Here is a 144179-nt window from a genome sequence, read left to right on the forward strand (position 1 = left end):
AAAAACACTGAGGAGTGCTAAAAATTATTGAGTAGATACTGCTGACAGATATGACTTTTGACAGCCAGAAATATTAATGCACAATTAGGGAGGACACCCCAAAAACACTGAGGAGTGCTAAAAATTATTGAGTAGATACTGCTGACAGATATGACTTTTGACAGCCAGAAATATTAATGCACAATTAGGGAGGACACCCCAAAAACACTGAGGAGTGCTAAAAATTATTGAGTAGATACTGCTGACAGATATGACTTTTGACAGCCAGAAATATTAATGCACAATTAGGGAGGACACCCCAAAAACACTGAGGAGTGCTAAAAATTATTGAGTAGATACTGCTGACAGATATGACTTTTGACAGCCAGAAATATTAATGCACAATTAGGGAGGACACCCCAAAAACACTGAGGAGTGCTAAAAATTATTGAGTAGATACTGCTGACAGATATGACTTTTGACAGCCAGAAATATTAATGCACAATTAGGGAGGACACCCCAAAAACACTGAGGAGTGCTAAAAATTATTGAGTAGATACTGCTGACAGATATGACTTTTGACAGCCAGAAATATTAATGCACAATTAGGGAGGACACCCCAAAAACACTGAGGAGTGCTAAAAATTATTGAGTAGATACTGCTGACAGATATGACTTTTGACAGCCAGAAATATTAATGCACAATTAGGGAGGACACCCCAAAAACACTGAGGAGTGCTAAAAATTATTGAGTAGATACTGCTGACAGATATGACTTTTGACAGCCAGAAATATTAATGCACAATTAGGGAGGACACCCCAAAAACACTGAGGAGTGCTAAAAATTATTGAGTAGATACTGCTGACAGATATGACTTTTGACAGCCAGAAATATTAATGCACAATTAGGGAGGACACCCCAAAAACACTGAGGAGTGCTAAAAATTATTGAGTAGATACTGCTGACAGATATGACTTTTGACAGCCAGAAATATTAATGCACAATTAGGGAGGACACCCCAAAAACACTGAGGAGTGCTAAAAATTATTGAGTAGATACTGCTGACAGATATGACTTTTGACAGCCAGAAATATTAATGCACAATTAGGGAGGACACCCCAAAAACACTGAGGAGTGCTAAAAATTATTGAGTAGATACTGCTGACAGATATGACTTTTGACAGCCAGAAATATTAATGCACAATTAGGGAGGACACCCCAAAAACACTGAGGTGTGCTACAAATTATTTAGTAGATACTGCTGACAGATATGACTTTTGACAGCCAGAAATATTAATGCACAATTAGGGAGGACACCCCAAAAACACTGAGGAGTGCTAAAAATTATTGAGTAGATACTGCTGACAGATATGACTTTTGACAGCCAGAAATATTAATGCACAATTAGGGAGGACACCCCAAAAACACTGAGGTGTGCTACAAATTATTTAGTAGATACTGCTGACAGATATGACTTTTGACAGCCAGAAATATTAATGCACAATTATGGGGGACACCCCAAAAGCGCTGGGGAGTGCCAAATATGAAGAAAAAATAATAAACCTCTATCCTCCTCTCTGCACTAGCGATTTTGGTTAGAGCAATTGCAAGAACAATATGGTATTCTCTGTCCCTGCTCTAATTAGCCTATGACTACACCCTGCTCTCTCCCTCTGTCAAATGGCGATGGATTGCTGTGGAAGCGTGTATTTATAAAGTTGAAGTATCGCGAGAACCGAGTCCCGAGATCCGACGACGTCACAATGACGTTCGGCCTCGATTTGGATTCGGAATGGGCGGGAGAGTACCGAGCTGCTCAGCTCGGTACTCGGATACCCAAAGTTCGGGTGGGTTCGGTTCTCGGAGAACCGGACCCGCCCATCTCTAGTTAAAGGACACAATTTTCTGCCGTGCTGTACAGTTCTCTAACCTTGCTCTTGCAGCTTTTGCATAAGGTGGAATTTACTTGAAGCTTGGCTGTTAGAGTTCAAAGCAAATGATGCTACCAGATAATACAACACAATACTAGTTTGCATTGCAATTTTACTTGTTCAAGGACCAGTTGTTCAATGATCATAAACCAGACAGATGTAGAAAAAGTCTGAAACTTGCCAAATCACTTAATGCATCGTTATGATTCTGTAAGATACTATCACAGGAATGCTCTATGCGGGTCTGGAGACATCCATAAAGGCAAGAGAGAACATTTAAAGAGCTATTCTCTAACTCGTGTGTTAGACTGTTGTAAATTAGTGCCCTTAATAATACCACCTGGAGTGGAAGACCAGTGACAAGAAATTGCATACCTGCTCTTTCTTCTGACTAATGTAAAGATTTGATTGCGATAAGGAAAATTACTTTATTCCTCCTTCTTGGCAGTGAACATCTGATAAACATGCTTTAGCATGTTTTCTCTGAGATGAATACATTCCACAAATCTGCAAACTGCTAAAGGTACTATTCCATTGTATTAAACCTTTTATATATAGTTTTCTGCTGCAAGATCAGAACACTTCTGCAAGATCAGAACAGTTTATTAGGTTGCTTATACAGTCATACCAGAAAGTACACTTTATTACAAATCAATGTTTTTACATATTAGGCAGGCGCCGGCTGGAAGAGGGAAGCCCGGGGGGCACACAGGCGGCCGCATCGCATCCCCTGTCATGTGATGCGGCCGCCTGTGTACTCAATCGGCTACATCTGATGTCATCAGATGCGGCCGCCGGTGAAAATGTGCTATATTGCACCCGGGGGTGCGGCCGGCCGGCCTACCCCCCGGCCCTAATAGCGGTCTGACCGAGCGGCCCGGGGGGGCGCTGCCCCCCTGCCCCCCAGGCCAGCCCGCCCCTGATATTAGGGCACAACAATCATCTACTTCTCACCAAACACTAAACATGGATAAATATAATCTTATGTGACTAATAAATCAAATTTTGTTCAGCAAAAAGTAAGCCAACATAAAGAAGCTTTGTAAAGAAAGTAAGTACACCAATACTGCATTAAAAAGGTCATTTGAACCAGATGCTGCTAATGCAATGTACTTAATCATTTGATCAGCAGGAGGTGGCTCAGTGCTTAGAACTGCAGGTTGGTTGGTCTGGGGCATTCAGATTTTATTCATACTTGCCAACTCCCCCGGAGAGTCCGTGAGACTCCTGAAATTCGGGTCAGTCTTCCGAGCTCCCGCGAGAGCTGGCATTTCTCCCGCATCCCGGAATTCCCTTCTTAAAATTATGCAATTCACAGAGAATCGCGTCATTTTGGCCCCGTCCCCACGAGTAAAATGAAATTTTTTTGCGGGGGGCAGGGCCAAAATGACACAATTCGAGCGTCCCGCCCATTAGTCACGCCCCTCTCCCGGACGTCGCCTACTGAAAGTAGGCAAGTATGATTTTATTTATAAAATAATATTAAAGTATATTCATATATAAAGTCACAAGACAATTCCCATGTCTTTGTTCATCAGTCTGTAAAGGGATATGAGGTCATTCCAAACAATTTGAAGTCCATTATTTTAAAGTGAAAAATAATATTTACAAATGGACTTTTGACAATATTTTTAGTAGCCATCCCAGCAAATGCACCCAAAGATCACTGTATAATGCACTGAGAAATCACAAAGAGCCCGCAAGTTACCAGAAGTCACCAGAAACAGATTAAACATGTATTCATTTCATGGAAAGGTAGCCAGGAGAAAGTCCATTTTCTCAAACATAAATTGCAGCATGATTTGGGTTTGCAATGTTGCATAAGACTTCTGGAACAAGGCCCTCTTGCTAATGAAGTACAACAAAAAGTGTGAACAAATTTGATGCCTCTTGATGTCTCGACAAGTTTTCAAACACTTTGCGATAAAACTTGGGGTAATTTAATTTGCAGTCTATACAATTGTGTTGGTTTCTTGTAAAACAAATATAAACAAAAGTAAATACCACTGTAGAACCCACAAGGTGACTGCCTGGATCTTTTTACAACCACTAAAAGAAATGAAGGATTTACATAGCAGATATATCCTTGTACCAGTATATAAACAGCTAAGATTGGCTATACAGCCTGGTGATAGTAAATAACCCATGAGGAGAATTAAGAATGTCCCTTTATTCCAAACCACTGAATAAATCTCTGAAAAAGAATGATTACTGGTTGTCTATTAGAGAAGATATTTTGGAAGATTTGTGTGATATAAAAATAGTTTATGATATGTTTAACTAGAAGACCAACCTTTCTACTCTTATTCGGTTATAAAGATGCATAGGATGCCCATGAGAATAAGTCCAGCAGAGGTGTTTCCAATAAAGACTAAATCAAGGTCTGGGAGGGCTTTTGTTCTGAAGCTTATATCATTTTTGGAAAATTATAAGTAGATCCAGGAAAAGTCTGTATTTATATATATAGTGGCAAGAGAACACTTCTGGTGAAACACACCCGAGGACCTTCTTGTTTCTTACTTTGTTTTGATGTCAGGATGGTAAAACACTTGACAGCATACAGGTTCTTTAAAGTTTTTCTGGCATCAGTCACACTGAACAATGAAAGCAGTTTTTATACCTGACACTCCTCCCACAGCCCTAGCTTAATGGGCAGCTGATAGTCCCACCTTTCCTTTAAAAAGGAGTTCTCATCAGCTGCTCTGTTTGCTCTGACTACAGGCACATCCTGTCAGCCAGCTTTGGGAAAAGACACTTCCATACCATGTAAGTTTAATCACACTTTATACCATTATTTTATCATACATATTTCCACCACCTGTTTATCTTTATACTAGAAGCACTCTTGGACAAATGTGTTACTCTGCTTGCATCCTTTCTCTACAGATTGGCAGCTAAATACCTCCCTTTGTTACATTTCCCTCCTCCTAGCAGGGCCGTAACTAGGGCTGTGCGACAGGGGCGACCGCCCAGGGCGCAAAGCTGAAGGGGGGGGGGCGCAATTTAGTAATATTTTAGGTTCATTTGATTAAAATTGAGGGCTAGGGGGGCGGCATTTGTCTTTATCACCCAGGCGCTAGAATTCTAAGTTACGGCTCTGCCTCCTAGCATCACCAAGTTGGGGGGTGCAAACTTCGCAAGGAGCACAAATTTTCATGACAATGCATATGCATTTTTATGCAGAATCCCAGGTCTATGTTCTACTGAGAACTGGACAATTTGCAGTGCCAAGAACCTTTCTTTGACATTTACCTCCCAGTTGTTCTGTATCCACTGCAATGGTATATGGTATATGACATATAGTATGACATGGTATATTTGCTCCTTCCTTTTCCTCCCTAGCTGACGGACCTTGTAATTGACAGGACCGACAGCCTCTAGGACTTCATATGGGATTGCCACTGGGCAACAAGTTTGCTTTTCCTGGGTTCGGAACCAGGACTAGGACCTTGTCCACAGGCTTGAAAGATCAAACTACAGCACTTTTATCTTCTGTTACCCGGGGCTCTTTTACATGCTGTTGTATAATGGGACCTAACTTTCCCATCTTCTAATATCTTTGGGACGCAAATTGTACTAGATTTGGCTCCCTCTGGCCTTGCTGCTCCCACCCTTCCTTTAAGAATTCCCAGATACCTCTGGGCTGTCTCCTGAACAATAATTCAAGGGGTTAAACTCTGTTGAGGCCCAAGGTACATCACGGATGGCAACCATCAAATAGGGAATAAGGGCGTCCTAATTTTTTTTTTTTTTGCTGCACCGCAACTTGCTGAGCATGTGCTTTAATGTGCAGTTATAGTCCTCTACATTTGTGGATGGTATACAGAGGTGTGAAGAGCCATCACCCCTAGCAACTGGCATATGTCCTTCATCAGCTTGGATATAAATGGGGTGCCCTGGCCTGTGAGAATTTTCTTGGTTATTCCCAAGTGTGTGAACATCAATACAAGTTCTTTAGCTAGTGTGCTGACGTTTGTTTCATTGGGGAACTGCCTCTGGATATTTGGTCGCATAGTCAAATGCCACTAGTAAATATTCGTGCCCACACGCAGATTTCTCCAGTGGTCCCACAAGGTCCATTGCCATTCATAGGCAACTTGCACTATTGGTATCGGGATGAGAGGTGTCCTATTCATGTATTTTGGACCGGTTCTCTGTCAAATGGGTCAAGACCAGCAAGACCTTTTCACTACCATGTGCACAACAGGCCAGTAAAACCTGAGCAGATCTCGTTCCCGTGTTTTATCCTCCCCCAGGTGTCCCCAATAGACATCTGTATGTGCTGCTTTAACACTAGGGGTACATAAACCTGAGGAAACATTAACTGTTCTACTTTTACCCCCTGTACAATTGCAACTCTATACAGAAAGTTATTTTTAACAACAAAATATGATATACCTTCTGCAGACTAGGTGGCTTTCGCTACCCCATTCACCTCAGTCACACTTTAAAGTATGTTCTAAAGTTGCCTCCTTAAGTTGGTCACTAGCAACGTCCTGCAGGGAAAAGAAAACTGGTATTGTGGACCAGTCCGTATCCTCACTGATATGTGGGGTGGGCTCATTCGCAATATTTCCATGTGATTGAGAAATTTTGGAAGGGGGCTGATCTATATTTACAGTGTTAGAATCCAAAACATCAGACTCACATATAGCACTCATGGATACCCTTAAGTTCTCCTCAGGTTCCTGTGAGTGCCAAAGTTGTTTTTCAGCTTCAGTGCTCTTTTCATGCACTAATTTGGCTGTTGTGGAGGAAACAGACCTACATTCTGAGCGAAAAGGCCATGCATGGGAAGTCAAGAAAGATGCATGACTGTGTTGGGAAGTCTCCCTTGCAATGTGCATTGTAGTACATGTACTAGCAGTAGCAAGACCCCTGCTAGCAAAAAGTAGGCATGGTCTGATCCTTGTCTTGTCACTGCAGGTGGTGTATGGAATTTTAGCTATTTTCCTTTTCTTGGACAATTCACCACATTCTTAAGAAACTTCTCTCTTAATACCCCTTACATCAAGAGCTGATGCTTTCTTTGGGATTGACAGTGTTGGAATTTTGTAGGGATGTGCACCGGCCACTTTTGGTGTCTCGTATTTTGTGTTTTGGATTCGGATTTGCTTGAGGTTTTGGGTTCGGATTTGTTTTGCAAAACACCGGACGAAAGGTTTTGGTTCGGATTTAAGGTTTTGGATTCGGATTTATTTTGAAAAAAACATAAAAAGTGTTAAAATCAAGTTTTTTTGGTTTATTTTCACTCCTATGCTATTATTGACCTCAATAACATTCATTAACAATCATTTCCACTAATTCCCAGTCTATTCTGAACACCTAACACCTCACAATATTGTTTTTAGTCCAAAACGTTTCACCGAGGTAGCTTTCTGGACTGCATAGTGCAGTGGTCCCGGTACACAATTTGGAACCGGGGCCACAATATATCACCCTCAACTGGTCTCAATTCCACCAAAAATGTATCTGGACTGCATAGTGGAGTGGTCCCCACAATATAATAAAAAAACCCTCAACTGGTCTGAATTCCACCAAAAAAGTATCTGGACTGTGTAGTGGAGTGGTCCCCACAATATAATAAAAAAAACCTTAACTGGTCTGAATTCCACCAAACAAGTATCTGGACTGCGTAGTGGAGTGGTCCCCACAATATAATAAAAAAACCCTCAACTGGTCTGAATTCCACCAAACAAGTATCTGGACTGCGTAGTGGAGTGGTCCCCACAATATAATAAAAAAAAACCTCAACTGGTCTGAATTCCACCAAAAAAGTATCTGGACTGCGTAGTGGAGTGGCCCCGGTACCCAATTTGATACCGGGGCCACAATATAATAAAAAAAATCTCAACTGGTCTGAATTCCACCAAAAAAGTATCTGGACTGCGTAGTGGAATGGCCCTGGTACCCAATTTGATACCGGGGCCACAATATAATAAAAAAAACCTCAACTGGTCTGAATTCCACCAAAAAAGTATCTGGACTGCGTAGTGGAGTGGTCCCCACAATATAATAAAAAAACCCTCAACTGGTCAGAATTCCACCAAACAAGTATCTGGACTGCGTAGTGGAGTGGTCCCCACAATATAATAAAAAAAACCTCAACTGGTCTGAATTCCACCAAACAAGTATCTGGTCTGCGTAGTGGAGTGGCCCCGGTACCCAATTTGATACCGGGGCCACAATATAATAAAAAAAAACCTCAACTGGTCTGAATTCCACCAAAAAAGTATCTGGACTGCGTAGTGGAGTGGTCCCCACAATATAATAAAAAATTGCTTTCACTGGAAACATTTAGATTATAAAAGAAAGAAAATGATTTGGCTTTCAGGGTGTGCAGCTCACAGTCATACAGCAACAGCACCCTGTTTTTTCTCCACTAAATACAGATGTCACACTCACTAATTCTGCCTCTCACAAAATTGCATTGAGCATCACACACATTGGATTTTAAAAGCAAGTAATCTATTTGTTTTTTGGAGTGTGCTGCTCAGAGTCATACAGAAACTGTACCCTTTTTTCTACTCTAAATAATAGTTCAGATGTCTATACTATATATACTATAATAACAACCAGTAGTCACTACTCTAAACTCTTTGACACTCAATTGATCAGCGCTCTTTTCTAGCAGACTGATTTGCACATAAACTGCAATTAAATCAGTAAATCACAGCTATTGCTTGCCCTATAATGTTAATTGCCTCTTTCACCGGCGATTTTCGGAGCACAGCATTGCAGCCACCCTACTCTCCAAATGCTATCACTTCTAAAATGGCAGATGAGAACACGAGGGAGGGCTATATATTAAAAAAAAATTGGTCCAAAACTCAGGAGATCCAATATTTTAGTGGAAATGACGTTTTGTCTCATTCTGATCCGAAATTCCGATCCGGATTTGGTGCGAGAAATTGAGTCATGACTTGGTTCAACCTGGACCCGATTTTAAAGAATCTGAGCCACTCATCATATACATACATGCTATATGGACAAAAGTATTTGGACGCTTCACCATTACACCAACAGGGAATGTAATGACATTGTATTCAAATACATATACTTTAAAGGGAGTTGGTCCCCCTTTTGCAGTGATTACAGCTTCCACTCTTCTTGGAAGGCGTTTCACAAGATGTTGGAGTGTTTCTGTGGGAATTGGTGCCCTTTCATTCTGTAGAGCATTTATGAGTTCAGGCACTGATGTTGGATGAGAAGGTCTGGCTCACAATCTCCGTTTCAGTTCATCCCAAAGCTGTTCAATGAGGTTGAGGTCAGGGCTTTGTGGTCAGGGCCAGTCAACTTCTTCCACACTAAGCTCATCAAATCATGTCTTTGTAGTCCTTGCTTTGTTCCCTGGGGCACATTCATGTTTGAATATAAAAGGGCCTCCCCCAAACTGTTGTCACAAAGTTGGAAGGATAGGATTGTCCAAAATTACTTAGTATGCAGAAGTATTAAGGTTGCCCTTCACTGCAGATAAGGGGCCTAGCCCAAACTCTGAAAAGCCGCCCCATACCATTATCCCTCCTCCAGCAAACTTCACAGTTGGCATAATGTGGTCAGACAGGTAACTTTCTCTTGGCATTCGCCAAACCCAGACTCGCCCATCTGACTGCCAGAGAAGTGTGATTTATCACTCCACAGAACACGTTTCCACTGTTCAACAGTCCAGTGTTGGTGTACTTTATGCCACTCCATCCAACGCTTGCCATTGGTCTTGGTGATGTGAAGCTTGCATGTAGCTGCTTGGCCATGGAAATCCATTGCATTAAGCTCCCACCACACAGTTTGTGTGCTTCCATTGATGCCAGTGGAAATTCGGAACTCTTCAGCTATGGAATCAGCAGCGCGTTGGTGACTTTTGCGCACCATGCGCCTTATCAGTCGTTGCCCCCGCTCTGTAATTTTATGTGATCTTCTGCTTCATGGCTGAGTTGCTGTTGTTCCTAAACGCTTCCACTTTCTAATAATATCACTTACAGTTGAATATGGAATATCCAGCAGAGATGAAATTTCACGAACGTTCTTATTGCAAAGGGGGCATCCTATCACTGTACCACGCTTGAAGTCACTATGCTCTTCAAAATGACAAATGTTTGCAAATGGAGACTGCATAGCTAGGTGCTTGATTTTATACACCTCTGGCAATGGGTCTCATTGAAACACCTCAATTAAATAATTAACAGATGTGGCCAAATACTTTTGTCCACATAGTGTATGTAGCTCAGTGATTCCTGGGTCCATTAATCACTGTTGTAAATTTTATAGTCATCTGTCTGATTTGTGTAAACCCCTGAGATCTTTAACCCATAAATAGGTTCTCTAGGGTTGGAATGGAGCACAGAAGGCAGAATTTCAATCAGTATAGCAGACACAGCTACTCTTATGCTATAGCCCAAGTAAGTTTGTGTTAGTACAATGTGATGCTTTAGAAACTGTGTTTGGAGTCACACAAATGCATCAAAGACCCAAAAAGCACAGAGTGGGGTTATGCTCAGATGAAAAAACTATTACATGTAGTCTCTGGTATGGGGAAAAAAAAGAAAAATAACCTAAGAAATCAATCTTACCATGTTGTTATGGATGAAATGATTAGTCTGAGTAGAAATAGAAAATATTTACGAAATGCTGGTGAACTGCCAAGCCACATGAACAATATGGTGGCCCAACAAAAACAGCAGGCACACCAGCAGTAGGGGCATCTGAAGATGAAGAAGTGAGTGGGGTCCAGGAATATAGGTCACACATTTGACAGCGGTATGCTGGGATCAAAAGAAATGATCAAAATAAATTGCAGAAGTAGGGGGAACAAATACAATAAGCATGCAGAGCAGACATGATTTTACAAAAGCCAGCTCATTTGCAGATTTATGTTTGACTTTTAACTCCACATTAACTCATGTTATACAAGATGTGTTTTGTTTGCTATTATAATATGGTTCCATTAAAGAGAATGTTGTAGTATGTGTTATTTGAATGTAACCACTAGGAGTCTCACTCGTTTAGACGGTTAGGTTATAAGCAATGATCCAAATAGAACAGAGAAATAACAATAAAATGAAGAGCCTTTCTTTACTGTACCATCCAATACGGATGCAATGTAAACATATGTACATAGATAAAAGAGTTTGTACAACAGTACAATTTATGATAAGCAGGCTAATGTGTGGCTATATAATGTATACATTACAGTCATACAGCTTTAAAGGTTGTAATGCTGAAACGGAAAGAGCTTAACTTGAATTTGCAGTATGTGACTTGCAGAAGGATTCCCCACCTTCTTAGTGGCTTGAGCAGCTATCTTCCTGCTACACCTCCAAGTGGACCAATTGAAATGAAGCAGCTTGAGCTCATGAGCAGAGCAGAGTAAACTGCAAATCAATTGAGGGAAAGTAGTGTATCATCAGCAGGGATGGATGTCATGAGAGGGGCATAAAAGGGAGAGAACCAGGTAAATATGGGTGAGGATGAAATAAGAAAGACATGGAAAAGATAGGGTGCTTGCGGATTGTAGAGAGAGACCGCAGAAGGAATGACAAAGGCATGAGAGAGCTGACAGATATAGGACAAATAGAGAGGTTGAACAAAGCATATACAAGATGAGATGATGGGGACAAAAGTGTTGCAGAGGAAAGAATACAATGAAGCTGTCAATAAAAGTGACACATGGTTAGTGAATATTTCAATTATTTTATCTGCCAATCTAGAGAAATGAAAAGGGACAGAATGACAGGAATAAAATAAAGCAGTGATTAAAGGGCAGGTAATAAAAAACAGTTACTAACAGTTGGATTGGGAGAAAATAAATTGCAAATAAAGTGAGAGTAAGGCTGGGTACAAACTACAGTTTTTTCACCCAATTACTGGGCCAATCGAACGATAAACAACCGTTCGGTCCGATATCGCATTAGTGTGTGCACTCCATCAATAAACGATTATCATTCCGAAGCACATCATATCATTTGATTTGATATTATAAACGGACTAAAAATCTTGGTAAACGATGGAACGATGTTCCAGTTCTGCAGTGTGTATGCACTCATGATCATCAGTGTAGACATATCTCCATAGAGGGTACAGAGTCACGATTATTTCAGCCAATAGTTATGACAGATGAAGAGCACAGATCTAAAGGTAAATCTTGTAAAACGTGTATAGTGTGTACACATGAATCGACATGCTGATCTGGGAGTTTTAGGTTTTGGTACACATCTTAACAGTTAAATAATATAGAAACTACAGATATATAAAGTAAAAATAAAATAGAAGCTTTTTCAGATACAAAAGGGGGAATTCTATTGGCCATGAGGAGTGTACACTGTTCTGGGGACACATTGCGACACCTTGCATCGAACTAAATATAAAGAAAAGATAGGCAACAAAAAATAAAATGAATTAACAGCCTCGTTAATGGATGGCGATAACTAAATAGTTAGTGACAGGATTTTTGACTAGAGAATACAGATTTTAGTGAGAAACAGCATATAGATTGAGAAAGTAGCATAATGTAGTGAAGGAAAGCCCCGGATGATGAATAAAGATTTGGAGGTAAAAATTGATAATATTAAGTCTTGATCAGGAGAAAGTAGTAATGGGAGACACGAGGCATCAGGACAATCCAGAGTCCAACGAAGCCAGCTACAACACTCTGAAAAGTTCCAGAGCTACTAGGAGGGTCCAACTGGCCTACTACATGCTTCTATTGGGGTCTCAACAGCAACTAATAGAGTTTTAGACATTAAGTCCTGGCCAGAAAAAATACACAGGGCCTCATTTATAGCTTGACTAATTTTGCAACAGAAATGTAAAAACTCTGTCACAAGAATTGTGGCCTTCTGTGTGTATTTTGTGTTGTAGGTATACCATATGTCCAACACAAACACAGCAATAATTCTACTTTAGGCTTACAAATACATATAATTATGACAGACAATAGTTTAGGGATGCAGCTTTACAGTGTTATGGATATATAGTAGTTATAAATATAAAAGTCATGAATCCCCTATTCATACACAATATAATAGTGTAATGAAGTATCATAGACACAAGAGTGAATAGGGACTTGACAGCGTTATTAAGAAATGCAAAGGTCACATTGTCCATAAAAAAAATGTAAGTAAATAGAAACACACCCCCATATACACACCACACACACACAGACACACACACACACACACACACACATACTAGTTTTTATTGCATCGTGAGGATCCATATCTGGAACATAGCATATAGAGACACTACTTTCCTAATGCCCTATTGACAGAACAGTCATAGGGGTATGTGTAGGAACAATTTGTCACCAGAGTTACCACATGAGATTTACACTTTGACTTTGCATAAAGTACTGACACGGACTGCAAGATGGGGAAAGTGTCATGTATTTTGACTGACTGACTAAGGACATTCGCATGCCCACTTACACTGACACCTAGCCATGTAGGCTACAGCCCTGTTAAACCAATTTGCATCATTTTAACAAGTTTGATCCCTCTTTAAAGCTGCTATGTGGTTCTTTATGTAAAATTTCACCCCCGACCAGTTCCGATCGTTCGGTATGGATGGTTCAGCCATGAGGCAAGCAACACAATCTCACTTTTAAGGCACCTGGCATGTCTGTATAAACCTCATCAGGTGTTTCTGAACAGCCTGGATCTCCTCTGTGTTCCAGGATTTCCTCCGCACTTCTTTGCAACCTAAAAGGAAGTAGAGTGATTCATTATGGCTCCGGAAAATACAGAGAAGGCAAAGTTCTTCTGCCTAGCAAAACTGTGTGCTACACCTACCTGTGGAAGCCATGGTTGGGCACTGATCCTGTGTTGCCAGGTCCATACACTGCCTGTCTTCTGACAGGGAAGTGTCAACTAAACACTTGGCCACTTGTCCCTCTGTCACGGGGGATTGCTCATCATCTGACATGTTTCTCTGTAGCTGGACAGGTTCTGAAAAGAAACAGATATGTAAATGACCGAGGTTCACTTACTGTCTGGATCAATGTGCATCTCGTCCAGATTCTTGCCTTTGAATTTGGACAGTCTGCCACTCTCGAGAGCCATTAACAGTTTGCTGATCTTGGTGAGTTGGAGTGTACCTTCTGGGAGGCGGTAATACTGCCAGTGCACCCTGATGTCATGCCCAATGAAGTCTGCCAACTGATCCAGTTCTGTGTTGTTTAGGTTGAGGATCTTCGAGAGAGTGGCAATGTGCTTTCGAAGTTCATGGAAGACATCGTGTGGGGATGCTTGGCCCAACACTTTCGGACAAACAGTGATATGCAATCGGAGACTCTGAAGTGTGACAAAGCAGCTGGTCTGTTTTGGGCTGCTGCTTCTCATGGCTATCCATTCCACATTTGTGACGCTTTTCTGCGAGAAGTTCCATTGCAGCTTGCATGGCTGGTGTCAGCAGGATGGGGACTTTTCTCCCTCGTTTTCCTCGGAATTCAATGCGAGTGAAGTGCCGGCAGAGCTTCCTCTCAACCTCAGAAAGCGCTAGGGACACATCTTCGTGGAGATCCGAGGTATCTCTTGAGGAGAAGGTAGTCAGCAACATTTTTGAAACTTCCCTTTCCCTTCTTCGATTGAACAAAATCACCTGTGCCAGGGTGACTTTTGCAAGTAGTGCCCAGTGGTTAACTGTAGGCTCGGTGGAGAGCCCACTTTGGTAGGCTTGCTGTTTCTCATTGAGATGCAAGTGCATCTTTTTCACATCTTCCATGAAAGGTAAGAGCTGAGGCATGTTCCACTTGGACTCCTTTAGAGTTTTCAAGGCAGCCAATGAGATCAACTCTTTCCATCTCGCCTCATATAGCTTCCTGAAATTTTGTGTGTAGCCCTCCATCATGGCTCGGCAATCCACAATGCTCACTGGCTGTGCCCGATCTTGAATGCCAGCGAGGGCATCTTAAATGTACCTGTCTCCTTGTCATAGCCAGCTTCACAGCGTATACTACCTGCAGAAAGTTTGATGGGTCAGTAAATTATTCCATCCTCTCCAAAGGGATAGGTCTTCTGGCCTTTAGCAGTAGCCTGCCCATTTCTCTAAGCTTCTGATGGATGTACTCATTCCTGCCATAATCTGATCTTACCCTGTTGAGCATATGCTGTGCCATCTGCATAATGCATCGATCATTTTTACTGCGAGTAAGACTTTATCCTGGGTCATGTCACTCAAGAGCTTCCAAAAGCAATCACTGATGTCAGGTGGAACAGGCTGAGCGATTGCGCACAGTGACTGGACTCTGTTCTTGCCAGGGGTGAGCTTGTTGCCCCTTCGGTTTAGCTTAAATCTCTTCTTGTGTCGCCACAGGTATTTCCTTGCAAACAAGCCCTGGCAGGCTACACCATGCATGAAGCCTTCAGCATTCATCTCTTTGTCTGGAAGTTTGCACGGGACCAGAACGCCATGGCCTGCCCTCATTGCCACAGCAGTGTGTGTGCAAAGTTGCCCCTATTACGAAGCTGTGCCATTTGCATGGACCTTTCTTTTGAGTGCTTTGGAAATTTTAGGGCCCAGCCTACTTCAGTCTCATTGAGGTGAACATGCTCCATGTGCCGGGCAATTTTTAAGAGGGGCTTATCACAGTAGAGGCAGTACTGCTTTTTGTTATATGCCCTGGAGCCATCACTGTTTTGGTATAGCGTTTGGACAGACACTGCGTCGTCTCTCCAACCCTCCGTGTTTAAATCACGGCTTGCAGAAGGTCAAGAATGGTCGTACATAGAACTCATCTCTGGGTACCTGCACTCTGCTGTGCTGGTGAGCAATGGAGCATCATCGTTTGTGTCTGAACCGCTCTCCTCCAAAGTGTCAGGAACATACTCATCTCCACTGCTCTCTGGGCTATAGTGGGAGCTACCGGTGGGCTCTGTCATGCTTCACTGTCCCCGCTTTACCTTCAGCACCAGATGGATTTGCCTGTTTACTCGTGTGGTGTACAAAGCGCCAGTGGGATGCAGTTATTTCCTTTTCCTGCTCCTACTATACATTTGGACAGAATCCTGGCCTCTAGCGGTGGGATGCACATACACATTCTCCCCTCCACATTGAACACACGAAAACTTTTGTTCTGACAAATGTGACTCATGGGGACTGTTCTGGACACCAGTGCGGAATGAACTCATAGAACAGGTAGAAGAGGTCTTCACCTTTAGCAACCGCCTTTCCCATAGAGACTGGTTGTGCTCACAGGTACTCAGATGCCCCCAGGTCTTATGCTCAGAGTAGTATGAGTTTATGATTACACATTAGCGCACAGGTATAGGAGGTTGCACACGGAGTCCAGATGTCAGTGGACTGGGCCGGGCACCATAGGGTATGTCGGGTATAGGCAGAAAGGCCAAGGTCACAGGCACAGGTTCAGGATCCAGGGACAGGCGTAAGATCAGGGTCACTAGCAGAGGTTCAGAATCCGGGTTCAGGCAATAGATCAGGGTCAGAAGCACAGGTTCAGAATCCAGAAACAGGCAAAGGTCATACACGGGTAATCAATCACAGGTTTTCAACACCAAAGATAGGAACAGGAGCAGGCAGCAGTACTGGAACAGAATGCTATAACCGGCAGTGAGGCTCAGTCCTCACTGCCTTAAATAGTACAAAGAGCCAATCAGAACAGAGCCCTACAACAATCCTCAGGAGTAGCTTAATTGATTAGATCACCAGTGGCCAATGAGAGTAAAGGTACACAGCCAGTGCAAATCAACCTAGGTGGCTGTATAATAAATTACTGGCCAGTGACACAGGAAAAGTTCCCCTAGATTAGCCACTATTGGCTAAGATGAGCCAGCCCTGTGCGCACGCGCCCGAATATCTAACAGCGGACGCTGCGGCAGGTAATGCTGGCGTCCCTGTTGTTGCCTAGGCAACCTGAACGTCGGGAGCGGAAGTGATGTCCCGGTCATCATAGCGACGGCCGGGACGCCATAGGGCAGAGGCAGAGAGTCGCGGCGGTGCCCATGACCGCCACGGCTACAGGGACATACCAGATTTTTATGCTGAGCATGTCGGCAAGGTCCCCCGCATTGCTTAGCCTTGAGAAGCTTTGTGGGGACCCTCACTTTTTGTCCCCACTACGACTTAGGTCCCCAGAGTGTTGGTGTGTAAACAGGTCAATGCAAGTACACACACACACACTCATTTTTTACCAGTTTTTGTAAGTCAATTGTGAATCTTCCTTCCTGCAGTAGTCTAAATGGAACGGACAAATACAAAATCCAAATACAGCTTCCACTTAATATAACATAGCTGGGACACTAATGAATGAAGCACTATCAGTACTGTCAATCTGTGATCCCTACAATATCCATCCTTTCCAACAATGGAAGACAGAGTGGGGGTAATATGTAATAAGTGGAGAATGGTGGGGGAGAATATGTGACAAGTGTAGAGCGAGAATGGCATATGTGACATATGCATTCCCCCACAATGTTCCCATTGTCACATGTGCTCCAAGTCTTCCACCACAGGTTCCTAACTTTTTGTGGTATCTGGTGGAAAAGAAATGTCATGCAGAGCAGCTCCAACTGGACTCTATTGAGATTTTCCAATCATGGAGTAGCAGCGTGAACACAGTCCAGCACTCTGATCTCCACTGAACACCACAGCAGAGTAAGAGTTGTTGGCAGGGGTGGATATGGAGAATGACATGATGCAGAACTAGCATATGCACGGTACAGTCCACCAAAATATGGACTGTGCTGCCTGAATTGGTTCAGATTGCAAACTGTGCAACTCTCTCATACCTGTTCATGCAGATTGACTGCCTGTTGCTATTGTTGTTGTCTTAAGCTTTGTTGCTGCATGGCAAAATTCTTGAATGTTGGGACCTGTTTGAAAAATATGTAAGTGCTCTTCACCTCCTGAAAATCTTTACAGCTACTTCACCCTAACCAGAGAGACCCCACATTGCATTATTAGTCCACAACGAACCCAGATTATATAAATAGACTCCACATTTAATAGCAAGATATTAAATCAATAGCTCCCACGAAACCCAACATTATGTTAATAGTAGTAATGTAGTAATGTTTACTACATTAAATGAATACCCTCAACAGCATCTCTTTAATTTACCCACAATATATTAAGATCCACCCATATATTATATTAATAACCCCACATTAGATATTAGCCCACCACCACCACACTTCCCTGCTCTGCACATGTAAGAAGCTGGCACCCATCTCCCTGGACTGATCCCATATTGTGCCACCTGCCATTTTATTAATTGGTCCTAATTTGCTGTCAGGCTAAGCCGACTCAGTGCAGAAATGATTCCTCATGTGTGCAGTATAAAACAGTGCACTTCAGGGGTGCTGCCCAATTCCTATTCACAATTGTCAGCATGCTGCTTATTGCCATATAGAGGCAGAATGTAGCTACATACAAATGGGCAGCAGTCTCATCCTGGACACAGTGCACATACACGCTCGTTTGACAGCTCTGTCGCTAGATATGTGATTCCTGTACACCTTTCCTCCTTCCCCTGCTTTTTTATTGTTCTGCTGTCTGTTTCCCCCAACCTCATGTTTATGTCTCTATTATTCACTCCTCTTGCTCTGTCCCCCCATTTGTATTTGCATCTCCAATTTTGCATATGTACCTGTCTCACTCTGTAACCCCATGTGTGCCTCTGTCCCCCATCCCTTTATTACCGTGTACATCTCCTATTTGTGTATGTCTGTAACTTTGTTGCCTTTCATTTTGTTTCTGTCTTTAATTTTGTATGTGCATGTTCCATGTGTGCACCTCTGTCCTCCGTTCTCTAAATTTGAATTTGCACCTCTGGCTTCCCATCTGTCTTTCTCCACATCCCATTTGTGCTTGTGTGTCTCTGTCTCTGCATCTTAGGTGTCTGTTATTTCTTTCTCCCCCTTTTTTATTTTCTTCCTCATCTTCTGATAAAGTTGATAAAATCCTGGGGGCTGCCAATCAGAAGTAAATTGAAGATGGCAGGCAAGCACAATCTTTTGCTTTGATAATTCTTACTGAATGTCAAGATGTTAGAGCCTAACCTCACAGAGAAATCCTGGTATCTAGAAGTTCATGAATCACACAGGCAAGGGGAGTAGAAAGATACAATAACATCTATATTACAGAATAAGCTATAAAATGTAAAACAATAGCAAAACTATGTAGAAACTGAAATTATCAATAACCAGAAGAGTCACAATTACCCCAAACCACCACAGCATCCCAAAGTCTAAATATACTCTAAACCATTAAAAGACTCACTATTATAAATTGGCCGTGACAAACTGTTTAAATCATAGGCTAAGAACTAGCTAAAAATGCGGTCCTGAGGCATTTCATGTAATGTAAGTATTATTTTAGGGATTAGGGGTATTAGGGTTAGAGATTTAAGGTTATGCATAGGGTTAACCCTGACCCTAATCCTGACCCTAACCCTAATCCTGACCCTAACCCTAATCCTAACCCTAACCTCTAAAATAATACTTACATTACATGAATGACAGCTGGGTCTGCCCATTGCCGCTTTAAAACAAGTTGCGCTTTCTTATGACGTCATCTAACACAGTCGGGAACACAGCGAGTCGTCCCATGAAGACATCTGCATCCTGGTAATTAGGTTTTTTTCAGGGCACTGTAGTATCAAGTCGGTGACCTCCAGTCGTCCTCTTCTTTGCCGGGATAGTCAGTATGGTTAAACTGACTACCAAAGGTCTGCTATAACCAGTTATATTCCCATTGGCAGTAAGACTCACAGTCTTTTACCAGTGTAAGCTTCTCTGTAACACCATTAGGGAATGGAATTACTACAATGCAAGGACTTACTTCTTTTTCTTCAATGCTGTTTTTCCTCCTTCTTCACAATCAGTGTCGGACTGGCACATGAAGGTCACACCGGGAAAATACAGTGGTAGTGGTCCACTACATTGGGGTGTGGCCAACTGTAAGAGGGGCTGTGGTCAGTCATTAAATGTGGTGTGGTCAGCCCTTGGAGGACAACGTATAGCACCATAGTGTGGTCCATAAAGAAAGAGTGGACATTGCAAATTAGGCCAATTTCACATGTATCATGTAAAAATACTAGAGATGCAATGTGTATCAATCAATAAATAACCTTTATTTATATGGATAAACACATGTATGGATAAATACAAAAATATAAATTAGAACTAGAAAATTAAACAACAGCTTTAAAACGTATATACAATTAAGTGATTTCATTTGTGCAGTTTTCAGGGTCAAGCTTATGTGGTCGCTGCATTTCGCAAAGCAAATGTGTAATAAAGATATATATATTGTATGAGTGCACCCTCCCCAATAACAGTATATAGTATTTAGGGCATATTTATTTTTGATTAGTGCACTGACTTTTACCAGAAGCCCCCACCCCCAATAATAGTTTTTATAGCATTTAAGAGAATGACTTTTTTTTTTCATTAGTGCACTGGCTCATGCCAGAACCCAGGGCTTGGTTAACGGTTCAGACCACTCTAGGCTTCTACACTAGTAGCACTGTGATGTGAGGTAGTTGTCACTTCTGCGCCTGTCGCCGTCTCTCCTACTTGCTTATTCTCAAGTGCCCGCCCAAGGATGACTCATTGTCTTCAGGATTTACCATGGGAATATGTACAGATTAAAACCTTCTACATTTCTCTTTCATGTTTTCTTTTTACTTTGGAGATCAAATATTCCCTTATACTTTAAAGGGAATTTCAGTTTATAACTCTTTGTCACAATTCTTTACCCTAGGTTGCAGCTTAGTCAACCTATTGGATAATCAGGCCCTCCCCACCCCTAATAATAATATATAATAATATATATATTATTTAGGAGTAGGACTTTCATATTTTATAGATTTGTGCTGTGGCTTATGGCAGAAGAACACTCCCCAGCCCAATACTAGTGTATATAATGGGCAAATTAAAGATTATATGACTGTGACAGCCCACTGGGTTGGTGATTGCCCTTCACCAGCAGGAACAGCAGCAGCATGTACCCAAGTACATCACATTTTTCAGAGGCAGGTTACTCTGTGTTTTACCGGCTTCACTAAGAGGCATACAGCTGACAATCTGTGAGAAAAACTAAGGGATGTCATTGCAACATGGCTTATTCCGCTTGGACTCTCATCAGGATATGTCATTTCTGATAACGCCACCAATATTGTGAGAGCATTACAGCTGGGTGAATTCTATCACATTCCCTGTTTTGCTCACACAATAAATTTGGTGGTGCAGAGCTTTTTGAAAAATGACAGGGACTTGCAGGGGATGCTGTCTGTGTCCCGTAAAATATCTGGACATTTCCGGCATTCAGCAACAGCATGTAGGAGATTGCAGCAGCTACGAGAACAATTTAGTTTGCCCTGTCACCAACTGAAGCAAGTGGTGGTGACAAAGTGGAATTCCACCCTGTATATGCTTCTGAGGATGGAGGAACAGCGAAAAGCCATCCACGCTTACTCCACAAGCCATGACATTGGGAAAGGAGGGGGATCTATTTTGCTCAAGCGCAGTGGAGAATATTTTCTGTGTTGTGCAAGGTGCTGAAGCCATTCGAAGTAGTCACCTGTAAAGTGAGTTCAGACTGCTAGTTTGAGTCAAGTGATACCTAACTATATTATATTTTTTTGGGAATTGGGGCTGATTCTAAGCTCAGTGATGAACTTGCATTTTGCTGTGAATTTCAATGGCTCTTTTTAGTGCATTGTTTGGCACCCTGGATTGGTCTTGGTCTGATAAAAGCGCACATCCCGGCGGGGTCAGCACTCGTCGCCATGTATTAGCTGTAGAATTACCACAGTTATCCAAGGAACGTGTGGAGCGATCAAATGAACCATAACTGATTTCAGGATTCATTCTCAGTTTCACTGCACCGGCCATGTGCTCAGGGTGATGGCGATCTCCTCGTCTTCATCTTACAAAGCTTAGTCTGCAGGGGCCAGTGACACACCCATTTGTTTTCTCAGGTCTCTTAGCTGTTCTTTAAACTGGTCACATTTATCCTCCTGCCTCAGGGCCTCCTCTATATTATTCTTCTGAAGCGCAGTGTATCTCTCGTGTACAAGCTCTCTTAAATCCGGGATCTCATCCGGTGGGTCATGTTTTAACTTAAGTATGGCCTCCTCAACTGCGTCTATATATTGGTTTAAATCTCTGTTCAATGCAGCTTATTCCAACATGACAGATTTCATGCTGCCCACATGTTCCGTGTCACAGTCTGTCTGAAGCAGATCTAATGCCATTCCAGTTGTAATATCCATTCTTGTGTCTACATAGGTTTGACAGTTCTTCAGGGATGAGAGGGAGGTATCCACAGAGGAGAAGGAGATTAAATATGCAGCACGAGCAGACATGGTTTAATAGTGTAGAGTTCATTGACAGCACTGTTAAGCTTAAGGCAGCTAAGCTACTGGTAGCTTGTTTTGTGGGGGCCCAAACAAACCAAACACGTCAGCCACAAAAGTGTCACTGCTTGTGCTTGCTTTGTTATACTGTACATGTACTTTTCAATATCTTATATAAGGGTAGGTGGGAGGGCTGGGAGGGCCCAAGGACAATTCCATCTTGCACTACTTTTCTTTTCTGCTGTGTGGAATTTTTTCCTAGATGTACTACGTACTGCCATTTGTTTGTGTCATTGCTCTGTCGCTTAGCATCCAGCCAGGTCGCTGCAGTCTTTATTTGAAAGTGTATGAAAATAATATTGTGACCTGTGAGGTGGTCATAATTGACTGCAATGACTTGTAATTAGTGTTATTGAGGTTAATAATAATGCAGGAAAAAAAAGAGGAAAGTTATGTGGTTTTAGCAAAAACAATAGGGATTTTAGAAAAAAAAAATAGGGAACCAAAACCAAAACATGAACTTAATTCAGATCCAAAGCCAAAACTAGAACACGGGAGTCAGTGAACATCTCTAGTTAAAATGCAAGGGGTGAAAATTAGTTTTCTATTTTGCACATAGGTTAAATACTGTCTGTTTTTTCATGTTTTTTCATGTAGCGCTACATGAAAAATCAGCCAGTATTTAACTTATGTGCAAAATAGGAAACTCATTTTCACCCCTTGCATTGTAACATGGTTTTGTCCAGGAGACTTAAGTAAGAAAATTCATGTCTAAGTTCCTTAATGAATCAGGCCCAAGGAGAGGGAATGTGGAAAAATATTTTCAAATAAAAGAAACAATAGCTGTCACCTACTGCCCTGGGCCCCAGGCAGTCATCTCATTAGTACCATTATTATCCTCTATCAGATTTAATTTCTGATATTAAAAGCACCTAGTCATTTTAAACAATATTATCTGTAAGCTAAATGTTATTTTCACAATTTTATAACTGTGGATTGCAACCCCAAAATGTACTCTATACAGTGGCAGAAATCCCGCCACTGCAGGGAGTGTGGTCATTACGGGACCCGGAGCTGAGCAGGACCCAGCAATGCCAGGTGATCCCCCTCTGATGGCACCATTCCCCTCAGGGCCACCACTCTACTCATAAAAGGGCAGAGAAGACACCTTTCTGAGCATGTGCAATGAAACTCCAGTTGGTCTGCTTTTTACTGGTGCCCAGAAGGCTAAAGTGGCATTACCCAGCTTGAACCCAAATTTTGCCATGGTGCCCAGCAATGCTCTGTGTTGTGCTTGACTGTATTTACTGCTACTTTTCTCTATTCCATTTTTACAATTTGTTTGACTCTTTGCTATCCCATTTACCACCTATGAGACTTAGTTAAACTAATGTATGCAGTGAAATTCTCTCTTCCCCTGCAGGCAACATAATTCCCTCTATCCTGACATTTATAAGATTGCCAACTGAAATTATAATTGTAATACATATATCAAACATTAATTAAATTTTAAAATAGATAAATCTCTATAAATGTATGCTTAATAGACTTAATGATATTTTAATCTGGTTTTGAAATGATGACTATAAACTGCTTACATTCTGTCTGTGGTTTAGGAAGTAGCACAAATACAAATCTCTTTCAGTATTATCACATCATGCATTGCAACACCACAGGCTGAAAAATAAAATATTTCACATTTACTATTAAATATATTAATGAATTCTGCAAATACAGTTTTTATTGTAATCCTTAAAGTAGCTTACTGCAGTAATAAAACTTCAGTTCTGCTTACCAGCAAGTACAGGATTACTGTAAATAATATAATGTTCTCGCTGTACATCATTATTATTATTATTATTGATATTGATTTATAATGCACCACAGTGCACTGCAGTGCCAGAGTGGGAAAAACAGGGCATACATAAAACAGGTACATGCAAAGTAGACAAAACAAATGCAGATATGAAAACAAAGTATAGGGCGGGCCCTGCTCATGAGAGAGTTTACAATCTAAGCATAGTTGGGTCTGATTCATTAAGGAAAGTAAAGCAAAAGTAAGTAAGTAAGGCAAAACCATTTTGTATTGGAGGGAGAGATAAATTTAAAATGTGATGGCAGATTTATAGTTGGGGTACGGCATGTGCTAATCAACTTTAAATTTCAGTGCACAAATAAGCTATCAAGTATTTGTGTGCTACATCAAAAAACAGACAGTGTTTTCCTTATGTGCAAAATAATAAACTAATTTGCACCCCTTGCATTGCAACATGGTTTTGTCCAGAAAACGTGAGTAAGAAAACTTACTCAATTTTTTGCTTAACTTTCCTTAATGAAACAGGCCCATTGATATTAGGCATTAACAAATGTAACTTGGATATTGTCTGATGTGAAAATGTTATTAAAAGACTTAGAGCTAATGTGGATGATTCCACAGTATCATGTGTTGTATGACCTTTGATTTTGAGTCGACGATCCTCATTAAACCTAATTACAGCCAATCTATATGTAGCAGTGTAGTTTAGGAGAATATCTCCATCGGTAACCAGTCCCAAGCCTGTATATTCTTAAGGACAATTATGCCCAAAGTATAAAAGCGATGTAACTGTAACTTAGCTTGATAAGATGCTGGTATCCGCAGCTTCCTGGTCTGTATCAGGTAGAAGATTCAGTCGTCCGGATCGCAACCAGAGTATCCTCTGCAGCTTTGTGTGCGTGCTGCTGCTAACGGGAATTTCTGGAAATGACATAGCGGATGTCACCCTCATGTCAAATTAGAAACAATGGTAGCGAGTATTAGGTAATACACACTATTTCCAATATATTTATATAAAGAAAAAATAAGGGTCTTGTTTAGAGTTAGTAGCAAAGCAAAATAAAGGTGCATATTTGCTTTTGGACAAACCATGTTTCAATACAAGGGGTGCAAATGCATTTAATGTTTTTTTTTTTATTTGCCTGCATGGAAAATACTGGCTGCTTTTGCATGTAGCACACAAATACTTTATTTTTACACTGCAATTTAGAATTCAACTAAAACATGCCCACCACCAACTCTAAATCTGGCCACACAATTTATATTTGATAAATCCCCCTGCAGTGCAACATGGTTTTGCCAAGCTTGTAAATGAGGCCCTAAATATTTAACCTCTAAGGCAGGGGTAGGCAACCTGCGGCTCTCCAGGTGTTGTGAAACTACAAGTCCCAGCATGCTTTGCCATTAGATAACCACCAGATAGGTGGCAAGGCATGCTGGGATTTGTAGTTTCACAACACCTGCAGAGCCGCAGGTTGCCTACCCCTGCTCTAAGGGCTTGATGATGAGTTAGGAGCAAAGCGAAAAAGGAGCACATTTGTACCTTGGCAAAACCATATTGCATTGGAGGGGGAGGTAAATTTTAAATGTGGAGACAGTTTACAGTAAGGATAGGAAATGTCCTAGATCAACTTTTAATTTCAGTGTATAAATAAAGCTCTAAAGTATTTGTGTGCTACATGAAAAAAAGCAGCCAGTATTTTCCTTGCTGCATGAAAATAAATTAACTTGCACCCCTTGGATTGTAACATGGTTTGTCCAGAAGCAAACTGAATCCTTTTTTTGTCTTGCTCCTACTTCAGCAATAGGTCCTAAGCAGTCTAGAAGCAACAATTTAAAACAGATATTTAAATCTCAACCAATTTCCACAACATTTAGTACTTTTTACCTATGTTCAATTGAATACAATTTGAAAATAATCTTATAAAATAATATAATAAGATAATAAATAGTAATATAACATGTGTACATTCGAATCATGCAACAGACTCATATCATATATCAGAAATTAAAATTCAGCAATTTATTTCTAGTTTAAAAAATAAATTACTTATAAAATGAATGGCATTTTATTCATTAATTGTCAATGTAATGTTTCATATAACTGTATGTAAACATGTAATATCATCTAACTCTCATTTAAGATCAACAACATACAAAAAAATCACAAAAGCAAATAAATGCCATATATCATTCCAAAGTCTAGATATTTGTCCTCTGAAATCATTATCTATGTTAAGATGTTAAGTATCAAAATGTGTTTAATTTATAAAAATGAATATAGAGCAGTCCCGCAATCTGTGCATTGATCAGATTCATTCACAAGAATAACTATGCTGCCTGTATTTAGCACGTAGCTGAACAGGTAGAATGCAATACTAGGAAGAACTCACAATACTACCTACATGTGAATGCCCAGCTTGCATCAGTCTCCAGCGGGATGGCATAATAGTTCTTACCAGATTCAGGTATTGCTGTGCTGGCAACCTTTATCCATCCCAAATTGGCACAAAGAGGTGATTGATTTAAAAGGATGGGCCAACATGAAGCCTGTTGGATCTTTGGATCTTCAGGCTAAGATCTTTATTTGCAAATATGGTTGTAGACCTGCATAATATTTACTATATATATGAAAGTAAAAACAAGAACATGTATAAATAACAAAAAAAAAAAAAAACATCCATGAAAATACAAAAGTATATATCTAGAGACCACATACTGTGAATAATAGAACCTTTGGTGATATTAAATCATATATGTTAATATATATCTCCCTCTATGTTGTTAACCCGAGGGGATAGTGTTTAAAGAAAAGAAACATAATAAAAAAGTCCCCTATGAGTAAATATTATATATAAATAATGGGACTTTTAAATGTACATAAAATCCTACCTATCTTCATATAGGTTATATTAAATAATTCTTAATACAAAAAATTATATATATGAGGAGTGGATTTATTAAAGGAATCACTTAATCTCAAATTCCAAATTCAGACCTCTTGGTGCGAGGGTCCCCATAGAGTATATTAATGTCATCTCTGTTTTTGCTAACTTTGTTTTAGAATCTTTCTTTCTCCAATCTCCCCAATTTTTTTTAAATCTACAAAAATATTTTATAGATGTAATATATCCTTTTTTTATATTTCTAACGAGTTCACTCCAGCGTTCTTTCAATCTCCGACCTGTTCTACCAATATATTGTTTTCCACATTTACACTCTACCATATATATACAATTTTTCATATTGCACGTGATAAAAATAAAAATCGATGGCTTGTAAAGGCAAACTTGTCTTTACAAGCCATCGCCGCTTTAAATTTTAGCTGCAAAGTCGCCGATTTCCGGCGAGTTGAACAAATCGGACTTTCATACATATACCCCCACATCTCTGTTACTGTCAGCGCTAATCCAGGTTGGCGAAACTTCCCTTTACTATGCAGCGCCGCTTGAAATTTAATCGCCGAACACACGGGTGTTGAAGAACCCGCACGTTCATACATTTACCCACACCCACATAATCTCTGTCGCAATAACAGGTACTATACAAAATGATTGCAGGCACAATTGAAATCAGCCAAACAAATTCACCATCAATAAGAAATAAAAATGTGCTTTGCCTCATCCTGCATTGCTATCACCTCCTCCAAATAAGCACTGCTTTAAATGCAGCAAATGCTACAATGAGGTTGAATAAGGTAAAAAACCTCACCCAAACTGCTCTCTGTCACAATCTGTTACTCTAAATGAGGCTCAACAATACTTGGAACAGCAGCTAGCAATCTATAGACTGTAGTGGCACTCCAACTACCAGTTAAAACAAAGGGTTGGACTGCCGCAGGAGCTCTTCCCTGTGCACATCTGCCAAAATCTTTCCTTCTCTTTTTCTCACTTCTTTTCTCTCATGGTCTCTCTCCTCATTTCGTTTATCTTTCCTTTTCATCCTCCTTTACACACCTTTTCTCTCTCGTTTTGTCACATGATAGACACTTTGACTCTCTTAACAGTGTCCGGTGCACAAATTGGGCCTCTTCCATCTGGCCCTCCGGTGGAAGTGAAGGCTTTTCCGTTTTCTGATCGCACCCGTTATCTTGGATTATATGAGTGCACATGCACACTCCAATCTTTTATCTCCTACTATTCCCCAGCATTGGTGGATTCATTACCTCTCCCCCTCATCCATCTGCCTATTTATTGCACCTGATCTGGCAATATGGTGCCAGATTCTCATATCCTGTTAGCCTGCCTGTTAGCCTCGGCTCCTGTTCCCCTGTGTTTCCTTGTGAATTCTGGTAGTCAGTTTCCTTGTCCCTTCTTGTGCTATATTGTTATCCTGTAGCTGGTGTTACTCTGCAGATCCTGGTATCCAGTGTTCTATGCTTCTGAGCTAATCCTGGTATCCTGGCATCCTGTATCCAGTGTTACTCTGCAGATACTGTTATCTAGTGTCCTACGCATCTAAGCTTGTCCAAGTATCCTGGTGTCTTGTATCCAGTGCTTCTCTGCAGATCTTGGCATCCAGCATCCTATGCTTCTTGGCAAATCCTGGTATCCTGTATCTGGCATTACTCTGCAGGTCCTGAAATCCAGTGAGATTGACAGTACCCCCTCCCTTCTTCCACACCTGGAGAGAGACTTGTATGCCTTTCTTCTTGAATTTAGCCAGGAGATGAGGAGCATTGAGATCTTCTTCATAAACCCCAGGAACTCTTTTCAGGGCCATAATCCCTCCAATGAACCAGGTATTGAATCTTTTTTCGGAAGACTAATTCGTGTTCATCTCCAGAAACAGTCTTGATAGGAGATGATCTGGAGGGTTCCTGGAAGGACTTATTTAGGACCAGGGGTTTCAATAAGGTAATGTGAAAGGAGTTATGGATGGTGAGTGAAGGAGGCAACTGTAGTTTATAGGAAAAGGGGTTGATGACCTGAGTGATGAGAAAGGTATTAATAAAGCATGGAGTTAATTTCATGGAGAGTACACTGAGTTTTAGGTTATGGGTAGACAGTCACACATTATCTCCAACCTGCAACACAGGAAAATTCCTTTGTCACCGGTCAGCAGAGTGTTTACACTGCAGGGAAATCTCAGAGATTCTGGTTTAAATTTGAGCCCAGATATGGGAAAATCATGTATCACCACATATGCTGCAGGAAAAGGAGAGTCAGGGATACGAGTAAATCTAGATAAGACAGGTTGCCTATTGAAAATAGTAAGGAATGACGACATCCCAGTAGACTCGTGGAGGTGATTGTTATGGACAAACTCAGTCCAAGAAAATAGGAATCTCCAAGAGGACTAGTGCTCTGAAGAGTAGCACCAAAGAAATAGTTCCAAGTCTTGATTGACCCGCTCAGTTTGGCCGTTGAACAACAGGTGGTATCCCAAGCAGAATTTCATGTTTATTCTGAGGTTTCTACAGAAGGCTCTCCAGAACTTAGATACAAATTGCACACCTTGTTCTGAGATGATTTCACATAGGCACCCATGGAGGCGAAAGCTGTTCTTAATAAAAAGGGATGATAAATCAGAGTCAGATGGTAGTCTCTTTGATGGAATAAAGTGGGCCATTTTCAAGAAGCGTTACACCACAACCCAGATGATATTGAAACCCTGACTCACTTCTAGTTCCATGATGAAGTCCATATAGATTAGGAACCAGGTGGAGTCTGGCTTAGTAAGAGGAAGGAGAAGACCAGAGGGAGACTGCCAGGGAACCTGGCGCAGAGTGCAGATTTTACAAGCTTGAACATACTCTGAGTTGAAAGTGGGCCACCAGTAGTAATGACAAAGAAACACAGTGGTCTTTTTAGTACTGGCATTGCCTGCAAATTTTAGGATTTTACTGTGGAGGTGAGAGGTCACAAAGGAGTGACCAATGGGTGGTGTCCTCACTGATATGCTCATTAATGCCACAATGTTGGAGGGATTCAATAATGGGCTTGGTGCCTGGATGGAAGGTTAAAATCAATTGGAACCATGAAAAGAATAAGGACCAATGGGCCTGGCGTGGGTTGAGGCACTGTGCGGTTTCGAGGTAAGTGAGGTTCTTATGATCAGTGAACACCCTAACCGGATGTTTGTACCCCTATAAGAGATGACACCACTCCTCCTGCACAAATTTAACCACTAGGAATTCCTTGTCCCCAATGCTGTAATTCTTCTCACTGGAAGAAAAATTTTTGGAGAAGAGTCCACACGGAATAAAGGGATCGGAGAGATGACTTTTCTGATAAAAAAAGGAACAGAATAAATGGCTTGTATTGATAAGGTTGAGCTAACACCGGGGCTGTGGAGAAGGTTTTCTTTAAAGAGTTGAAGGCAGCGATTGCATCCAGAAGCCAGGTTCTGAATTGGGCCCCTTTTGGTGTGAAAGAAGTGATGGGGCTATAAGGGCGGAGAACCCTTTAATGAATTGGCGATAATATTTGGTGAAGCCAATTAAATGGCCTCAACCCACTAGACTGAGAGCTACCCAATGTTTGAGTATAGTCACTACCTTTTCTGTGTCTGAAGACCAAAACCTGATACCAGGTATCCCAGTAAGGGCACTTGGGAACTCTCAAACTTCTCTAGTTTGCAGTAGAGATGATTTTGACCTAATCGAGAGAGTACATCTTTGACATGACTTCAGTGGGAGGGTAGATCACAGGAGAAGATTAAAATGTCATAAATGTAAACCACTACTGAGTGGTTAAGTCAGTTCCGAAATATCTCGCTGATGAAATCCTGAAAGAATGCTGGAGCATTGCAGAATCCGAAGGGCATCACCAAATATTCGTAATGCCCATCCTGATTATTGAAGGCACTCTTACACTTGTCGCCTGAAGGAATGCAGATGATAAGCTTCCCTAAGTTTGAGTTTGGAGAAGATCTTGGCTCCTCGAATCCAGTCAAACAATTCTGAGATGAGGGGTAACGGATAACGGTCCTTGACTGCAAAAGTATTCAATTGGCAATAATCAATGCAGAATCTCAAAGATCTGTCCTTCTTCTTAACAAAGAAGAACAAGCTCCAGCTAGGGAAGAAGATTTTTGAATGAATCCCCACTGTGGGATGAATTTGGATGTGGCTTGAGACACTGGCAGAGACAAGGGATATGTTCTGCCTCTGGGAATATTCTTGCCCAGTACAAGATCAATTGGGAAGTCACAAGGTCGATGAGGAGGTAACTTCTCTGAGGTGACCGTGCAGAACATATCACAGAAGGAAGAGTCAGGCAAGGGAAGAACTGGTTTGGAGAGAGCGTGAGGCAGGATAACTGGGTTCCTGAGGGGCATACTGAACAGAGGCAATGCTTGCTAGATAGAGTCACCACGAGATGATTCGAGCAAGAAGCCATTTTAATTGGGGGGAATGAGTTCTTAAACAAAGGTAACCCCAGAGTGATGGGTTTACTAAGTTGCAAAAGAAGAAGAACATTCCTTTGGGTTTAGCAGTAAAATAGTGGGGTGTTTATTTCATTTAAAGAACTTTTTCTATGATGAGGCTGTTCTTTTAAAAAGTATTTTACTATGTGGCACTACAGGTCCCATTGGCACAATTTGCTATAGGATTCCAGAAATTCTATAAGCGACTGCATAGCCAAGCAGACACTATTAGTACCAGTTAACTCTAATTACTCCAACACCTACTGGTCAGGGGTGTTGGGAGGAGCCCCAGTGATATCAGCACAATGATTTTCCTAGGGGAAGGGGGCTGTTTCTCACTATGCCAGGAGTGCCCCCTACTGCAGAGTTCTCTGTTATAGTGTGCCCGATCATAACCTGGTGCTGATTTCATTTTTTGAGGGTGGGACCCATACTATTCATCCACTCTTATTAGAAGTAACCAGCTCAGGCTATGAACACAGGAGCAAGGTTTACACCTGGGAAGAGGGTAGTCATACGTTTTTTAGTTCAAAGGTCATTGATGACTATCATTATTAGCAAGAATTTTTTTCTCTAGGCATATCAGTGGATGTGTACACATGTAGCTGAGGCACAGTTTTCCTAAGACGCCCTTACTATGCATGACCTGCCTATGCCCATTCCGTCTCTCTAAGCATAAGGAGTAGTAATTGTAAGATGCAACCCAATCTGCCTATGGACATAAGCATCTGTATGCTTGATGAGTATGGAAATTTGTATTTTATGCAAAAAAAAAAGTTCATATTTACATGATGGCCTGTATGTGTTAGCTGGCTAACTCATGACAATGATACAGAGAAGAAAAGGAAGTCTTCTTTCACCAAAGAAGCTAGCAGGATAAGACAATAGTTTGTTGTCTTATCCTGCTAGCTTCTTTGGTGATAACATGATCATTTTTAAAAAAAACTTTATACTGTATAACACTCTATTTGGCCTTATTTATCTATCTTTTAATAAGCACTTTTGGGCTGTATCGTTAATTTGGGTGGCATTAAAATGTTAAGAAATATAGGTGTAATGATTACACAATAGAAAACATAAATACTGAAACATAAATTAAGCAAAATTCATGGTGTTTCCTATAGCAGATTTATAATTAGATACAACAGATATGCATTTATAAGCTACTGCATGAGAGAGGCAACATAGACACCCAGGTCATATTTATTAATAGCAACATCTATTAATTCCTAACACTTTATTTGCAATGATATTTAACAACAACCAAAGTCATTGTAAATTCATTCATCATTTTACTGGGAAAATAGGCAATGGCTAAAACAAAAATATAAACCAAAAAATAAAAAATAAAACAATGCAACCCCTGAAGAGTCTGCTGCCACAGTCATGTGTAGATTGTTATATGTAATAAATACAGCCAATATCCAACACAATGTGTCCATGGAAGCAGCTTTCACATTTTGGCAAATACGGAATTACAAACATTTGTAAATGGCAATTGCTTCTCTGCAGTCTTCCTTCAGTTTTCAGAGGTTAAATGGATGGGGTATTGCACAAAAATGAGATTTCAGTGGGTGGGTCTTGAAAGTATTACTGTGTTTTGGACAGATTGGAAGTGTCTAACTTTTCCCAATTTACCAACCTGAAATGTTGGGTATGATTCCTTGAAGAGGTTAATGGTAGGCCTGGGGGTAAATGTATTAACATGCGGGTTCTTCAACACCCGCGAGTTCAGCGTCTTCGCGATTAAATTTGAAGCGGCGCTGCATTGTAAAGGCAAGTTTCCCTGTTTTAACATTAACCTCAGTTTTATCTTAATCTCCATGCTCTTAGTAAGTCTAATTACAAGCCACAAAAAAAAATGAACCTGTAAATTAACTGCCCCATAGAAAATTTTTTGCGGGTTTCAACCAAAAAATATCCAACCTGCTTTTTCACTTTAGGAGCACACCCTTCATTAATTTAATCTTTTTCATTTGTCTCCTAATAGATTGCTATTTTATCCTCATTTATATGATAAATGTATCATGAGTGAGAGTAAGGCAGGACTTTCTTAATATATGTGGCACTTTTATGTGTATTTATATTTTTAATGTTTTGTTATATGAAGGGTTGCTGCCTAGAAATGCTCTTTTCCATAAAAATGCAATTAGGTGCAAAAGTAATCCCATTAAAAGTTAAGGATGAGCCACAATCTCTGCTATCTCAACATCTTTGCTGTTGGAGAAAAATGTGGTGTGCAAACTATGGAACGCTGACCTAAATGCATTGTCTCCACCAATTTATCTGATTTTAATAAACTTGTTCCGCAAAATTAAATCTTATTTTTGCATGTGGGGCAAAAGTAGATACATTCATGTGCCAATTTCACACTCAACAGGAGCAAGAACAATCTTCTTCTTGATTTACCCATTTCCTCAAAGCAAATTTTAGTTTCCTATAGACATCACCATCCCATGTGCTCATATTTTAAAAAAAAAAAAAATAGGTACAGCTTGTCACTGGATCACTTAAAAAAAACTTATGGTATAAATTTACTTAAAGGAAATAGCACATGCACTTACTTTTGATATTGTGTATAATTTGGTAAGAGAAATCTTTAATTTCTGCAAACAGGGGAAAACATTTGTTTCTTGTTTAACCTTGCTAAAGGAGATGCATTATTTCTTAAGGTATATATCTGATACCATAAGCCTTTGTGGATGGAAGTCTTTTGTGTGTTGTGATGTGGGGAAGTGGCTTGTTTGGGGTTTGTACCTTTCTTTGGGAATGTGTATTCTGGACTGTCTAAAGAGTGGCCCCATGCTAATTAGATCTTTTGATGTGTGAAGATCCCACATTGAAGGTAGGAACCTTTAATTAAGACTGACTCCTAGATTCTCTGCATCTGAAAACCACATGCAGGACATCACAGCATCTCTAGAATTTCATAGATAAGTGTAAATATTGTTGGCTTTACAATGCATGTAAATCCATGTTTGTGTAAACACATTGCATCCTGATTCTAAAAATAGCCTGTGTCCAAATCAGTATAAAAAGCACTGTCTTGTACACTGAAATGTTCTTCTTGTTTCATCTGACTTGATCACTGGTACCCAGTGTGAAAGCAAATAAACATCACTTGCTTTAAAGACCTGCTTGAAAACATCTTCAATATTGCTGTATTCCTGTGACCTGCAGATTAGACCCTAAATCTAATCCGTTCTCCGGCTGTTTCTGAGGTTGGACCCAGCTTTTCCAGTACCACCGCTCTGCCTGCTACCTTGCAGCTCTGGTCAGTGTGATAGACCAAGGGAGATTCATCCATAGCACCCGTGATCCATAGTAAGAGTTCAGGAGTACCAGCCCAGATATGCCAGTAACGGGGTACACTCGCAGCATCAATTACCCAGAAGAAACCTGGTACTGGATGCTGGTAAAGAGTTCAGTGGTAGCAGCTCGTGTAAGCCCCTCCTACTGCGGCAAGAGGGCGCATTTGGGATAACGAAAGGGAGCGGTGGCAAAGAAACCCCAGCAGGTTCCCAGCAACAACAAACAGGGTGGCAAAGGCGGTCCATCCTGTCCCACAGCTGCAGTAAAGTAGGCACATGGCATCACTAGACTCCATTTGCAGCAATTTTGTACATTTTCAGCCTTATTGTCATGGTACTTTTTGAGATTCAATCTTCAGGTGGGATTTGAAGTTGATAACACACAAGCATTTGCTTCTCTACGTGAAAATATTTCACATTAAGCAGAAAATGGAGTTAAGTAATTGTAATGCAATCTACCATTCAAGTGGTAAGACGATTTTATTAATATAATACCTTTACCTATAACACATAAAATAGTGTCTAGACCCCATTTAAATATATCTTACATAATTTTGAGGTGATGTGTTTCAATGTTTTGAATATAGTTTTTAGTGTAATAAGTAAAAATGGAAGTAAAATACAAAGAAAGCACTAATTCAGTTTCAAAAACTCCTTAAAATACTCCAAGATATTAAAATGATGCAAACCTTTGATCAATTTAATTGAGAGCAGTTCATTTGGAGACCAGCATTTTAAATCAATTTAATCTGGGCAAAGATTTATTTAGAGGACACATTTTTCGGGCTTCTTTTTGATACAGATATTTATCTGCAAACATCAGTTCATTTGATATCTGTACATTTGTACATCTGTACTGAGAACTGCTGTTTGGAATTAGGAATAGGAAATAAAGACTGGAAATTGGTGCTATGGATTTTTAACTCAGATTATAGAATGGAAAGTCGGGTTAGGGACTGGGGACTAGTTTTAAGGATTTGGGTCAGGAACTCAAATCCTTGGTGCCCGAGACTAACTGACGATAAACTGACTTGGAGACCAAATGAACAGAGACGAAAATGTTAGCACACAAATGATACTTATCCATTGTATTTGCAAGCTAGTTTCCATAATTTTGCTTAGAACCTAAGTTTCTTTGATTTCTAAATATTACTAAAATTTTATATAGATTATGGACTTGATGAGAAATAAATGTAAAAAATATAAAACACAGAACAGATACAACAATTCCAGAAAACAACAGACAACATTATTATTATTATTATTATTATTATTATTATTACTATTTCAGGGGAGAATGGAGAAGGGCCAGGAGTGGGAAGGATGCAAAATAATTCTATTCATATTCATGTTCACGAGTATTCATATATATTACAAGTTAACCCGTGCATGATACTCATGCATTCTAGTCAAATCAAGCTACTTAAGGTGTTAAAAAGGTTCTTGTCATGCATTTGGGCCATAGCCCAGGCCTCAACCACCAACCACTCCCCACTGTCACCCCCGGCAACCACCAACCACTCCCAACTGTCACTTCTCCTTCAAGAAATATATATATATTTTTTTTAAATCTTTATAAACACTTTTAACAATTAACAAATTAAATTAACAAATTAAAAACATCTTAGTATACCAAATTTCAGCCCTTTCTGAATTTTTTTTTTCCATACACACTAAGAATTTAGTAGGTCAGTGTATAACTCTGCCCAGCAGGTGGTGCTGCAGCTTGGTTTTATTTTTTCCACACACAGACAGACTAACACACGCCACTAGACATTTATATTATAGATAATATTTCACTCAAAACACTTTCTAAAAAGCTGAACAGAAATGGCACAACGACGTGGTGGATAAACAATTGATTATATATGTTTATTATTATCTTTGTTATTAGTACCCTGCTAAAATAAAGTGGAAAATAATCTCAAATTGACATTAAGATTACACTGGAACAGAATATTCTGATCATTTTCATTAGCAACATTCTTCTGATTGTTAAATGTTATGAAAGACTTGATCAATGTATACCAAATACCTCAAGTGGACCCCCAGTTGAAACTCATATTGTAAAACATTTCATTAAACAATGAGGGACAATACAGGGGCAATCACATTTTTTGTTAGTCCTCATGTTACTGATTTATAAGTAACCAAGAAGGAAAGTGAAATAGTCAGTGGTTACCGATTTGTGGACTACATAGTCTGGTTTGCCAATAACATATTTAAAACAGTTAAATAATCCTACTTCAGATCATTCATTGCACAACTCTGCTTCACAAAATGATTAGATTTTGAAACACAAGGTACATTAACAATCATTTTATTATATATATATCTATAGATGTATATATATATATATATATATATATATATATATATATATATATATATATATATATACGTGTGTGTATCCCAACTGCAGCAACCTAGGCAATACATGTAAATAGTGAATGGTGGAGGCTGATTGCTATGGAAGAAAACAAGTGTAAATGGATTGGGATTTTAACTTATTTGGACATACTGCAAACTCAATTGTATTGGAATTAAGACTGTATTTACAATATGTTTGTTCAAGATGGTCATCTTCTTGGTTTTAATAACGTGTTAGATGTTTGTTTAATAGTATAGTGTAGAAATTCTTCATCTGTACTCAGATATTTTTTTTATAAATAAGTTGTTTCTATGATGACATAACTTAAAGCCCTTCAATAGACAGAGTATGACTTAGAACATAGGAATCACTCTCTTCCTCTCCATGCAGCAATTTGTCAATTGAATTATTGATTTCTCGCCTTGAGTCGTCAGGTTCTTCTGGGATGGGATCTGATAAAGAAATGGGTATAGGGACAAACTGCGGACATTGAATTGCGGTCGGAGCTGCTTGGTATGGTATAGAGTGAGATGCTGCTGGAATGCTTGGAATTGTTTGAGCCCATGGGAAGTAAGTCACTGGTGTTTGCTGATCTGCATATTCTATCTGAGTTGCAACACAAGGAGTGGTGTTTCTTGTCTGTCAAAAAGAAGTATATGATATATTTATGTTCATTGTACAGACAATAATAAACATATGACCAGATCATTTCTAAACTGCACAATCTAAATCAGTTGACTTTAATTAACTTGTTCTCTGAAAGGTTGAGGTTCTGGGATAAGAAAAATATTAAGCTTGATCTACCAGATCCTAGATTCTAGATCCTGATCTTACCTTTGGTGAGCTGGTGGCCAAGTGACAAAACATATGCTTGAGTTAAATTCAATCAAAGCTCTATATTAGGCAGCCTCAACATTTAAAGTGCGGAAACAATATTGAAATATATTAAATATTAATAGTCTTCACCTCTGATACCACCTCCTCCCGCTTCTTCTACCTGTAGGCTTCCCCCAAGCGCTCAGTCCTTGTTAATAATAAAGTCATTAATGATAAGACAGTTAAAAAAAATGTGTTTTTCCCCCCAACCCTCCCATGAAATATATTTATTAGAATGATGTTAATGTCTACTGAATGTAGAATACATTTTTACAGTTGCTCGTGACTGCAAACTCATGTTCTAGCATACATACAAGACTATCAACACTACTGACTAGCCCTTTAGCTGGAGCAAGTGATACGGCAGAAAAACAAGTAACTTTCAGAGCTGGATTTGGATGTGGCTGCGTGTACATGACTTTGGCACACCTTACTGTAAATTCATTATGGCAAAACACCCCTTCCCCATACCTTTCACTGCCCGAAATCATAGGCTGTAGTAAGTGTCCTTTGCGTACGAGCACTCAGAGGACAGGGCACAGCCATATCTCTCGGTTCTGGGCATGTGCAGAGTGATTTTATGTATGATGCACTTAAAATCGTCAGATACATGCCTTGATGAATCAGGCTCAACATGTCTAAAACAGAACTTTTCATTCCCACACTCCTGAGTCTTCTCATCCCCCCTCCTTTCTCTGTCCATTGACAAAATCACCCTCTCCTCTCTCCCACACATCTGCTGCCTGGGCATTGTCCATGACTCCCTCTCTTTCACTACCCACATTCAATTACTCTCCCAACCACGCCGTTTCCACATTTGAACTATCTCCAGGATCAGACATTTTGGTACCCTGGATGCAACTAAGACTCTCATCTAGTTATATGTCATCTCTCGTGTGGACTATCCCAAACTCCTCCACTCTAGCCTTCCTTACTCCTGCCTCTCCCCACTTTGATTTTTAATGCTGTAGTGTCACACCTAACCACCAAGACTGCTCCTGTGCTGCTCCCTGCTTACGGAATTCACTCTCTTGTCAAATCAGACTGCCCATTACTCTCCAAGATTTCAAATGGGCTCTCATAACTCATTTCTTCATCAAAGCCTACCAGCTCTCCTCCTAACTCACCACTGCTGCTGTCCCTCACACTGATTCCTGTCTGCTTCACCCAATTTGTTCCTTAAGATTGCAAGACCTTGTGAATATGGCTCTTTCCATCATGTCCCTCTTCTTTCATTACCTATGCCACCAACATCTCTTTGTCCTGAACCACCTCCTTCGTCTCCTGCCTCAATGAGAGGCTCTTATCATAATTGCTCTGCCAATGTACCTGGGCACAGGCTCAGTTTGTGCTGATTTTCAAGTTATAGGGAATTGGCCTATTTGGCTATTTGGAGATAAGTTGTATTTTGCACAGTTTTGTATATATTGTATTGTTCTGTAGTGCAATATTCTGTTTTAATGTATGCATTGTGTATGGCACTGATGACCCTTTGTGTTGATTATAAATAAAGACAATAATATTATATATAATAATAATAATAATAATAATAATAATAATAATAATAATAATAATAATAAAGGACTGTTAATATAATCTGGAACACTATTATACTCAATAAATGGCATTTACCTATCTGTATTTGTGTTATAAAATATTAGCATTTTACTTATGATATAGCTTCTTTTTTTGACTTTTTGTAAGCAGGGATTAGGCATTTTGCTCTAAATTCAAAACTTGATGGCACCGAGCAGATGACTTGGCCGTGGGTGGCTGACATATACTGTTATTTAGGCCTCTCTCCAGAAAGAAGAGTCTTTACCTACACCACTACAATTTCACTATGTTAAAAATCACATTTAACCTATGGTAAAAGCTAGGCAGGCAGAAGGCAATTTTATTTACATAATATACTGTGCTATTCAGAGAACAGTACATATCCAGGATGTTCAATAGAGCATATATGTTTGTGCCAAGCATTTTTTTAAATTATTTTGCCATATTAGTCCCCACCAATACTGGGAGTCTATTCCATGGATTTGTTATTTCCATGAGTGTTGCTTCCATTTTCAAAGTGAGTCCCTTTGTTTCAGAAGGATATTTAAAGTCATGGCTGGGTAATGTGAACAAATAAATGGGTAGGATCTCAGGCCAAGTGATTTTATGCTGGACACAGAAATTGCAGTTGATGTTAGACCCACCAGTGCACTGTTGCATGACACAAATAAATTATGGGGAAAGTAGCTTTATTCTGTTGTATAATCATTCCTCAGTCATGTCTTTATTGTACATGTAATGAAATATAACACAAATGCTTTACATACTGTATATAAAATAATGTTCCTCTCATTGGGCAATATAAGGATAATAGAAGTGAGTTTCGTGACCAAATAAAAGTGAGTTGCCTCTGAGCAAACACATTTCTATGGTTTGGATAAGGGAGTATAATTACTTTTGAGATGTAGAAAACATAATTGATCAAATGTGTGACATGGGAACCGTAAGGCTTCATGCTTGGTTAAGAGACCTGAAAGTGATGAAATATTGACAACTTGTAAAGAATATGTGCTGCATGGTTTTCAGAAAAAGCTTAACACCTGACATTTTACATTTACAGACTGCCATTGCTGCTATGATTATATTTAAGACTATTTTATTTTATTTGTAAGTTTATACCTGTGATCTTAAAATATAATAAAAAAACATTTTAAAAAATAAAACACAGACTGAATTTAGTCATACAGACCACGGAACTCTGGGACTTTTACTAACCTACATGGCCATCAACAAAGCTGCACCAACATACATCTCCTCTCTTGTCTCAAATTATCTCCCAACTCGCCAACTCCGTTCTGCACAAGATCTGCGTCTCTCATCCACTCTCATTACATCCTCCCATTCCCGGTTACAAGACTGTTTTCGGGCTGTACCCACTCTATGGAATTCTCTCCCTCGCACAATAAGACTCTCCTCTGGTCTACAAACCTTCAAGCGCTCTCTGAAAACCAACATCTTCAGACAAGCTTATAATATTCCTCAACCACCCTCTTAACCTTACTACATTACCCTATTACCACCTGTTACATAATTTCACACAAGACAACAACCCCTTGACCAACATTATTGCATGACAGGGTCATTTAGCTTATGAGTCACCTTTACCTTTGCAGTCTGGCTGGGCCTAAATGCAAAATGTAGACTTAACCTCATGTGTTAAACTCCTATTGTCCCATAGATTGTAAGCTTGCGAGCAGGGCCTTATCACCTCTTTGTCTGTTTTACCCAGTTTGTTTATTAGTTTACTATGTTTGTCCCCAATTGTAAAGCACTATGGAATATGTTGGTGCTATATAAATAAATGATGATGATGATGGGACTATTACCATTTACTTTAGGGGGGTTAGTTGTGGCAGATCACTCAATTATGGAAAACAGCTCACCATCTCTTGCATCCATATATGAAGACTGATGTGATTATCATATAATGTAGGATATGTAAAGTGATGATCCAAAGTGGTCCCGCTCCAGACAGCGGCACGCATTGTTTCTGCTTAGGAGCACTTGCGTACTGTCTTTTTATCTGTAACACCAATGTGTTGCTGAACCTACAGAGCAACAGGTTATATTGGCTATTATGTGCTAGTCTGAATTATTGGTTTGACCTCCCAATACAGACTTATCTTATCTTCTGACCATTCCTGTTTGTCCATGAGCCGTAACCTTGTCTCATTTGAACCTAAATGTTCTTTTACCAGATTTGTCCATAGTACAGGGCCTGATCAGCCAATAGGCTGACCAGGCTGCAGCCCAGGGCGTTGGGTCCCGGGGGGCGCAGTGCCGGGCACATTAATATCCGTTTTTATATTTAAATTTTTTTTTTTTAATTACCGATCGGTGCCTTATTCCTTCAATCTCGGGGGCCACCCCTTAGTCTGAAGGGGGCGGTCCCGACTGTAAGCAGATCCAATTAGGAGGCAGGCAGGCAGCTAACAGTAAATCCGAGGATGTTAGCTGTCCTGCCAGAGCGGGTGTGCTCTCACTGCTTAGAGTGGTCACGTGAGATTATCACATCTCACGTGACCACACTAAGCAGTGACAGCGCGCCCGCTCTGGCAGGACAGCTAACATCCTCAGATTTACCGCTAGCTGCCTGTCAGAAGACAGAAGTGCCAGCGTCTGCAGAGAGGAGGAGCAGAAGACAGCCAGGTAAGTTTTGTCTATAATATAATGGAGGAGGATGTGATACAGGTGGCGACTGAGCAGGAGGGGGATTACTGGTGTGGGGAGGGGGTTAATGAATCGGCAGCAATCGTTTTGAAGAATTTCCTGGGGGGTGAGTAATGAGTTGCCTGTAATGGGTTGATGATTTTGTGGGGGGGGGGTTAATTAACTACCTGCAGTAGGTTGATGATTGGGGGGGTGTAATGCATTGCCTGTAATAGGGTGATCAATTTGCCCTGGGGGGGTTAATGAATTGCCTGCAGTGGGTTGAAGAATTGGAGGGGGGCAATGTATTGGTTGCAAAAGATGAATTTACCTAGGGGGGGTTTCTGAATTACCAGCAACCGTTGATGAATTAGCTAGCAGGGGGGGAAGGGTGTTAATGGATTGGCTATGGAGGGTTAAAGTGAGGTGATTCATTGGCTGGGGGGTGGGTGAGCAAATAAGTGGTTGGGTGGGTGATGATATGGATGGGGTGTCAAACTCTCTGGTGAGGGTTTACAAAAATGGCTGGGGTAGGTGATGAAATAGCTTGTGGGGGATATGATCTCTGTATTGTGTGGCTGTGATGTGGATGCTCTCTGTAGTCTCAGCAGTCACTCACCAGAATGTTAAATACTTGACAGACGGGGCTGGTAGATGTTAGTATATGAATATAAATAATTTTTATACATTTTATTATCTATATGTGCCTGTACTAGGGGGTTGTTTTATTTGGTCATAATGGAGTGTTGTGTTTGTATCATTCAGGGTTTGTTAACATTTTTCACTATAATAAAATTTTTGCACATTTTCAATACAGGACTCCAAGTTTCCAGAATCCAGCCAACTAGCAACAACGCTCCAAGGACAAGCAAGAAAAAACATCAGGTAGTCTACGCTGCAAGATCAGGTAAGGGAGAACGGAGCAATTTGTCTAAATTTCACTGCGGAATCTTACTGTAATGATATTTTAATATGTTTGCAGAATTAATTGTGTTCTATGTATTAATTTATATTTTACAATTTTGTGTGTGGTGTGTATATATATGTATGTGTGTGCATATATAATTATATATATATATATATATATATATATATATATATATATATATATACACGCACAGTGGCCATACTGCCACTTCTACTGTCTTCATTGTAAAACTTTCCTGAATTTCCACTTTGACCACTATTTATAAATGGGTGGCGGGCGGGTGGTGGACGGGGGGCGGCAACCAGTGTAGGTGTATTAGCCTAGGGCTTCTGGAATCCTTAATCAGGCCCTGCCATAGTGTATTGATTTCAGGTTCTTTTTTGTGTCTGCAGTTACACAGCAGGGAAAATCCGTGGGCATGACCTGTGGGTGTCCTACTGGCGTGTGGTGAAAACTAGACAAATGCATCAGGAAAGCCAATGATAACCATTTGCTACATAGTGGGTCTACTCCCACAGTCTGTGACATCTCCCACCATCAATGAGAGTTACTTGTGTAATTAATATTAAAGAAAGATATTTATACATATGCTAAAATCCCCCCAAAATCTGTTGTAAAATAAACAACTTTTTCAAGAATTTATAAATCATTAGTTTTGTTAATATGTTTACTTACTGTGAAATTTGTTAGCAGAGGTTGAGAGGTATAAGTTAAGACAGAAGGTGGACCAACCACGGTGTAACCTTGACACATTGGCTGAACATACATATCTCCTGTGTAAGGACAGCTGACAGTTTCATGTGAAATATACTCTGGGCATGTTGTCCATTGGGTTAAAGGTTGAAAAGACGATGGCTGGGAAATCCATCCAGTGTACAGAGTTCCTTCATCGTGAATTGGCAATAATGATGTTGTAGCATCCAAATCAACATAGGGCAGTTCAGCGGCGTTTGAAACTAGTAACAAAATGTAAACACATCATTAAAATGGTTAAACTGAGAGATTATCAAAATATATGTAAATAAGTTTTTTTATGAATTACCTACTGGCGTGTAGGATGGATATGTCTGATAAGATGAGGTTACCTAGAAACATATATCATATGTTAATAATTAAAAAAACCTTATGCAGAAATGAGATCATCACACTGATTGCACCTAAACGTCCTCACATTTATATCTAACATGAAATATGGTTCAAAAATGGCCAGCATCCAATAAGTGGCCATATGCATTGTATCTATTTTCAATTAAGGTTGTTTGTTTGCCAAAATATGTTGAGAAGTAGAGAAGACAGCATGGATTGAATTTTAACTATAATTATAATAGTCAGCGTAGAATAAAAAGTATGACCATAACTTTCAGCATTTTGCCACATTGCTTTTGAAATCCCTGTGTGGTTGTTAAAATGCATTACCTATGGGCAAAATTGTTGACACTACCAATATACTAAGGAGATGACCTAGTAAATGTCAATTTTCCAACCTTTTTAAAATCGATCAAAACCACTAGGAATCATGGAAAAGAAAAGAAACACTTTGTCCCAAATTTCTAATCTACAAAGCAGCGCTACGAAATTTGTTGGCGCTATATAAATACATTTTGGTGATGATGCAGATGATTGTAAGCAATTTTTGTTGATTTACAAAAGGTAAATTGATCAGCAATATTTAAAAATCTCTGAGAAGCTCCCCTTCATTTCAATGGATGCACTTCATGTAGAAACTTCATTGAATTGAATGAGCCCAGTGAAATGAATGGCATAACCTCCTTACTATCAATTCACCCACCAACACCTTTCAAAACACCTTTGGGACAAGTTTTTTTTGCCTCACCACTCATCACATTCAGGTGAAGGAAATCCAAAGCCACTTGATATCACATACAACCAGTGATCCACTGCAATAGTTGGCTAGGTGTAATCTTTTTCTAGTTTATCTTGTAGAGCACACACATTGACACTATCAAAGCTATCAAAGCACAAAGGTGAAACTCTAAGGCAGAATTTTGGAAGCTTCCACTGCAATCATGTTGAGGAAATAGTAGCTTTCAATATTGAGCTTTATGAAAGTGATAACAATTTTATTAAAAACGTAATAAAAATCTTCCAGATCTATATTGATGTGTGGGGAAAAATTGTGCTGAGGAGCTCTGGGGAGATGGAAACACACAGAAAATGTAGGATAATTTAGAGTACATTCAATACCTACAATCTGGTGTTCAAATGTCAGAGCTTTCCTTAACCAATGTGGCTCGAAATGAAAAACTTTGATTGTGTTTTTGCATTTATTTCAATGCAATCATTTATTTCTATAGGGTTAATAATATACCTCTGGAAACACCATGCAATCATAATCATCATCATTTATTTATATAGCACCAACATATTCCATAGCGCTTTACAATTGGGGACAAATACAGTAAGAAACAAACTGGGTAAATCAGACAAAGAGGGGAGAAGGCCCTGCTCGCAAGCTTACAATCTATGGGACAATGGGAGTTTGATACATGAGGTTAAGTCTACATTTTGCATTTGGGTCCAGCCAGACTGCAAAGGTAAAAGTGATTTGTAAGCTAAATGATCCCGTCACACAACAATGGAATGAATGGGCCCTTTAATTTCAATGTTTCTATATAAATAAACTGTTTTTGTTTGTTTTTTCTCACTAGTTATGAAGCCGGTAAAAACTTTTTGGTGGTTAAAAAAATCAATCTTTCATACATTAACCTTGTCCTATACTTATCACTAAGAAACCAGTGATTCCAGTGATTTTGCAATGACTGGCAATCTGGAAAACATATTCTAATAGAGACAGAATTTGTTAAATGTAGCGCACTAACAGTCTCATTATAATTTTGCATTCAGAGATTGTGAACTCCATAGTTTTTTAAAAAATTTTTTTTACTGTTTAAAATTAAAATATTGTATTTAAAATCAGCGAAATAGAACCAAAGTGAAAATTAGTAAAGAAAGGGAATTAAAGTGATTATTTAAAATACTGAGTATACTTACATTCTTTCATTAATTCTTATCGAATTCCCACTGGTAGATTTGAATCTTTCAATAGGCCATTCGGAATTCGCTAAGAAATAATGTAAGGATTTTAGTATACTCAGTATTTTAAATTATCACTTTAATTCACTTTCTTTACTAATTTTTACTTTGGTTCTATTTCACTGATTTTAACCAAAATATTTTAATTAGAAGCAATAAAAATTATTTTAAAAAAACATGGAATTTACAATCTCTGAATACAAAAATATAATGAGACTGTTAGTGAACTACATTTAACAAAATCTGTCTCACTATAAGAATATGTTTAATTCAATCTGGTAGCAGCACCTCAAAGAAATATATTAATATTAATATTTACTGTATAAATAGAAGATTATACAATCTCCATGAATTTCCACAAATAATTAACGATACAGAGACACAGTCTCTCAATAAAGATTACAACTGTTCATTTCATATAAATTTGGAAAACTTGCCAGTTTGGACAACTTGTAATTTATAGGTCTATTTGCATTGAAAAGATTCAGTGATTAGCAAATTGACCTCTAAGAAGCTAATAGAAGTATTTTCATTACTGTGTCTGTAAATTGACCTTTAGTAAATAATTTCCTAATTTTTAATTTCATTATCTCCCGCCTATTTTATTGTAAGCCCTCAAGTAACTTGGCTAGGTTGATTGAGATTGCAAGACTAAAATTTATTATAAACCTCTCTGTTTAACCTAAAACTGCTATTGGCAGCCTATTTTAGCCATGATTGAATGTAAAAAATGGCTCTTACCTTTGAGTTGTTCACAAAGCTACAACTGCATACCATACCTCTCTCATCTCCATATATCTCCCTACCTTCCATCCTCTACTATAACTATCTCTTATTCAACATTTCACCTGTTCTACAATTTTATTCTGGAATCCTCTTCTTTGTTCTATCAGGTTGTCTTCCAAAGCTTTAAGTGGTCCCAAAAACTCATCTCTTCAGGGAAGTGTACCACATTTCCTATCTCTTCCACTCTTCTCACAATGCCAACACTATAATATCTGTACTGCATCCCTTATTCTATCTAATTCACTAATGTTTTCCCAATGTACTTTATCTCTATGTCAGACAGAAACCAGCTGTATAACCAGATCATCATCGTCATCATCTATTTGTTTATATAGCGCCACTAATTCCGCAGCACTGCACAGAGAACTCACTCACATCTGTCCCTGCCCCTTTGGAGCTTACAGTCTAAATTTCCTAACACACACACAGACCAAGAGAAACTAAAGGAAATGTATTTGGCAGCCAATTAACATACTAGTATATTTTTGGAGTGTGGGAGGAAACCAGAGCACCTGGAAGAAACCCACAGAAACACGGGGAGAACATACAAATTCCACACAGATAAGGTCATTGTCAGGAATCAAACTCATGAACCCCAGTGCTCTGAAGCAGGGCCATCTTTTTCATTGGGCACGGTGGGCAGCTGCCCGGGAGCCCCACGGGCAAGGGGGCCCCATAGGCACGGCTCTTAATGAGAATAAATAATCCTGCAAAAGAAAAAAACCTGCAAAAAAAAACCTACAAGGGTCACTGAGCAAGTACATCTATCTATCTCTATTTGTATATATCTATATCTATATCTGTATCTGTATACATCTATATATCTATATCTAGGGGCCCCTGTGCACTGCTTTGCCCGGGGGCCCATAATGTTGTTAAGATGGCCCTGCTCTGAAGCAGGAGGGATAACTACTAGGCCAATCATTTAGTACCAATGTTCACTATAATTTTTTAAAACATGTGAGCAATATTTTCTTCCAGCAAACAAAAAGCTTGGCAGTGGTTAGCAGTGGGTGAAGAACAGACCTTGTTGTTTATGAAATGCTGCAAAATTTAAGTAAACAAGGTTACACAAAATAGTGAGTGTGGCTCTATTTGAAATACGCTCAAGTAGAGTAAAAACACATAAGGTAAAACATTTAACAAAAGCAATAAAAAAACCAGTGAATTGGTGTAAGTGAAGACAAAATTAAATGGTTTATCCTATCTGGATGTGATTTTACAAGCCAATAAAATATGTAAAAAACTCCACATTTGAAACTGCTATAATTGAATACACCCCATCTGGCCATAAGATTGTCCTAACTTACAATACAGCAAGCATTCAAGTAATCATTATACAACACAGAAGACATGCTATTGACCTTGGTACAATAGAGACAGCATCTTAATGACCACTACACAATAAGAAAATCATTCTACTTTCCCATGTGCAATACAGAGAACAATCTTGTAACCACTATATAAGACAGAGAGCATGCTTGTGACCTCTGTACAATACATATTGCATTCTTGTAACAGATACACAACACAGAAGGCATACTAGTGACCTCTACACAATACAGTGAGTATTGTAATAACAAACACACAGAGCACCTTAATTACAAATATACAACACAGGGAGCAATCCAATTATATATACAAAATACAGAGAGTAGTCTAGTGACCAATGCACAATACAGAAAACATTATAGTGTACAACATAGAGAGTATTCTAATGAGTGATAAACAATACAGAGATCATTTTATTAACTGATGTAGAATACAGGAAATATTATAGTGAACAAAGTACATTCATCATCATCATCATCATCATTTATTTATATAGCGCCACCAATTCCGCAGCGCTGTACAGAGAAACTCACTCACATCAGTCCCTGCCCCATTGGAGCTACATTGCAATAAGTTCATAATAGTGACTATACAACAATGCCGACCCTAATCTAGAGACCACTATACAATGCAAATTCCCAAATCTTTGATCGCATCACAGTTCAGACCCCCTCTTTATATTACAGACCACCCCAAATCTCTGGTGGTTTTTAAAATACAGGACGCACATTTCTGGTAGCTTTTCAGTACAGATTGAAAAAATGTGTTGAATTTAAAATATAAACCCCATCAGAATCTCTGGTGTCTTTATAAAGTAGACCCCACATATCTTGAGGTTTTGTAACATGAACCCCCAGATTTTGGTGGTGATACAATATAAACCCTAGATCTCCGGTCGGTATAAAATATAGATACAAAACCCCTGCAGACTTTTGACGCGCTGGAGAACTGCTAGGAAGTCATACTCAGTAGTTGGCTCCAAGGGCTCTGATCGGTGGACAGTGTCAGCTATGTCAGTGGGTTGGTAGCTTCCTAGGCAATGATTGATGATTGGCCAGAGCTATGCACCAATCAGAATGCTGGGAACCATATTACGGCTTCCTAAAACTGCTAAATGGTGGTGCATGGGATCAAATTTACCCTCTGTCTCCCATCCTTGCAAAATCTGGGAGTTTAAGGGATAAAATCGGGAGACTGTAAGTGAAAAACCTCCTTTTTTCTAGTGAAATGGCCTTCTTCCTCCTTCCATTGGATAGAGCCATTGTCCTTCCGGTTCTAAGCCAATTTTTCTTTACAGCAATCCATGTTTATTTTATATCTCCATTATAAGGTGGACTAGTCACTTGGAGGCTAGCCTAGCTAATGGTGTCAACACTGAACATATTGATTTTGAACTGCACTCAGTGACTGAATTTAGCTGCGGGATTTCAGAGAAAGGCTAGTATTTACACTAAGGCTAATTTAATTCTGTGTGGGGAACACAAAAAGTGCGTAATAAATAAACACATTTTAATTTGACAACATTTATACATCACATATTTGAAAAAGAAAGAGGAAACAACCCAGTGCCCATTGCATATAAAATACAGTATTTAGTCATGTTTTGTTTGAAATGACTTAATGGTTACTTTATATTATATAAATTATATATTAAAAATAAAATAGCTTTTCACTTTGTAGCTGATCATACCTGTCTCTTACTATGATTGCATTTTTAACAAATTATATGAATATGTAAAATGAGATCTACAAATAAAATGAGTAGAGCCATATTACCGTAGGTGTTATGGAACTAGTTCCAGTGAAATTCCCTCGCTTTCTTTTCAAAAGTTCCTTGACTGGTTCCTTTACACGTACGCCAAGGTAGGGCCTTGTCTGATTATGCGGATGTTGATCTGATGTCACAGCTAGAAAAAATTATTAGGATTAGTGGACATACAATATAAACAAAAACAACCAATGAAGAAGCTAAAGAGTAAAAGAGTGCTGACCATTATTATCTTGAACTGCAATGGAAAATCCCCTATTACCATAAACTGGAAAGATAAATCCTACAGTTCTTACATGACTAAACGTATGTTCTTATAGCATGAAAATCAAAAAATGCAACGGATATAATGTCATTTGTCTTCTAGGTGGCTGTAACATCACCCATAATGTCCTCATGCTTGAACTCACCAATCTATTCAGAACATTATTGTTAATCAGGAGACTGCAAATCTGTCTTCTAAACAGAATGATTAAAGATAAGGATCTGTGAACTCCAGTATTAAAGATATTAACTGGGATGGCCACATAGCATTCTGGACAGCTTTAGCTATCAGAAAACAACTTATTTTGGCTATTCTTTATCTGAATAACATAAACACTTTGATATATAGGTATGGGATCAATAATTTGTAATGTATGGGACTTGGAGTTTTCATATATAGGGTGTTTCTGTAATTTGCAGCAAACTGAACTTATTAAATTGTTTTGCAGGAAGCATCACTTGATTATCCTTGTACCTCCATATAGTAATTCAAGCAGTGGTGGCAGTTTGTGAGAGTGTGGGTTTATACCAAATTACACATAATTGCAGTATTGCTCTATCTTCTACCCATCTTCTATGGGTAACAGGAACATTCTTAAAATAAGTTTAATATATTCTAGAGTGGTCAACTCTTTTTCTGGAAACCTATTATCCAGAGATTTTTAAAAAAGAGAACATAAAAAAGTAATATCTACTGCTATTAATGATAATGTCGTACACAGATCTGATCAGTGGTGGAACTACTGCTTAGAGCAGACCGTGCAGCTCCTAAGAAGCTCATTGGTGAGGGGGGCAATCAATGCTTGTCCATCTACTACGGAGGTTCCCTATTCTAAGCATGCTTGGGGGCCGGGAAATACACAATGCTCCGAAGTGAGCAAGCGGTGGTCTTCAAGGAGGACCACTGCAATTCCCCACCATAATTTTTTTTTAACAGTAGGGCCAGGTAATCACTGGAAGAAGCACATTTACCAATGTGTATGCTAGGAACAGTGGGAGAAGGACAGAGGTAATTTTTAAATGTTATTTATTATATTTTAGGAATAGTGCTACAAATAAAAGAAGAAAGTTGTCATCCAAAAAATCCAAAGTCTCCCACCTATATTTCTAATCAAAAACACACCTAAATACACTTGTGCCATTTTGTCTGTCTATAAATAATATCCCTCACTCATGTCTGAGTGTCATCTGCAGAAAAGGAAACATAAAGGGCCTGTTTGATTAAGGAATGTAAATGCCAATACGTGCAATATTTTACGCAAAATCGCACTGCACATGCCCAGAAACAAACCATGCGCCAGAGAACGCAGCAACATCCAATTCATTTTCCAGCACAAATGACCCTTACTACATCCTGCTACAATTTCAGGGGCGGAACAGGAAGAGGTCTGGGTGCATGCACGTTGTCAATGTACAGTAAGGGCATGCCAAGCTCAAGTGCACGCATCAACATCCAAGTCAAGCTTTGCATGCACGCTAGAACATGTGTTTGCAATCAGGAGCAACTGTAAAAGTGCATTTTATGTTCAGTAGACATTCATAACATCTCATAAATGTTTTTTAAGGAAAGAAAAACTCTTTGTTTTTTTTTATTTTTATGTTTTGTCAGTAATGGATCTTAAATGAAGAGGATTCTTATTTCAGTCTCCTGGACAAAACCATGATTTAAGATCCTTAATGAATCAGACCCCATATTATTAACAAGGGACATTAATTGTATTTTTTTTCCAGTGAGTTCTTTTGTGACTTCATATTCCACATATGTATTGAATGTATCCTGGAGTGTATTGTCTGTTAGAGCAGAGTGGACCTCATCCCGTATTCATCGCACAATACACTTGTTTTGCGTTCCTTGATGAATCAGATCCAAAATGTGGATATCTATCCCACAAACCTTGGCAATCCAGATTTAGCAAAAATCTAAAATCTTGTAACAAAGATATTCTGTATATTATAATATTATAATATCCCAATAAATCATGGGACTAACATGCAAATAGCAATTCATCAACATCTGAAAATCTGGCGATTGTCTAAGCTTTTAACTGGTGTTGTGCCAAAACACATGATGCTACTGCAGGCTGAATTATGCATGTGTAAACCTTGGAATGAAATATTTCATATACTTTCTATATGTATGTTGTGATTGAGTCTTTACTACAATACATTTCCTTTACATTCAATATGTCATTTTCTGTGTGTACAGGTGTCACAAAAGCAAAAGCAGTCTATGACCTTCTTCTTGCTGGCAAATCTATAAAATGTAATATTTTTTCAATTGAAAAATTAAAATGCAGTAAAAATCCTAGAAATATAGTCCTGCTAATACTGTTAATCCAGATTTGTCCAACAGGGCAGCTTTAAAACAATAGTGAACTCCGGCAGTGGCGGATCCAGGGGGGGGGGGGGGCGCCCCCCTAGCAGACACTTGCTGCCGACGGCTGCACAGTATGTGCAGGTCCGTCCAGCCGTGACAGGCAGGGACAGTGTGCTGCCCGGCTGCTCTGACTGTGTTTAAAACACAATCAGAGCAGCCGGGCAGCACACTGTCCCTGCCTGTCACGGCTGGACGGACCTGCACATAGTGTTCAGCCGTCGGCAGCCTAAGATGTTAGAAAGGGGTGGGGCCTAAATCACCCCCCTCCCTAATTCGCCCCGGGTACAGCATTTTTCTAGATCCGCCCCTGAGCTCCGGACATAAACACTCTTAGTGGACCCTCTAATGCCTGGTAGAAATAGATTACATTCGAGCTTGGAGTAATGTTAGGTCTATAGTTTATAGTTATGTAAGGGTTTAGATAAAGGTTGTTTGATTAGAGTAAGTAATATTCTTTCCTTATTTTTATTGTCTTGTTGTCCATGAGATCTTAGCTTTGCAAAGTCACTCATTTAAATAAAATGGCATCTCTTTTTGAAACATGTTATCTCTCTCTAAAACAGTAAGGTGACTAATCTTTTTCAGTATATCTCCTATATAGGTTACATTATTAGTAAATATAATGGTGGGCACTCTGTCCTGTTGGCTCCAATGAAAATGTTCACTATGTCGCTTTATTAAAATGAACCTGGAGTCCAGGGGCCTGATTCATTAAGGATCTTAAATGAAGAGTTATCTTATTTCAGTCTCCTGGACAAAACCATGTTACAATGCAAGGGGTGCAAACTAGTTTTCTGTTTTGCACATAAGTTAAATACTGACTGTTTTTCCATGTAGCACACAAATACTTGATAGCTTATTTGTACACTGAAATTTAAAGTTGATATTTGTGTGCTACATGAAAAAAACAGTCAGTATTTAACTTATGTGCAAAACAGAACACTCATTTGCACCCCTTGCATTGTAACATGGTTTTGTCCAGGAGGCTGAAATAAGATACTTCTTCATTTAAGATCCTTAATGAATCAGGCCCCATATATCTAGAATTTTAGTCAACAAACATCTTCACTTAAGGTTTCTAAGGATTTCAGGTTTCATATGTTCTGGGATCTTATGAGCTATGCTAACATGTATATCATTATTTAAAAGAAAATATATTTAGCATATAAATAATAAACCCATAATACAGTATCCTATCTGAATATATTCTATTGAGCTGTACTGTAAGTTTCTATAATTTTGCCAGAAAAGCTAACTATGCTCATAGGGAAAGAAAATGTATTTTGCAGAATTACAACACAATTTTATTATGTCAAATGTTTCCTTAACCAAGGTTACATATGTCAATAAATATATAAGTTTAAATGGAAAGGAAGAGAGTCGGTATGTCTTTGAAGATAATGGGTATGGGAGAGGTAGAGTAAAGGTTATATAGAAAAATGTGATTACCGTGATTAAATGGACTGACAGTGAAACAGTGGCAGTGAGTATGTTTGCAATGTTCAAAGTGCAGTACAAACATTTCAGAAACCAATGTTGCTTGAAATACATTACTGAAGAAACAACGTGAGGCATAGCTATTGCATAAGGAAATCTCTAGTTTATTTCATATACCAAAGCACAGGAAAGGACAATATTTTGGCGCTAAATGGGTGCTGTTTCTCAGGTGTTATTTGTAAAGTTCACATTGAAACAGTGTAACTCTCCAAAAATTGTTAAGTTCAATAAGGGCCACATGTAGAATTAGACATATCTGCATCAAGCCAAAAACATAAAGTATGTGGTTAATTTTTTTCGCATTTTTTTACGCGTTTCATATCTTAAGAAGTAAAAGATCCAGCATAATGTGCAAATTATTATTATTATTATTATTATTATTATTATTATTATCTTTGACTTATAAGGCGCCACAAAGGGTCCGCAGCGCTGTACATTACATATACAGAAAACAGAACCAAGACACAACATGATACAAAAATATATACAAACACAGGTGACAGGGTAAAGCAAATCAGATTATATCTGACAGATAGTGAAAGGGATGGTAGAAATCAGCAGGAAGAAGGCCAGAGCTTAAGAAAACAGGGAAAACTTGGCTAGCGAAGCAGGCCAAGAGGTACCGAGGGTGATGGAACAGTAGAAGGAGCACACAAGGAAAGAGGGCACTGCTCATGAGAGCTAACAACCTAAAGGGAAGGGGGAGACAAGTAAAGGGTGGTACTAACTGGGGGAGAGAGACCGGACAAGGCAGTTAGGAGGACTGATAGACTTGAATAAAGAAATGAGTCTTAAGGGCACGCTTGAAGCCTTTGAGAGTAGACGCTAACCTGATGGAACGCGGAAGATCGTTCCTGCATGAATGTATGTATAAAGCCGCATATTAGAGAAGTCAGTCATCATCATCATTGTCACCTTGATGATGACTGACATTTAAATGTATATTTAAAAATAGTTAAAAAAGTGTAGACCCCCACAGTGATCTAAGCACCAGCCTGGGCTGGTTGCCGGCATTGAGCTAGGATAAACTGTGTGGGCGCCCCCTCAAAAGCCACGACTAGCACCAGTCTATGACAGGCTGAGTTGGTAACACTATACCGGGAAAACCCACATCATGGGGACCCCCTATTTTAGTGGAACACCGCCCCAGCCTGTTCAGCAGGGGACTGAATTCCATAGCGGAATTGGGCCTGTGAAAAAAATGTGGCTACCCCATGAAAAACATAATCCTGTTCTGACAGCACTTAGGCTTCTCCTAACATCCCTAACAGGTGGTTGTTGTGTCTTGGTTTAAAAAAAATAGCATTTTTGTATGTGGTATTACTAGTCCCAGCCAGCTATGGCAGCCATAAACTGTTTAGGTATACTGCCACTTGTCGAACTACAACTACCAGAGCAAACCCATAGTTGCCAGAGCGTAACGCACTAACATTGCCTGTTAAAAAAACACACAGGCACCATAGTAAAAATACCTGATTTAGAAGTTAATAAAACAACATATGTAAACTGTTCCTTGCAGAGCCCTGACACAAATGACAGGTCAGGTAATCTCATAGAGAAAAGCAAATCCATCTCGCTCTAAGGTTAGGACTTCCTCATCATTTATATCTAAGAGTTATTTATAAAATTCAGAATGAGGGGGTGCTCTCACAACCAGAGTAACTATCAGGAGAGAAATGGTGAAAGGAATCACCTTAAGAGATTGTTGATTGAGGCACTCCAGTCCCTTGGAAAATATTTATTTAAGAACAAACTTTATTGAAAATTTATTAAAAATTGATGTGCCAGAAAACATCATAGTCGGCGAATATTAAAATAGAGAGGTGATAGAAAATAAAGATAAGTGATAGAAATAATTAAAATCCTCTGTGGTCATGTCCTAGTCAATCCCTCTCTCTTACACACTGTATGAGAGGGTACTAGATTAGAGTACCAATCCTGAGTTTTTGGAACTATATATATTTACTTAAGTTCCTTTGTATGTCTATGTCAGACTACTATACCTGAGTGTTTCTGATAAATTATAAACCCTACAAGTGCATTCTTATACTACAATTACTTAATTCAGAGTGGACACACCTGCTGGCTATATGTGACATATTATGTATCGATGAACATAGGGAATATAATTGAATCCCAATAAATTGGTTTATTTTGAATCTCACTGATACAATGTCCATAATTATGGGTATCTTTCCCAATAAATTATAAGGGTCACAATTTTGTGACCACCGGCTTCCCGGAAGGGTATTTTTAATTATTTCTATCACTTATCTTTATTTTCTATCACCTCTCTATTTTAATATTCGCCGACTATGATGTTTTCTGGCACATCAATTTTTAATAAACTTTCAATAAAGTTTGTTCTTAAATAAATATTTTCCAAGGGACTGGAGTGCCTCAATCAACAATCTCTTAAGGTGATTCCTTTCACCATTTCTCTCCTGATAGGTCAGGTAATCTGTCAGCAACTGACCAATACACAGTGGCTTTGCTCTGATTGGTCACAGTATGAGAACACAGCTCTGATTGGTTAATTGCTGCGGGACCCCACGTGTGAACTGAATGAACTTCATTGACCAATGAGGTTCTTTGATACATTTTATCAATGATTCTCATTGTTTCCATGAAGTTCACTGAGTCTTGGCAGGCTTATCTGAGGATGTGTCAGCCTCTAATTTAGTCGCAATTATATGAACACTCCCAATCTGTTCTTAACCTATGCTTGCCCACCCCTTTCCTATTCAGTCTCTCTAAGCGAAAAGAGTAGTAAATGTAAGATGCAACACAACCTGCATACAGACATATGTGTACGTATGTGCAGGAAAAAGTCCAACACTACATGACTCCCTAGGGAGTATATTTACTAAACTGCAGGTTTGAAAAAGTGGAGATGTTGCCTATAGCAACCAATCAGATTCTAGCTGTCATTATGTAGAATGCACTAAATAAATGATAGCTAGAATCTGATTGGTTGCTATAGGCAACATCTCCAGTTTTTCAAACCCGCAGTTTAGTAAATCTAGCCCTAAGTGTGGTTTACAAATGGTTAAATAGGGAGGAGTGAAGACACATAGTCATTTTGATCCAACTGCCTAATTTTAGTGTTAAAAAAACATCATTTTCATGTGGGGATATTTGTGGTTCATAGATAGACAGTCCTGTGCTCATACTTTAAGCACAACTGTGTAAATCACCATTCAAGAGACCTGCATGATTTCCAATGAATACAGAGAAGTAACGACAGATGGCTGGATTCTAGGGTTGCCCATTGTCTTGCAAACTCACGCCAATCGCAAATATGCATGGACGCAAGTTATATACATCTATATGTTTTTAGAGTTCCTATACATGTAGTCTCATTTTATACTTATACTCCTAACATTTGGAGAGGCGGAATGGGGGAGGGAAAGTGTGGGAAAGCGTGGTCTGCTTATAGTATGGGTGTGTTTAGTAGTTGTGACCGAGTTAGACATGGATGCCTATGCCTATACACCAGTCAGGAGGCCTGTCTCTTGCTGGTGTATCGAGAAGCAGTGATAATGGAGATAGGCAGCACTAGTTATCGACTTAAGATTGGATGTTTGTATCTTTACTCCTCCAGCTGGTAATGCTTAAATCATTAGTGTGGCTGCTATATTATATAAAGTTATGGCTGTCTATTTATTTAGTCACCAAATATGCTCAGTTAAATCTACTTTACGGCTCTGTAATCCATATATACAAGTTCCATGTAGCATGTTCCTAATCCATCTGTGCTCAATTTCAAGAGAGCTTGTCTTGTACAAGTGGAAACATCACCACAATGAAGGGTCCCATTTTCTCACCTCTTCATTCATTTTTAATTGTAAAAACTTTCACATTGAACTCTGTATCTAGTGCTTATTCAACTTAGGGGACTGAGTGTTTGTTTCAAGTAGCAAATATTTAATATTTTTTTATTTTATTTTATTTCTTTTCTTTTTTTTTAAATACATTGATCTATGTAGACATTTGTATGGGCATTGTGATTTAGTTGGAGTAGTTATGAGTTCTAAACAATGTTTTACAGCAAGCAGTATAGAAGGGGTATTTAGGGCTACTAAGTAATATTAATGTAGGCTAAAGAAAAGTAGAAGTAAAGAGAGACATGGGGGTATATTTACTAAACTGCGGGTTTGAACAAGTGGAGATGTTGCCTATAGCAACCAATCAGATTGTAGTTATCATTGATTTAGAACATTCTACAAAATGACAGATATAATCTGATTGGCTGCTATACGCAACATCTCCACTTTTTCAAACCCACAGTTTAGTAAATATACCCCGTGAAGTCAAGTAAGACTGACATGAAAAATGAAATAAGAGCAGAAACAATATCTGGGGTTCTGCAAAGACTCAATCCATCGTCACTGCTAAAACTTATTGTTCTCAAGCAGTGTTTATGCTAAAAAACTGTTCTGCATAGGGTCATTGAAGACATATGGTGGGAAGATTTGTAATTCACCAAAAATTATAGACCTTCTATAGTTATGCCAGATCAATTTCTAATGGTTAGCACTTCTGCCTTACAGCACTGGGGTCATGAGTTCAATTCCCGACCTTGAGCTTATCTGTGAGGAGTTTGTATGTTCTCCCCGTGTTTGCCTGGGTTTCCTCCGGGTGCTCTGGTTTCCTCCCACACTCCAAAAAACATACTGGTAGGTTAATTGGCTGCTAACAAATTGACCCTAGTCTGTGTCTGTCTGTGTGTGGTGTGTGGTGTGTGTTAGGGAATTTAGACTGTAAGCCCCAATGGGGCAGGGACTGATGTGAGTGAGTTCTCTGTACAGCGCTACGGAATTAGTGGCGCTATATAAATAAATGGTGATGATGATGATGAAAGCTTAAGGCTTCCTTAAACTTGTTATTCTCTCTAATGTAGACTCAACTAGAACAGGCTCTGCAAATACATTCATAGCTTAGTGACTTTGGTGACAGAGTTTGTGATAATGATATAGTGGTAATTGGGGAATATATACAAGGGTTTCCCAGGTTGTCCACTGCCTTGTATAAACAATATTATATTTTTTCATGATGGAGGCCATTAAATTCAATCAGTTTTATGCTTCTAGTCTGTTTGCTTTTAAGAAAATAATTCTTTCCTTAAACCCTGGTGTAAGATCTTACACTTTGGTGTCTGCATCTGCAAACTGTAGATTAATTTCATATTTCCAGCCAGATAGCATTGTATTTGTAAGTGAGTCACAGGATATCTGAACTTTTTAATGAAACATATCACTTGCAACGTATCTACGGACAAATACAACTTTGTAATTAACCATATTAAATGCTAATGTAAATAACTGTTACCATATTTTTCCTATGATAATTTTGCTGAACATTCAGGTATTGTGTGAATGTATCATATGATAAAAAAAACCTGATTTCAGAACGAAAAATGTAGGGCCTGATTCATTAGGCACGCAAATGAACATTTTGGACCTGATTCATTAAGGAAAGTAAGGCAAAAAAACTGTACCTAGGTAAAATAATGTTGCATTGGAGGGGAAGGCAAATTTAAAATGTGATGGCTGTTTTATAGTTGGGGTAGGCCATATTCTGGATCAACTTTAAATTTCAGGGTACAAATAAAGCTATCAAGTATTTGTGTGCTACATGAAAAAAACAGTCAGTATTTATGTTATGTGAAAAATAATAAACTAATTTGCACCCCTTACATTGTAACATGGTTTTTTCCAGGAGAAAACTTGCTCATTTTTTGCCTTACATTCCTTAATGAATTAGGCCCTTTTGTGTGTTTTTTTAAAACGGATGTTAAATATCTCTTGATTAATATAGGTCTAGGTGCGCTCTGCTCTGATAGACAATACACTGCAGGATACATCCAATATATTTGTGGAATATAAAGTCACAAAACAATGCACAGAAAATAAAAAATATTGACGTACGGTCAGCTGTTCATAATATAGTCATTAACGAAAAAACATATATATTTTTACCAGGGAATACATTAATCAGGATGTTATTAATGTCTAGGAAATACATTTTTACAGTTGCTCTTGATTGCAAACACATGTTCTAGCAAGCATATGCTACCGTCTTCACTATCACTCAGCACTTGCACCTGACCTGTAGCTGGTGCAAGTGACACAATAGAAAAACACGTACCTTAGAGTTGACCAGAGCTTGAATCAAAGGATGTGCATGCGCTCGAGATTGCCACACCCTCAATGTACATTGGCTACGAGCAAATGCTCATTCCCCTCCTGGTTTCGCCCATGAAATAGTAAGAAGTCATAAGTGTCCATTGGGCTCAAAGATGAATTGCATACAATTGTATTCTCTGGTGTATAGTTTGTTCCTGGGAATGCGCAGTGCGATTTCACGCAAAATACAGCACATATTGGGCCTGATTCCTTAAGGAAAGTTAAGCAAGAAATTGAATACGGTTTCTTACTTACGTTTTCTGGACAAAACCATTTTGCAATGCAAGGGGGGACAAATGAGATTATTATTTTGCACATAAGGAATATACTGGCTGTTTTTTCATGTAGGATGCAAATCTTAATAGCTTTATTTTCACACTGAAATTTAAAGTTTATCTAGGACATGCCCTACCCTAACTATAAATCTGTCCTCACATTTTAAATTTACCTCCCCCTCCAAAACAACATGGTTTTGCCAAGGTTCAAAGTTACTGTTAGGAACTCCAAAGCCAGTACAGTGAAACTCGGGGACTACTCTGAAGGCCCGGTGTTCGCTGGAGCCCCTAGTGGTGGGGACAGACTTGGCTGCGGGCCGACCGAGGGTTGACTAACGTGTACTGACTTAAAGGAGTACCCAGGAGTGGAGTGATTGGCGGGCTGTAGTGAAGAGGTATCCAAGGTCAAAGGTCAAAAGCACAGATACAAAATCCAGGGACAAGCGAAGGGTCAGACACACAGGCAAAGAAGCAAAATCCGGAATCCAGGCAAAAGGGTCAAGGTCAGAAGAGAAGGTTCTCAGGTCCAGCAACAAGCAGGGGTCAAAACACGGGTAGTCAATCCAAGGTAGCAATAACCAAACAGATAGAACAAGCAGGCAGCAGGACTGAGGGCAGAACGCTATAACCGGCAGTGAGGCTGCAGACCTTACTGCCTTAAATACACAGAGGGGCCAATCAGGGATTGCCCCTGGAGTATACACACTTGCAGGCTAATGCCTGCTAATTCAGCCCACAGGCTGAATCCAATAAATATTCTACTGAATGCGCGTGCGCGCACGGCTCTCTATACTGCCGGGACGCCGCGCTGAAGGAGCATCTGACCGTTGCCTTAGCAATGGTCGGGTGCTGGGCGGAAGTGACGTCCCGGTCGTCAAGGTGACGGCCGGGACATCAGGGAGCGCAGGAAGCGAGCCGCGGCGGCTCGTAACAGTTACTCAATTTGTTTGCTTTCCTTTCCTTAATTAATCAGGCCCATTGGCATTTATACTCTTTAATGAATCAGGACTGTAGTGTTTATTTATTAACTTGAACACTTCTGTATTGAAGCCTTATTACTAGCACACAACAGCTTACATTGATGTGTTACAGAATAAATTATGGAGGCGTTAACAAATGCTGATTAATCATACATACACCATAAAACTGAGACTGACAATATTGTTGAAAGACAAGAACTGTGACCAGGGTGTTTATAGTCATTCTGGGCCTGATCCATCTTGGAATGCAATGTGAACACAATTTGCATTTTTATTTTCAATCAGACAAAAATTGCACATGCGTACGCCTTCATTCAAGTACAAGCGGATCTCAGGAAGCTTTTCCATTTGAACATGGGTATAAGTACGCTTTGGCAATATGTTACTTGCCATATGCAGAAAGACAGAACACACTGCAGGATACGTACAATGCTTATATGCAAAATATAGACCCAGAACAAATGGGAAAAAAAAATAAAGACATTAACAACTCAATACTATAATTATTAATAAAAATACATTTAATTATTTTTTTTTTATCATTTTTACATGAAATTCTTATATCAGTTGATCTTAATGCCAACAGTACATAAAATGCATTTTTACACTTTCTCTTATTTGTAAACACATCTTCTGGTATGCATATGCGACTGTCATCACTATCAATCGGCATTTATACTTGCCCGGAACCAATTACACAGGCCTCCTCAACCCAAGGGGTTGGGTCTTTTGGCAAATTGATCCCCCACCAGTCCTATGTTGGGCGCTCAACCCTGCGCTGCCCATGCTGATGGTATCCTTGTTATATTATATTATATTCTAGCCTGAGCAGCTTAGTGTTCTGGTTGGTTTAAGAATTTTAGGGGTTACACTGTGAATTTTTACATTATATTTCATTTTTAAATTATATTAAAATGGCTGTGGATTATATTAAAAATGACTAGAAAATCTGCAGAATAGGATTATGAAGGCAAAGTGATACTTCTACCAATATAACTATTTCATAAGTAGGACTAGATGTAAGAGTAATTTCTTTTAGTCTCCCAGATTTCCTTCCCACATATACCCACACTTACTGGCTCTCTTTCTTGTTCCTTATAAAAATAAACTTTTCTTGGTAGTCCAATGTATACTGTCCCTAGTGAACACCAAGATGTCCTTTTTCTAAGATGCGATACAGAGGATCTCTATTGTATTGCAAAAAGATACTGTTAATCCAAGCAATCTCAGTATAGTATGTACTGACATCGCAGTTTCTGCACAGTATATTTAACACCCTTCCTTTACCCAAACCACCTGCTAAACCATCTGCTAAACAGCAGTGTTCAGAGAGAGCTCAATCCTATAGTGGAGGTCCACTTCTGTGATTGTTGCCTTCCAACTGTTAGTTTTAAAGTATTTTAAAAAATGATTAATTAAAAAAATGCAGTTCAAGATGAAGAATCTAAGTTGCTATACAGATATTTTATATACATTACTTTTTCAGAAAATGTAATTCAAGGTGACAAGTGCTAATTAGAGTTTGGCATACCTTTGTGACATACATATAAGCTTTTCTGTACTGCATGCATGTGTACCAAAATGCATATATATATCTATATTTGTGCCTGTATTAGACTTGCATCCATAAACGCCTGAAGAGGTGGAACAGAGGCTGGTAATCGTAAATTGGGCACTGTAAAGTCATGTTTATGCAAGATGCATTATAAATTAGATTTGAACTTAGGAAACTTATCTTTTGCAAGTACTGCATGTCTGGTGTAAATGATGATGATGATGACACCAGCAGCACTATTTAGTCACTTCTGATTGGCTGCTTGTGTGTCCACCCCTGCAGATGACAGCTCTTAATTTCTTAGTGCTTCAGCTATGTTATATCAAGTCATAGCCATGTATTGGAATTACTCGTTTGCCATTTCCATGTGGACTACTGCAGGACATTTCATTTCTAAAGAGGTCAACAATGGATGTAGAGGTCTTTGTATGTGATATTTATTAATAACATTATTGTGTACAAATAGGGTAACATGACGTTTGCATTTACTATTAACACTGCAAAGCCACATCTCTACTCTATCATTAGGAGTAAGTTTACGTATTTGTACATCTGATATATAAGTGATATGCAAATACTTCTGGTTTTGAGTTGGGCATAGTATGAAATACATGCAACTCTACATACATGTGTAAGTGCAATTTTCTTTTCTTAAATGTACGTTCAGAGAACAGAATGCATCAAACTGTCAAACAGACCACAAAGCAATATAAATGTTATTTCTAACTGGGGTGTGTTCTCATATAACCCCAGGGCAGTCATTTTGCAGTCGGATTACTGGCCTGCCTTCACATTTTTTTTAACCTTTATAAAGATTTTTTTTGAATGGCAATGAAGCCAGACCAATCAGGAGTTTATCTGCATCGCGATGAACAGATTATATTGTTTTTGGATTGTGTAAAATATACACTATATAGTTTGGCAAATACTTCAAATACTGGACATTGTATATTGCCAAGTTACATTGCCAAGTACAAATATTGACTTTTCTTCTGTATAGTCCTTGAAATTTTTCAATATTTGCATTGTCCCGAGTCATGTGATTTCATAGAAAATGGGCCACTCATAAAAAGCGAAGCAAACACAGCAAACTGTCTCAAATGTTTGCATTTTTATATCAACTTCTGCTAAAAGATCCCCTCATTCTTCACATAGAAATGGACAGTAGTTTGTCTACTGAATCATACTGAACTTAAACTTGTATTCATATATAGTAAAGACAAAACAAAAACATTTCTGCTAAAGTCCAGTTCACATATTGTTCCAGTCTACTATCTTTAACCCCTTCACTGCTGACATGAAATTAATGACATTGGTCATTCTCTATCATGCCTTTATCAAATTGTGTTACAGTTATATTTATTTAGTTATACCTTTGTAGACGTTGAGGACACATTTCTCAAACCTGGTGCACAATGGTTAGCATTGCTGCCTTTCAGTGCTAGGGGCATGAGTTTAATTTCAACTAGGACCCTATTTATGTTGAGTTTCTATGTTCTCCCGATGTTCGTTCGATTCCTCGCAAAGTTAAAAAGCTCACTGGTAGGTTTATTGGCTTCTGACAAATTTGACTCTACCCTGAGTGTGTTTTTATGTGGTAGGGATTTTACATTGTAAGATCTAATAGGGCAGCGTCTGATGTGAATGACTACATATTCTGTGTGCAGGGCTGTGTAATATTATTGCCACTTTATAAATAAACAACAATAAATAATAAATATGTTAAGTTGCAGCAGTGGTGAAAATGAAGTTCGTCTAAAATTTTTAACAGGAAATTTCCATTCATAGCAGTTTGAGGATGAGAATGACAAGACAGTAGTACTGTGATAACATTTTCTATTGTCCCATTATCAAAGGTGGTCCGATATGGATGAAATAACATAAAATAAACAAACATTGCTAAGTACATTATCCAAAAAAGAAGCAATGCTAATGTCAGTGAAAAAAAGAAAAATAACAAAGTAAAAAGCTGTTGCAACTTATTTTGCATGAAAAAATTAATGGTTGCCAGACATTTGTCAGTAAGGCACACAAAGCGATTTATATATGTGGATTCTGGCACCATAGCCTTACAACATGAAATAACATTAGGCAACCTATTTTCACAAAATGCTTGCAAAGTTGTATTAAGCAGTGCTGATGAAGAGCAAATAGTCACACAACGAGATGCAGATGCCATTCAATAGGCAAATAATAAGGTGTAAAAAACATTGCCTGTCACATAAATCATATATGAGAAAAACAAGTCCCTCAATTTTTAACCTGCTTCTATAACAAAACATTGTACTGTGAAGGAAAGTGTTGTTTACCATAGGCAAGGTTAAGCAATAAAACACACAGTACCATGACTGTTCATTTTCCATCACCAGTAAACATCCAAGCATGAACCAGGAAAGTTTCCAATTTGAAAAATAACAGGCATACATTATTTAAAATGCTAGTGGACCCTACAAGCCAAAAATCATTGGATTGAATTTTATTCAGAGTGACATGGATAACATGGCAATGGTCAAGTCAATGGAATGTAAAGGGTCAGTCAAGGTCAGCGGTACATGAAGCTTGGAATGTCTGCACTGCTCCGGTGATCCGGCGCATGCAAAAGCACAATAGTTACCTTTGAGAGAAACATACAACACCTGACAAACCATACAGAAGTCCATACAAATAGGAACAAACATGTTAATTGTATTTAAAAAAAAAAAAAAAAAGCACAGGATCCTACCAATCAGGAAACAAGGAAATCCAGTAAGGATACTATAAATGGGATCTGAAATTAGCATTGTACTTACATATAAGATAAAATCTGAGGGTTGTCAATGAAACATAGGATATGAACTGGGGCATTGAACTGTATTCTGATGAACTGAAAACCAAAACAATACTAAACATCTGCATGTTACTGTTACCTACATGCAGTACCAATGTCCTTATAATCCTTCCCCAGCTATAACACTGTTATCCTTGTCTGTCTGTTCCTAGTCTGACCTTTGTCTTGGATTTGAATTATCCACTTGAAATATAATTTACTATTGAACTTTTCTGACTTTTGCTGACCTCATTCTAACCATGACTTTAAATACTATTTTTGTACAGCATGACCACGTTAGTTGTTGACCTTGACTTGACTGTTATGATATTGGATCCTGAATTTGCATTTGGTTTATGTACATTGTCTGGGTCTGTCTGGCTACCATTCTAACTCATAAACACCTCTGAATCATGCCGAAGACTTGGGGGCAACTGAGTACCAGTAAGCATATTGAGCTTTAAGCTAAAGCAGACTGCTAATTGCTAAGATCGTAATAACCTGGTGACTGTTTATTGAGTCGGCCCAGCTGTGACATTATAACAAGCCCTAAAATCAGACATTATGTATCCCAGATCTGTGCAATGTTTGGCTGATCAAATCAGGAACTTTCTATCCATGTAGCTACTCAACAAGCAAGAACAAAATCAGGATCCCATGAGTATTCTTCTCATATTTAATGAGAACCAAAATCAAATCTGCAATAGTGTTTCTTTAGGAAGACTTTCAAGCTTTTTAAAGAAAAATGTTAACTATTATCCAAAGTAAGATAATAATCATTTGACTCAGAAGACCATATGGTCTCCATCATCAAAACCATTTTATGGGAGTACTGCAAACGTAGGCTTTGGTCTAGCTATGCTGTCCCTGAAATCTAGACATCTGAATAAATCTGGATGTTAAAACCATAATCAACATCGTTTATTTGTAAGGTGCCACAAAAGCTAGCAACACCAGAAGAATGGTTGAACATACAAAATACATATTACACAAAAATAGTATATATGATGTTGAAAAAGAGGTGTATATATGTAAAAAAAAAAGGATTGAGAGGGCCCTGTACATGAGAGATTACATTCTAGAAGAGAAGCAGAAACCTGTGTTCAACACTGCATTTTAATTTGTGAAGGGACAATATGATCAAAATTGTGTAAGTTAACACAAAATGATGTTTACAAAAATCTCATCTGTTGGTGCATTCTGCAATTACAGCCACTGGATTCAATACAAAGGCCAGGAAAACTTCTGTCTGGTTCCTGCTCCTCCAATCTGTACAAATAGCATTGAAAACTGAGTAATGCTATCGCATTGTCACCATTAGATGTCACTAGGGATTTCCTCCAGGTCTGTAAGTCCGTGGCTTTGCAAGTATCAGCTGAATCAGTTATCCCATGCAAGGTATTGCTTCTAGATCTATGCTGACATGGAACTGAATTTATTAGTGATAAAAATGTTATTATATGTTATTCCTGGTTAAAAAATTACTGGGAAAAAAAACAAACAAAAACGAAATAAATCAAATATTATTTCTGGGCCTATAGCTCACTAAGACACTTATTGAAAGTATATATATTCAGTATCTTTGTATTCATGAGAAGTATTAGGATCATTTATCATCGTCATTTATATAGCACCACTAATTCTGCAGCGCTGTACAGAGAAGGCACTCACATCAGTCCCTGCCCCAATAGAGCTTACAGTCTAAATTCCCTAAAACACACACAGACTAAGGTCAATTTGATAGCAGCCAATTAACCTACTAGTATGTTTTTGGAGTGTGGAAGGAAACCGGAGCACCCGGAGGAAACCCACGCAAACGCGGGGAGAACATAAAAACTCCACACAGAGAAGGCCATGTTCAGGAATCAAAATCATGACCCCAGTGCTATGAGGCAGAAGTGCTAACCACTAAGCCACCATGCTGCCCAGGATACCTTTCAGGGTAATTTTCTGATATTACCCAGTATGTAGAAAAGTATCAATGTGTAAAATAATATTTGCATGTTGTTTTAACAAGTTGGAGTACATTTTTTTTTTAAAAAAGCAACAACATTAATATATTACCAAAAGATTCCCCTATATGTCCTGAACATCACAACATCAAATTGTCTTGAATAAAATAAGAAATTAAAATGTAATTCTGATGCAAAGCATAACCATGGAAATGGGTTTGGTCATACTGGAGTAACAAAAAAGTGGATCCTTATCTGCGCTACCCTATTTGTGCGATATGTTAGTAGCAGCCTATAGAAGTCTTCATTTCTACTATCACCATAAATTTCATTCCTCTGCTAACAGATAAAGACCAGGGCTAATTCGTTAAACAGAACATTATCCTCTACAGAGTGGGGACATCTTACAGCCTGATACTCACCACCACCTTGTACATAAAGAGAACCATTGGGAATATCTATCAACATCAGCCCTTCGTTCATTGAGAGAAAATTTCCTACCCACTGAACTACGCTGTTGAAAGGGTCTCTCCTATATCAAAGATGCTGTTACCCCACATAAACTGTAAGGCTTTTAATTACATTGTCTTCATTTGCCAGAACTATCAGAGTAAAAGTGTTTTGATTGCCACCGATTATATCTTAACTGTTTCCTAAAGTTTCAATTTGGGTAGATTATAGTGACTAAAGGCAATCCATGAACCTACTCAAAAACCTACCCATACAAGACATACAAGGCTTTATTTATAGGGTTATTTTCACATTATCAAACTGTATCTATCGGTTACAATATTTTGTATAGACAGAGGAACAAATGACTCTCAGATTAATTCAGAACTCATAGGCTTAAATTATACCTATATCTGCACTGTATTTTTACTTTGTGAATCTGACTGTTTATTCTTTTACTGCTGCTATTGTTATTATAGTAGCCTTTCTCACTCATTTGAATTTTATTTTTATGTAAACTGAAATTTATAGGAAGATATAGTACCAATAAGGGCTATTATTTAGCATTGCACTAAACCATGTCAACCAATCAGACAGTGGTGGAACTGTGAGAGCCGGGACCAGTGTTGCTAGGTTGCATTCCCAGCTGGGGGGCGATGCCTTGGTGACATCATTGGACAACACACCAATAACACGACGCCCAGAAGCTCTCAGCTCTGTGTGTGTCTGTGCGTCCCAGAATAGTTCCAGGTCTCCTCTCCCATCTCTAATCTCTAGCCTCCTAACCCTTAGGCCGGACATCCCTAGTCTCCTCTCCCATAAGCTTAGCCCTAGGCCGGATCCACAGCCACTAGCCCTAGGCCGGATCCACAGCCACCAGCCCTAGGCTGGATCCACAGACACTAGCCCTAGGCCGGATCCACAGCAACTAGCCCTAGGCCGGATCCACAGCCACTGCCCGTTGGCCTCACTCGGTCCCCCTCCTCTACCACCTACCCCAGAAACACCTTAGTAGGCCACCCCTAGTCTAAGCCCGTAGTGAGTGTGTCTTTTCATATTGCCTAGTGTTTATATGCTGTATTGTAACTGCATACTGTACCCTTATTGCTGTGTTGTGTATCTCTTTTTGTGGGTTGCGTATGCTAGATAGTTGTCAGGGATTGGTGCGCGAGCGAGTTTAGAAACGTAGCAGCAGTTAGGATAGGGACAGCCTAGTTAGGGAATCTGTGCTCTGTTTACAGGCATCGGTCAGCAGACAAGGACACTGTAAGACCCCAGCCAGTGAGAACCTCCTGGAGAAGCAGGGACAGAGGAGGTCGCTGCAGTGGACCAACTTCCGTGAGTATAGTCTGGCAAGGGCTGTTCCCCGTGGTGCAATCACCTTGCGGAACTGTCCTCTCTGCCTTTCACCCCACCCCTTTACAGCAAAAGGAGTGCCCGGCATACGAGACAAGGGGCTCTCTCCCCTGTTGCATTTGGGTACTCGGACATCCCCCCTTCTTCCACGCAAATGCCTTTGAGGAGAAGGGAGACTCTCCCGAGGATGACTAGAGACCATTGTGGTTTGTAGGGTAAGTGTGAGTTCCTTTCCCGTCCCAGGCCCCCATTCATAACCCCACCTTACAGTACTAACATTGGTGTGGCACGTTTCGTGCACCGGGGCCCATGAAGATAATGGTTTCTGCTGCATGGCAGATGCAGAGGGTCGGGGGCTCCGGTTCCCTCACCCCCCCTCCCTGCACCGGGGCCCACAGCTCACTAGTTCTGCCTCTGCAATCAGATGTTTACTTTGACTGTCTAACTTGCACTGGATAGATAAAAGGTAACTGCTGATTGATCGCTGTGATTTACTGCCAATTTGCACCACGATACAATGTTAGTAAATAACCCTTATAGGATCTAAATTACGAACCATACTCATTGGGCAGTACAAAATTCTTTCTTTTCGCATCCCTCTTGCAAGCATCAAGGTGCATGCCTACTCTCCATTCTCAGGAGACAACACTGCACATTACAAGTGCTCCTAGGTGAACGGAGACAGGGAAGAATCTCAAGAGAACTGTGCAAAGTGCCAGATGCGTAGTCCAAAGTCTAACTAGTTTAAAACAAACCTTATCATTAAATTAAACTTTTTTTTTTGTTATCCTAAAATACTACTTAGTTTAGCTCAGTTGGGTCTGTCTTTAATATATATGTCATTTTTGTGTGTTTGAAGCATTGTTGTACATTGGGCAAAGTGCATAGAGGAAGTCTTACTCAGAGAGGAAGATGGAAATGGAATTGAGAAGAAGTGACTAGGAAGTATATTTATTAAACTGCAGTTTTGAAAATGTGGAGCTGTTGCCTAGAGCAACCAATCAGATTCTAGTTAGCATTTATTTAGTACATTCTACAAAATGGCAGCTAAAATCTGATTGGTTGCTGTAGGCAACATCTCCACTTGATTGACAAATGATTGAAAGCAGAAATAGAGAATTTCTACAGTAGGTGATTTACATATCTTATTCATTATTTCTAGGGTAAGGATTAAATCCTTAATTCTCAGGTTCTTTAAGATGGTGTTGGCCAATATAAACCAGCTATGACTATGTGAATAATTTAACAAGGTGTTTTGTTGGTTTTCTTACAAATAATATGCACCAAATACATTTGGTAATTATGTGTTATGTATTTTCACTGGAATGTGTGCACTTGCTATATTATATTTAAAGGGTGGGCTAACTTGTTGTCAATTAGTGCATTGTAATATTCATATGCTAGGTCTATCTGTAAACAATCTATACAGAAAATCAAAGAACCATTGCAGAACTGGAATAATGTTGAACCAATCACATGATTACAGCATTTTGAAACACAAAAGTAAACAGAACAAACTGCAGTAAAAATAGCAACAAAAAGATCCTTTATATGAGAGAATGTTCATGTATCCACTAAATTTGCATTTTAATGACAGATTAAAACATAGATTTAAACACAATTCTTCTCATTTATTTTTTTGTGGCCCTGGCCTAAAATATCCATTTGTTTCAGTTAAAGCATATTCCTTTACTTTCTGTTCCAATAAACCTTTGTGTAAGTTAAAGACTACACTGCCATCTCATGGATTCAAATGAATGACAAATGTCTCACTGAATAACAGCAGAGAAAAAAATATCAGTTAGATAAATCCTTTCCTTTGTTCTTTTCTATATCACTCAATATTTCTGCTTCCCACATACTTCCCTGTGCACTGTTTTTCTTCCATTGTGTTAATTGACGCTGTCATATCTCATCTCTGCATTTACTCTGTTCTGATTGCCATTGTTATTTCTTAATGCCATTGTCATACCTCATCTTTCTCTCGTACCCTTGTCACACTAATTACCATTGTTATAACTCATGTTTCATTTCTCCCCTACCCTCTGTCCACCTCTAAACTCCAGCACCCCTGGACTGACTGTCCTGCTCCCCACCTGTCTCCAAGACTTCTCCCATTCTGCTCCCCACCTTTAGGACTCACTCCCATGCCCTATCCACTAGTTTCCGGGGCTTCAAATGCTCCATAATAACTTGTCTATACAATTGGAAGCTCTCATGGGCCAATTTTCCTTGTGTTTTCCTCTTTCCTAAAGTTTTCCTGCCTACACCAGCTTACTGCGCACCCATGTCAGGAACCTTCTGCTTGATTTTTTAGTCTCCGCCTATAGCCCATGTTTGTTGTGCCCATGCTCCTGGGCACAAGCTTGCTTCACACTGATATGCTCCCTGTTTAGTCCCCATCTCTCCTCTGAACTCCCATCCAGTGGCGGATCCAGGGGGGGGGGGGCGATCGGGGTGATCGCCCCCCCTAGCAGACACTTGCTGCCGACGGCTGCACAGTATGTGCAGGTCTGTCCAGCCGTGACAGGCAGGGACAGTGTGCTGCCCGGCTGCTCTGACTGTGTTTAAAACACAATCAGAGCAGCCAGGCAGCACACTGTCCCTGCCTGTCACGGCTGGACGGACCTGCGCATAGTGTGCAGCCGTCGGCAGCCTAAGATGTTAGAAAGGGGTGGGGCCCAAATCGCAAACCCCCCCCCCCCTATCTCGCCCCGGGTACAGCATTTTTCTAGATCCGCCCCTGCTCCCATCTGGTCTATTCATCTCATTAATGTATGTTCATTGTGTAATTTCTGGTTGTTTTGGCTACATCCATTGTACAGCAATGTAGACCCAGTGTGGTGCCTTATAAATATATTATAATTAACACTTTACAACTGACCAGTTAATATAACTAGTATACAAGCCTTATCTAGACATCTGTTTCTATATTATGTATATATTTAGACATCTGCCCGTTTTCTATTCAATCTATTTAGTCTGCAGAAGAACGCTAAGTAAAGCAGCAATAAATAGTCACAGAAATGCATGAATATGGAACATGAAACTTAAAATCCAATCATCACATAGAAGGAGTTTTACTTTATAAAAATTACATTATTATGATGTATTACAGCTTGTCAACTATTCACTGTAGCGGAAAAATGTCTGACTGTGCAATAGCTAGCAAAGCAAGCCACTCATTGCCCAGTGAGAAATCATTTGCAGCGCTTAATGTAATAAGCAAGTGCATTTCTATAAAATGTATTTGCTATTGTCTGTGTATAAGTAACTGTGGAGTAGTGTGTATTTATCAATGTATCTGTTGCTATATCTATGTCCACTGCCAGCTGCATAACTCTCATCCGATTGGCAGATTTGTTGCACATACCTAATTTCCCCTGTGAAGAACTAGTGGCACAGAGCTTTTTGTGCAGAGAGTATTCTACACATTGCATAGCCACACTACAGAGACCTATTTGGCAGCCACATTGTGAAGACACTTTTGACCTGATTGCAGAATGACCAGGGGGTAAATGTATGAACATGCGGGTTCTTCAACACCCGTGTGTTCAGCGTGTTCGGTGATTAAATTTCAAGTGGCGCTGCATTGCAAAGGGAAACTTCACTTTACAATGCAGCGCCGCTTGAAATTTAATCGCCGAACACGCGGGTGTTGAAGAACCCGCATGTTCATACATTTACCCCCAGATCTGTGTTCTATTTGCACACACATGTGGGCTGCCAAATTGGACAGATATGTTACTTGAAAAAACAGTCAGTATTTAACTTATGTGCAAAACAGAAAACTAGTTTGCACCCCTTGCATTGTAACATGGTTTTGTCCAGGAGACTTAAATAAGTAACTTCTTAAGTTAAGATTCTTAATGAATCAGGCCCATGGTTCTCTAGTGGTTATGCCAATGACCACACACATCTCAACTGCAATTTGGTTTACATCATCCAAATTGGCCAACCACAATGTTATATGTGTGGTGAGCTGTACACAGACTTTATTGCCTGACACATTGTAAAAACGTCATGGCATACACACTGCACAGACATATAGCACACTTCCTAATGACAGCACATTGCAAAGCTTGCTTTACTAGATGTATTACATGCACATTGCACAAACCCCACTACCACACACAGTGTACAGACCCCATTGGTGTTGCATAAACCTGATTGAACAGAACAATCTAATATTCACTTTGCACAGACCTGAAAGCACAGAACTGAAAACACAGATCTGAGTTTAGTGGCAGAGGGAAGCAGAAAGCATTGAAGAAGAATAGGAGAAAATAGAGAAGAAATGGCTAATAAGGAATACAGTAATTGACTTGATTTTAGTTGGAGATGAAAATAATGAAAATAAACTATTCTGTCGCTGTAATGTTTCTTTGATAGTAAAATATAAAATGATGATGATTATTAATTATTGTTGTTGTGTTTTAAGTATTATTCCTTAAGGTACAACACACTCTAATTATGGAGGAATAAGTAACTTTAAATTTTTGGATACATTTCTGGTTAACCAACTTTCTTTAGTAATATCATGTAATTTACAATTCTGACCGAAGTCGGGTCGGAGCCTTGTGTGATGTGGGCCAGTCGCATTTCCGGTATTACAGTATCTAAAACATTGTTTTAGTACCCTAGAATACCGCAGAGTCTCAACTGTGCTGTTTTTAAGTATTAACTTACTGAATGGACTAACATACTGAATTCAGGTCTTATTGATAGGAACTTTTGAGTACAGTGTCTCTATACTAATCCAGTTAATTAACACTTCTGCTTTTCCTCATGTTAATCACCTATTGAAAGTAATAGGATTTGGGCTGGACTTAAATCAGGATTTCCTCCAAGGCTTTTCCAAGGCTGGTATTATAGAAAGGCCACATAGGCCCTGGTCTAGGGTGACAGAGTTGCAATGCAATCTTTCCATTTATTTTTTTACATATTTTAGATAGTTTGTTACTTATATATAATATGCATTAAAACATTTACTCAATTAGGACTAAATTATTTTCATATTTATCTTGTCTAGAAGGGGTGCCATTGGGTTTGAAACCATGAAGTGCCAGTGCTCCCACAGAGACAGGAGAGGTGGCAGTTTTCTTGTCCCTCTCCAGTCTCCAATGCCATTGCTCTGTGCCATTGCTCACACAGAAACAGGAGGGGTGGCAGTGTTCTTGTCACTCTCCAGTCTCCATGGTCATTGCTCTGTGCCATTGCTCACACAGAAACAGGAGGGGTGGCAGTTTTCTTGTCCCTCTCCAGTCTCCAGTGCCATTGCTCACACAGAAACATAGGTAGCAGAGATCTTGTCACTCTCCAGTTTTCAGTACCATTGCTCTGTGCCATTGCTCACACAGAAACAGGAGGGGTGGCAGTTTTCTTGTCCCTCTACAGTCTCCAGTGCCATTGCTCTGTGCCATTGTTCACACAGAAACAGAGATGGCAGTGTTCTTTTCACTCTCCAGTCTCCAGTGTCAGTGCTCACACAGAAACAGGAGGGGTGGCAGTGTTCTTGTCACTCTCCAGTCTCCATGGTCATTGCTCTGTGTCATTGCTCACACAGAAACAGGAGGCGTAGCAGTTTTCTTGTCCCTCTCCAGTCTCCAGTGCCATTGCTCACACAGAAACATAGGTAGCAGAGATCTTGTCAGTCTCCAGTTTTCAGTACCATTGTTCTGTGCCATTGCTCACACAGAAACAGGAGGGGTGGCAGTTTTCTTGTCCCTCTACAGTCTCCAGTGCCATTGCTCTGTGCCATTGTTCACACAGAAACAGAGATGGCAGTGTTCTTTTCACTCTCCAGTCTCCAGTGTCATTGCTCACACAGAAACAGGAGGGATGGCAGTGTTCTTGTCACTCTCCAGTCTCCAATACCATTGCTCTGTGCCATTGCTCACACAGAAACAGGAGGGGTGACAGTTTTCTTGTCACTCTCCAGTCTCAAGTGCCATTGTTCACATAGAAACGGGGGTAGCAGAGATCTTGTCACTCTTCAGTTTTCAGTGTGATTGCTCTGTGCCATTGCTCACACAGAAACAGGGTTAGCAGTGATCTTGTCACTCTCCAGTGCCATTGCTCATACAAAAACAGGAGGGGTAGCAATGTTCTTGACACTCTCCAGTCTCCAGTGCTATTGCTCTTTGCCATTGCTCACACAGAAACAGGAGTATCTGTGTTCTTGTTACTCTACAGTCTCCAGTGCTATTGCTCACACAGAAACAGGGGTATCTGTGTTCTTGTCACCCTCCAGTCTCCAGTGCGATGCTCATTTCCATTGCTCACTCAGAAGCAGGAGGGGTGGCAGTGTTCTTGTCACTCTCCAGTCTCCAGTGCCATTGCTCACACAAAATACAGGGGTAGCAGTGTTCTTGTCACTCTCCAGTCTCCAGTGACATTGCTTGCACAGAAATAGGAGGGGTAGCAGTGTTCTTATCAGCCTCTAGTCTCCAGTGCCAGTGGAGGGGGAAATGTGCCAGATGTAAATAAACTAAAGGAGTGGTATGATAGCTAGGAAGTAAACTAGGACTGTGTCACAATGGCCAGTGGAGCGAAGGGTATGTCAGAGAAGCCAGAAATAATCTGAGAGGAAAAGTATGGAGAAGTGACCCTCTCAGTCACATTTTGGGGGCCAAAGAGCAATTGCACAGGGTCAAGAATGGAGTGAGAGGAGAGAAAGTGAGATAGGCCGTTTCCATTGCATAGTTATTCATTCTGAATAGTATGGGCCTGATTCATTAAGAAAGGTAAAGCAAAAAAAATAGTAACTTTGGACTTTGGCAAACCATTTTATATTGGAGGGTTATGTAAATTTAAAATGTGATTAGAAATTAGATCAAGTTTGAAATTCAGTGTACAAAATAAAGATATCAAGTATTTGTATGCTACATGCCAGTATTTAACTTATGTGCAAAATAATAACATAATTTGCACTCCTTGTATTGTAACATGATTTGTGCAGGAGAAAATTACTCCTACTCTCCTTAATGAATCAGGCCCTACATCTTTATTGGGCATTGTATTAGTCTTCTGTCCTCTTAATAAAATGTGATACAGTGGAATAGTATTATATCCTGTTTATTTAAAATAAAGTGTTTTTATTGAGATTTATTATACAGCACAAAAATAAAACAAACAAAAAGAACATCCTATCTAACCAACCCATTTGTCTAACCTTGTTGCTATTAATATTGTACTTTGGTATCGTGTCAAGCATTGAAGTGAGGAGACCATAGGAAATTGTACAATCAATATTGCAATTTAGAGCAACATAGTCAACTAAATAATAACATATTTCCAACATGATAGTGTCAAACATATAGGTTTAAAGGATCTCAACTCCATGTCAAGCCTAGTAGAGCTGTGCAGGGCTGAGAGCTAGCTTCCTAACCAGTGACTCCCCAAACCCACCATATCATCCTGATGAAGGTGAATAACAAATTGTGAATCATACTAATGGTGCCACACCTTATGATACTTATCCATGTCCTTTCTGCTTTCATACATGAACCTCTCATACTTCCAGACTTCATTAACTAGAATGGTCTAATGGAGACCACTAGGTGGCTCGGACACCATCCATCCCCTAGCAAGAATTACCTTAGCCAGGGAGGTCAGAGTAAATATGTATTTGAAGAGTGGCTTATCTAGAGTCTCTTCCAGTGTAATGCCGAACAGACAAACCTTGGGACACAAAGGAGGGTTACAGGTAGAGTGAAGGAGATGCGATCCCATATTCCACCCCAAAAGGACTGAACAACTAGGCACGTCCACAATAGATGCCAAAAAGTGCCTGTGGAATCACCACAGTTGGGGCACTCAGAGGAGGTGCGTCATCCAATTTGTGCAGTCTGGTTGTGGTTAAATATGCTCTGTGTACCATGTAGAAATGAACCTGCTGGAACCTAAGACAAGAGGTGGCATCTCTAGTACGCCCTATCACCAAACTCCACTTCTCATCTGAGAGAACACCCAGATCAGTTTCCTAACTGCAGATACCGGAAGACCCGGGTGCTAGGTATCAGGAAGTCAGCTTTTAATTTTTCAAATGACCGCAAGTGACTGTCTATATATATTTGACCAAAGGTATGTACTCCCACCTCTCTCACAGTATCTTCCAACTACACCAGCTCGCTGTAACTAGAATTAAACCACAGGGGAGTGTTCTAGCCTTTCACCTTCCAAGAGGGCATGTGTCACTGATCAGATCATTGAAGCCTGCCATATTATAGGAGCCACACCACTGGGTCTGTTCCTAGTCAACAAAAACTGCAATGGTCCAAGGAAGGGGTTCGTTTGCTGACCTAAGAAGTGCCCGAGAGTAGTGTCTTGTAAATCACCTAGCCAAGGGACCACATGTGTAAGCTGGGAAGTCAGGTAATAAATTCTAAGGTTAGGCAGGACTAACCCTCCTGAGTAGTACTGTATCTTTTTACACCTCCCAGCACTCACATAAAAACCCCTGACCAATTAGCCTGCCCACTCAATGAAAAATCGTTCAGGATTTTATAAAAAATATACTTAAATAATCCTCTTTGTGTCATGGGGAATGGCCTAAAAGAAAGTTCCCAGCCTAGCACCTAGTCACCTGATGTGACTTTGGGCTAGGGTTTATTATATAAATCCTCCATGCACTTTGAGGTGTCAAAGTGCATCTGATGTGTTTTAGGACATGTGTGATACCAGAGTAGTGTATCTTTTTAAAACTGTAACCTTCTCATGAAGGAGCCTTTACATTTAGCCCAGTTAGGGGCAACATGAATTAGCTGGAGTGCCACAGGAGCTTTCAAAGGGACTGCACCGTGAAAGGAAGAAGTTCACAGTGCTCTCCATCGTGCTCTGCCACGTGACCTCCCTGCGGGCTACCTGCTGCCCACTGCTGATTTAGCCCATTAACAACTAGGCATTAAATCATTCACTTACTTATAATTAGACTTGTGAGCTGGATAAGGCAGATTATAAAGGTAACTATTGCAGTGGTTAGCGGGGACAGCTGTTTTTTCTGACTCAGGTGTGGGAGTGCAGGGGGGACTTTTGGCATATGATATGGAGCTGCCAGCTCCCTCCTTCTGGAGGGAGCTGGAGACTGTGTACTATGGCTGGATATGGGACTATCCTCCTTTAATCTGAGATTATGTTTATTTGGCTTAGGTCAGACTAGAAAACCTCAAAACCTTGTTAGCCTACTTATCACTACCCTGTTTATGTTGGTGAAAGTGATCATTGCCAGAAAGTGGATGGCTTGGGAGGGTCCTATTCTAAATGACTGGATAGATCTTGTCAATAATACAGTAGGATACAAACGGTTTATATACACTATGATCTGATTGATAAATATGAGAAGATTTGGTGCTGGTGAAGGATTTCTCTTTATGTTAAGGAGGGTCTGCAGGAGGTGGATCTCTCTTAGGTACAGTGCCCTGAGCAGACGCCATGCCACTACTATTTTAATGTTCGGCCACTGTGTATCTAAATGTCTCTTTTGGGATGATGTGGTCATGGGGCCTACTGTTTTTTATTGCCATTCATACTGTATCCTCAATAATTTCTCTTCGGCAGAGTGTGCCTCTTAGAAAAGGACAACATTCGGAGGCTGATGACACTTCACATTTATTATAATGTTTTCTCCTTTTTTTCTTTTCTGGCACTACATGCTTGAATACTACTGTTTTCTGATTTACACAGTTCTTTGATATTGTATGATTGATTTTGTGGCACATCTAAAATTAAGATTCCATTTGGCGATGAGTTAATGATAATATATATCAAATCCAATAAGCTCCCTTAATCCTATTTTGGATACTATTACAGATTTTGGCTCTGTGTCTGGTTTTAATATTAATCGAGACAAATCAATTGGTATGATTATTAATTCTTGTTTAGTACCTCATTGTCTTAAAAAAATAAGCTTTTCAGGGCATGTTCTGCTATAACATATTTAGGAGTGCAACTTCCTAAAAAATGTTATCAAATATATTCTGTTGATAAGAAACCACTTATCAAACGGGTTTTGGATGAAATTCATAATTGGTCAAAATTTCCCTTGTCATATTTGAGTGGTATGTTGCCTCTCCTAAATTACTTTATCCCCCTCCAGATTCTTCCTATACTTCCTGACTTTGGCTAATGAGTTGCTCCCAAATGGTGAATTTAGGAAATATATTTGGCATAATAAACGTCCACGAACTAGCCTTGCTAAACTCCAACAAAGCCCATCTAAGGGGGTGTCAATCTCCTGAATTTAAAATGATATAATCAGGCTAGCATCTTGCGTACTATTCAGGACTGGCTCCATTCTACAAATTTATATACTGAGTTCAATTGGATCATTCGTTTTTGTTTAATGTTCATTTAATTTTTTTTTTGAATTTACATAAAGCTGATCTGTCTCAAGATATCTTAGATAATCCTTTATTGGTGTTTACCTGGATAACCTGAAAAGCAGTACAGAGAATAATTGATTTAAATTGCTCCGTATCCTTATTTTTTGCCATTTTTGGGGAACCCTGCTTTTCACAGTGGTAAAGCCTCTTATCCTTTTTATTTGTGAAATAATTTGGGCATTCGTAATGTTCGATCTTTAATGAATCTATTGGAGTATAAACCCATGATGCTTACTCAATGTATGTTTAAATATGGGATAACAAAGGCGCATTGCTTTGCTATTTGTTAAACTCAACACTACGGGCTAGATTTACTAAGCTGCGGGTTTGAAAAAGTGGGGATGTTGCCTATAGCAACCAATCAGATTCTAGCTATCATTTTGTAGAAGGTACTAAATTAATGAAAGCTAGAATCTGATTGGTTGCTATAGGCAACATCCCCACTTTTTCAAACCCGCAGCTTAGTAAATCTAGTACTATGTCTCTACAATTATTGCGCAATTAGCATCCCACAATTGGTCTAATGACCTCGACAATGTATTGCTACAGCCTTTGGTTTTCGTGGAGCTGTTTCTCTGCACTATTGACTTCTTAGTAGACCACTTGATCATATGGGAGTGCCCTCTGGTCTATCTCGAGGGCTTATGACATTCCCGGAACTTTCTATGGATTGTCTTCTTACAACTCTACTTTCCTCTTATAATACAGTCTCAGCCAGTTCATATAGGGAGATGTTTCTTAACATCTTTCACCAGGGATAACTGTCGCCCCAACACCGGTATGCTATGGGCTTATCTGAAAACTATATATGTCTAAAGTGTGGATCTCCTGGTGCTTCTTTTATGCACTGCATGTGTGAAAGTCCTCAAATCAAATCCTTTTGGAGACAGGTTCAACAGTAGATCTTTGAACATTTTTTGAACTACAGCCCACTTACTCCAGAATGGGCGATACTCAGAGTGATCGACTCTTCTTTAAAAATGTCTACAAGTAGTAGCAGTAAGCTACTCCTTATTATCTCAGCGATAGCTAGAAAATGCATATTACATCAGTGGATATACAATCAGCCCCCCACTCTTACTCTATTTAAGAATAAATTATTTTTTGTGTTTAGGATGGATTGGCTGGAGACATCATTACATAAAGAAATTTTGTTGAAAAATTCCTTCTTATTTGGAAAAGCTTTATATTATAGTTTGGCAAGTTCTACACAACATCCTATTTATCAGTGCTTTCGTTTTACTACTTGGTATGAAACTCGAATAATGTTGGAAGATCCTCCGATAATATTGAAGGACCTAGACTGAATTGATTGTTATGTTTGCTAAATTATATTATTATGGAGCCCACCCTGCTCTCTCCATACAAAACACCAGGGACCCTTAACAGCTTTTTCTGAAGCCGAACACACTCTTTTGGATTCTGCTTCCTATACAAAGCAATCTCCCTGGGTTTAAAATCATGCAAGTCAGACAGCCTGGGACATGAATACCTGCCATTCAAACCAGTGACTCTGTCACATATGTTACTCCAACAATAAAAATGAATTAAATAAAGACACTGTCAAAGTCGTACAATTGGATGAAAGAAAGTATATTGACTAATATTGTTTGACCGTGCGATTGCGATCAGTACGTCACGTGTTATGTCACGCAATCGCACGATAAAGCATGCACGCATACACTCGCACTTTCACATTCATTTATATATATATTTCATATTTATAATGGTTCCATTCCACAGTCGTTTATGAGCAGATGTTATTTGGTTTATAGTTATATATTATAAGGTTATATGTACACTTTAGTGATATTTTAGGTTCAGTTCACGGGAAGCATGTCATGTTTGGTATCATTCTAATCCCCTATTTATTTGCAGACGTCCTGTTCAATTGCCGAACTGATCGCACCTTGTGTATGCTAGATATGGATTGTAGGGAATAAATTGTTAAGAACTATATTGTCTGTGTAATGCAAATAGACCAGTTAAAACAGGTTCTTGGCAGGAAGATTAGGAATGCGTCTCCAGGAGAGCTGACCCCCACCTTTGGATGTGATCTTTTAAACTGGTCAATGACCTGCATTGCACTGGACCCTCCTGAAGCCTGAACCTATGGAAGCAAGCCAACTCATCTGTATTGTTTTCACTGTATCACTAAATGTATATATGCAGCTCCCTGGAACCAGCAAAACAGTCACTCTGACCACAGTCTTCAGGACTGAAGGACTGTAGCTGGTACCAGCGGAACGCAGCAGGCGCAGCGTATGCATGTATGTATAATATATCGGCAGTACTTTACTTATTTATTGAACTGCTAAACTTTTGCTTTTGCTAAATAAATTGCTTGTGCTTTGGGACCACACAAATTGCTTAGACAATGCTTATTGGAAAACGATGAAATTACTTTAATAACACACAGGACTCCTCACTCTCCTTCACCTCCAATATCCAATCCCTCACACAATCCTGTAGCTTCCATCTCTGCAATATAGCTCATATCTGACCCTTCTTGTACACTGATTATACCAAAATTCATCCACCTCCTCCTAACTGACCTCCTCTGCTCCCATCTCACTCCTTTTCAGTCCATGCTCAATGCTGTAGCGAGACTAATTTTCCTCTCTCACCATTCTACTTCTGCCTCTCCTCGCTGTCAAGCATGCCACTGGCTCCCCCTCCACTACAAAATCCTCTTCAAGCTCCTCTCTTACAAGGCCCTCTCTAACTCCACAGCTCCTTACCTCTCCAACCTCATCTGCATTCATACTCACTGGCCAATGACCACAGTCTCACCTCTCATCTGGTTTCTGTGTCTCACTCCCGCATTCAAGATTTCTCCCGTGCTACCCCTTCTATGGAATGACCTCCCTCGTTCTATTAGGCTTCAAAAAAAAATATTCAAACAATCCCTCAAAACCCACCTGTTCAGGATCACCAACCTTTCCTCCATCTAACTTCTTCCCTCCCCTCCTTTACCCCATTTTATTTATCCTTCCTCACTTATCATTTTACATCTCACCATCTTTCTTCCTCCCCTCCTCATTTCACCAGCTTTTTTTCTTCTCTCCCTTCCAATTTCCAGTCACCTTACTACTTTAATCCCTCTTCTGCTCTTCATTCAGATGTCTAGTCCCCTCACCCCAACTCCCCACTGGTGTTTGCTGTAAGTCTGACCCTTCCCCTAGATCTTAAGCTCCTGCGAGCAGGGCTCTCTATTCCTAGTGTCCTCCTCCTCCTGTCATCTTCCTGTTGCTCCTGACACCCCAGCCTCATTCTTCAACCTCGATTCTGGTTTCCTGCCTCGGTCTCCTCCTCTTCCCTCCCCTCCGTAACTGGCTCTGGTCCTGCTAATTGCACCTACACTCCTGAGTTCAATCTCATGATAATTTAGATCACCCCACCTCTCTTCCTTCTATCTGGGAAACAAGCGTTCTGTCGTCACTTATACGTCTCTACCTGGTCTACCTGTCCTCAGCCGGGTTGTCATTTCCACTGCACGTTGTATTGGGTTTTTTTTTACTTTCCTGTCTGCTTTTTCCTATGTACTATATAACGTGCTTCGGACCCTTTGTGGCACAATGTAAATAAAAGATAATAATTATGCATTGTTCTATAAATAAACAACAACCATTTAATGTATAATTATTGGAAATATTTTTTTCAGTTAAAGCCTTTATCAAACACTACCAATTTTACTGCCTCCAGATGACCAGAGGGTATCCTCACCAGTAAATGAAATAACCTGCAGTTTATCTGAAACTTTATAATAAATTATCTTATGATTACATACGCACATTTTGTATTTTCTTTCATAGCCCTTTTATATTGCATCAATTTTTTGTTTCCATCTTCAATCTCAGTATATACCTATACCTTTACATTGAAAGTGTACAGTATGTCAGTGAAATATATTTATGTTTTAGTACATTACCTTAAGGCACTTTATGTTATATGATAGAGAAGGACAATTGTCAAAATGACAAAACTTACAAGCACAACTGGTGGAGATAACCCTAGATGACTAGTGATGATATGGCTTACTACTTTTCAGTGGGTTTTGTGTGTCATGGGTTTGTGTGACTGATATTAATAAGCCAGGCTCTGACTTGTATAGCAAGCCACTGGTTTCATTTCTTCTAGTTTGCTCTTCTTCCCTGGACTTGAGTCCAGTCTCAGGTTTGTTTTACCATATGAGTATTTCATTACATTGCAGCTACATATGTTACTTTCATTTCTTATCTTTCTTTGTTCAATGTTTTCACAATGCAATTCTGAAATTGTTGCATCTGGTTTGTGGTTGCATTATTCAAAACTTACTAGGAAAATGATATATAAAGGTTTTTGTCACATTGAATAGATGAGTAAATGATTAAGTGTACTCATCTTTTTGTTAGGCTTCTGCTGAGTTGAAGAAGCATCTAATAATGACATTCAATATAATGAAGTCTCAATTCTCGCCTAGTGTTATGGTGACAGACAGCACTGTTTTCGGAGAGAGGATTGAAAATAAGGCAACATCTAGAGATGTAATTTTCTTACCTGCATGTGTTTTAATTTTAGATGCATTGTTGCAAAGTTCCAACCTTATCTTTTCTTTTCTTCTTTAGCTAAGTATAGAAACTTGAAAAAGGATGTAGACATAATCTAAAATGCTTCAATGTAGAATTGGAAAAACCCCTATATAGGCAGTGTCATGTGTTTCTTCTTGCACATTGAGAGAACTACAGGTTGGCTGCACTCCATGAGAAACCAAGCTGCAAAAAATAACAGCCATGTTTGTAGTATGTAGGAGCTCAGATGAGATTAAGTGATTTAAAGTCTTTTTCAACCCTTACATGGAACATTTTGCTCATTCTTACTCCCCACTAACCCCTTTGCTCATCTTCATTGCTGTTGGAGTTCTTCATTCTATATGGTCCCAACAATTGAGTATCTGATGTGCAAATAGACTGTAAGTCAAGTTCTATGTCGCTCCTTCATTCTGTTTTCATCATCATCATCATCATCATTCAAGTTGATAACATTCCAGGTCCCAGCTTCAACAGTATTGTGCTTGGACCTTGAGCGATCTGAAGCAATGTTGGGAGAGATTAAGAGGTGGAGCCAGTATATGTCTCAGTTTGCAGCCTTCACACAACATGTTCTCCATTATTGGGACCCAGTAGAATCATGGACTCCAGAAGAGGAGAGGAGGTTGTACCAGAGAAGAGTCCCATATAATTAAATTAAGAAGGTGGTGGGGGACTGTTAAATATATTTACTATAAAGGTGGATTTAACCTTTAAAGTTTTCATTCACAGATGGACAAATTTCTCTCCAACTGTACGTAGGCAAAGATGCACATGATAAAGCATATTTATGTGCATATGTTTAGTCGAATGCATCTAAAAATGTTTCCAGCTCTAAACAGTAGTATTTGTATAAGTCGGTTGTACAATAGCATAGAGAGAGCGTAGAGATGTTTTTACAGTGTTAGTAGTGTATGCTAAAGATGCATTACCCTAGTCATATACAATATAATAATGTAATGAAGTGTCAAATATACATGAGTTAATAGTGTATGGACAGGCATTAATAAATGCAAAAGTCCCATTTTCAATTTAAAATATAATTAAATACAAACACAAATACAAAATACAAATTAAATTAAATACAACCACCTGTTGTTTTTCTCTTTAAAAATCAAGTTGGAGGAAGTAGTCCAGTGGGAAATGTCAATTAAGTTATGGTAATAGATGGCAGTAACTTCATGTAATGTAGACGTCAAACTAATGAAACTTCAGCTGTAAGGGTCAGTACGCAATGAGCCAATCAGAAATGGCATAGTTGCGTATTGTTGTAACTGCCCACTAGTACCACAAGAGATATACCTCCTAAAAGCAATTATGTGAACACATCCTTACTGTACTGGGCCTATGCTTGCTCACTCCTGCCCACCCTCATTTTGTATCTCCGGTCTTAGGGACAGGGCCGGCGCCAACTTTAGGCAGCCTTAGGCACTCGCAGAAGCCTAACAGAAAAAGGGGGGTGTGGTGGGGGAGAGAGAAAATGGGTGTGTGGGCAGGAGAGAAAGCTACAGAAATAGGAGGGAGGCTGGAAAAACTGGGGGAATTATGGCTGGAGAAAATGAGGGGGTAGGCAAAAGAGATTACACTCAGAAATCCTTATGAGTTACAGACTTTTGGGTCTATGTATTACATTAGTGCGGTGACAAACCTTTTGCATCACTGCAAATTGAATAATGAAGCACCAATGTAATTCATCATGCCGGGGCTACTCTTAGATTCCCGGAGAAGTCCCCCTCCAACACAAACTCTTTTTACTATTTACTGCATGGGATACATGCTATGCACATGTACATAGCACTTCCATGGGTGAGGGATCCAGCCAAGCTGGAGAGGCTTCAGCTGGACCTGATAGAAAATGATAGGTAACGCCATCCTGAGATTAATTTAAAGGAACTACAGAGTTGAGGAACCATTTATGTTTTTTAGTATTTGCCCACTACTTGGCTCTCCTCTGTTGCTTTCTGTTACTATAATTAATTTTACATCTACAGATTACATTTACAATTGCAAATAAATATAGAATGGTCCAGATTGTCTGTGACATTCATATTACCTTTCTCTATTTAATTGCATGTGTTAATGTATTCTGTAGATGTAATATTAAATATACTAATAGACAGCAATAGAGGCGAGCCAAGTAGTGGGCAAATGCTAAAAAAAATACATGGTTGCTCAGCCATTAGGCATTAAGCTGTTTATTTATTGAAAACTTGTGGGCAAGTGGGTATGTGAGAAAAAAGCTGGTTAGCAAGTGAGAAGAAAGCAGTTTGGCAGGGAGCATTTTTGAGCAAAGCAGGTGGACGGGGGGGGGGGGGGGGCATTTTAAAGAAAAGCTAGCTAGGGTGCTTAGGGCAGGGGTGTATGTGAGATAAGCTGGTGGACAGAGGTACACGTGAGTAAAGCTGGTGTTATGTGACAAATGCTGATGGGCAAGAGGGGACATATGGGAGAATAGCTTTTGGGCAGGGGGCATGTGTGAGAAAAGTTGGTGGGCAGCAGGGGACATGTCAGTGTGTAACAGGGGAGTGATTTCAAGCTTTTTTTTTTTTTTTTTAGTGAAATCTAACATTTGGAGCCTCCCCACTAGAAATCCTGCATTTGCTCGTGGGCAGCAGTGAAGCCTTGACAGCGTTCTGCGTCAGACATCAGTGCATCTGGACTGCAGCCTAGCCAGCCAGCCAGGGGGAGGTAAGAGTTCATTATTTTTATTTTACAAATGTTAACAGTGGCGCACGCAGGGGGGGTTTCTGAGTCTCTAGAAAACCCCCCCCCGCGCTAACTAAGTGGCCACTGTCCTATACAGCAGCTGCGGCACTGTCAAAGAAGCATCCGCGGCGGTGCTATAGTGTATACAGCACCGCCGCGGACGCTTCTTAGACAGCGCCGCGGCTGCTGTATAGGACAGATGCTGCGCATGCGCAGCAGCTCTCTCTTTGGTTGTCTTTTTTTTTTTTTTTTTGGGGTCGGGGGGGAAACCCCCCCCCCCCCGACAATCCTCCGTGCGCCCCTGGTTTAGTGTGTGAGGGACTGAGAAGTGAGTATTGGGGGAGGAGGGGCGGTAAGATTAAACTTTGCCTAGGGCCCTGAGCAGTTTTGTACTGGCCCCTGCTTACGGAAACGCAAAGATGTATTTTATGCCAAATAAATAGCTGTATGTCCACCATTAAATGACCCCTAAATGTTTAACCCTTCAAGAAAAAAAGTGTTAAATATAAAGTATATATATAGTTTCATATATTAAATTAATATTGCAAACCAATAAAGAAAGGTAAATGTAAGGCATGAAACCTGCTTGCCTAGAATATTCTACAGAAGGGAAAAAGAGTGGTACTAGTGTTTATTTGCATGCTATTCAAGGTTATTTTAGTGTGTGTGGTGAAAGTGATCAGTTAAGGGCAAGTAAGTTTATTAGAAAGTTTTGATCTTTTGACCCTGTTTTGAGGCATCATTTTCACTACAGTTATAGTTTTAGGCAAAGGAACGATCACATTTTTAGTCTGACTCGCTGTCATCATTTCTTGCTCAACAGGACCACACCCAACAACAAAATTGTAATGTTAGTTTGACATTAGGCGAAATACAAGTTACAAGTGCATTGTTTGTTAATAGTAACTGTCTTTGCATTATGGCAAATTAAATGCTGGAGAATAAAACTATTACTTCAGGAGATTAATCATATACTAAGAAGTGCTAAACAAAGGCTTTAACAAGCAGTTGGTTTGTTAAAGCTCTTAATTTTGTACATTGCTCAGCTCATCAATCTGCTGTGCTCATTAGCTCAACTTTCATTTTCCAATTCTTAGTATTCAGAACAAAGATCAATATCTTCAAAAGGAATTTATTCTAATGATGTGTGTAGGTGTGGAAAGTTTCATGAATAGGCGTTAAAGCTTCCTGGGAAGCTGTGCAAGACACAAGAACTGAATCAGAGAATGTACTTAATCTCTCTTGTTTAAGAAACAAAAACTGGTCTACTGAATTAGTGTATTTCCTTTTTAAGAAACCTGCAATATAAAGACATATTTAGTGAAATATATGTATTGGTCAAGTACTGCAAAGAAACAAATGAAGGTTGTGCGTTATATATATATATAAAAAAAAAAAACAGGCAAATTGCTTGTTAACAGAATCATATATAGCACTTGCTTGTACTACAAATATCAAGGTTACCACGATAATTATGTGCAGTTTTTCTACAATTATTTGCAGTTTTTCAACACAGCTATCAAAAATACCTTTACCCAGGGGAGGGCTGGCACATTTTAGCCCGGGGGGCAAGACTCAACTCAGCAGCCTATTTTAAAGGAAAGAAATGCAGGTGGCCCAGTATCCCAGCCAAAGTTAGCACACTATGAGACCGGCCTGGGGGCAGATGATCCCCTGCCCCCCAGCCCAACCTTCCCCTGTCTTTCCCCATTTAAGAAATAAAGGGAAGAAGGACAGCAAAATCACTGCTTACCTTTTGTCTACTGAGTGAAAATCTCCAAAGATACAGAGCAAGAACAAGCAAATAGGAGGGACTTAAATGAGGCATCACATGACATCTAAACTAAGATTCATAATGTGTTTCCAGTGCCTGTCATTAACCCCTGACATAGCAGGAGACAGCCAAATGGTTTTCTGCCATCAATGGTAGCCAACATCAGAAATCAGAGAAAGCCAGGTAGAAGGATATCTATTCAAAGGTACATTATATGCAATGTTTATAGTTGTGCGGAGTTGGGTTATAGTTGGAGCTTATAGTCATCATGGAGCAAAAGAGTTTTGGCTCAATCCATTAAGAGGAAAATTACAAGGAATCAGATCACCCTATTGGTCGTCAGCCTTATGCAGCCAATTATAAACTGACAACAAGTGAGTTTTTGTTTTGTATACATATATGGGTATTTATATTTCCAAACATCTGGTACTATGTATAATAATGGATATACCGAGTGCAGGCTTATTTCTTCTCTGGTTTTGTCTCAAAATATTGCCTTATGTTGTCTTAGCAGCTGTCCATAAAGCCTATTTAAGGCATATTTGGGGGTGGTTTACAAGCCAGCCCTTGCTAGACGTAAGCCCCTGTGTACCTGGAAGGTGAGTCCATCTGATTTTAACTGCCTTGTAATGATGTTTGAAGTATAAAGGTCAGTATAGGACCAGCATACAATAATGTGCCCTTGACGCTGGGATGCAGGCTTAAATGTTTTGACCAAAATATGAGCTAATACCTCATGTTTTCATTTAGCTAGATACACACAAATATGCAGTGTTAATCATAAGCGCTGACAACAACTGTCTTTTTGCTTTGTATACATATATGGGCATTTATATTGCCACGCAGCTGGTACCATATATAACATGAGCTATTACGAGCGCAGGCTTTTTTCCTCTCTAATTATTTATAAAGCACCAAGGAGTATGCTGATGTTATTTAAATAAATGTTAATAACTACCTGTAGTGCTTTGATTAGGCTTTAGAGAACCTAGCAGTCATAATGTCTTTTACAGAAACCCTAAAAGGTGTACAATCAGGAAGGAAATTGAAAGTTAAGAGAAAGAATAGTGAGACAGCCTAATATAATCATGAGGTAAATGGATGAGCAAAGTACCAGTATGAGATAAGGATGTGTCATGTTTCAGGTAAAGGTTCAGCAGGAAAACTCAACAATGTTAGTGGCAGCTCACTCAGGGGGAAAGTATTATGTGTGCTTGCATCATTATGCTGGCAGAGCATTCTCTTATGTACAACCCACTGTCGTGACTTCTGTGCAGAGCAGACTTTTGAAGTTTAGTAGTAGATAAGTGATTTACAGCGCTGAAAAGAACTCTGGACCTGTAAAATAAGAGCTAGAATGATGCCTTGAACAGTCTGAATCTCACATTTTTGGGACATAGCAACTCACATAGAAGAAAACTATGTTTGCTGCACATTCTGATTCCATCTTCCTGACAATATAAATGAATGACACATACCGCAAAGTAAATGGCAGGAAACAATTATACAATCCTCTGGCTGTCAATCTGTCTTTGTGTATAAAGCCTTCAAATACGTGTAAAGAATGGTAGCTCCATGGAAGGCACGGGCGGGCTGGGCAAGACCAAAAAAAAACCTATTTGGGCTGGTGCGACCCCTAATCTCTATGACTTGGTGGCTGGCCCCTTCTCCAGGACCAGCCACCTTCTCCCATTGGCCGCAGATCCTCAGGATCCGACTGTCCTCCCTCCCTCCCTTCCACTAATTTTGGCGCCTATTGCTGTCACATGGGACGCGCACCACGTGATAGGTGCAATCCCATGTCAGAAGACTGCAGAGCGCACGGCGCGGATGGAACAAGGTAAGTGTGGGGTGGTGGTATATTAATACAATATGTATGTATGTATGTATGTATGTGTGTATGTGAGTGTGGCAGTACATTGTGTGAGTATGTGGCCGGTATATTGTGTGTGAGTGAGGGGTCGATATATTGTGTGTGAGTGAGGGTCCAGTATATTGTTTGTGAGTGAGGGGCCAGTATATTGTGTGAGGGGCCAGTATATTGTGTGTGAGTGAGGGGCCAGTATATTGTGTGAGAAGCCAGTATATTGTGTGCAAGTGAGGGGCCAGTATATTGTGTGTGAGAGAGGGGTCAGTATATTGTGTGTGAGTGAGGGGGCCAGCATATTAATATAAAGTGTGTGTGTATGAGGGGGCCAGTATATTAATATAAATGCTATTTAATTTATTGCTGGGGCTGTTTGGAGGGAGGGAAATAGGTTTATTTTTTAAATGGGAATACTATTAATTTAGTGTCAGGGCTGGTTGGAGGGAAATAGGTCTATTTATGAAATGTGAATACAGTTGTTGGTTGCAGTTTTCTAAATTTCATGTAACCATATTTTTCTAAATAGGGCCCCCAACATTCCAGGATCCAGACAAGCAGCAACTGATCTAAAGACACCAGCAGCCACAGGTGGTGAAAGTGACAAGAACAGGTCAGAGAGAGCAATCTGCCAACTGTCTTGAATCTGGTGGGACAGTCCAGAATTAGGGTGACTGTCTTGCTTAGTCAGGATTTGGTCCAACTGCAGGGACAGTTGGGAGGTATGTTCCGTTTCACACTGTACTGCTTGTGAAGGCAGAGCTGTGTGCATCTATCAGTAGTGCACACAGCATTGCCTGTGTGTTTTCTAAAATGAAAATCATGTTACATCATAGGGGCCCCCTGTCTAAAGTGTGTCAAATAATAACTCTATTAGGTTTTTAGAGCAAAAGGGTTTTTGCATTTTCATAAATCAGCCCCTTTGTTTAATACTGTATTAGAACATTATTATATGATTGATTGGTATAATACGATTTATGCCCCAATATAATCAGCCAGCCACGTGTAAAAAGTGAGGTTTGTTTTTTGTTGCATTATTTAAGATTTATCATTTATAATAATAAAGTATCGCTGGGTTTTATATTGATAGATATATATTGTACCGAAAACCACCCTTTAAGGATGGGCCGCTACTTATGGACCCGTGTCATGTGCTTGCCCCCAGGCTAATGTCTGCCAGCCAGCCCCCTGATGGGAGGAACAGAGGTGACATATTTTCCAGAGTTAAATACAAGACAAGAATTATCTCCCATCCTAACAGGTGAACAAGTCATTCTGCTGTCTTAACAGCTCAGCTAAACAAGGAGAGCAAAAGCTTTAGAGCAATTGTGGGATCTTGAAGTTTTCATCTGGCTCATGCCATGGTTCCTCCTCATATAAGGGAAAGAGCCAAAGATCCCAATCTGCAAGCAGCACTTCTCTGTCTCCCTTGGGCTTGTTAGAGCAACTCTGATATAACATAGAACTGTTCTCATTCTCTGGCCTGCTGTGTTTATAATGGTTGGGTGACTTCCCAGGAATGCATGTACACTGCATAATGCAGAATGTAATGGTATGTGGTATATGAAGGCTCACTGATTTGATCATTCAAGGTAGATACCAGTATAATAAAATTACCACCACACAAATACATATACACATGGTTTAATTTAACCTGAAGCCAGTTAACCTATCATTAATTTTTGAAATAAATAAATATCAGGTTCTGGGCGCTGATCAGTGTGAAATGTATGGCAGGATGGATAAGTGAAGTGGGATATAATAGATGTTTATTGTAACATGGTTTACATGGAACACATTCCGGCCGGAAAAAATATTGTGCATGCATTGCACTACATGGTGTAATAAAGGCACATGATATCACAAATGTATCACAAAAAATATATAAATAAAAATATTGATATATATCACAAAAAAAGGGGTCACAAAAAAAGGGGTCACAAAAATTGTATATATGTGTATACAGGAGCTCAAAAGTAACGGATAACAATTGGAAAAACAAATGAAAAGTAAAAACACGGAAAAAAATGTCAGTCCTGGCTTAACATAAAGCCCGCTATGTAGGCTATGAGCCCTTGTGGATATAGCGTTAATGATTGAGAAATGTTGTCCAAAGAACCAATGTGTGTCCAAAGGGTTAAACAAATGGTCCAGGGTGACTTGCATATTTTCGTTCGACAGAAAAGGGTTGTTCACGGGGCGAGGATTCCTCCTAGGATGCGGCAGCGTCTCTTGTCCCTCGGTTGTGGATTTGAGAGAATCGCAGGCACGCAGCCTGTGTATACAACGGAGGTGGCGTATGCAACGTATGCACGCTCTCTTGTTTAATTCGCACCATCCCTGAGGAAGCTCACCGGCATTCTAGCCACGAGCGAAACGCGTTGGAAACATAGCGACATATATCTTCCAGCTAAGGACCATTTATCTAGCATGCTAGATTTTCATTCATTCATCTGAATCATCACTGATCAGGTTTTTGTTGGGCGCGAATTAAACAAGAGAGCGTGCATACGTTGCATACGCCACCTCCGTTGTATACACAGGCTGCGTGCCTGCGATTCTCTCAAATCCACAACCGAGGGACAAGAGACGCTGCCGCATCCTAGGAGGAATCCTCGCCCCGTGAACAACCCTTTTCTGTCGAACGAAAATATGTAAGTCACCCTGGACCATTTGTTTAACCCTTTGGACACACATTGGTTCTTTGGACAACATTTCTCAATCATTAACGCTATATCCACAAGGGCTCATAGCCTACATAGCGGGCTTTATGTTAAGCCAGGACTGACATTTTTTTCCGTGTTTTTACTTTTCATTTGTTTTTCCAATTGTTATCCGTTACTTTTGAGCTCCTGTATACACATATATACAATTTTTGTGACCCCTTTTTTTGTGACCCCTTTTTTTGTGATATATATCAATATTTTTATTTATATATTTTTTGTGATACATTTGTGATATCATGTGCCTTTATTACACCATGTAGTGCAATGCATGCACAATATTTTTTCCGGCCGGAATGTGTTCCATGTAAACCATGTTACAATAAACATCTATTATATCCCACTTCACTTATCCATCCTGCCATACATTTCACACTGATCAGCGCCCAGAACCTGATATTTATTTATTTCAAACCCTGTTTCCCCTTGGGAGGGTAGGGATTCCCTCCTACACATTTTCAGGTTCGTCTATTGGCTGCTTCACATATCTAGAGGTAGCGCAACCCACCCTATCTGTCTATATCTATCATTAATTTTTCCCTATACTTTGGAATGAAGCGTAATAAAGGGGATCACATAGAAATTCCACACAGAGTCCTGGCTGAAATGAAACCAATGGGACCAGCGTAATGAAGCATTTCTAAATATGTAAATACAGGCTTAAGACATTGAAGGAAAAGTGTTTTTGGTTAGGTTGCAACGTCAATTTCTTACTGATTGAGAAAATATTTATTACACTTTCACATGCTAACGGTAGTATGATTGTTATGAAGATAAGATTTAGTGTTTGTAGATCTCACCAAGGTAACTTAGCAATATTGTATAGTTTGATCTATGCTGATGAAAACTTCAGTGAAATATTTTGGTTTACAAAAATTCCAGTGCACTTTGCTATCCAATTCAGGTGCTTTCAGTGACAACCTGGTAAATTATACATGTGCGATGACTAAGGAATTGATATTTGCACAGGCGTTACCAAACATTGTGTGGAGCATGACATATTTCTTTTTCACTTTTGTGCTTGGTAGATTTAACTAAATATGTGTATACTTATTATTTTATATCATCGTCATCATCATCATCATCATCATCAATGATTACTGTAGTCACTAGTTGAATACTATATCAAAATAAGTCACAGTAAGTGTAGACCTTTTCTACATTTTTACTTGCGTACAGGGGTATAGAAACATGATCTGTCATAGTCATTTCATTTCTTTATTTGTTGCCTCTCATAAGGGGTTTGTACTTAAATAATAATCTAATTGACAAAAGGGATATAAGGGGGCATTCCAAAACCAAAATAATCTTTTCCTATACTTGTGTCAAGTACACGCAATGCCAACTTTTCAAATTGATCTCCCAAATCCTTAATATATCATATGCCAACCAGAGCAGAAACATTACCCAGTGCTCATAGGAAGTTTTTTAAAATTAAATATAACCACAGGTTATCAGTATTCTTACTTGTTTTTTTCAACTTCTCATGCTATTATTCTGATATTATATTCTTATATAATAGCTATCAAGTGACATTTAATGTGTTAGTATAAACATACTGCTGGTGTACTCTATTCCATTTCAATGTGTGTACAGTGTTACTATATGTTAATGGACGTCAAAGGTGTTGGATTAGGTGTAAACCATTAATGGCTTTCAGATTGTTGCTAAACTGCAAAGAACAGCTTGTTCTGTGTTAACCCGAACTTAAGCAACCTGAGACTTTCCGACTATTGTTAAGAAAATACCAACTCTGCCAAGGAAAGCTAATATCTTGTTGGAAAACAACTCCCAGAAAGTAGTCCGGAGAGGATTTTTGATTTGTAATTCTCCATCAGATAAAGAGCCAATGGTTGCCAATGCATTTATTAGTTGAAAGAGAAGACCATTAAGTAAATGGTCAGAGTGTCACACGGATCAAAGGGAAATATCACATTGACAAGGCTAATGTTGTCTTATTATTGACTCACATTAAGCTATTTTTTTTTATTACATTTACTTTTATCAGGTGCAGCATGATTTGGGAACATATGACATTTCTGCTTCCTGAAAGGGACATCACAGTCCTCTTGAAGTAAAAAGTGATGCCGGCAAAATAGTACTTTGTTTCAAAGGTATTTCTGGCTCAGAGAAACAAGTATTTTACCCCGTTTCAATTAGGACACAGGGGGCAATTCAATTAGCCATAAGGTTCTGTAGTGCTATATTTCTGCACAAATTATGGCAATTACAGTCATGATAAAATGGCAATTTTTTTTTTAGTACCCTTATAAGGTTCCAACTAATTGCATCGCCCCCTAAGCATCTGTAGATAATAATAAGTATTATTATTTATTTATATAGCACATTTCTCCAAGTAGAACTGAAAGCACTTTGTAAAGGTTGAGACAAACATCTTGGGTGCGCTCAGTTGCTATTCTATGATATCATTCACATCAGATGATATTTTTATCTATTTAGGTCAAGCAAGCAGTAGGGCTCCTCACACTTAATAAATGTAATACATGTAAACATGCAGAGGAATCTCTCTACAGAGGTGCTTACAGCCATATGTGTGCATGCCTGCAAATTTAGTTTTGTGAACTGAACACTTAGGGCCTGAGACATTAAGGAGAACAAATCATAAAAAAGGAGTAACTTTGCAACTGGGCAAAACCATGTTGCATTGGAGGGGGAGGTACATTTAAAATGTGGTGACAGATTTATAGTTGGGGTAGGGCATGTCCTAGATCAGCTTTAAATTTCAGTGTAAAAATAAAGCTATCAACTATGTGTGTGCTAGATGAAAAAACAGCCAGTATTTAATTTATATTTAAAATAATAAATTAATTTGCACCCCTTGCATTGTAACATGGTTTGTCCCGGAGAACATTTACTCCTTTTTTTGCCTTACTTTACTTAATGACTCAGGCACTTCGTTTTCCTGAAAGCTGTATGCAAACAGCAACTTAGTTATTTTCACATTTGGATATTTAGATCAATTTATTTATCTCAGGGGTTTGGTAAAATGAGTATGCAATCTATTGTGTTTATGTGTCATTTAAAAATATTTTATGCTAAAATATAAAATGAATACTTTATAAATCATCCCACCAAGGACCCGAGAGAACAGGAAGCAGTGTGGAACTCAAAAAACAGCAAAGGTATCTGTCAGGAATGTGGAAAGAGGCTTGGATAGAAACAGTACCAGACTCTACTCATCGGGATGGCCACTGTCTTGATTTTGTTTTCTCTAGATTATGCTCAGTTTCTGATTTCCTTAGCACTCCTTTCCCCCTCTCGGATCATCACCCTATTAGCTACTCACTCACCCCTAGTTCTTTATCCTCCCCAGTGTCAAACTCTTTCAAGCCTCCTCACAACTGCAGGAATATCAACTCTATTGATCTTCAACAGTTTTCCACCTCTCTCCAACACTTTCTCTCCCCAATTTCTACATTCTCCTCCCCTGATCAAGCAGTACCCCATTTTCACCAAACCCTAGCAACTGCCCTTGATCAATTGACTCCAGCAACACTACATACTCCACGTAGACTTCATTTCCAACCGTGGCACACTAAAGTAACACAAACTCTACAAAAACTTTCTCGTAAAGCAGAACGTCACTGGCGTAATTCTTGTACCTCTAATGATTTCATCACATACTGGTATCTACCACTCCTATAGAAATTCTCTCGACACTGCAAAACAAACATACTTCCAATCTCTCATCTATGCTCAGGCTTCTAACCCCAAATGCCTTTTTAGCACATTTAAATCTCTTCTCAGTCCTCCCACCCCGAATCCTCCAACTACCATCAGTGCCCAGGGTCTTGCTTCCTATTTCAAGGACAAAATAGATAAGATCAGACTTGAAATGGTATCATCTCCCTGGACAAGCAATCAACTCATTTACTTTGTAACACCCTTTGACACTCTCTCTTCAATTGATCCCACAAATGAAGAGGAAGACTCTACTCTCTTCTCATCTTCATCTTCTACCTCCTTTCCTTTTGATCCCATTTTTTCCACCTCTAACTAAAATATGTAATCTGTCTCTTTCTACTGGTATTCTTCCATCACTATTCAAGCATGCAGTGATTACTCCTATTTTAAAACAACAAAATTCTGACCCAAACTCTCTCTCAAATTACCGCCCCATCTCTCAGCTCCCATGCCCCTCCAAGCTTCTCGAGAGAATTGCCTACACTCGCCTCACACACTTTCTTACAGCAAACAACCTACTGGATTCTCTTCAGTCAAGCTTTCGTTCTCAACACTCCACAGAGACTGCGCTGACCAAGGTTGTCAATGATTTGATCACAGCAAAAAGTAAAAGCTTTGCTCTCTTAAAATTCTCCTGGATCTCTCTGTTGCATTTGACACCGTTGACCTCTCTCTCATCATACAAGCGCTACAATCCCTAGGTCTTGAAGGCACTGTTCTATCCTGGTTCTCATCCTACCTATCTAATCGCTCTTTCAGTGTTAATTTCTCTGGATCCACCTCTGTTCCGCTTCCTTTATCAGTTGGAGGACCACAAGGCTCAGTCCTAGGTCCTTTGCTATTCTCTATCTACACCACTTCTCTTGGAAAACTAATAAGCTCCTTTAGATTTCAGTATCATCTCTATGCGGATGATACACAAATCTATCTATCCTCTCCTGATCTTTCACCATCTGTGTTGTCTCACGTTACTGACTGTCTTTCTGCCATTTCATCTTGGATGTCTTCTCACCAACTCAAATTCAATCTTTCAAAACTGAATTAATAATATTCCCACCCAAAAACAGAAGCTTCCTGTCTGACATTTCTTTTTCTGTTGATAACATGACCATAAATCCCACCCCGCAAGCTTGCTGCCTAGGTGCAATCCTTGTTTCACAACTATCATTTATTCCCCACATCGACTCTATGTCTAAATTATGTTACATACATCTAAAGAACATTTCCAGAATGCTCACATATCTCACACAAGACACCGCAAAATCCTTAATTCATGCACTCATCATATCCTGTGTTGACTATTCCCTCCTTACTGGTCTACCCAAAATCAGACTAGAACCCCTACAATTTATTGTTCATGCAGCGGCTAGATTGATTATCCTTGCAAACCGTTCTTCCTCTGCTGAGCCACTCTGTCAGTCTCTACATTGGTTGCCTGTATTTCAATGAATCCAATATAAAATTCTTCCACTAACCTACAAGGCCGTCAACAAAATTGCACCAACATACATCTCCTCACTTATCTCAAAATATCTCCCAACTCGACACCTACGTTCTGCACAAGATCTGTGTCTCTCTTCCACTCTCATCACATCAGATGTCCTATACATAGAAACAGTTGTGGTCTAAACTGTAAATGAAACTGGTTAGTTAGTTATGGTTTAGTTAAGGATGGCTGAGCAGCATAAACAGAGCTGAGCTAATATCCTGCAGTTCAATTTGTGAAACTATTTTATATATTTGTGAGAAGGAAAAAGTTTATATTTTAAATGTGTTTCTTTTATCCATCCTTAAATATCCATGCAGACTATTACCTGCATAGAAAGTGGTTGTTACAGACTGCAGACAGAGAAGATATCTGTAGTAACTGTAAAATGTGCAGATGGGGGGCTCATTTAATTTGTGCAAATGAAAGTCACCATTCTGCTCTTTTGGACTATCCTCACATGACAATGCATTGCAGACTTTTTTTTATGAGGCAACATGACAACCTAAAGATTAGAGGAGGAATTAGAGGAGGAATTAGCAAGCTGTGGACTCCGGTGCAGGGAAGCGGGCAGGAGGGAACCGGGCCCCACAGCTCTCTAGTTCCCCGTGCACCGGACCCCATTATCTCCATGGACCCCGGTGCACCGCACCTGCTGCACCAATGGTAGTTCCGCCACTGCTAGAGATTTGTGATATCAATCACATTGCTATATCTCTATTAATGCCTCTCCAACTTGTTCTCCTTCCTTATGCTTGCAGTCTTATTCAAGAGTATTTCAATGTATGTTTCCTGTTCTGGAAAATATTTTTTATTCAAGAAATGTTTGAATTATTTTTTTTTCTTTCTATAATCTATAGTTGATTTCAGCTGACCCATGGTTAATTAAAAACAATGGTGTAATTCACATAATGGCAAAATATTTTTTCCCGGAATGTACTATATTCACTCCGCCCACTCACATATAGTGTGCATGTGAGTGTGACATGCTCGCATTGTTGTTTTCAATCACACATACACAATCATTATATGAGCTTATTGAAACACCTATGTATGATGTAAGTATATTTGGCCTGCATACAGTTTATTTCTTTAGTAGCTCAGTGCTGAAGTTAAAAAAAATCAGATGTAGAAGAAAAGAAGGGCAAGACAGTGGCTATAGAGCAGGAGCAATGATTCCTGGTGAAGCTTTGAAACTGGAGCACTGGTGCTAGTAGCTGAAGTCTAGGGCTTATTTGGACTGAAGTAAGCCTGTAGCTACAGATCCAGGGTGAGCAAACTTAAAGTATTGCCAATCCTACAATTACTCAATCAGCTAATATATATATATGTCTGTGATGGTATTGATACGGTGATTGACATATATTGACGACATGTTGTGAAATTTCATTAGGAATCAGTTTTATATGTTTGTTGATGTGTCAGCCACAAAACGATGCTTAGCACAGGAATAACAATAGATCCAGAGCTGGCATAAGTAAATCTATTATTGATTCTTTAGATATTCCTATGACACGTTATCTTAAAGGTGTTATTTAGGCTGCTGTTCACCTTAAATCAAATTCTTGTAACTCTTTACTTCATGCCTCCAGGTTTCACATCAGATCTACAATAAAAGTGTTTCCTGTTGGTCAGTTTGTGTGGATGAAGAGAGAATGTTAAATAGAAGAGAGTTTTAAACCTAAAATAGTAGATTTTTCTAATAATTTTTGGGATAGAGCATTATGCAACCAATTTATTAAGAACAATGTTCAGATGAGATATAGGTTAGATCAATTTTAGCTTTCATTGAAAGACATCAGGACACATGAAATTTCGAATACATTGAGATCTTTGACTGCGAAGATATAGAAATTTGCAATACACCTTTGTACTTTGGGGGGCAGGGACCAAAATGGGGAAATTTTCCTTGTGAAAATTGTAGTGTGTATACATATATTATTTGTATGCACTCCTTTAACTTATCGGGTCAAAACACTTTTAAAATTCCAACTTTCATGTTAAACTGAGAATATCATCTATTGTGTGGCATGCCTATATTCCCAAATCAAAATTGGCATGACTTCATGGAAACTGGAGTATGTAAGGAACAAAATAACATATTTTTGGATACACTGCAATATATGCCATGAACGATTTATTTATGAATCCAGAAATACTATGCTGAAATACTTTAGAATTTGGTCAAGATGGGCTAAATCAAAATATGCACTAAGATCCCTAACAGCTGATTTTGAAACTGGCTAGAAGCCCTTTTATCCCTCCTCACTTTCCTCCTTCCTCTTGATCTAACACTAAATTACTCATCCCATTTTTATCATTTCACTCTTACTGTTTATATATTTCATCATTAATCAAACTACCTAAATAGAAGTTATTATGTATACTAGTATTTATACTATGTTAATATTTTAATATCTATTTTTTTTTTACAAGAAGCTGGAAACAGATTGAAATCGTTAATGTCAAATTCACACATATTATTATTTTTATTATTATTATTATTATTATTATTATTATTATTATATTATCAACTTGAAAACATATACAAGATATATTAAATTACATTGAATGTTACATCCATTATATATATATTGCGATAGTAACATATTTTATTAATATGTAAAGTTATATTTTATGTAAAGATAAAACTTCAATAAAAATATTTGATTAAAAAAAAAAGAAATATATTCCAACACATTTTCGGGTGTACATATGCCTTTGCAGCTTCGGATATATTGAGATATATACCATTGTATATAAGTTTTGTTTTTTTACATTTAATAGTGGAAGTTGCTGGGTCGCGCTACAGACTTCTTAAGAAGTATGTTAACTTTCTGTGGAATTCCAATTGTTTTTAATTGTCCACCAAAGTTTACATGTTTTGCATATTGTGCATTAATAAACATATGAACTTTATATTACATGGCGTCTTGGTTGTGCTCTATTTGTGCTCTAAAATTATTATTTTTTTGCCGGAGGATTTATTGTGTTTTTAGCATTGAACATCCCCTGCATACATATATAGGTGCACTTGGTATACCTATATACTGACTGCACTAGTTAGCCCTTCAGCTTGTTTATCTTTTTTGGCTTACACTCTACTAGAGAATGTACCTAAGGAACAATTGTAGATAAGTAGGTTCTTATATATTTAACAATGTTAAATAATATATAAATATCTCCACCTGACACTTTACAATTTTCTTCAAGTTTAGTCTATATTAAAATTGAATTCTCAAGCAACAACCCACACATTTCAGCTTAGTAATGAGCATCAAGTACACATATGTTATCTTTCCAGCCTGATGGATCACATCAATAGTCTTTGTTAAGTGAACTCAGAAACAATGTTAGATCAATTAAAGCAAGGAGTTGACTCATGAAATATGGTTCATTTGTGACTCAAACATGCAAAGGAAATATTGTGGGTGTATAAGAGAATATGCATTTATGTAACATCATAGACCAATACTGGATAGATAGATAGATAGATAGATAGATAGATAGATAGATAGATAGATAGATAGATAGATAGATAGATAGATAGAGAGATAGATAGATATGGGATAGCAATTGCATAAAAACATATTTTACATCTCTACACTTTGCCTCATCTTTGTAGCAGCTTGTGGTTAATTGTGCTTGACTCTCCTTGTAAGAAGTGTGAAGACAGAAAGCTGGTTCCTCTATCATTATGAATCATTGCAGATGCAATCAGAGTTATAGTACTCTCTGGCATGACACAGGGTATTCATTTTTGTGTTTAAAAGAGTGTAAACATTGCCCAATATTTTAATTTTAATCAAGAATAAAACTATTACCATTACCATTTATTTATATAGCGCCACTAATTCTGCAGCGCTGTACAGAGAACTCTTTCAGATCATTCACCATTGGGGCTTCCAGTCTATATTCCCTAACACACACACAGACAGAGACAGACTAGGGTAAATTTTGATAGCAGTCAATTAACCTACTAGTATGTTTGGAGTGTGGGAGGAAACCGGAGCACCCGAAGGAAACCCACGCAATCACGGGGAGAACATACAATCTCCTCACAGATAAGGTCATGGTCGGGAATTGAACTCATGACCCCAGTGCTGTAAGGCAGAAGTGCTAACCACTTAGCCACTGTGCTGCCTTTGATGGTATAGAATCTGTATTTGAATGATTCTGATAGTAACCGATATTTTGTCTGAATTTTCAATCTCTTAGTTGGATCAAGAAAGAACGATTCAAATGATTGTTTGCGGTCCCCTCCCACTCTACTAGAAATATCCAGTCCAGCGCTGATCAGCCCAGTTGCAGGCTAATTTTATCAGAGGAAACGCCACCTTTTCTGCATTGACTATAAATAGTTTCACTCTCTACAGCATTTTTCATATTTTAATTTCTAACATTAAGGAGTCAAAGTTAATTATTCTGGAATGTTGACCGTGTATCAATACAAAATACTCTAATTTCACATTTAAAAAAAAACCTCAACCACTTTTTTTTAATTACAAACAAAAGTCAGTAATTTATTACAGAAGTATTCAACCTTTTACCCCTTTAACTAAGATACATATAAATAAACATAGGTGCAAACAGTCGTCAGAGGTCACATAATTATTTGGTTGGAAATCACCGGTGTTTCAATTAATTTCAAAATAAATATACCTGTTTCATATGTTTGGCAACAGATGAAAGGATAGAACACAAAATATAACTAAAAGTATACATTTTATTTGCATAAATAAGAAAACGGGAAAGTTATGCTTATGCAGATTATTAAAGAGTAATGGTAATGTCCAACAAGAAAACAGGTCTTGTGAAGCTGATCTAGAGGTATAGAGCGTGAATAGTAGGAAATCTTGTGGAAAGAGGGACCTGCTGGTGAGAGCTTACATCCTAAAGGGGAGGAGAAGATGCATAGGAGTCTGAAAAATAGCACCCACACATTCAAATCACAATCAGCACAAAGTGTAAGCACTACTTTTTAGAGATATTTTACATGCATTATGGCTGCAGAATATCCCATTATCCTAAAATATAAGCAAAAAACAAAATTGCTTATTAGATGTAACATAACCTAGGCATTTATTTATTGAGACACTTTTTTGGAGCATATACCAATTTGATTACAATGACTCAGGGACTTGTTAATTTTGATTCACTGCAGAGCTACGTTGCAAGCATGTCTATAAATGCTTATAATTATTGCTTTGATATTCAAACAATTGGGTTAGTATTATTTTTTCGGAATTTAGCATCAACATAGTAAATGTATGTACAAAAATGATTTACACATAGAGTTGAATACAAATACACAGGGGCAGATTGGGAGCTTTAAGTGGCTCTGGAAAAAAATTGTGAAGTGGCATCATGTGGGTGGGTCCAAATAAACGGTGGGTGGGGCCAACACCAAAGTAGGCAGGGTTTAGAACTACTGAGATTCGGTTGTAGTAACATTTAGAAAAACCTGGATATGATGACTTAAGACACAGTGGGTCATTTCTAAAGCAAAGCAGGCAAAAAGCCGCCAATACTGTGCTATTAAAATACATGAATCCTTTTACATTATCTGAAACTGGTTTATGCCTCTGTGCTCAAACTTGTTTAGTTGCCTACTAACACATCCTTATAAAATTCCCTTCATAGAAACATATCTGACTTTGTTTAATACGTTTAACTATTATGAAACTTGTTGGCAGAATCCTATTTGATCAGTCTGCCATAGCAGCATATGAGCACCTCACTGCACTGTTGCATCTTTCCCTGACATCACAAGCTGTAAACTAGAAGTCAAATCTCTCTCTTTAAAATAGAAAAAATGGATACTTTGTGTTTCAAAAAATGATTTAAAATAATCCTTCTAATAAATGACTATCCAGTGCGATCACCACAAAGGTAAAATGCTTCAAGCATCTGCAGAAAACACTTATTTTGTAACAACTGTGTATGAGCCCAAAATGTGCCCAGTGATTGGTGGTGGTAGTGGTTTGATTTAATAACAGTGCAGGGAAGGTTGGCAGACAATGGTATAAGTGAAGGAGAGAGCTATTCCAAGGGTTTGCTGGTGATGTACTAAGTGCAAAGGAGGAAGGATTAATGATATTGTCAGTGCAATGGGGTCTGGCCATATGTTCAATAAAGTGATCTGAGAATTGGACCAATGCAATGTAGAAGGCAGGCAATGGAATCAATGCAAGAACCACTAAAGTATAGAGCTGGAATAAGGCTTCGGGAGCCCGGGGCATTTAAGACAGATGGGTTATCATTTATGACAAATACACAGGCAAAACTGTGTGCACTTCTGTTAGGTGCACACAGCTCTGTCTTCATGAGCAGTACAGTGTGAAGCGGGACATACCTCCCAACTGTCCTTTCAGTTGGACCAAATCCTGACTAAGCGAGACAGTCACACAAATTCCGCACTGCCCCACCAGACTCAGGACAGTTGGCAGACTGTCCTGCTCTCTCCTACCTGTTCTTGTCACTTTCACCACCTGTGGCTGCTGGATCAGTTGCTGCTGCTCTGGATCCTGGAATGTTGGGGGCCCTATTTGGAAACAAAAATGGGTACCTGAAATTTAGAAAGCTCATACTATTCCTGGTATTTAATCAACAGCACCCACATTTAATAATAAGGCCTCCTTTGAGCCTCAACATTAAATTAATTTTATATAAATTTAATAAATATATCTTTTTCCCTTCAACCAACCCCAACATCAAAGTAATAGTATTCCCATTTAATAAATAAACCTATTTCCCTCCCTCCAAACAGCCCCTGCAATAAATGAACAGCATTTACATTTAATATAACCATTTCCCACAAACATCACACCATTAAACAGTTAATATTCACATTTAATAAATATCTCTCCTCCCCAAACTCAGCCCCACATTCAATTAATAGCCCCAAACCACCCCGGCATTACATTAAAGGTCCCTTCACCCCATATTAATTTAATAGGCCCCAATATTAAATGAAATTGCCCCACCAATAAATGAAATTGCCCCAACATCACCCCACAAATAATAGCACCCATTAAATAATTAGCTCCAACCTAAATTCCACAATTAAATTAATACCCAAACTCCCACCCATGAACTATTAAGACAGCCCCCTCCCTTCCCTCACATCACACAATATATTAAGACCCTCAAATTCCACCCTTTAGCAATGACCCCCTCCTATCCTACACTCTCTTTAGCAGCTCACCCCTCCTATCCTACACTCCCTTTAGCAGCCCCCCTCCTATCCTACACTCCCTTTAGCAGCCCTCCTCCTATCCAACACACCCTTTAGCAACCCACCCCCTTCTATCCTTCACACCCTTTAGCAACCCCTCCCCACACTCCTATCCTACACACACTTTAGTACCCCCACACACACACACACACACACACACTTTAGCAGAGACACACACACACTTAGCAGAGACATACACACTTTAGCAGACACACACACACACACACACTCTTTAGCAGACACAGACACACTTTAGCAGAGACACACAATTTAGCAGTCACACACTTACCTTGTTCCTGCTGCAGACTCCTCTCACTGCCCATATGGGATGGCAGCTGTCATTTGACACGCCCCATATGACCTGTGTACGGAGACTGCTGCCACAGAGATAGGAGGAGGAAGAGACAGATCAGCAGAGGGATCCGCTGCAACATTAAGGTGATTGGCAGGTCCCGGAGGAGGGGCCATCCCCCTATTACCACATTGCCACCCCCCCCCCAGCGTATAATTTTTTTTTTTTTAAAAAACCTCTAAAAACATTCCAGGCCTACCGGGACTTTTCTCGGTAGGTTACATGGCCAATCCGCCCCTGCAAATACACCACTACAACAAGTAGGAATGTTCTTGCTAATAAGTGCTTCAAATGTGATGAGTGAAAAGCAACAAGATACATTAGGTTATAGTAGTGGAAGTCTAGTTGACCCAGAGAGCTAGACTCAAAGAACATAAAGGAGAGAAAGCTGGAAGCCTTAATTATACATTTGAGGATTTGCCTGGGAAACTGAATGTGCCTGCTCAGTCTACAAGAAGGGTCACCTTCTCTTTTAATTTCTAGTCCTGAAGTACACAATTCACATTTTAAGGGAAAATTCAAACATTTTTGTCAGAACCATCCAACCGCTTTATATATTCAGGATTCAGGCATGGCATGATTATTAATAAGGATAAGTTTGATAATTTACTTAAAGTGGAAGTCTACTTTCGGAGAATACTAAAAAACAGAAATTCTATTATCCAGGATTGTTGTTATTTTGTTGTCGCTGGATATGACAACAGATGAGCTTAGGTTTAGGTATTGCATACAAAAATCTGGCTGTACGATATGATTCTCTGTACATGAATTTCTCTTTTAAAGAGTCATTTTTAAAGTCATACAACGCTTACAGAAGAAGTGGATTAAGACTTTGGGATGCCTGGGGCACTTAGGACAGAGAGGCCACTATTGTCTAAAATTAAAAGTATAGTGTCATCATTCACCACAGATAAAAACTATGTTATAGTTACCTTCGTGTCTCTCTCATTACCCTTCCTATGCCTATCTGATTGAAGTCTCCTCTGTGTCACTCTTACTGCAGTCCCTTCCGTGACGCTTTGATTGCAGCCCCTTTTTATGTCGCTCCCATTGCAGCACCCTTCTTGTCTCTCTTATTAGCCCCTCTGTGCCTCTCTCATTGCTGCCTTGTCTCTATAGCTGGTGCAAACTCTCTCCCTTGCAGTCCAGTTCTCCCATAGATCTCATTGCAGCCCCCTTCCTCTCCCATAGGTTTCATTGCAGACCCCCTCCTCACCTATAGGTCTCATTTAGCCCCCTCCTCTCCCATAGGTCTCATTGCAACCCCCATTGCTTGTCAAGCTATGCTGTGCGCTCCTTGCTGCTCAGGCAGAAAGTAATACACTTCCTTTCTGAGCACTGCAGTGTGGGGCTGCCAGAGGCAGTTATTAGTCTCATACATTTATTCTTAAATGCATGAGGCTAACCTTTCTGTACATACTACTCAGAGCACTCAGACAGCGCTCCGAGGAGTATGTACAGAAGGATTATTCTCATGCATTTTTAAATGCATGAGATTAATAACTGTCTCCAACAGCAGGACTTAGGCAAGTGCCCCCAGTTCCCTTGTCCCTAATCCAGCTCTGAATTGCAGTTCTGCAAGGAAACATGACAAACTAAGCTGCTTTCCTTAATTATGAAAATAATGGAAGCCATTAGATCTTTAATTGAAGACATCTCAAGAATGCTGCCATCAATAGACACAATTGCAAACACTTTACCATTGCTCTGCCCAAAAGAAGCTAGAATCCATAATAAGATAGGGAACGCTGGATACCAATTTAAACTATGGCTCCACAGTTTATGTAAAATATATGGTACAGTGGTTGCAGTGTTTAAACAGTCTGCATTTCCCAAATGCGTAACTGGTCTCTTCCGAGGTGCCAGAACCTTAGGTGGATGTGGAAGTGGCATGTAGCCCAGAATTTACCTTGTCTGACCTAATTTGGGTCCCTGAAAACTGGAGACCCCAGCTCATAACCTGCCCGCTCTAACTAGAGATGCCTTGATAGATTGAGATCGGATTTGTACAAGATCCAACCATTTCCCTCACCCCACAACTAATGTGTTGATACAGGCAGTAGCAAAGCTCTGGGCTTCCAAGGAGATTGTATCTCTGGGGCATCTGTTTGAGTCAGGAATTCTTTTCTCTTTTGCCTACCTAAGAAACCATTATCATTTGCCTAGGACAGGTTTCTACAAATATCTTCAATTACGGCATTGGTTATCGTCTCCCTCACTCAAGGGCTTAATGTTGAGGTTCCCTCCTTCGATGTTCTTAGCCAAAATGATGAGTGTCTCTCACTGGGCTAGTATTACTTATTGGTACAACATGTCAAATACACACTCGGACTGCCGAAATCCAGGATCCAGCTACAGTGGGAGGCAGATTTCAATCTAGAATTCTCTAAGAAAGAGTGGTAACATATCTATACCAATTCCTTCAAAATGTCTAGATGTTTTAACCATACCAAAATGATAGTCAAGCTTATAAACAGGATGTATGTTACGCCTGAGAAACTTCATAAGATATGGCCCTTTTTGCCTCCATCCTGCTAGCATAACTGCTCTGCTCAATTTGCTCGATTTTCCACATTTTCTGGTCCTGCCCTGCTGTGAAATATATTTGGTCAGAAGTCTTTGACTTGCTTAGTAAGATTTTCTGGTACCCTATGTCTCCCTCCTCAAGCTCCCCAGCAGTTAACAGGTGGCGATTCTTCGCGATCGTGAAAGACGTTAGTATAGCGAGGTTTGTTTTTGTTTTTGAGGATATGGGTTAAGGGGGTTTGAAATGTTATTGTTTCTATCTATTTCTCAGACGTTGTTACAGTATTCTCAGATGTGAAATTCCATGTTCATGCACTCCTGTTGTGTTCCTTCCCATTATGTACCCATTCTTCCCTTCCCTATTTTAATACCTTCCCTTTTCCCATTTTTCTTCTGTACCCTCACTTGAAAAAACTTACAAAACTAAATAAAAGATGTATCTGTTAATAAAAACAAACAGTCTCCATTAATGTACGCTTTACAAGGTCAAACCATATGGTGATTTCTCTTTTACCCACAATTCCTTGGTGCAGACTGTTTTCCCCAGATTTTTTATACTTGAGAAGATGTGATTGCCTTAGTTGTCACAGTATTAATTCTATGTTCATATAAACTCTTATTTCTGTAAAACTTTGGAGCAGAGGAAATTCCTACAATGACTTTGCTTGACACAAGCTATTCCTAATTCACAATATATAAAGTACATATGCTTTAAGAAAACCAAACACCAAAATAAACTGTTAAAAAAAAAATTTGGATCTTAAATAACTTTATTTTTAATTAAAAGCATCACTGTTGTAAGGATTTTGTTGTTTGCATAGTTGATGTTTGCTAATCATATTTTTTTAAATTGCATTTTAATGGACTCATGTAATGGAAGTAACAAATAAACTACAACATAGAATTTTAAAAAGTTTGATCTTGTTCTTATTGCTACTAAAAATATGGTAACACTATAAATGTAGTTTATGAAGCGCACCTGATGCTCACCACAAAACACCTTGGTTTTATACTTAAGTGCCCGGATAGCCTGTTTATTTCACTTCAAAGTGTATGCCTGCTCGCCTCTCTCTGGAGACAGCACCACTAGCTAAAGACCCACTGTGCAAAAGTATAAACATCACATCAGTCTCACCTCCTACCATTTTAATAGCTCTGTTGTTCATTAAAATAATTTTTTCTTGTTTTTCTCCAAAACTACAGCTTAATTAAGACTAATTTATTAGAGTGAGAATACATGGAGATTGTCTTTATTATATGTTGCAATTTTGCATGTGAAACTTTTATTACATTACTATGAGTACTTCTCTGCCCAAGCGAAAAATGCTGGCAGAAAACAGATCCCAATAGAAGAATAGGATCAGTCTCTAAGGGGGGTATTCAATTGACGACGGGATCGCCGAAAACCCCGCGCTCGAAAAATATTACTGTTAATACGGTAATATCTCGCTGGATTTCAGCTCGCAGCTCCCTGTACGGTAATATTTTTTGAGCGCGGGCTTTGCGGCGATCCCGCCGTCAATTGAATACCCCCCTAAGACTGACAGTTATAAGCTTGTTCCAAATTTAAAAACGTGAGTTGAAAATGTTGTGCGCCCCTGTACGTTGCTAATAACTTTGTAATGTACTTCTGCTCCTCTGCAATTGGCGCAATTTCAATTTATTACACCATGGATCTGAGCACTTGTGCAAATTGAAGTGCACTACGGGCCCAAAGCTACTTTTCCAGTGGGCAGCGGACATTTAGTGCTTTGTAAATGACTTCCATTAACTGTAGTTCGCCCTTGTTCTTTGATAATGAATAATCTGTCTTCAGTGTTGAACGTTGTTTTATAACAACTACAATACTGAGAACCACCTTCATAGAGGTTCATAAATCCAGAATAAGTAATATTAATAATAGCATATATTTGTACAGCTATACAATGTTTGCCTGTTTGCTTGCTGCATCATCATTAGTCTATGTTTATCATTTAATTATGGACTACTGTGCAATAACAAGTACATTTTTGAACATTCCTCTGCTGTATTTATTTGAAACTGGAACCAAACTAAAACTTGTCACCTTGGCTTCTAAACAGCATTATCTCTTAACATTCTTGATATGTTACTGACATGTCATCATAAAAATCCTTATTGAGGCGTAAGAAGGTGCAATATAAGGTATACAATACAGTCATATAATTTTGAATTGGATCTAGAGATAACACTAATGGAAAGAAATTTTGGTATCTGCTAGTAAAGGTCTGAACACAGTATGGGAAGGGGTGAAAGGTAGGTTTCAGGCCGTAGAGTTGATGGAGACCGGGTGAGAGTAGTGGATCTGAGACACAGCCACTCCACCAGTGTGTCAAGAATTCTAATTAAATTAAAACAGCTTCCAAAAACATGTTTTTTTATATAGATTATCTGTACATTTTTCTATCTTTTAAACCTGAAACTTATGAAATGTTTATGCAATTTTTGTATCTTTATGCCACATCTGATATCTGAACATTGTTGTAGAGTGAGTGTGTGTGCATGCCACAGACGTGCCACTAAATTCATCATTGATTTGGCTGTTCCTAGGTCACGATGAACAGACAGATTGCAATCTATGTAAGCAGCATAACCTTACATTTACTATTATTATTATTATTATTATTATTATTATTATTATTATTATTACTAATATCATTAATTAATTTGTTATTATTATTTGTATTATTATTATTATTATTATTATTTTTTTTTTTTATGGTGCCACAATTTTAAAAGTACTATACAATGGACAATCATGCTTGATAGATAAAATGCAGATAATGCAGAAAATACTGAAGTCACTAAATAACACAAATACTGGCCACACATAAAGCATAACACAAGGTGCAAATACATGGATGCACAGCTTGACGAGACAGGAATGGTCAATAAGAGAGGAGGAAAGAGGAGACCCCCCCTGCTCCAGTGTGTTCATGACAAATCCATTGCAAGCTAATTAATCCCAAAGAACATGCATAGATACCTATAGATCCACTTCTAGATCGGATGCTCCTAATCATCCTCTCTTCCAAAATGTCCCTCTTTTGTGTCTCTATGAATCACTGTACCAGTAGCTATATGTAAAGTCCAGGATTTATACAACTACCATTTAATGATTTTAATGTATATTATATGTCCCGATGATTTGATAGTATAGTTGATATATTCATTGTACTGTATCTGCTTTACCAGAATATACTTTTCTGATAATATGTGTGGATAAACTCCTTGTTTGACTTTGCCATAATTTGTATCCGAAAGTGTGCATGCTTACTAACTATTCTTTTTTTCATTTAAAGTGCCAACATATTACACAGCTACATATTGAAGGGATCATAATACAAACAAATAACATACAATAATATGTAATAGGACATAAAGATGACACTGCTAAAAAAATTATAATCTAAGCCTGTCCATGACCACAACAATGTCTGTATTTTGTGCTGAAAATTTTAAAGGTCCCTCTTTGGCCATCTGTAACAATGAGAGTTATACTTTAAGTATAATGAGTATAAGTCTGCAAGGTGTTGTTAAAAGTTTGTTTTACATAATTAACTGTGAACGTTTTATTGAACCTATTCACAACACCGTTAGGCCACTATTGAAGTTCTGAAGCCATTTTTTATTGAACATTAATACACATATCCATCCAACAAATGATAGTGTTTGGGGCTTGTTCCATGAATGTGAAAATATAAGGTTTGAGTCTGATAAATTCTTTATTATTTAAAAAAAGGCAAATACACACTTCTTATAAATGGAAGGTGTAGGTAAACTCTAAACTAAACTATACTTTTTTACTTTCTATGGATAAAGATAAATGTAATCAATTTGAAGACCTTCATGTAAAAAAATATAAACCATCTCAAGTATTTACACAGATCCTACTAGCACACATCATGCAACACAACAGTCTGCTGTTGTACAGTTGTTCAAAAATGTAGGACGCATTTCCATATCGTGTCTGCAGGCAGCTTATATTGCTATGATATAGCGTAAGTATGAAAACATGCCTAGTACACCTAATGTTCTGTTTTTTTAGTAAATGACCTTTAGTGCTATTTAAGTTGGGAATTAAACATTACATGATGAAAAAATCCTATCTGGCTCAATTGTATTCCTACAGAATTATACAACTAATCTTATTAGTTGGTTATTTTGTAACTTAAATATTAAAGGTAAATGTTATATCAACTACCCTCGGCCTGCAAAATGGTCCATGCTGTGCTGAAATGTGCAATGGGCTGAATCTGATTTATTACATGTATCCACCTGCCTGGATAAGTTCTGCATCCTGACTAATAGGGAGCATAGTATAATGTTACCAATCCATTGGGTGAGTCCATCTAGTACATTTTGGAGAATTCCCATTTGGGAAATTTGTACCTTGGTGTGAGATCCCAGCCTCGATGTTAAATTTCTTTGAAGAAAATAATTAAAATATAGTTTTATGTCATTTCATGTGTTCAATAATTGGTCAACAGAAGTAAATTTGCTAAATTGCTTTAAACACATATAAAATATACCTAAAATGTATCTATGTTTTATTAGGTTGCTGTGTGACTACAAAGGCTACCTATATTTCTATTTTAATTTACTCATAGTTATTACTTACTGCAACCTTTATCCTGTAACTAAAATGTTGTATTTTTTCATGTTTTTAAACACATAGACGATTGATTTTGATAGAGGTGGTGTCAAATTTTAGCTTTAAAAATTCATATCAGAGCCAGATTACGGTCATCCATGAAAGATGTTTCTTTAATCTGTTACGCTTGTATCACTGTACATTGAAATGTGTAATAAGGAAAAATGTGTAGACTGGTCTTTAAAATATAAATACATTGTAAGAGTTAATGCAATAGAGTATTTTGGCTATAAAGTATTCAACACTCGGTAAGGATGCCTGCCCACGCCTCTGTAATACATGAAACCAAATATAATGTACCTTACGCTACAAAAACTGCTGTGATCAACATTAACTCTATTATTTAAATTATGTTTTGAACTTGCTTGTAACCATTTGTAATGTGAAAATGGGTTAAATGTAAATATTATTTTGGACTGTGATCTTTATCAAAACGTAATCCACATTACTTTGTTTAACCCTATTCTTAATCTAGCTTTATGTTTCTATTAGCTAAGTATTTACCATTCAAATACTTCAGTGACGTTACCAGAATTTTAGAAATCACAGTGTTATTGTGCAAGAGTTTATGCATATTCTCATCAGATATCATAACAATGATGTTTGAAGCATTGTAAACAGGTGCAATGTTCAGCTGTCTTGTTGTATATAAAATGCAACTGCAATACATGAAAAAACTTACATTTTTGCCAGTGCATGTTCTGTGACAGCAAGCTGGAGTTTTTCTTCTTTGAAGTAGACAGTTTGGCTGTTTGAAGGCTCTAGGTATGGAACTTTTTTCACCTTTCAAAGCAGTGCGACGAGTAAAAGAGAGAAACTCTCCTTCAGGGTTTTATAACCCCAAGTGCCCGATTCGTCCATGACATCATCACATGACCACAAGTTATGTGTCAAACAAAATACACACTTGAAAGAAAACTATCTTAAATTTTAGCCCATATAGCTTCTGTAAAATAAAAATCTACAGGTTCAGACAGCTGTTTTATCTAAAGATGAACAACACAGATCCAACTATAGCATTTTTTTATAATATGCAATATCAACTGATATGTTCAAAATAAAGTATTTGTTTATAAACTTATACTACCCAGTAGTGTTTTATGTTTCTTACTCCGTAATATACACATTAGGTTTGAATATAAGTAGTTCTTTATGTAAACTATATAACGGTCTTCCAAATGAATTCAGTTAAATTTATGTGCTTTGTTTTGCCTGCTGTGAAGAGAAGATGTCCCTAAGGACATTAGTTTTGGAAGGAAGCACCTGCAGGCTCTTTAAGCATCGCTGAACCTCAAACATTCTCTATCTTACTTCTTTTAAGGCAACAGTTCTCAAAAGTTGGTTAAGTAAAGCCTAATTTAGATATGAAACAAGCTTTTATTTTTTATACGTGATGGCTTTTTGTTATGTGTTCACGTATTTGAAACTGAACATAGATATAATAATCGTCAAAGGAAAATATTTTATGCTAATTGAAATTCAGAAGAAAAGCAGAAAAGTAAGGTGTTGATACAATCTTGGATACAATTCATGGGTCCTATATGCAGTACTCTGGGTATGTGAGCAAAATGTTTACTTAATTTACTTATTTTTAGTTGAGCTGCAAAAAAGAGCTCCATCAACAAGCAGACAGCAATGTATATTTTGTAGTTAACTGTAATAATGCACATTTTTCATCTCATGGAGCAGCTGATTTTGAGTCAGCATAGTAGCATCATCATCATCATTTATTTATATAGCATCACTGATTCCGCAGCGCTGTACAGAGAACTCATTCACATCAGTCCCTGCCCCATTGGAGCTTATAGTCTAAATTCCCTAACATACACGCCGAGAGAGACTAAGGTCAATTTTGATAGCAGCCAATTAACCTACCAGTATGTTTTTGGAGTGTGGGAGGAACCCGTAGCACCTGGAGGAAACCCACACAAACACGGGGAGAACATACAAACTCCACACAGATAAGGCCATGGTCGGGAATTGAACTCATGACTCCAGGGCTATGAGGCAGAAGTGCTAACCACTAAACCACTTCTCCCTTCTCATTCTCTTGGATCTCTCAGCGGCCTTCGACACCGTTGACCACCCACTCTTGCTCCATGCCCTTCAATCCTTTGGCCTCTCCGGCTCCGCCCTGTCCTGGTTCACCTCTTACCTTGCTGACCATACCTTCTCCGTCTCCACCTCTGGATCTATCTCCCCCCTCCTCCCTTCCAGTAGGGGTCCCCCAAGGCTCTGTTCTCAGACCCCTACTGTTCTCTCTTTACACCTCTTCCCTGGGTGAACTCATCAGCTACTTTGGTCTCAAGTACCACCTTTATGCGGATGACACCCAACTCTAACTTTCTTCTCCCGATCTCTCTCCCTCCCTCCTCCTCAGGGTGTCCGCCTGCCTCTCCGCAATCTCCTCCTGGATGTCCTCTAGATTCCTCAAACTTAATCTCGCTAAAACCGAACTTAATGTCTTTCCCCCCGCTCATTCCCCCTCCCCTTCCGACCTTTCTATCACCGTTCTCAACTCCTCTATTTCCCCTGTTCCTCAACTTCGCTGCCTCGGCGTCACCCTTGACTCCTCTCTCTCCTTTGCCCCTCATATTCTCTCTCTCGCTAAATCCTGCCGCTTCCAGCTGCGCAACATCGCACACATTCGGCCCTTACTCTCCCAAGATGCCACTAAAGCTCTTGTCCACTCTCTAATTATCTCCCGCTTGGACTACTGTAACCTCCTCCTTACTGGCCTCCACCGCTCTCATCTCGCTCCCCTTCGCTCCGTACTCAATTCTGCCGCTCGGTTCATTTTCCTTTTTCGTCGCTCCTCTTCTGTCTCCCCCCTCTATCAATCCCTCCACTTGCTCCCCATCCCCTACAGAATCGTGTTCAAGCTCCTCACTCTTACTTTCAAGGCCCTCTCCAACTCCACTGCTCCCTACATCTCCAACCTAATCTCCATTCACGCTCCATCCCACCCTTTGCGCTCGGCTAATGACCGCCGCCTCTCTTCCCCCCTGGTTACCTCCTCACATGCTCGCATCCAAGACTTCTCCCGCGCTGCCCCCCTCCACTGGAACCAGCTCCCCGCTCCATCAGAACTTCCCCCAACCTGTCTAGCTTCAACGGGCCTTAAAAACCCACCTCTTCCTTAAAGCCCTCCAGTCCCCCACCTAATTGACCTTCTCCCAGTCTCCCCCTACCCCCCTCCCACTCCTGCCCTCCCTCTTGTCCCCCTCTTACCTCCCTCCTTTTCATTCTCCTCTTCCCCCCTCTCCATCTCTGCCTCTGTTCTCCCCATTCCCTCTTCCTACCATTGCGTCTCTGTCCTTCCTACCCTCCCCTTAGATTGTATGCTCCTTCGAGCAGATCCTCCTCTCCTTCTGTTCTCCACCACCTTAACTCTGCTCTTCAGCTCCTTGCCTCTTCCACGAGGTCCTCCTGCCCTTCTACCTCTCTCTCTACCCCGCTTGGGGCTCTCACCTCTCATCTAGCTATACATTGAGCTTCGGAGTTACTGTGCTTTTTGTTAACTGTACCGTGCTGTCTCACCCTGTATCGTGTTACTGTCTGTCCCTGTACGGCGCTACGGATAGCTAGTGGTGCCCTATAAATAAAAAATAATAATAATAATAAGAAGCCACAGTGCTGCCCCTACTGGTCATATTATGTATAGTATACAATACTGTGTAGTGCAGTTCTGCACTTTGCAGGTTTTGCAAAATACTCACTAGTGCCACAGGGCTTAACCTTCACTTCCAATGTGTTTGCCTCGCATTTTATTAAGATTGTACAGAGCTGGATTTACCATTAGGCAGCAGAATTTGACAGATGGCTCTTATCCTGCACAGTGCATATGTCAAAAAATTTTGTTTACTTTGCAAACAAAATTGAACTGTAACAAATTAACTGATATAACATAAAGGGAACATATAGCATGTCAGATAAGGTAATATAATTATTTTATACTCTGTAACACAACTGGCAAAGCTACAGAATGTTCTGGGGAAAAGGTCTTGAAAGTGATTTGATCTTAGGGTACCAAGGGCTGTTTGTCTCCAGGCTCTGTAAATGTGGCTATTTATCTGTTTATATTTTACTAGCTATAACTGTTCAGGTCTATTCCTTCTCCCTCCCATTTCTACTCAGTAGTAGCCAGTAGTCAGTCATTGAAAGTAAGCTGGTCCATATTTCTTCCTAAAGCTGCTTTCTTTAAACAAAGTCTAAAGCTGGTGAGCATGGATCCACTGCCCATGTAAACGAGTATTTTATGCAGCACTTACCTAGTGAGAAATTCAAACCAAAACAAGTTTATAACCGCCAGAGGGAGGCCACATCTTGAGTGATTTAATCCTCTTCTAAGGGCAACACACCCCCCATAGATCACTAAAGTCCACAATGCAACTGCATCCTGTCAAATATCTCTCATGCCAAAAACAGAGGTAATTAAATTAGACATTCCTCTCCTCTCCAGAAATATTAGAGTAGGGCTAAGGTATTCCTGGAAGAGCAGTCCGAGCTGCAGTTTGGTTGTTATGCCATTTTCAGATACATGTACAAGCACATTCAGCCCCTCTTCACCCACAAGTGCATTTACTGCTTGGCCAAGGAAAAGACCTACTCAAATTTTAAAATGTTTCCATTTTTGTCTATCCTGATATCTCTTTAAGGCCCAATTCTTAGTGTTTTGGAGTCCTAGGAAAATCCTAGTGTCGAAGTCGTATAATTGGATGAACAAAAGTATATTGGTTAATATTGTTTTATTGGTTGATTGCACTCAGTATGCCACACTACACGTGGCATACGGCGATCACAAGGTAAAATACGCACGTACACACTCGCATTACAACATTTAGTTATTTATGTAATACATATTCATATTGGTTCCGTTACTCAGTCATTTCTGAGCAGATAGTGTTATTTAAGGTTCAGGTTATAGGAAAGGTGTCATGTCTAGTATCATATTAAACCCCTATTCATCAGCAGCTGTCCGGTGCATTCGGCGAAGAGATCGCACATTGCATACTCTAGTTATTGATGTTAGGGAATAAACCTTTAATATGATACTGACCATAAAATGCTAATAGACTAATTGTAACTGGAGATTCAGGCAGGAAGAACAGAGCTCATCCCCTGGAGAGATGACCCCCACCTTTGGATTCCTTAGATTGAACCAACCTATGACCTGTTTACCCTGGACCCATCTGAAGTCTGGACCTATAGAAGCAAGCCACGTCATCTCTATTGTTCACTCTGTAACACTGACTGTATATAATCATAACTGCACCCCCACTAGCCTCAGTCTACTCTGACCACAGAGTGAGTACAATTGCTGTATACCTCTCTGTTGGGGAGGGTGTGCTCTAACGCTTCAATAGTCCTTATTCACTTTACATTATGAAACTGCCACTGAGCCATTGGTGGCTCAGCTGAACTTAGACCCGCAGGTCAAGGGGGTATGTACAAGCTCACTGGAGGAGAAGAGAGTCCTATATGCAGACAAAACAGCCAGGACTCTTCCCTCATATCGGCCCTGGCAGTTATTCAAAAAGCAGGAAGGGAATTTGGGCCTGACTAAAAATGTAACAAAATCCTTATTTTTCCCCATTGGCCTTCAGCCATCTGTTCCCTCCCTCTCCCTAGAGTGTGTGGACAATTTTATTTACAATATCAAGTTAAACATTCTCCTTTTATACCACTGCATACAATCCATGGCAGTAACATGAAGAATACCACCCATACTGGTAGCAGAATATGTCAACTTAAAAAGTGTTATTACATTGTAGGCTTCCAGGAATCTAACCAGGGCGATATTTCATGGAATTCATTCCATGTTCATTGTAGGTCTCACTCCTCCTAATTTTTTAAACCAATATTGGTCAACTCAGCTGTGTCAGGTTTATCACTAGTATGGTAGCGATTGTTTTAATAAACTAAAGCTGCTAGAATTTGATGCCCCCACAGTGTCAAGGGACTCGTTAAACTGTTAGAAGGTAGATTAGGGTGGTCACCTCTGCTGAGGGGAGGCTGTGTCCTGATCCCATTGTGTAAGATTTGGAATAATTTAAAATAGCTACATCAGGGGCACAGAGGCTTTCGCACGGTACAAAGTATTCCAGCTTGACTTCCAATAGAGGCCCAGTGGCGGTGATTATTGTGGGAGTGGATAGGGCTATGGCTCCATCTACTACCTACATCTCCATCTGAGATGGATAATAGTAGAAAGTGACTGAAGAGGCTAAATATCTCAAAGTACAGGACATGTGGATATAACCTGTGATGGTGTTTGTTTCATCAATGTAATTTATCTAGAAAGTTTAGATACACTCACTTATATAGGTTTGAATCCCCTCATATTTATATCTCACCCCACAAGTTCACTGCCTAGATGTAATCCTTGACTCTCAAATATCCTTTGTTCCACACATCGACTCTATATCCAATTCATGTTACATACATCTAAAGAACATTTCCAGAATACGCACCTATCTCACAAAAGACACTGCAAAAACCTTAATTTATGCTCTCATCATCTCCAGCATTGCAATTCCCTCCTTACTGGTCTTCCCAAAATCAGACAGGAGCCCCTACAATCTATTTTACACGCAGGGGCTAGATTGACTTTCCTTGCAAACCGTTCTTCCTCTGCTGAGCCATTCTGTCAGTCTCTACACTGGTTGCCTGTGTTTCAACGAATCCAATACAAAATTCTTTTACTAACATACAAGGCCGTCAACAAAATTGCACAGACATTCATCTCCTCACTTGTCTCTAAATATCTCCCAACTTGACACCTCGGTTCTGCACAAGATCTGCGTCTCTTTTACTCTCATGACATCCTCCCATTCCTGGTTACAGGGCTTTTTTCGGGCTGCTCCCACTTTGTGGAATTTCCTCTCTTGTACAATAAGCCTTTCCTCTAGTCTTCAAACATTCAAGCGTTCTCTGAAAGCCTACCTCTACAGACAAGCTTATGATATTCCTCAAACAGCATCTTAATTTCCCTAAGTTATCCTATTACCACCCTCTACACAGCTAACACAAGACAAGAACCCTCTGACCAACATTGCTGTGTGACTGATCACACAGCCCACTCAATACTTTTTACCTTTGCATTATAGCTGGACCAATGTGCAATATGAGGGTAGCACTAACCCTTGTGTATCAAACCATTGTCCCATAGAGTGTAAGCTTGCGAGCAGGGCCCGCTTACCTCTCAATCTGTCTGTATTACCCAGTATTGTTTTATTAATATTTTCCCCCAATTGAAAAGAGCTTCGGAATTTGCTGGTACTATATAAATAAATGATGATGACAATGATGACATGTTCACTATTTATATTGCATGAAGAAAGTATGTTTTCCCTGTTTGTTAAATATGCCCTATACTTTATGTATTATTTTTGCAATTTGCCAACAAATTATACTTATTAAAGTAATTTTATAGTTTTCAAATAAGCATTGCATAAGCAATTGTATTGTGTTTCCGAAGCACAAAGTAATTTATTTTTAGCAGATGTAAAATTTAACAATTCAATACATGATTATAATATAGTACAGCCAATACCAAAAGATAAATACATAACGCTGCGATTGCTTGCGATCGTTTACGCTAGCTGCGCTCCCACGGGTACCAGTGTACAGTATTTCACTCCAGAATACTGTGGTCAGAGAATGACTGAAGCCAGTGGGAGCACAGCTTTATTATATACACTCACATCCTCCCCATCCTAGTTACAGGACTTTTTTCGGGCTGCTCCCACTTTGTGGAATTTCCTCTCTTGCACAATAAGACTTTCCTCTAGTCTTCAAACATTCAAGCGTTCTCTGAAAACCCACCTCTTCAGACAAGCTTATGATATTCCTCAACCAGCATCTTAATCTTGCTTGCGATCGCTTGCGATCGCTTGCGCTAGCTGCGCTCCCACGGGTACCAGTGGACAGTATTTCACTCCAGAATACTGTGGTCAGAGAATGACTGAAGCCAGTGGGAACACAGCTATATTATATACACTCACATCCTCCCCATCCTAGTTACAAGACTTTTTTCGGGCTGCTCCCAATTTGTGGAATTTCCTCTCCTGCACAATAAGACTTTCCTCTAGTCTTCAAACATTCAAGCGTTCTCTGAAAACCCACCTCTTCAGACAAGCTTATGATATTCCTCAACCAGCATCTTAATCTTGCTTGCGATCGCTTGCGATCGCTTGCGCTAGCTGCGCTCCCACGGGTACCAGTGAACAGTATTTCACTCCAGAATACTGTGGTCAGAGAATGACTGAAGCCAGTGGGAGCACAGCTATATTATATACACTCACATCCTCCCATTCCTAGTTACAGGACTTTTTTCGGGCTGCTCCCACTTTGTGGAATCTCCTCTCTTGCACAATGAGACTTTCCTCTAGTCTTCAAACATTCAAGCGTTCTCTGAAAACCCACCTCTACAGACAAGCTTATGATATTCCTCAGCCAGCATCTTAATCTCCCTAAGTCATCCTATTACCACCCTCTACACAGCTAACACAAGACAAGAACCCTCTGACCAACATTGCTGTGTGACTGATCACACAGCCCACTCAATACTTTTTACCTTTGCATTATAGCTGGACCAATGTGCAAAATGAGGGTAGCACTAACCCTTGTGTATCAAACCATTGTCCCATAGAGTGTAAGCTTGCGAGCAGGGCCCGCTTACCTCTCAATCTGTCTGTATTACCCAGTATTGTTTTATTAATGTTTGCCCCCAATTGTAAAGTGCTTCGGAATTTGCTGGTACTATATAAATAAATGATGATGATGATGACAATGATGACATGTTCACTATTTATATTGCATGAAGAAAGTATGTTTTCCCTGTTTGTTAAATATGCCCTATACTTTATGTATTATTTTTGCAATTTTCCAACCAATTATACTTATTTAAGTAATTCTATTGTTTTCAAATAAGCATTGCATAAGCGATTGTATTGTGTTTCCGAAGCACAAAGTAATTTATTTTTAGCAGATGTAAAATTTAACAATTCAATACATGATTATAATATAGTACAGCCAATACCAAAGATAAATACATACCGCTGTGATTGCTTGCGATCGCTTGCGCTAGCTGCGCTCCCATGGGTACCAGTGAACAGTATTTCACTCCAGAATACTGTGGTCAGAGAATGACTGAAGCCAGTGGGAGCACAGCTTTATTATATACACTCAGTGTTACAGAGACAACAATGCAGATGACGTGGCTTGCTTCTATTGGTCCAGGTATCAGGAAGGTCCAGAGTGCTGCAGGTCATAGGCCAGTTCAAACCAAAATATCCAAAGGTGGGGGGTCATCTCTCCAGGGGCTTTGCTCTGACTTTTCCTGCCAAGGCTCCAGTTTCAACTAGTCTATTAGCATTTTATAGTCAGCATTACTTTAAGTATTTATTCCCTAACATCACTAACTAGAGTATGCAATGTGCGATCTTTTCGGCAAATGAACCGGACAACTGCTGATACCAGACATGACACCTTTCCTATAACCTGAACCTTAAATAACACTAAAGTGTATATATAATCATAGTATATAAAGTAATAATAAACTAAATACTATCTGCTCATAAATCACTGTATAACGGAACCGATATAAATATGAGATATATAAATAACTAAATGTTGTAGTGCGAATGTGTGCATGCGTATTTCACAGTGCGATCGCAGTATGCCACGTGTAGCGTGTAGGGTGTAAATATATATATATATATATATATATATATATATATATAATATCTGTCAAAGAGTCTGCATACTAAATTAGCCTATAGGCACATATTTATGTATAGGCCGTGTTGGCAAATTCTGATGGCAACAAGAATTAACGGGCAATTAATTAGACACTAGATTCCTTAGTAGCATAACACATTATGTTTCCGCGTGATGTTTAGGTAATGATCTTCATTTTTTTGCTCACATCACACTGGAGTGTGGGCAAAATGAATGATGTTATCATATCGTAATTGCTACATTTTGCGCACAAACATAACGTGGGAGGCTACTCTGGAACCTCACAGATAATTGGTTCAACAACAACAGCAGACTGATCCAGATATTGACTTTCTTTTTGATATTGCTGTTTGTAGCAGCCACTATTATGTTTGCTGTGTCTCTTGCATGAACTGTCACTGCAGCTAACATTTGTGTATTTTGCCTTCACAATAACCTGTGTGTCTGAGCCATAATTTTTTACCTGTCTAAAGAAAACGTTGGGATTTATTCGTGCAGCACCTGCATACACCTGTGATTAACTTAATCAGCAATTGTAAAGGAAAACAGTAAACTGTCTCTACAACAAACTAGGGATGAGCGCACTCGGATTTATGAAATCCGAGCCCACCCGAACGTTGCGGATCCGAGTCGGATCCGAGACAGATCCGGGTATTGGCGCCAAATTCAAATGTGAAACTGAGGCTCTGACTCATAATCCCGTTGTCGGATCTCGCGATACTCGGATCCTATAAATTCCCCGCTAGTCGCCGCCATCTTCACTCGGGCATTGATCAGGGTAGAGGGAGGGTGTGTTAGGTGGTCCTCTGTGCTGTTTAGTTCTGTGCTGTTTAGTTCTGTGCTGTGCTGTGCTGTGCTGTGCTGTGTTCTGCAGTATCAGTCCAGTGGTGCTGTGTGCTGTGCTCTGTCCTTCTGAGGTCAGTGGTGCTGCTGGGTCCTGTGCTGTGTCCTGTTCAGTCCAGTGGTGCTGTGTCCTGTGCTCTGTGCTTCTAAGGGCATAGTTATTTCCCCAATATTCCCCTGTGTTTAAAAAAATAAAAAAAAGTTTTTTTAAAAAATACCAAAAACTACTTTAATTTTTTTTAATTACCACAAAATTTGCACAACCAATCCTGCAGTATAAGCCCATTGGTACTGCAATATTACCAAGTTCACACATTCAGCAGTAAAAGTCCAGTGGTACTGCAATATTACAAAGTTTACACATTCTGCAGTATCAGTCCAGTGGTGCTGTGTCCTGTGCTCTGTCCTGCTGAGTTCCGTAGTGCTGCTGGGTCCTGTGCCGTGTCCTGTTCAGTCCAGTGGTGCTGTGTCCTGTGCTCTGTGCTTCTAAGGGCATAGTTATTTCCCCATTATTCCCAAGTTTTTAAAAAATAAAAAAAAAGTAAAAAAAAATAAAAAAAGTAAAAAAAAAATAAATAAATATAATAATTATAACCAAATTTGCAAAACCAATCCAGCAGTATAAGTCCATTGGTACTGCAATATTACCAAGTTCACACATTCTGCAGTATCTTGTGCTACATATAATGGAGACCAAAAATTTGGAGGATAAAGTAGGGAAAGATCAAGACCCACTTCCTCCTAATGCTGAAGCTGCTGCCACTAGTCATGACATAGACGATGAAATGCCATCAACGTCGTCTTCCAAGCCCGATGCCCAATCTCGTAGTACCGGGCATGTAAAATCCAAAAAGCCCAAGTTAAGAAAAAGTAGCAAAAAGAGAAACTTTAAATCATCTGAGGAGAAACGTAAAGTTGCCAATATGCCATTTACGACACGGAGTGGCAAGGAACGGCTTAGGCCCTGGCCCGTGTTCATGACTAGTGGTTCAGCTTCACCCACGGATCTTAGCCCTCCTCCTCCTCCCCCCCCCTACAAAAAATTGAAGAGAGTTATGCTGTCAGCAACAAAACAGCAAACAACTCTGCCTTCTAAAGAGAAATTATCACAAATCCACAAGGCGAGTCCAAGGATGTTGGTGGTTGTCAAGCCTGACCTTCCCATCACTGTACGGGAAGAGGTGGCTCGGGAGGAGGCTATTGATGATGTAGCTGGCGCTGTGGAGGAACTTGATGATGAGGATGGTGATGTGGTTATTGTAAATGAGGCACCAGGGGGGGAAACAGCTGATGTCCATGGGATGAAAAAGCCCATCGTCATGCCTGGTCAGAAGACCAAAAAATGCACCTCTTCGGTCTGGAGTTATTTTTATCCAAATCCAGACAACCAATGTATGGCCATATGTAGCTTATGTAAAGCTCAAATAAGCAGGGGTAAGGATCTTGCCCACCTAGGAACATCCTCCCTTATACGTCACCTGAATAACCTTCATAGTTCAGTGGTTAGTTCAGGAACTGGGGCTAGGACCCTCATCGGTACAGGGACACCTAAATCCCGTGGTCCAGTTGGATACACACCACCAACACCCTCCTCGTCAACTTCCTCCACAATCTCCATCAGATTCAGTCCTGCAGCCCAAGTCAGCAGCCAGACTGAGTCCTCCTCAATACGGGATTCATCCGAGGAATCCTGCAGCGGTACGCCTACTACTGCCACTGCTGCTGTTGCTGCTGTTAGTCGGTCATCTTCCCAGAGGGGAAGTCGTAAGACCGCTAAGTCTTTCACAAAACAATTGACCGTCCAACAGTCGTTTGCCATGACCACAAAATACGATAGTAGTCACCCTATTGCAAAGCGTATAACTGCGGCTGTAACTGCAATGTTGGTGTTAGACGTGCGCCCGGTGTCCGCCATCAGTGGAGTGGGATTTAGAGGGTTGATGGAGGTATTGTGTCCCCGGTACCAAATCCCCTCGAGATTCCACTTCACTAGGCAGGCGATACCAAAAATGTACAGAGAAGTACGATCAAGTGTCCTCAGTGCTCTGAAAAATGCGGTTGTACCCACTGTCCACTTAACCACGGACATGTGGACAAGTGGTTCTGGGCAAACGAAGGACTATATGACTGTGACAGCCCACTGGGTAGATGCATCCCCTTCCGCAGCAACAGCAACAGCTGCATCAGTAGCAGCAACTACAAAATGGCGGCTCGTGCAAAGGCAGGCAACATTGTGCATTACAGGCTTTAATAAGAGGCACAATGCTGACAACATATTAGAGAAAATGAGGGAAATTATCTCCCAGTGGCTTACCCCACTTAGACTCTCATGGGGATTTGTGGTGTCAGACAATGCCAGTAACATTGTGCGGGCATTAAATATGGGCAATTTCCAGCACGTCCCATGTTTTGCCCACACCATTAATTTGGTGGTGCAGCATTACCTCAAGAGTGACAGGGGTGTGCAGGAGATGCTTGCGGTGGCGCGCAAAATTGCTGGACACTTTCGGCATTCAGCCAGTGCCTACCGCAGACTAGAGGCACATCAAAAAAGCATGAACCTGCCCTGCCATCACCTCAAACAAGAGGTTGTGACGCGCTGGAACTCCACCCTCTATATGCTGCAGAGGATGGAGGAGCAGCAAAAGGCCATTCAGGCCTACACAGCCACCTACGACATAGGCAAAGGAGTGGGGATGCGCCTCAGTCAAGCGCAGTGGAGACTGATTTCCGTGTTGTGCAAGGTTCTGCAGCCATTTGAACTTGCCACACGAGAAGTCAGTTCCGACACTGCCAGCTTGAGTCAGGTCATTCCCCTGATCAGGCTGTTGCAGAAGCAGCTGGAGAAAGTCAGGGAGGAGCTGGTAAGCCATTGCGATTACACCAAGCATGTAGCTCTTGTGGATGTAGCCCTTCGTACGCTTTGCCAGGATCCGAGGGTGGTCACTCTTTTAAAGTCAGAGGAATACATTCTGGCCACCGTGCTCGATCCTCGGTTTAAAGCGTATGTTGTGTCTCTGTTTCCGGCGGACACAAGTCTACAGCGGTGCAAAGACCTGCTGGTCAGGAGATTGTCCTCTGAAGAGGACCGTGACATCCCAACAGCTCCACCCTCATTTTCTTCCACATCTATGGCTGCGAGGAAAAAGCTCGGTTTTCCCAAAAGAGGCACTGGCGGGGATGCTGATAACATCTGGTCCGGACTGAAGGACCTGCCAACCATTGCAGACATGTCTACTCTCGCTACATTGGATGCTGTCACAATAGAAAAAATTGTGGATGATTACTTTGCTGACACCATCCAAGTAGACATGTCAGACAGTCCATATTGTTACTGGCAGGAAAAAAAGGCAGTTTGGAAGCCCCTGTACAAACTGGCTCTATTTTACCTGAGTTGTCCCCCCTCCAGTGTGTACTCGGAAAGAGTTTTTAGTGCAGCGGGGAACCTGGTCAGTGAGCGGCGAAGGAGGTTGCTTCCTCAGAACGTTGAAAAAATGATGTTTATAAAAATGAATAATCAATTCCTCAATGAAGTACAGCACTGCCCTCCAGACAGTACAGAGGGACCTGTGGTTGTGGAGTCCAGCGGGGACGAATTGATAATGTGTGATGAGGAGGAAGTACACACTGTAGGGGGAGAGGAATCAGAGGTTGAGGATGAGGATGACATCTTGCCTCAGTAGAGCCTGTTTAGTCTGTACAGGGAGAGATGAATAGCTTTTTTGGTGTGGGGGCCCAAACAAACCAATCATTTCAGCCAAAGTTGTTTGGTAGGCCCTGTCGCTGAAATGATTGGTTTGTTAAAGTGTGCATGTCCTATTTCAACAACATAAGGGTGGGTGTGAGGGCCCAAGGACAATTCCATCTTGGACCTTTTTTTTTTGCAATATATGACCAATCAACAGTCGTTTGCCATGTTCAAAAAGTAAAACCAAATTTAAAAAAATACAAGAAATTAAACCAAAAGTAAAATGCCGTGTCATAATTTAAAACAAGAGGTATTGACGTGCTCTAAAACTACTGTATTGTTGTTTATATTTTATAAACACTACACTTGAAAGCTTGAGTCTTTCAATAAAAAAGTAACTGTCCATTGCACGAATATTTGCAACAGGGACAATTTTAGGGTTAAGAAAGTCAACTAATAACACTTCGACGCTGTCTGTCTTTATAAACACTACACTTGGAAGTTGGAGGAGGTATTGTGGCCCCGGCACCAAATTTACTACCGGGGCCACTCCACTGTGCAGTCCATATTTAGGTGTATCAGATATTAAACAACGGTGACAGTTGATGCCCAATTTTTTAATTATATTGTGGCCTCGGTACCAAATTGTGTACCGGGGCCACCACACTACGCAGTCCAGATACTTGTTTGGTGGAATTCAGACCAGTTGAGGGTTTTATTATTATTATATTGTGTGGACCACTCTATCTATACCACACTACAACTCTATATACCACTCTATTTCATACTTTAATTCTATTTCATACTTTAATTCTATTTAATACTTTAATTCTATTTCATACTTTAATTCTATTTCATACTTTAATTCTATTACTAATTACCATAAAGAGGAACAAAATAAACCAATTTTACCAAAAGTATAATATGACTTAGACTTACAAACACTACACTTGAAAGATCGTGCCTTTAAATGAAAAAGTCAGTCTTCATTGCACGACTATGTGCAACAGGGACAGTTTTTTGGGTTTACAAAGTCAAACTTTGACCCTGTCTGTCTGGGATCTCAATGACGAATTGTCTGTACCATGTTTGGAGGAGGTATTGTGGCCCCGGTATCAAATTGGGTACCGGGGCCACCCCACTATGCAGTCCAGATACTTGTTTGGTGGAATTCAGACCAGTTGAGGGTTTTATTATTATTATATTGTGTGGACCACTCTATCTATACCACACTACAACTCTATATACCACTCTATTTCATACTTTAATTCTATTTCATACTTTAATTCTATTTAATACTTTAATTCTATTTCATACTTTAATTCTATTTCATACTTTAATTCTATTACTAATTACCATAAAGAGGAACAAAATAAACCAATTTTACCAAAAGTATAATATGACTTAGACTTACAAACACTACACTTGAAAGATCGTGCCTTTAAATGAAAAAGTCAGTCTTCATTGCACGACTATGTGCAACAGGGACAGTTTTTTGGGTTTACAAAGTCAAACAATAACACTTTGACCCTGTCTGTCTGGGATCTCAATGACGAATTGTCTGTACCATGTTTGGAGGAGGTATTGTGGCCTCGGTACCAAATTGTGTACCGGGGCCACCACACTACGCAGTCAAGATAGATAGATGCGTATCATAGATAAAGTACATTCAGTGGTGTGGGGCAAATTGAAAAATATTCAAAATGCACTGACATTATCAAAAACAAGAGGTTGTCACACGCTAAAACTCCAACATGTATATGATGGAGAGGATGGAGGAGCAGCCGTATGTGTAGTGTAATGCAGATCTGTTGAAGGTTTTTTATATATTTTATTGTGGTGCCCAGTGCCCACTCCTCTACGCAGTCCAGGTACATTTATTGGTGCGATTCATAAAAGTTCAGGGTTTTTAAGATATTGTGGTGACCCACTCCTCTACGCAGTCCAGGTACATTTATTGGTGCGATTCATAAAAGTTCAGGGTTTTTAATATATTGTGGTGACCCACTCCTCTACGCAGTCCAGGTACATTTATTGGTGCGAATCATAAAAGTTCTGGGTTTTTAATATATATTGTGGTGACCCACTCCTCTACGCAGTCCAGGTACATTTATTGGTGCGATTCATAAAAGTTCTGGGTTTTTAAGATATTGTGGTGACCCACTCCTCTACGCAGTCCAGGTACATTTATTGGTGCGAATCATAAAAGTTCTGGGTTTTTAATATATATTGTGGTGACCCACTCCTCTACGCAGTCCAGGTACATTTATTGGTGCGATTCATAAAAGTTCAGGGTTTTTAATATATATTGTGGTGACCCACTCCTCTACGCAGTCCAGGTACAATTATTGGTGCGAATCATAAAAGTTCAGGGTTTTTAATATATATTGTGGTGACCCACTCCTCTAGGCAGTCCAGGTACATCTATTGGCGCGATTCATAAAAGTTCTGGGTTTTTAAGATATTGTGGTGACCCACTCCTCTACGCAGTCCAGGTACATTTATTGGTGCGATTCATAAAAGTTCAGGGTTTTTAATATATATTGTGGTGACCCACTCCTCTACGCAGTCCAGGTACATTTATTGGTGCGATTCATAAAAGTTCAGCATTTTTAATATATATTGTGGTGACCCACTCCTCTACGCAGTCCAGAAAGATACCTTGTTGCAACGTTTTGGACTAATAACTATATTGTGAGGTGTTCAGAATACACTGTAAATTAGTGGAAATGCTTGTTATTGAATGTTATTGAGGTTAATAATAGCCTAGGAGTGAAAATAAGCCCAAAAACTTGATTTTTAAACTTTTTATGTTTTTTTGCAAAAAAATCCGAATCCAAAACCTTAAATCCGAACCGAGACCTTTCGTCAAGTGTTTTGCGAGACAAATCCGAACCTCAAAAATAACGAAAATCCGGATCCAAAACACAAAACACGAGACCTCAAAAGTCGCCGGTGCACATCCCTACAACAAACTCAACACAGTCCTGTAGGAGACAAATGTGTCAAACATTTTCCTTTTCTGTTTAAAGAGTTCACAAATTTCAATTTAATCTTGAGTAGCTAATTATATTTTACATTCTGTTGTTACAAATAGGAATATAGTTAAAGCATACTCCTATTTATAACTATGATAATAAAACCTAATCAAAACTTTGCACACTCTTACTATGTATTGTACAAAAGAACAAATTCTACGGCCAATAATTGTTAGCCTAATATATTTAGCGCTTGCCATAAATGAAACAGTTTTTATTGGGGCTAGAAACCATCTTTATTCTTAAGGGTAGAGGCATGAGACCTTTGTGAAACCTCCATTTTACAGCTTTTTAGCTATAAACTCATCACTTACATGATCTATTTCACTTGTTGAAGTCAGCATATTGGATAAAGTCAATTCAATTAAAATCCAGCAAACTTGGTTGTCTTTGTTTGAAAAGATGCGTACAGTACGCTACTGCGTGAAAGGGCACGCTACGGCGTAAAAGGGCGCACGCAGCTGCAACACGTGTCAGCAACAGTATTTAGCCTTTTACATACATTCGCACAAACACGCATACTTGTAAAATAGTACACATTAATGGTAGTTGCAACACATAGTCATTTATGTCGAAATACAGTAGTATTTATATGTAATATTATAAGTTATATGCATATCAGTAAAACATATGGTACACGTTGAAGGAATCATATCATGTGTGGTATCATACTAATCCCCTTCTCATTTGCGACTGTCCGGTTCACTCTGCGAAGGGAACGCAAAGTGCATACGCAAGTTATTGATGTTAAGGAATTATGGACTATTATGATTAGAAATCTTGGCGGGAAGATCAGAGCTCGTCCCCTGGAGAGATGACCCCCTCCTTTGGATTCCTGAGCTTAAACTAGCCTATGATCTGCAACCCCCTGGACCCTCCTGATGCCTGGACCAATAGAAGCAAGCCACACCTTTGCATTGTTTTACTGTATCTCTGTTTGCATATAAGCAGCAGCTCCTCATCCAGAGTTCAGTCACCTAGACCACAGACTTCAGGACTGAATGACTGTTTACTGGATCCAGAGCGCCTGCGATAAGTAACGGCTGTACTTACTATTATTTTGCTAAGATATCTATACTGCTATTTTTTGAGAATAAATCTTTGTGCGTTGGAAACATAAATCGAGATTCGTCAATCGTTATTGGATAGCGACAAAACGCTCATAACACACTGCATGGAGCAGGAAGTGTAAGTGCCGAGATCCTGTCACTAATATTCTCTATGAATGCTGACTGCAAGGATTTCTTGTGCCAGAATGCTCCATTTTACTTTCATATTTGGGGGGCTATTTACTAAGTAAAAGATCTAGAGAAAACAGCTTTATCCACAGAATGGGCATCACAGCTGTCTAACGCTGGTCACTGCAGCCCCCATAGGCTTCTATGGGGACTGTGACATGACCCAAATTTAACAAGCCACCCTTTAAAATCTAACTTGTTCAATGGAGTCCTATGGACTCCATCTCCACTGGAGGAGTTTCTCTTCGTCTAGCAGCGGGTCCCATCACAATGCACATGCGTGACCTTAGCTGCACATGTTCAGATCCCCCATTCGTCGGCAGCGTTAGACTGCCGGTGAAGGAGATTTTAGTTAGCTTAGATGGGGGGGGGGGGTTTGCCAGGGCTCGCTTGCCCACTGAAACAATATTCTCTATGCTACTTGATCAGAGCTGCCTCTGGGTCATCCGAGCAACAGGCGCCATGGGGGCAGGAGAGGCAATATGTCCCACCGGGGCAGGTGGAACATCAGTTTGATTTCCAATATAAATGATAATGGCATTAGCCAATCACTAAAAAGTGGTATAAATCATTGTCAATGATGTTTCTTTATGTGGCTGTTGTTCTTCCGCCAGGCCAGAGTGTCCTCTGCAACCTCACTTGACGCCTTGGCATCTACAACTCACATAATGGAAGGAAAAAATAACATTATAATCATGTTTATTTCATCCATAACATCCTACACTTAGCATCATATAAGTAGATTTCATAACACACACAAGTAATTTCACAAGTGAAATGTCAATTTTGTTTTGTCATGTCTGTGTATATGTGGGAGCATTTAGAGATAAAATTACACCCAATGATTTGACTATCTGCATAAAATGCAAACTACATATTTTTGGCTTGATGGCAATTATACAAATGCATCCATTTATAACTTAATGATTCTCCAAGGCGTCATCACAGAAAATACATAGTAATTTTCAATATATAGCCAGATTATCCAATTAGCCGACTAGAAGTCTAGGGCACTAGGCTTGGTGTCATTTTTTAAAAAGGCAAGTGGAGAATAATTTAGAAAACACAGGAAGAGTTACATTGGTGGGAGTGTTGTGTGTTTGACAATATTGAAAAAAGGTGGCTATTTTGTAAATGAATTCTGAGCACTATATAACTGAGGAAGATTTCAGTTCACTTACCACTTCTTGACCTCAGCCACAGACCTCCAAATAGTCTGTTCTGTATGCCCGCCCAAATGCGATGCTTCACTGCAGTGGATAGCTGGCAGCTTTTATTGTGCAGCCTTAAACATACAATACCACAGCAATATCACATTGCCACATCAAGACACATTCATTTTCAATATATTCTGTGCTAGTAAGCAAAGGATTACAAGAGGGATACCAGAGGAGTGGCTACAGCTGAACACATAGAGTTACATTGAAGCGAATACTTCACTCTGTAAGTGCAATCACGAGAGATGCTGGTAATGCACAGATTTAATACAAAAAAAAAATACGCTATGTGGTGGTAATGGAAAATTTTTAAAGTCACATTATCAACCTGATTACATAGGAGGGTATTTATGATTCATGGTTTCCTAATTAGTCTGAAAAACTATACTATATTGGATTTCCATATGTTGAGACACCAATTGAATTCCTATATATTCCCTATTAAATATAATGTATATAAATCCACATAGGGATGCATTGACCAGTATGAGAAAGTCTGGAATCACAATAAGATGGATATAAATTCTGATAAATGAATTAATATCAAAAAAATATTATCGTAGAGAATCTCCTCACCAATATACAGGGTATCTGTGGGGGCATTTCAGATTGCAGTGTGGTTAATGAACTCACTATATAACCACAATAGCAATGCCTGCATATGTGAAATAACTCCTTTACCACAGCATCCTATTAAAAGATAGTGAGGTGTGTTGTCTTGGCTCTCCATAATTTCAGAAGGAATTGGTCCTTATACATCTTTATGTCAATATACACCAATTGAATTCCCTCTGACGAACTGCCTGAAGAGCATCTACCTGAAAAGTATTATTGTTCCTGACAAATTTCTACTAGAGACCTTTTTGAACAGTTGGACATACTTAAAGTATATGTTTTATGTACTTTCTATGCATTTCAGTATTTGTGCCTGGATTTAACACAATTGGTATTGTATGACTTAGGTGGGGTAGAGTGGCACCCGTTAGTGTGATTTGAAAGCACATCGTAGAAAGCACTTGTAAGATGTATTATTACATCATCATCATTTATTTATATAGCGCCAGCATATTCCGTAGCGCTTTACAATTACATGATTGTATTGAGCAGCCTGTCCAACACAAGCTCTATCAGAATCTCCACCTCTCTGTAGACAAAGTTCGGCTGCCTACACTTGGTGGAGGATTGGCTTTGCCCAGCTGTCTCTTCTTCAGATTGGAACTTTTTACAATATGCTCAATATACAACCAAACTCTTTGAAATTCACAAAATATCAAAGCACAATGATTGCCTCTTCAGCTTTATATAGTGTCTGCAGAGGCATATTCTCCTGCTATATGTTGTGTGTGAGTATCTTGGATTTGGAACGCATCTACTTGCCTTGGTATCGCCCACTCTTGTGACTGAATGACAGATACTTTATTACTGCTGGAGTATTATTATTATTATTATTATTATTATTATCATCATAGATTAATAAGGTGTCACAGTGCTCCGCAGCGTCGTACAGTATATACCTAAAACAGGGATATAGAAGGCAGACAAAATAAGCGCAGACATGAAAATAAAGGGTATGAAGGACCCTGCTCATCAGAGAGCTTACATTCTAAGTTGAAGAGGTAACAGCTGAACCAAGAGGAGCAAATGTGGTTCAGAGTGGAGACAGTTGTAAGGATGCATCAGTGTGAATAGTGTTATCAGGTATGAGATCGCCTCTAGTAAGTAAACTATGAAGGCAGAAACCACAGCTATGACGGGAGACTGCCAGGCTTAAAATCACAATTAGAAATAAATTCCAGTGGAGAAGGTAAATTATTGTATATAGTAATGTGGCTTGTAAAAACCTTATTTGTCCAAATAAGGACAAAGTACAAAGTCTGCTATGTAATATTATTATTATTATTATTAGTATTATATATATTTATTTATATTATATATTATTATTATTATTATTTATTTATTTATAAGGCGCCACAGGTTCCATAGCGCCGGATTCAAAGGCAAGCAACAAATAGATGGGGTAATACACATAAGTAGCACAGATGAGTGTGAGTAATGCTATGGGACTCACATGGAGTGCAGCAAAATACATGACCGGACGAACTTGGGAGTCAGACAGTAAATAGACATGGGACAATATGTAGAGAGGGCCCTGCTGTTGAAAACTTACATTCTAGAGGGAGCAGTAGTGATAGACAGTAGGACTAGCTGGGTGAAAATGGCGATGGCAGGCTAAGGAAGAGGCGGTGATGGATAAGATGGTCGGAAGGTGGTAAGATAGGTGAGCTTTAAAAGTTGAGTTTTGAGTGAGAATTTGAAGGACTGAAGGTTGGGGGAGGCGAGGTACAGAGTTCCAAAGATGGGGGACAGCACGGCAGAAGACTTTGAGGCGAGCATGGGAGGAGGTAATGAGACATGAATTGAGGCGGAGGTCAGAGGTGGAGCAGAGTGGTCTGGTAGGTATGTACCTCGAAACAAGGTCAGCGATGTACAGGGGAGAAATGTCAGAAAGGGCTTTGTAAGTGAGAGTAAGGAGCTTGAACTGCATTCTGAAACAGATGGGGAGCCCATTAAGGGATTCATGCGGACGAGTGGCAGAAGAGGAGTGACAGGAGAGGAAGATATGCCAAGCTCAGCATTCTGTATGGATTGAAGGTCATACAAGTGAGAGACAGAGGCCAGTGAGAACCAGGTTGCAATAGTCAAGGCAAGAAATGATCAGTGAATGGACCAGGATTTTGGTTGTTTCCTGACAGAGGAAGGGATGGGTTTTTCGAGATATTACGGAGGAGGAAGTGGCAGGATTTGGTGAGGGACTGGATATGAGGTGTAAAGCTGAGGGAAGAGTTGAGGGTGACTCTAAGGTTTGGGTGACAGGAGAGAGAGTGTTGTTGTCAACCAAGTGGGAGATATTGAGAGGGACTGCAACATTGGAGAAAATGAGCTTGAACTTAAAGATGTTGTTTGAGGAAGTGCTGTGACATCCAGGTAGTTTTGGCTGAGAGTCAGCTAGATACTTGGGTTAGGGAGGCAGGAGAGGGGTCAGAGGAGGAAAGATAGATTTGCATATCATCCGCATAGAAGTGGTATTGGAAGCCAATTGATTGAATAAGTTCACAGAAAGAGGTGGTATAGAGAGAGAAGAGCAGAGGGCCAAGGACAGAGCCTTGGGGTACTCCAAATAGAGGGGGGAGGAAGAGCTGGAAGCAGAGATGCTAAAAGAGCAGCCAGAGAGATAGGAGGCAAACCAGGAAAGAGCTGTCTCGTGAAGACACTAGGGAGTGAAGGGTGGCAAAGAGAGGGTCAAGAAGAGAGTGGGATAATAGAAAGCGAGTCAGATTGAAGACACGTCGTTTGAGAATTTTAGATGCAAAGAGATGCAGAGATATCGGGCGATAGTTAGAGAGAGAGGATAGGTCAAGGGAGGGTTTATTAAAAAATAGGGGAGATGAGAGCATGCTTTAAGGCAGTGGGAAAGATACCAGTGGCAAGAGACAGGTTAAAAAAGGTGAGCAAAGGGACGGCATGAATTGGAAGAGAAGGAGAGGATGAACTTGGAGGGGACTTGGTCAAAAGGACAGGTTGTAGAAGAAGAGGGGGAGACAAGAGTGAGTATCTCAGAGACAGCTACAAGAGTGTAGGAGCCAAGGGTGGCAAAGTGAGTGATAGAGAGGATGGGTGGGGGGAGGTGGGTCTGGTGAGAGCAGATATCATTGTAGATAGAGTCAATCTGGTCTTTGAAGTAGGTGGCAAAATCAAGAGTGGTGACTGACAAGGGGGGAGGAGGTAGGGAGTAATAGTGAAGTTTCACTTCACTATTACTCCCTACCTTACATGAAAAAGGTAGGGAGTAATGTAGGCGGGACGTGGTGATGCTGTCCCATTACCATAGCCCCGCCCGCTGCTGTAAAAAGCTGAAATTCATACGTGGGAGCGGGGCTTAATGGTGCCGTTCCTCTTCCGCGAGTCCGTGAGGACTCCCCGAAATTCAGGAGCCTTCAGGAAATTTGGGAGTGTAGGCAAGTATGATATGGGTGTACGCACATCCAAGTTATGTGCCTGTTTTTTAAATGTAAGTTGTGTTTACATTACGTTCAAAGATGAATCAGGACCATAATGAGCATAAGATTTAAGGCAGAGGGTATACGTTGAATATCTGAAAAAGAGCTTAAAGGAAGACTAACTTGCGAAACACTGAATACGAAATACTGGATTAATTTATCGATATCAGGAGTTTTATATTAGTTAATAATTTATTATATTATTGTAAACAAATTCTACTAATACTAATACTTCCTGTTACCAAAAGATAAGTCTATTGTTACTTCCAGGCACACGGGAGGGATGGAGGGAGGCGCAGCATCCTCTGCTCCTATCAGACTGGTAGTGTGGTGATAGGTTGTTACATCATATCCTAATGCCACACTCCCAGCCCATCTCTGACATGGAGGAGCACCAGTCAGCACTCAGAGTAGTGATGTGGGACATTAAAAATGCTGAATGAGTGACATTAAATTCCTCATGCTTTTTGTCACCGCATATTTACCGTTTCAGATTAGGCTATAAATGGTGGTGCTGGGAACAATTTTTTCCCTTTGGGGAAGGAGTGGGTAGAGGACAACATTTTTTATTATATTTCATGTAAACCTTTTCTTACACTAGAAAGGTCCCTGCTGATAATCATCATCAGCACAGATCATTCACCAGGCATCACCCATTCAGCAGCCACAATGGATACGATGATACGGCTTCTGACAGGCGTTTATTAAGCTGTGTCCAGGTCAGACTTGGCCTCACTTATGTGACCACAGACTTCACTACAGAAAGCAATGAGAAGTCCAGAGATAGGGGGCTTATAATGCCCAGATATCCCCAATCCTGGCTTCAATAAACGTAGGGGTCTCTTCATTTGATGCCATAGGCTATCTAGTTTTTAAAATGATTTACCTATTGGGCTACCATATTAGTCTTCCATATTTTATGCATTTCATTAAAGATGGAGCAAACCAGCAAAACAAAGGCATTATCATTTTCAAGGGCATATTATATTATGACTTTCATTACTAGGGTGTCATCCAGATAGAGTCAGAGAGTGATCCCATGTTTCTATAATTCTGCCACTGGTGTAATTATTACCGTGATGAAAGTTCTTGAGGATGTTGTAAGGCCAAATGATGAAACGGAAATTCTATCCCAAGGCACAGAATCTCAGAAATCTCAGGTGACGAACTACAACATGAATATGGAAGTAACCATTCTGAAGATCTATAAATGCTTGAAAATCCCCTCCATTAGAGCAATGAAAAATGAATTTTGTTCATACACAACTCATTTGCATTGATAAAGTGAGTGAGTTACTGAGTCTTTTAAAACCTGACCAGAGAAAGTCTGGAATAAAAGTATGTGCACATCTGGGCTTGAGGAGAGAGGAGACAAAAGAAGAGAAGAGAAGAGACATCACATGAGCTTCTAGCAATGTTTGCAGAATGATGTGTAAAGCTTTCAACTTTGCTGGAGCTAAAGGGTTTCTGTATCTGACAAACAAATTTCCCCTGGAAGCATGATGAAACTTTATATTTTAACCCCTTCTGTCCAAAGCCCATTAATTCTGAATAGAATGTGTCCACCTCCCTGCATACTGTTTGAGCCTGTTACCCACAGGTGTTGGTGGAACTGAGCCAGGCAATAGTCATATTGACCTAATCTCCCTTCTTTGAGCCTGAATTTCTGAAAAGGTTGTTTGGATGCAGTGGTACCACCTTGTATATTATCTGATAGTCTTACATCCTTGTGTTCTTGAGATGAGGAGGAAATGAAATACTTCACCTTTTGCTCCTATGGCAGGCAGTTAGATTTAGCAACAGAAAACTTGGAATCATGGTGCCTAATTTATCCCCAAAGAGCAAAGAGCTTTCAAATGGAAGTATAACTAGACTACTTTTAGATTGAGCATCTGCTGCCCATGGACACGGCCAGAGTGCTCTTCTAGCACCCGCCATTGAAGCCATAGTTCTGTATGAAAAGATAATCTTATCCAAAATAATATATATTATATTCCTGCAAACATTAAAAGTTTTAGAATAAAATAAAGGTCATATTTCATTTGTTGAATTGATATCCTGAAACAGTTGAAGTCAACGTAATTTGAAAAGGAGAAATATGGTATGCTCTCCTGAGGTACAAATTTGGACAGACCGATGGAATAAACTGGCAAAAAGAACAATATATACATAACACAATAATAATGTTAATGCAGCACTCACTGTTCAAGTTCAGTCCTTTATTTACATAAGAGCTTATACACCAAAGTGATAGTGTGGAAAGGGAAGAAAATATATTATCTTAGAGCTTGTGGGAGTCTGAGTGTATGTGGGTGCATTATGCGGCAAGTGGGAGTTTGAGGGCATGTGGTGCTATTTTGGACTATGTGAGAGTTCTGAGTTTAATGTGTTTGGGGCATGTGAGGGAAATTGTGGATGTGCCAAGGTCACTTTTGGAATGTTTTTTCGTTAAGGGTAATGTGTAGCCCTTTAGAAGGGTAGTTGTATGTATTACATGCTGGGTGATCTGTGTTGTGTACTGTGTTCACTTATTGATAGACTTTACATAATTCATGTATCTATACATTTTCAAACAGGCCTAAATTTTCTACGATTTAGACAAGAAGCCAACAGGTTGTGAATGCAGAAATAACAGGTAGGAGAGAACAACACAGTCCACCAACAGGGGAGAGGAGTAGCCGGTGGTTGTTATGTGCTCTATCACTCTACGTCAGTGTCCACAAGTTCTGGGGAGTCTGGGCCTCACATTTTCTGATAGCAGCCCTGGGCACGGCTGTTCACTGAGGAGCGAGAGTGTGTGTCACTCTCTCCCCTTTCCCCTGCTCCACTATCCTGCGTCACCTATGAGGTGGCAATGGTCAACACTGCCACATTTTTGAGCAGACCAGCATTAAATGTAATAGCCAAATCTTTCAAATGGTGGCACTTTGATCCAAAAACAGACCACTTGGGATCTAAGTCTGTTGTAGCATACAATGCTGATAAGTACAGTTTAATCACTTAAACAAAAGTTGGTGCATCATTATTTTTTTATTCTAAGCATGTACATGCAAAATCATTGGGATTAAAGGCAAAGCGAGTTTTAGTGTCCTTTTAACTCCTCTACTTAAGGTCTAACATCCAGGTCACCTTGTACAACACGTTTGAATGTAGCCACTGGTGAGAATTGGTTTGGCCAGGTTCTACGGAAATGGGGACAAGGTTTCACTCTTCTTCCCCAACTCCCTAGTAATGCATGTGTACTATATATTACATCTGTTTAAATTGTTGCTACTGTCAACATAGGTGTTATTTATATTTTCTTGAAAAAAAATAAAAAAGTTATTTTCAAACTAAAAAGAAAAAAAAGAAATGGGGACAAGGTGCTGTAAATAACACATCATTGCTGCATTTATTTAGTGACACACGTTTTGACTCATATCCTGTAAACACTGTCATCTTTATATTGTACATACAATGTTAAATGCTGAATATACATATTTTGTACATGTATTATATACATTAAGCATTTCTTTTTTACTTTAGTTATTATCACTCAAATTTCACTTTTCCCCTGGCAGAACAATGAGTATACCACTAACATTGTTACCATGGACACAAAAAATATCAAAAGCAAACTTGCTAATATAGATCATACTGCTCATTAGTAACAATTATAAATACAATAATAAATGTAATTACTAAGCAAAAACTTGAAAGCACACATATCATAAAGCTAATGCAATATAGTTTTCATTAATAATTATTATACATTTGTTATTAAAGGTCTTTAAAACTGTGTGTTAAAGGATTCATGTCATTTAATTGCACACATGGTGGAGGAGAACTGGCATAGATAGTCTCAAAAGATCCATTTCATATTGATTTTACTTCTATCATTATTTTTAGCCTATATGTTTTAGAGATATTCAGCAACAATAAGTCAGGAGGTCATTGATGCCTTGCGGGAGTGTTAGGACATATTTTTTTGTCTATTAGGCTGTCAATTGTTCTGCAATTCCTCTTTTGTGAAATAGGTTGTGGAGTACTAATGGCAGATTTGCTCAACTGCAGTCCTCAAACACCACCAACAGGACAGGTCATGTTTTTAAGATCTCAATAATGCACAGGTCAGTTAATTTATTTTGCTGATCAGAAATTATCCTGCCTTTTACCAGGCAAAAATCTTGAAAACATGACCTGTGCCTGAGGACTGGTTGAGAACCCCTGACTTAGGGGGTATTTATAAATTATAATAGGGATGCACCCACATACACTCCACATGGACGGAGTCATTCACCTATTAAAAAATGTGTTTTTCTGTATAGTACATTTGATTATTTTTTTTGACGAGATTCATTCATTCTCACCAAAAAAAAAAAAAGTAAATGACTTGGCCCATTTCAACCTATTGATAAAGCATTAAATTATTAACACTTTAACAAACACATTTTCGCAGAACAAAAGTTGTATGAACTGACCAAGAATTAGACCTTACTTTTTTTAGGGTTAAATGCTTTAATAGAATCCAGTGGGAAAATTGCTAACCGAGATATCAATGATATAGTGAGGGAGACATTTTAATTTCTTTAGTTTAATTCTCATCATTATTCATTTCTTGGTATACTGTATAGTTGTGAGCGGTGCCCTTGGTGATCTAAGTTACAACTATAAGCAGACCTTGTTGCCCTGGGTAGCTGGTGGGTACGGGCAAACAATACCCCCATCCATCCACCTCCAGTACATGGATGTCTCAAATGCTGGCAGATAATAGTGTGGTAGTGCAGAGCAGTTTAAATTAAATTGGGCACCAGACATTCTTAGTTGAAAGCTAAAAACATAAACATTATTAACTCTCCCTCCAAAAGCATAACAGTTGCAAAAAGAGTATACAATTTAAATGCCTTCTCCCCTTGCACAATGATTAAGCAGATGGTAATTTTCCCCCCAGAAATATGGCTGGTCATCCCAGCATGTGAGTCTTTATAGACTCTGGTCCCCCACGTGGCACTAGTCACTTTTGCGCCATTGGCCATACCCTCCACGATAACGTGGTTGCCCAGTTCATTAAAAGGCATCTGAATATCCAGCGATGCGACCCCACACGTCACTGGTGCCTTCACCACACTATGAAGCACTTGCCTCTCTGCACTAATCAACCTCCCTGGCAGTGGCGGATCCAGGGGGGGGGGCGATCGGCGATCACCCCCCCTAGCAGGGGCTTGCTGCCGGCGGCTGCACACTGTGCAGGTCCGTTAGGCAGTGATAATGTGCTGCCCGGCTGCTCTGATTGTGTTTTAAACACAATCAGAGCAGCGGGACAGCACATTATCACTGCCTAACGGACCTACACATACTGTGCAGCCGCCGGCAGTCTTAGAAGTTTGAAAGGGGGCGGGGCTTAAATCGTCCCCCCTATATCGCCCGGGGTAGAAAAAATTTCTAGATCCGCCCCTGGTCCCTGGTGACCTTTCTTGTGTTCATCGGGGAAGTGGTGCCTAACAAGGCAAAGCTGTATACATTATGTAGTGATCTTAGGAACCCCTGTCTGTTACACTGGTAAGAAGGTGCCATATTAGGGGTTCCAATCTTGTTCATTTCCCTGGCAAACACAGCTACAATGCTTTTCAGCATGTGATTGAAAGCTTCTGGGATGGTGGAGCACAGTATTTTGCTCCTTCAACCCCACTCTATGGAGACAACAGCCCTGTTATGGCCACCAGTCTGGGTCTAGTTTTCATTGTTGAAATGGGAGGAACCCAGTCCATAAAAAATGTGACAAGTCAAGAAGGAGGCTTGTGACCCTGGCACCGACAAGTTATACATGGCATTGTACCACACTTGATCTAGAATTGTTTGAATATTCAGCCTGAATTACAAAATGCAATCTAGCAGCCATTATTGTAACTATACGCTATAACTTTAAAAAAATTAAGTTTTGCAACAAATTAAAATGCTTATAACTTTATAGAATGTACCTATCCCCAAGGCTGTACTGTCCTGTACTAGTGATTATTTAGAAACATTGATAAGAGAATTAGTGTCTCCAAACCACTGAGACAAAGCCTTACAGTTTAACACATTGCGGTTAAGAAGGCACAATTCTTTGAGTAGAGATGCATGTAATTAAATGTTATCCAATCAGTGTAAATGCCAAGCTAAACGCCCCTCTGCGTAAGGGTGCCAAGATTATTGCTTATAAAGTGTATGTACAAAAGTATTATTGTTACCCTTCTGATTTGTCTTAGACCGGATTGATCTGTGTACACGAGAGTTAATAAATTTGACTCTTTTTAAAATATCATGTTTTCAGACTCCTTATATGAAATAGCTACGACAATTTATACAAAGTTCTGTGCTATTCTGTATGGTATTTTAAAAGAATTACAATGCCTTCTGGTTTGATGGAACATGATACAGAAAAAAACACACATACATGTGACATTATATAAATAAATTATTTCCTTGCAGTTACAACCAGAACATTACCCTGACACACAATTTAAAAATAACTTTGCACCACAATTTGTTCTAGTGAAACAGAATTACAATGTCTTATGGCACAGTGGGCAATGTAGAAAAATGTCCAAAATAAGGCAATACGTATTTCACTGTGGTCAGGATAGAAGGTGATGTTG

At 39.5% G+C, this 144179-nt stretch overlaps 1 protein-coding gene across 1 annotated transcript; it reads right to left on the minus strand.

Moving 5' to 3' along the window:
* Positions 1-37127: 37127 nt before the first annotated feature.
* Positions 37128-114830, minus strand: POU2AF1 (POU class 2 homeobox associating factor 1). The gene is made up of 5 exons (XM_075190791.1): positions 114419-114830; positions 50050-50180; positions 44144-44186; positions 43777-44057; positions 37128-37730 (listed from the first exon to the last, which is right to left on the minus strand). Exons 1-5 carry the CDS (start codon positions 114432-114434, stop codon positions 37416-37418), a joined length of 786 nt encoding a protein of 261 aa, XP_075046892.1. The 5' UTR covers positions 114435-114830; the 3' UTR covers positions 37128-37415.
* Positions 114831-144179: the final 29349 nt, after the last annotated feature.

The sequence above is a fragment of the Mixophyes fleayi genome, chromosome 11, assembly GCF_038048845.1.
Source record: "Mixophyes fleayi isolate aMixFle1 chromosome 11, aMixFle1.hap1, whole genome shotgun sequence".
Taxonomy (NCBI): Eukaryota; Metazoa; Chordata; class Amphibia; order Anura; family Limnodynastidae; genus Mixophyes; species Mixophyes fleayi.

What these genes read in the sequence shown, in the direction of transcription:
- POU2AF1 (XM_075190791.1), bottom strand. An exon ending in TCCATCCTACACGCCAGTAG is followed by an intron (nt 44,058 to 44,143) that starts GTAATTCATAAA and finishes TTTTGTTACTAG; the next exon opens with TTTCAAACGCCGCTGAACTG. An exon ending in CTCTGCTAACAAATTTCACA is followed by an intron (nt 37,731 to 43,776) that starts GTAAGTAAACAT and finishes TCTTTTTGACAG; the next exon opens with ACAAGAAACACCACTCCTTG.